The sequence below is a fragment of the Triturus cristatus genome, chromosome 5_2, assembly GCF_964204655.1.
Source record: "Triturus cristatus chromosome 5_2, aTriCri1.1, whole genome shotgun sequence".
NCBI classification, from domain to species: domain Eukaryota; kingdom Metazoa; phylum Chordata; class Amphibia; order Caudata; family Salamandridae; genus Triturus; species Triturus cristatus.
Genome location: NC_140588.1, coordinates 350,839,142 through 350,968,382, shown reverse-complemented (window position 1 = coordinate 350,968,382; position 129,241 = coordinate 350,839,142). Strand labels below are relative to the sequence as shown.

At 44.6% G+C, this 129,241-nt stretch overlaps 1 protein-coding gene across 4 annotated transcripts; it reads left to right on the top strand.

Annotated features, from left to right (window-relative positions):
• Positions 1-7,667: 7,667 nt before the first annotated feature.
• IRF4 (interferon regulatory factor 4) lies at positions 7,668-71,331 on the top strand. 4 transcript variants are annotated; one of them, XM_085607152.1, is made up of 9 exons: positions 7,668-7,904; positions 23,420-23,582; positions 26,250-26,436; positions 30,784-30,875; positions 34,564-34,705; positions 35,250-35,357; positions 44,963-45,316; positions 53,005-53,117; positions 65,528-71,331. In XM_085607152.1, the coding sequence occupies exons 1-9, from the start codon at positions 7,750-7,752 to the stop codon at positions 65,669-65,671; spliced, it is 1,458 nt and encodes a 485-aa protein (XP_085463278.1). In that variant the 5' UTR covers positions 7,668-7,749; the 3' UTR covers positions 65,672-71,331. The 4 variants fall into 4 exon arrangements, with proteins under 4 accessions (XP_085463278.1, XP_085463279.1, XP_085463281.1 ...); XM_085607153.1 differs by lacking the exon at positions 23,420-23,582 and having other exon boundaries at positions 7,674-7,904; XM_085607154.1 differs by lacking the exon at positions 35,250-35,357 and having other exon boundaries at positions 7,755-7,904.
• Positions 71,332-129,241: the final 57,910 nt, after the last annotated feature.

Below are 129,241 nucleotides of genomic sequence, written 5' to 3'. Positions count from 1 at the left end.
TTTTTTGCCCACTGTTGCCACTCTAGACATAGGCCGACCTAAAGCAATTTAGCACTGACTTTATTCCTCATGGAAAGAGTCCTTCTCGAACCTTGGTCATCGCGCCCCTCCAACCTGAGGCCCACTGCTCTTTTAGTTGGAAAGTTTTACATAACTACGCCCCTGTGCCAGCCTGTCACTTACTCTGCGGGAACACCACAAGCGCACACCTTCTCTTCCTGTGCCAGGCTAGCGCTGAGTCTCCTTCACACACATCTTCAGGGCGCACTGGCTATCCTCACTCAGTCTTTGATGGCTGTGTTAGTCCTAGTTTAACGTGCCTGTTAATATGATAAGAGATTATCTCACTACATTTATTTAACAGAGCAGTGGGAGGTATCAGCTTATAGTGAGGTTTTCTTAAGACAAGGCTGGGTGAGTAACATTTAAGCGCCAAAATATGCAGCCCCAATCCACACTGAATGTTTGGAGTAAACTTATCTGTACCATCTATTACGATTAAGCAAAAGCACTCCGTCATTGCTGTCATGGTTCAAAGCAATGTAATATGACCCACACTCGCCTCCATATACACAGTGTCAGGCGCGCAACGCCCATAGGGCTCAAAGGGCTTCATCCCCCCCGTCGTGCGTGTCAGCCCAGGCTGAGACAGCTTCCCGGACACACACACAGACTGTTCTGAGCTGCTGTGGGCTGGCTGGTCTGGCGTCTTATCGCAGCCGCACCCAAGTATTATACAGGTCTTTAAAAGACCATTTACTTGATAACGAGGCTTTGTTGTTTTTGTTCCTAGAGCCCCGCATCTCCACTCTGCCTATTCCTTAAAGTTGTAAATTACTTTTGCTGCCACAGTGTGAGAATGCATTTCCTGAAAAGTAACCTTAAGCTTTGTTTTTTTGTAGTTTTATACAGCTCGAACTCCACCTGAATGTATTGAGGCACTTTTGCATGAGCGGCAGTTACATTATCCAAGGACACATTGCTTGAAGTATTAGCACCCCCTGAAATTTGGCTCTACATTGCCGGAAGTATTAGCCCCCCGAAATTTGGCTCTAGTTGCACCCCTGCACAGTATTAATATGGACCGTTAAAGTATCCTAGGTATACGGGTGTCAAGCCACCCCTTTTTCAGCTGATGAGTCATTTGTTGTTTTTATGAGTTACTCTTGATAAGGCGTACGCCTTATCCACATACATGGCAATCGAATACCAATGCATCCGTCGTTTTTCCACCACACTTCACCTCACATCAAGAACATAAACATTTATAGGATCTGTGATGACAATAAGATATGGTTGTTCAAGAAAACAGTTGTGTTGCAAACAACACAGATAATAGATAGTCCCATTGATGTACAAATTGCCAATGACACGTCTCAGTGACTTTTGACTGATTATATAAATAACACATTTCATACATTTTTTATTTTTATATAATTGCTTGCAACATGAAAACAAACATTGTATCAGCAAACGTGCTTTAGATTTTATGTAATTGATAAATAATAGCATGAAAAAATGCAGTTGCTCTCGAGGGTTTTGTTATGTATAACAGGTTGACCAGACAGATAAAGGTATGAGGTGCAACCGCAGAGAAAGTTCAATTTACACCAGCAAGCCCTGCGAGGAACGCATGGGATCCAAAAAAAAGACAATATAACAAAGATAGTCACATTAGCTGTGGCACAGAATTCCATAAAATACTATGGGCCAGATGTATCAAAGGGTTTTACCCATTCTGTGTCTATGGGAAAATGTGTTCATACATATGGCCCTATATAACTAAGACATTCAAATGGCATGTCCATTTCTTACTGGATTGGCATATCTCCGTAGACAATATTCAGTTTATTTCACCCCTGCAAAAGAGGTTTGCATGGTTCCCTTGGTGACATATGCAGAGGCCCCTCACATTCATTCTGTCCGAAGGTTTCTGCTGATCACCCAGTTTGACATTTGCAGTTGGAAATCTATGAAGACGTCTAAGATTCTGCATATTACATGACGTTTCCCTGCGGAGTTGGCCTAACGGCTAGGGTGGTCGGCCTTGAATCTGGGGAACTGGGTTCGAGTCTCGGCAATGACGCTGAACATTCTGTGATTCTGGGCAAATCACTTAATCTCCCCGTGCCTAACAAAAATGAATGTGTCCTCATGTAATGCAACTGGTGCTATGTACAGCGCTCTCATACCCGATTCGGGTCAAGTTCGCGCTATATAAAACTCTGAAAAAAAAAAAAAGAATTTTGGGAAAAGTCTAATTTTGCATAACTGTGGAAAGCCGGTTATGCATTCCATCATTAAAAGGTTCATAATAAATTGAGCACTCCCCCGGCATGAATTTAAGAACATACATGGTTAATCTGTTCTCTAAATATAAATATGCAATGTTTATAAGTATTATTAACACTTTGATATGTACATTTTTATTAGACTGGGGTACGGTTGTGTGGGCTGCAGTTTGGTCCATTTGCAACTGGGTTAATGATCGATAACTGGCACATTCCTTGAGCTTCCAACATAAGTATCTTCTTCCCTTTACCCCTTCACCTTCTTCTCAGTTTTCCTCACTTGCTCATTGCATTCCTCCAGTTCTGTAAATCAGGGCAGATGTTTAATGTTTTTTGTGAAGCACACATGACTGTTTTGATGGGTATTTCTCAAAGTTTAGTGACAGCACTAGTCCACAAAGCACTTTGCTTCAGGGACATTGCACTGCATAGCTGGTCAGCCTATAATTGCCCAGCCTTGGTCCATGAGGGCCAGATTTTAAAGGCCTCCAGTTCCCAGGAGCATCATGTACCTGCAGCAGCAAACAGTGAGGTAAGTTGGCAGAAGATGGCAATAAATGGTGGTGATTACTTTGAAAAGTTAAGATGAACCTGGCCCTCTTGGTTCACCATTGTACACAACTGCTTTAGAGGAACAGAGCAAATTTATTTACTGAAAAGTTAGCTGGGGAATTTGGGGGCCAGGTGACTGATCTGCTGGCATTTTTGAGATTTGCCTCAACTGACGGCACGCGATGAGTAAGGAGGCCACTGATACGGCATTAGTGTGGGCGCACGTCTGCCTCCAGAAACCCACCGAAGAGCACACAGCCTCTATCCGGGACACCGGCACTTCCACACATGAATCATAAACGACTCACTCACTTCTTGGGCCGATGTACTCATGCTTGCTTCAATAGGGCACATTTCTTCTGAATTGGCCCCGTTAACGGGAAAGGGACTGTGGAGTGTTCCTATCAGTCTTACTCACTCTTACTCTCCCTTTTTTAATTTCTCGGTCCCTTCAACACTTGCCTCAATTCAGATCAACAGAAACTTTCTTAAGCATCTGTGCCCGTCCCTAATCTGCAATCTGACTCTGTCCCCCTTCCGCAGCAGGCAGAATGTATATACCCTGACCAGTGATCCCTATTAAATATGTGACTGGCCAATCAGACTCTTCCTTTCCCATGCCACTCATAACATGCAAGAAGAGTCTTATCTGGGTGGCCATAGCTGGAGGTCTTTTGCCAGAACTCAGCAGTATGGCTGATATTGCCATTCAGACCACAGTGTCTAGAAGGAAGATGGTGCTGCTTTAAGAGCTGGTTGGCCCAAGAGATCCTCATCCCATTCAGCCCTCAAAGGAGTCCTAGGGTACACACAGTTTTTATATGGCCAGATATCTGATTTGCTGCTGCAGAGACATATTGCTCTTGGGTACTACTGGGCAGACTCAGACATTTTGGGCTATTTTTGTAGTTTCTCTTCAGAAGTGTCTCGAAAGCAGTAGTTTTAGAACATTGTATCGTTAAATACAGTATTTAGAAAACTCTTGTGGGCTGAAAGCCTACCCAAATCTTCTTGGAGAGAGTTAGACTTGCTGCAGGCTGATGAGGAAACTTTTTCAAGGGTTGTCCTTACCTCCCAATCCAGACCTTCTCAGAAAGTGTGTGTAAAGAACAGATTGAGAAGGGTGGATTCGGATAACATTGCTGCTCAGTCAGAGAAGGGACATCCTATTCACAGCAACTAAAAACACAGTCAAGTCTGTGCAAGACAATTCGTTAGAGTTGAACGTCAAGCAAAGTTTTCTGACAAGCTTTATTTAATTTTCCTGAAATGAATTACAACGGTCTCTAATGTGCTCTTAAAACATGGTTCGAGTCCCTCTTTGCCCTATAGTGGAAATACCTTTACTACTATCATATCCTCAGAGCTGATGACACCCAAATGTCTGTGGTCTCCCCAAATGGTGCCCCCTTTTCTATACTACCCACAAGACTCTCTGTTTTAGGATCACGTTTTCTGAAAAAGCTTCAGTAGATTATATGCTACTGGCTCGAAGCAAGAGCCTCTGTAGTTGTTACGGTGCATCTGAAGTGCTTTGGTCTCAGACTGTGGGGCTCATTTATCAACATTTCGCGCAGTGCTGGAAGCCAGCTTGCTGCCTTGCGTGAAAAGAAAAGGGCAGGCATGCACTGTATTTAATATCAGATGGCGCATTCCTGTCCTTTCCTTGCGCTGGCGTACAATGTGTTGCCTAGCGCCAACCCACGTACCCTTTGCACCGTCGTGCAGGGGTGCCTGTGTTGCAGACAGGATTGTTTTTGTGCGGGTAGGTACACCTTGCTGCAAAAAAACAATCCTCTGAGGCATTTACCTCTTTCTAGAAAGAGGAAAATACGAGGGGAAATAAAGATATTTCTCCTTGTTACGCCTCACCTGGGGAGGAATAGTATTTTGACGCATTCCCAGGTCTACCAGTGATGGTAAATCTGGGAATGCACCAAAACCCATGGATGGATGCATGGAAACCATCACAGTCCACCCATGGAACGCCTCCGTGGGGCAGAGTATCGTAAGGCAGCGATTTACGCTGCTTAGTGTTACTCTAAACTTTCAAGGCACGCGGGGCCACGCAAGGTGGCTTTGAGTGGCTTGATAAATCTGACTTAGTAGAGCGTCACCCTAGTGCGGTGCAAGGGCGGCAAAACCCGTTGATAAATCTGCCTCTGTGTGTACCCGGTAAAATCTTAGGCACCATCAAGGTTTCCCCATGTGACATTCTGAGAAAGCTGCAGTCGTCACACCCACTCCGCTTCTCTGGTCTCCATGTGCAGCGCAATGTGTCGCATCCTTCTTCCTCATGCAATGCTTTGCTGTGACTGAAGTCCAAAGTGATGCATCCCACGTGCATACAACTCCTCTAATGTGAACACATTTATTCTATGTTTTTGTAAAAATGTAAACAATTGAAACGATCCAGATGAAGCACGAGCTTGGTTTTCAACATTAGAACCTGTGGAGCAGCTCATGGTGAAAGTGCTTGCACCAGACTCAGCAGTAAAGTTGTGTTTGATTGACTGCACAACAAGCCTTGTACAAATTGCAATGCTGCTGATGGATACAATTCAAAGATCTCTGGGGCATAAAGCTCTCCGTCGGACAGGTGCGGAGTACTTACTTTCGAAAGTTGTTTACCTGCCATACACCAGGGCGTACACTCAGATCAGGTTCAGCTAAATTAGTAGCCTCTCCAGAATAAATAAGGCAAGATGGGGTGGCAGGAGCTTTTCACTCTCTGCCTCTAAACTTTGGAACTCGATGCCCTGGATATTGAGATCCCAATCCAATTTACTTCCCTTTAGGAAAGGACTAAAAGCCTGGCTCTTTTCTCAGATCACCAATTAAAACCATCTTCTGTTTGCGTTTGCTTTGGGAATACTAGCGCCAAGACGCCCTTGGACATTTGAGCGGTATATGAATTGGTTACTTACTTATGTCTCCAATGCACTAGTGAGGGCTCCGTTAGGCAGATCATCGCATAGTTTAAATTAATTGTAAAACAGAAAAAGAACAGCCTGACTTTTCAGTATCCATCATGGTTTTGTACTCTCAGTTTGGGTTGAAAGTCTGACCTGCATCCTGGTGGACAGTCTCACATTTTTTTCTAAAAAACACAATCATATGAGAAACAGGGCTGGATCCAGACCTCAATAGCCTTACGGCTGAATGCATTTGCTGTACCCTCTATGTGATCGATTGGATTCAGATCCCCTCCACCTCAGTTCAGAGTTGTTTTAAAGCATGGGCAAAATAAGCACTGATCCTGACCCCCAGCCTTTCTGGGGGGCCCCTGATAGATCCAGCTCTATTCTCTGCACAGTCCTGCCCTGATAATCTTGAATGATTCTTAAACATAGATTGTTTCAAATACCGTTTGCCTTTAATTTATTTTTAATATGAGTTATGTGTGGGAGTCTATTGCACACGTTTCAGATAAATGTTATCTGTTTTTCAGCACCATGCACCATCCATAAAAAGCTCCTTTTAAATTAAACCAGGACCTTTCATATGAGATATGCCAAATTGGGAATATTTTAAAGATATTGTAGTTTTATATTATCTTTGAGAGTTGTGTCATGGAATTTAATGTTAATTTTAACTATTTTATATTTTTTTGGAAATTTGTCGTATCTTGAATTTTGAATAACTGATGTATTTTTATATGTTGTACTTTGATGACTCAACCGTCGAATAAAGTTATGATGATGATGATATGCCAGTCGTTCGCAGGGATTATTTGCAATAATATGAGTGAGCTGCTGCTGTATTACAATATTGAAAACACACCTCATAATCCCATAATAATAGATAGGAACACATTTAGAATTTGGACCAGTGAGCCGGTCAGGCATCGGTCACCTGGCCAAAGAGGGTACGAAAAAGCTGAAATTGGATCATAAAATCAAAGCTGGTCTGAACAGGGACCCCCAAAATTCATTGGGCCCAGGGCTCCTAAAATCATTAAGCGGTCTCTTCAGTTAATAACAAACTTTACCAACCCAGCTCCAGGTCTCTTCATGGATCCACTATCCCTCTTTCTGTCACATCCAATCTGAGCCATTATCAATTATTGTATCATAGAAAGAATGACCAAAATCACCAGGGTTTGGATCGCGGAGAGGTGAGCCCCCTAGGCAGTGACACCTAAAGACAACATACCTATGACCAGAGCCACTGCAATTATGCTGCAGGGAAGGACCACATTTTGTGGAAGGATTGACTAAGTGATATATTTGTGGCTGTATTACTTCACTAGTCTGTCATTTTTATTAAACATTTTAACGCTATCTTCACAATATAGCCATCAGCAACTGAAAGGTGACCAGTACCTTTAGATAGAATCTGCAACTGTGCAGCAAGGTGTGTGGTGGTGGTTTTAGTAACTTTTGATCCGATTGAGCTTGAAACAAAGTGTTTTTGTGAAAATCGGCTGATTAATCAGCAGACGATGGATGGTAGGTCAAGTGCGGCACATCAATAATTATTTGGAAAACCCTGTGGCTGCAGATTCGCATAATTTCACGGGACCTGCATCAATATATGGCACAAACATGGGAGCCCCCAAGGCAGTGGTAGAAAAAATACCTTTAGCCAGCTGTTGCAAACCAAATATATCAAGTCAACTCATTTTCGATAGAAAATAATTTATAGAATGCACAGTCTGAATCTATGTTCTTCAAAGTAGCTTTTAAAAGTTGAGCACTCTCTTTGTGTAGAGAATGCATGATACCCGTTGCATGTTTTTCGTACCCAGAAAGCCAGGAAGGCACTTCCAGGCTTGCACTCTAGTGAGTGGCATTTGATGACTTGTGCTTCTTGCCCCTCTCCAGGCTTCAGCTTTGTCACACTGAGATGAACCAGGAGGTGTCAGGATGTGGGATGCCTTCACCGGTGAGCAGCTGCGGTGGCAATGGTAAGCTGCGCCAGTGGCTCATTGATCAGATTGACTGCGGAAAGTACCCTGGCTTGGTATGGGAGAACGATGAGAAGAGCATCTTCCGGATCCCCTGGAAGCACGCGGGCAAGCAGGACTACAACAGAGACGAAGATGCGGCACTCTTCAAGGTACCACAGAAAGTGTGGAGGTGGAGCTCAAGGCACACATCTCTCATGCACTGTGACTCTTTATTGCTCATCCTTAAAAGTCATCAACTTGGTGTTGTATAGTTGGGTTAAACTAATGAGTTGGCTTGAATGCAGAGTTCCACAGGAATTGTCTTCCTAATGGCAGGGACAGTGGGCCAAGAGCACATTTCCTCTTCCGGATGACTAGTACCTAGGTGTGTGTGTGTGAGTGTGCATATGTGTGTGTATCCTTTGTTCACAGCTCGTATACCCTTGTATACCGCCAAATTTTCAGCTAAAGCAGGCGTGGACCACAGGTTGGTGCTTCAATTTTTGTTTATTGCTTAGACGGCCATGTGTGTGTATATGTAACAGAAGCACATGCCAATCTATCTAAGGTGGACTGTGCCACAGGAAATCTCATTTCTGCACACCTAATAATTTCAACCCACTTGGACCACTTTGCACTCCACGTAGGGGAACAAACTTATGTGCAATGGAAGTCCTTCTATTGAATCCAACGATACAGAGAGCCACTGCAGAGACTCTCAGAAGAGCGTGTGCATACTCTTATGTGTATAGGGACACTTAAGATGCAGCACACAGTCATTTCCTGGAAAACCTGTTGCTAAACGGGAGGGATTAGCGTAGTCTATGATGGGGGCATTGCCAAAATGTCTTAGGTGAATAACCAACTGAGAGGGACATCAAGGTGTCGGCCTTGATAATAGTGTTTTACATTGAGTTTAACTAGGAATGCCTTAACAGAAGCATTAGAAGATCAGCTGGACGGCAGGAGCAAGATTGTTCACAATATGAAATTTTAGTAAGTTAGCAAGTTAGTTGGGGCTTGTAGGTGAACTCTGGAGGGTCATAGGTCATGCTTTTAGTAGGGGAGGAGCTGGTAGAATGAATGTTAAAAGCAATCCTTGACTGTTCCAACTAGATTAGGAAGCACATTTCAGAAGATAACACAATTCCAAATTAGTGGAGGGGGCGAGGGGGCATACATGTGCCTTGCAACCAGCCATATTTATAGTTCCTTGCCCATTCTGCGTAAAATCCAGTGATTTCAGGTACACCTGAAATTTTTGGCCCGTTCGGGCTAACGTCAGTGATGAGAGCAATTTGACTGGATGTCCAGAGACCATGTCAGTGAATTGTCCGCTAAACTGTCCATCATGGTGGATTGGGGAGGGGGCTGGATATACAATTATTACTGTAAGCATAACCATACAGGAGGTAAGACATTTTACCAGAAAGTACTAATAGGAAACAAACGTTAGAGATTCAGTAGGGCAGGTGTAGTTTTTATATGATCACTAGTACAATTTCCCATGCCACACATTGAGAAGGCTTTCAAGGCACAGAGGTTTGGGTTGTAGCCAGTGGGCTTGCTTCAATTATCTCAGGGCCAGAGCGATCTCTTAGTGTACTTGTGTCCAGACAGTCTGAATGCAGGTTTAGGTAATGCACATGCAGTAGATAGCATGCCTTTTGATTTGAGCGGGGTTGGGTGATGGAGCATGGAAATCTGCTTTAGGTGATGGACAATGAGACATAACAAGTTGTTTATGATTTTTTATGAAGCTCTATTTCCTCTCTGGATGTAGTTGAGTATGAAGGCTAAAATACAAGCATGGATTTTAGATCATAAGAGATTGTGAAGAGAACAGGTGAACGTTCCTATAACTACTGTCCAGCCTTCGGTGCCTGGGCCAGAACTGATCCCAAACGAGGACAGACGAGCTTGCAAGGTACTTGTAAAAACCTCTGGGCCATATCATCAAGAATGGCGATAACATTAGCGCCACTTTAGCGGCAGGAAACTGCCGCTAAAGCGGCGATAAGGGGCTTGATAATATGCTCTTGTGAATTCCAATAGAAGCCCAGGTTTGTGGTCCTTCACACCAGAACCTGGGCTTCTATGGGAATTCTCAAGGGCATATTATCAGGCCCCTTATCGCCGCTTTAGCGGCAGTTTCCTGCCGCTAAAGCGGCGATAATGTTATCGCCATTCTTGACAATATGGCCCTCTGTGTGTTGCAATATAGGATGAGGAAGAGTCCGGGAGTCTGTCGTTGCTATATTGATGAGGGGGGGAACTTTCCATTAATAACTACTACAAAGAGTTCCAGTAGGTAATTTTTTTTACCTATGGCCAGATACTGTTTATCAACAGAATACCTCGACTTACGCACACATGACAACTCCCTACTGTGTTAACCACAACACAATACTCCTTCCCTGCAATGAGCATTTAAGTTTTCCCATGACGAAAATGTTAATTTTGGGGAAACTATTTAAGAGCATACTTTCGAAGTAATATGATGATGTGCCCACTTATTTAAGGTTGCAGTGAACAATACTTTGTGAAACCATGGCAAGCAAAGCATACATGTCTGGTATCCGTGGTAGAATACAATTTACCTGAAAGAAACCCCCTGCAAGCATTTGAAAAATCTGGGTGAGTCAATCTGCAGCCATGCCAGGGACTGACAGGGCCCTACAGTGAAACTAAAGTTCCCTAAAGGTCTGGTTAGCTAGGTACAACCGTTGATATTGATAGACTAAATGTATTTATAATGAATGTGAGAACAGATACAAGTAGCTTAACTAAACATTCCTTAAAGAGAAATATATTTTTGTGAAAAAAAAAAGATTAACAATCGAGAGATAAAGTGGCGAGTGCTCGTGGTGACCGCACAAAATTAAAAAAATGTCATAGCTGTGTGTATACAAAAAGTGCAAATGACCAAGAGACAACACATTTATTGGAAACCAGTTATAATCACAGTGCATCTAAAGATGCATACGTTGTCCTTGGTCTCAATGCACAAGCCTATGTTTCAAGCCAGTAATAATTTGTAGTGTCTTCATCCGGATGTAATGATTAACAGTCCAAGGGCATGTGCGCTGAAAAATGCATTGACGCTCTAGTGTGGAATGAATCCTGGGAAAAGGCTCAGAAAGCTGCTTCATTTGAAAGTTGATGGTCTGCAATGCCTGGCTGAGCAATGGGGAAAGCTGATTATTCCTTTTTTGCCCAAGGCTTTTCCAAATTCCTTTGTTAATTTTACACTGGTTATCACTTCATCTATAATCTCTTAAACTAGGTACACATCTAATATCTCGACTCTTCTGTGGTAGAAGATAGGTGGGCACAGTGGTAAATGAGTTTTTTTCCAGCTGTCTGGGAGCCCTTTAGTCCAGTGCTGACTCAGGCAGTACTGGCGCAGAGTTGCAGACCGGTGATGGAACCAACCCAAAAATCACCGTCTCCTAGCAGCAAAGATCTATGCAGCAAGCACGGCGATAGGTCTGGTTTCCTAATACCTACATTAAAATCAGTTCCACGCCAGCAAATGAATCTTCTCAAATTCTGATCCAACAAGTAAATGGATAGTACGTTGTGCTAATTTTTTGTTAAATTTTTCTTTAGCCATTGTAGCAAAGAAGTTTTCATCTTTAGCACATCATTTTCATCTGGTTTTGAATGTCAGTGTGAATTGTTGAATGCCTGCATTTGGTAAAAGAAATACTCTTCACTAGATTTAACTCATTACGGTGTGGGCATGTTGTCCCATGCACAATAGAACATGAGTTTTAAATCATCCAGAACAGAGAGCAGCGAAAGCACTGATGGAACTGAGCAGAACTACAAATGATCCATAGTACTGCCAGGAAAAAAAAGAGCAGAGACACAACAGAGACATTTAGAGCCACAGTAACATAACCAAAAGATAACTAGAACAAGAACAAACAAGACCAGATGACGTCTGGAGCATACCCAGAGCAGCACCAGCAGGCAGACTGAAATAAACCAAGAAAAAACAGAGAACCATAATGGAGCAGAGTCTAATTAAAGCTAGGAAAAGTGAGAACAGAGCCAAAACGTACCTAGGGCAGAGTCAAAACACAACTTCAAAGAACCCTTAAATGGGCCTGAAAAGACCTGAAATAGATGCAAAATCAAACCAGACAGCAACAAATCAGATCGGTGAAAAACAGAGGACAGCTGGAAACATAACGTAATAGAAAGGTACCAGAGCAGACGAAGACCCAGATTCACCCATAAACTACTAAAGATCGTAACCAATATGGCATTGGAATAGAACATGGTCTAGTAGAGGAAGTATTGATCAGTGAGTGTATAAATCTTAAAACAACTTCAAGAAGAACATAAAACCATTTGTTTGAAAAGTCCTGAATTGTGGAAGGCAGCAGTTCAGCTGCGCCGATGAGCACAAGAACCAATAGTAAGATGACCAACGTAGCAAAGCAGTTGACAAGCTACCTCTGTGCCAGTACCATTTCTCTCCCATTGGCTTCTCTCTAACTTTGTAATAGTTTGACCTTCATTTGTTCACTTTCTGGACTGCTCTTGAGCTTACCCATGCCTTGATGCTCAAGTTGCCTTCTCTTCAGATTGATATCCACCAGTGCTGTGATTTTACTAAAACCATGGTAGGTGCTGGCAAGCCCAAGTGTGTGACCACTGCACATGACCTATCTCTTTACAAGGGACTTTAGAATGGATCTACAACCTCACCAACACGGTGCAATATGGCCACAGAAAGCATTTTCGTTTAGTTTTTTCAAATATGTCCGATTAGAAAAAACTTTTGGTTTTTGAGATTTCGAAAGATAATCTCGTTAAATAACAATGGTATGTCCCAGATCACATGCTCTGTGATTTTGAATAGAAGATAAACTTGTAGCGTACAGCATTTTTATATTTCTGTTTTCTTACATGGTTTTAAATTGTTGAGTAAAACTTCGAGGTATGAAACACCAATGTGCTTTGTGGCCTGGCCCGGGCTCGACTGACGTGTGGTCCCGGGTCCGCTGGTTTGCTCTGCGATGCCCAGTGACCGGTGCAAGGTAGACTGCCGTGCACCATCTGGTGTTTGGGAGGCTGCCACTGATCTTCGGCCGTGTGGCCCTGGTTCCACTACCGATGCCCCACTGTGCCCTGCTGACTGATAGCAGGTAGACTACAGCAGCGGACATGGAGGCACCAACTCGACGTCAGGGGTTAGCCTGCGGCCCCCTCTGACTTGGACATCCCCGCGGACCGTCCCACTCGGCCGCCCCGCCCTCCCCCATATCAAACCCCCAGTCCGTCAGCAACAAGAAAGCGAACTTCTGTACCCCCATCGACACCCTGCAGGTCAGCGAGGATCTCTGCTGCTGCCTTGAAGTTGTTGAGGCAGCCGGGACAATGGGCGTGGAGGACATCTGGACATCACCAGCTTGAGGATCCCTCCAGGTCCTAGATCACCGCCAGCGAATACAACAGCACCCTGGAGGCCTGGCTGAACGTGCACCGCAAGGACCCCAGCAATGACAAGAAGATCATGATCTGTAAATATGTAATATATATCTGTCCAACCCTAATCGCTTAAACTCTTCTTAAATCTAATCGTGGGTGAATTTGCAACTTGTATATATGTCACTCTAACCACTAATATCTGTAGTGGACATATGTAAACACTACCATTCTTATGTGAGTTTAGAGTTTATTTGTCTCATTTATTTTATGTTATTCATGTACACTGAAGTCCTTATGTAATGTAATGGTTCTATTGTAAAGCGCTCTGACACCTTCGGGTAAAGTTTGCGCTATATAAAAATGCATAAATAAATCAATAAACACTACTAACAATACATAAACCAAAATTATGCTTCCTGATCCAATTTTATTGAGCATGGAAAGCTGTTTGTTAACTTTTGGGGAGGAGTGTTCAGTAGTTAAAGACTTCATTTTAGGTAGAGTTTACGAGGGATTGCGCTTTTTTAGGTTTTATTGTAACAATTTTTGTATACATTTAGTAAATTAGAATTTAATTGTGCCTGTTATAATATCTGTTTAGAAATGTTTTTCCAGAGACAGAGAGGGATATTCTCAAGAACGTGTGATAACTACCGCAAAAGTAGGTTAACGTAACCCTTCACATCGCAGTCTATCGCGGGGAAATAACTCCGTGTTAACATGGTATTCACAAGCCGGCGGTACCATGCGATAGGCTCGTGAGAACGCATCAAATGTCCGCGATAAAGTCAACACGACGCCACAAGAATGCAAAACAGGAATGCAAAAAAATCTGCGATGACGCCAAACGCGATACAAAAATCAGCAAATACCAGCAACAGTCCTGCAATTCCCACGTTCCCACGTGTCGTGCGGGAAAATGCACCATAAAACTAACAAAAAACCACACCAAAACCAAAAGAAACTGCGTAGCACCATGGATGCCCTCGGACCCAGTGCAGAAGGCAACACGAACCCCACAAGCCCCACAAAGCACCAGCAAGGAACAACGGTGTCGGGGAAGGCCAAGGAGAAGAGGGAGAGGAAGACGGGGTGCAGTCCGCAAGAAAACCAGATCAGCGCCACGGAGGTGACAGAACACTACTATCAACTGAACGTCAATATGACAAACGTGAATGTAGTCGGAGTGTCGAGGAGGACAAGAGGTGCTGGCATGATGTGAAAAGCCAAACCAGGCACAAACCTGCTGCCAACAGGAAGGCAGCAACGGCACCTGGAGGTGGGAGTCGTGTTCCACAGAAGGAGCAGGAGCAAATGGAGGCCACAGTCATCAGTGTGGAGACGGTGCAAGGAGTTGGGAGTACGGACACAGCTCGATAGGACCTGACACTCCATCAACAGGGTGAGAAACGAACAGGGACTGGGGGGACGGGCACAATGGCACACATGCACAACGACGTAAAGCACACCGCACACCCATAATGACCCTGGATCATGTTCCTCATCCCCGTGGCACACTGCAGCACACACACATAGCAATCACAGCACATCCCACGACAATGTGGTACAAAGTGCAACACCAACACTGTAGAACAGAGGACACAACTGGGTCTGCCCATGCACAGAAACAGGCCAATCACATCTAACATAGCAGGAAACTGTGAGATGGAAATGTGCGTGTACAAACTCACATCCGTCACGTAGTCTACATGTCCACTGTCTCGCCTCAAATTGCAGCACCTCCCAAACAGTCACAATGTACATTGTCATACAGTCTGCATGTAAACAAGAACAATGGGCCAACATACATGTCAACACAATGTCAACATGCATCTCCCCTTCGCATTGCAGAGGGACAAACAACACCTCCAGCAGAGCAGATCAGACAACTCACCAGTGATGCTGGAGAGGACCACCACACCTCCGACACCGACACCCTACAACAGCTCATGGACATCTTAGGCAACCGACACCCAGGAGCAGGGCAATCAAGCTACATAGAGGGGACCCCAGCCCCTGCACAGACTACACAGCAGGAAGCAACCGCCACCACGGCTGACTCCCAACACTCCACCAAGGCACACATCGCATTCCAACGCCAGGTGTCAGCAAGCCAAAAGGAGGTGGCCTACAGGTGCCGGTGGGGTCAGAGCTCATGGAAGCTGAACTAGATCACATACGAGGGTGTCTCAGTCCCATCAGGGACCCCCTACACCCCACACTGTGACAGAGACACATGCATTTGCACATGTCCTATAATGAACCACGCCCAGAGCCCCGGAATTATCATTCACAAACCCACCCCGGACCTCCATACGACGGCCCAGTCCACTCCCCTTATGTTTAGAGTGGGTGACGACAAAGCTACACATCCAAGGTCCTACCCGCTGCCAGCGGGGACATGGTTGCGGCCACTGTACACAGCACAATGTAATGTTGTAGGGCCCGGGGCCCTCATGCATACATTATGCACATAGACACACGCAGATAGTTTGTGGGACTGGCTAGGGGCATGTGCCCCCGGCCCCTTTATTGGCAGGGTCACATGTACAGTGACGCCTGTGCTTGATGTGTGTGCGGTGAGTGTAAGCCAGCCCGCACAGAGTGGTTGGTGCTGGCAAAAACTACAACAGTGAACACCATCAAAACGGAAACAGAAAACACCAGCATTACAGAGACAACTGCGGAGCATCATGGTGGTAGCCGGAGCAAGTTCAGAGGTCACCCAATGAGCAAATAGAGGTGTCCATGAGCCGTGGTGCACTGAGTCAGTGGCACCTGTAGTGTTGATCAGGGTATCAGGCAGATGATGGCATCCACGACAGGTGTGAGCAACTCTGACAGTCTGGCAGTAAGACATTTTCGACTCTGGCAGTTGGCGTTTGGAGGTGGTTCTGGCGGGGGTGGCGTGTGCCTCCTGCGGTGATACGACGTCCGGGTCGGTCAGGACTCGATTTGACGTGTGAGCACTGTTGGACCGCAGTTGAGGCCGGAGGCAGCAGAAAGCGGACAGTGCAGGGCCACAGACACATGGCGTCGATGACCCAAGGCCATCGTCTCAGAGGCCATCCAATACCTCAGCAGACAGGGTCCCTGACTTGAGCTGCACAGAGTTAGTGGCCCCGGATGCACTGCGGCTGGCACAGGCACACCGCCACGGGACGGTGACTTGCGGTGCAGTGAGATAGGGACACGCAAGCTGAGCGGGTCCTCATCGATGTCCGAGGTGAATGTGGCATAGGGTTGCGGGGGACAATGGAAGGTGTCCTCCAGGGCATTATGCAGAAGGTAGAAGCCGTCCGGAAGCGGCAAATGGAGGAGTGGAATGCTACTGCCTCGTTTTTGCCACCAAGTCAGTATCACCGACAAGATGATGACAACACCCCCCAGTCCATAGACTCAGTCGCCACCAAAGTTCAACCAGAAAGTGTCCATGGATGTCGGGGAACAGACTTAGTGGCACCGGAGCTGAAAGGGGATGCAGTCTGCGATGAGGCATGTACAATGATATAAAATCTGCCATGAATAAATCATGACTGAGTTCTGAAAGTGTGACCTACTCTGCCACAGTGTAGGCCCGAGGCAGCGGTCATTGCGGGACAACTGCTGTTCAGCGAGCTCCTCCTGGAACCCTAACACACGACGTTGAAATGGCATGTGGGGGTGACTTGTGGTTGACGGAGGTAGGAGCACCAGAGCTGAGTGGGTGGTCAGTCAGCGACGATGCTGTGTCCTGCCTGGTACGGACTGGATTGGATTGGTGTGAGGCCTGCTGGAACGCAGTCATCAAGGCCTAGTCGTCAAGGGCCCACAGACACGTGTGGTTGAGATGCTATGCACAGATTTGGTGTCACCACATTGAAGGGAGTATAGTGATTTAAACTATGCATTAATGTGTGTACTCTGACATTGTATGGGTCAAGACTCAGTCCCAAATGTGTAACCTACTCAACGCAGTGTAGGCCGGAGGCAGCGTTCAGCAGTGGCCCACAGCCAGGTGTCGTTGGCTCACGATGCACAGAGTTAGTGACACCAGGGCAGTTGTCGGTAGTGTTCGATCACCTCCGTAACGATGGCCCCTTTTTCCTCCTGACTGAAACGCGTCATCCTCTTACACCTCTCCTTGCGTGCAATGATATGTACTCTGCCATTGAAAAATCAAGACTCAGTCCCAAATGTGTGACCTACTCGAGCACAGTGTGGCCCGAGGGCAGTAGTCCACGTGGGCCCACAGACACGTGTGGTTGGAATGCTATACACAGACTTGGTGTCACCACATCGAAGGGAGTATAGTGACATAAAATCTGCCATAATTAATGTTCTCTGCCATGGTGTAATCAAGACTCAGTTCCAAATGTGTGACCTACTAGTCCGCTGTGTATGCCGGTGGAGTACTTCAACAAGAAAGGAGTACTGAGGGACTGTGTCGCGGAGGCCGTGATGGTCTGAGGAGGTTGCCAGGGTCGCGGCACTAGGGCTTGGAGCTTGCATCGGCACGTGGTGGGCCCTCTTCAACACACGCCGGTGTCGGCAGGTGTGCATTGAGGCTTGGGTGTGCAGGGCTGGTTCGGGACCAGCTGCCAGGGGCGCAGCAGGCACACAGGATCGCAGGCAACACAGCTCACGGTGACGGCGTCGGCCTTGTGGCGGGGTGAGGAGCGCCGCCCTGGCAGAGACGTTGGGCTTTCCAGAAGAGAACCATGCCCAGAGCTACGTGCTTTTTATTCACACCCCTACGCTGGCCTGGCGTACGCCGGGCCAGGCCACTCTGCTCACACTTACAGGGGGGGACGTAACAAGCTACATTTCTGGGATCTTCCCCACTGGCTGGGGTGACATGGTTGCATCCACTGTCCACTACACTCCAGACACCAGTGGTGTATGTTGACATGGATATGTGTATGGTCTGCATACTGAAGTCTGGCCATCACATCCACGCCACACTTGGCATTGTGTATATTCTCATTCATGGGTCACTTGCCTCCTTCGCACATGCCTGGTCCCCACCTCTTCCCACAATCTGCTATCGTGTGGCTGAGGTGCCATACCGTTGATGGCTTATGTGCATGGCTGGCCCAGGTTGCCACAGTAAGTTGTGCTGTCGTGTCTGGTGGGTGGGCATGTTGTTTGGCATGTTGTATGTGAGTTTGTGACGTGTGCATTTCCAATGTTGTGAGTTGCATGATTGTGGAGTTGAGGTGTGTGGTATGTTCATTTGGTACTTGACAACGAGCAGTGCATTTCCGTAGGTGCCAGCCTGGAAGCGCTGGTTGATGATGGACTGTCGGAAGATGTAGGAATCATGCACACTGCCTGGGTGGTTTGCGTCGAGGTTGGTGGAGATTCCTTGGTGGTCCACTGTTGACTGCACATTGATGGAATGCGTGTGCTTTAGGTTGCAGTTATTGTGTGCAGTGTTGCCAGGGTGCACAAGTAGGACATGTGTGCAGTCAATTGCCCCCTAACACGTGCGGGAAGCCAGCTGTGGTGTAGACACCTTGCTTGGTCTCCAGCTGTTCCTGCGCAGTGTGGGGGAAGTATAGGTAGTGTGGTACCAAGCTGATGATGGCATCCAAGACAGTTGTGGGGAACTTGGATTGAGCTGGCTGTGAGACTCCTCCGACTCTGGCAGTTGTTGGTTGGAAGGTACCAGAGGCCAACACGTGCAGCACGCCAGCAGCTTTGTCTGAGGTGGGATGTTGGTTGTCCGCTGTGTTGGTGCCGTCTGCCTGTGGGCAATGGTGGTCAGGATGCGTGGCATGGTTGTCCTTTTGAGCCTGTGGTGGGCACTGACATTCTCTGGTGTTGGGTCTGTGAGGCTGGTGCGTTTTCTGAAGGTCCGCTGTCTTTGTCTGCGCTGCCTCTGTGGTGGTCCTGGGGGGGTGGCGGTCTTGGTGGTGGTGGCGATGGGTGTTGTGGCCCTGTTGGGGCTCCGAGCTTCATGATCAGTGGTTCCATGTCATCTGTTGGTCTTCAGGTGTGGCTGTGGTCTAGGCTCCCTTTTCTGGTGGCGGTTGTCGTCCGACTTTGCACCAGGTCAGAGCAGGTGTTAATTTCCTGCTGCTAATGCGCCTCATCGCATGTTTTGGGATCTTATCGCCGATCTGGCTGGTTGTTGAGAATGTTGAGGTGTGGTATTGTCGCGGCTTTTTGCTCGGGAACGCCTACTCTGCATCTCATTAGCGATAGTTGCCGGGGTCATCTGTGGCGATGTTTTATGAGGATGCTATCGCAGGAAAACTGGTGATTTCGGATGTTTGCACCAGCTTGTGAATGGTGCGATTAATTTATCGCGACTTTAGCTGTGCTAAAGTGCCGATGACTCGACGATAGATCCTTGAGAATATGCCCCAATGATTTTATATTTCCTGATATTGATGGTCCATACACACCATGATATTTTATTTGTTGGTTTTATAATCTCAAGTTGCCCTCACACTTCTTTAACTTGGGCCTTGACAGGTGTAGCAGAAGAGCAGCACCCGGCAGCCTGGGTTTTGTAGGCTTTACTGAACCAGCATAGGCATGTTTGATAGTTATAGCAATACCACAATGCATTGATAGGGCATTGACGGAGTGTGAAATAATTCAGTGCTAAAGCGGGAGCTGCACGACAGACTCCATATTGCATCAGAATTGCTAGAGCAGACTCCAGACAAGAGCTAGGAATGGAAACAATCCCAAAAGACATCTGAGCAGCTTATTTATGGTTCCTGTGCAACAGTGGTTACCACATCAGTGCCTGGCACGTGTCTGGTCCTTCTTGTCCCTGCGGGGGGACGCGTGGCCAGAGAATGACTCAGTCCTTATGCCACCTTCTAAAGATCTCAAGATGCCCTACTCCTTCTAGTTAAGTGTTTTCTTCGAAACCAAGGACTTGTAATTCTTTGCTAACAACAGGATCAGCAAACTACAAGTACAATAATGCAAAACCATGAAACCACTTGCCTTGCTTTTCTGTCCCGGGTGAGGATAAACAAAGTGGCACACATGTTGTGGAGGACCCCTTGGCGGCCTGGTGGCACTGTGATTGACGCATGCTCGCATTGTGTGATGTGTAGAGTTACTTTGTACGCACTTGTGTTTTAGGGAATCAATTTGTGGGGCTGAAAAACACTCTGCACTCTTTGACTATCCACTATATGCATAGGTTAAGAAAATGCAACAAATCTTGTTCTGTTCAATCCCGATGTAATGCTCTGTTACTATAATGTCTGTGTCATGCCTAGGATATGCATTTTTTTCTCCAGCAGCAAACATTCGAATATGCACATCAGAAAACTGTGTTCCAAAAGAAGCATTGAGTGTACTGGAATAAATAGTTGTTGCACAGGAGACAGAGCCTTTCTGAGGCATTGTATCCTAATGGAACAATGCTCATAATGAATCTTGTATGAAGAGAACTAACACTGTATATATTTCAAAAAAGGTGAAAAGATATCATAGGAGATAAAATGGCTTCCCCCCAGCGAGTGAATATTCAGTACGAGACTATAAGGGACGGCACTGAGATGAATGATATTCCTCTTTCTGCCTCAAATACTCATCTCTTAAATTTCTCCACAAAAGCGGTGATTTCGGCACGGTGCTTAGTCACAGACGATTAGGGAATGACTATCCTGGGGTAGATCCATGCCTCGGCCAACTAACTTTCTTATACTTTCTGGCTGGCGTCAGACGAGCCAATAGACCCTCTGATGAGAAAACTAAACCACAGAACATGAATATTATCTGGCATCAGATAGTTGTTGCATAGGTTTCTCATCTTGTCTTCTCCATGTTTACCCCTTTCTTCGATGCCTCATTATCAGAAGGGATTGTAGCAACACCGCTGAAAAAACCCTGTAAAACCCTTTTGAACGATCTCACTGTCGGCCCCGCACATCCCAGTAACCAGAGGCCCATTGTTGACCTTCCAGATATCTGTCTGCAAAGTCTTGGAGAATGAAATGAACGATCAGCTGTGAAAAAATTTGAGATTCAATATATCCTGAATCATAAGCCTGCAAATCTAGAGTAAGACCTAGGGCCTCATGTAGGTAGCCAAATACCGGTCGGTAACGGCCGATTTTCGGTAAATATGCCGTTACCGACCGGTATTCAGACAAGTGAGATGTAGGAGTCCAAAAACGACTTTTCGGTAAATATGAGGCGGTAAATACCGAATCATATTTACCGAATTCTAAAATACCGAATCAGATTTACCGAATACATACTTAACGAATCGGTAAATATGAAGTGGTAAATATGAAGTGGTAAAAATGAAAATGACATGTAGGAGCACTCGGTAATTAAGAAATCCAAGAAAATCGGTAAATAAGAGTCGGTAATTAACACGGATTGAAAGCAGGTGGTAACCATCAACAGTGCATATAAGCAATCCCAAAATGCAACAGCGTGGACAACATGGCCGCTATGTATGTCATTGCAAGGCGCCTACGTCTACAGGCAGCAGGACTGAGGGCTTGGCGACGGGAGGAACGCATCTACAGACAGCGCATCACACTATTCCACCTGACTGATGCAGAGATACATGAGAGGTACAGGCTACACCCCGAAACCATCATGGACTTAATCAGGGACCTTCACCCACTCCTGGACCAGCCAATAAGAAGGGCGCACGCCATACCCCCACATGTGCAGGTGCTCTGCAGCCTACATCTGCTGGCATCCGGCAGTTATCAGGTGGTGATAGCTGCGGTGGGTGGTGTATCCCAGAGTTGCCTGTCACGTTTCTTCAGGAAGTTCCTGGATGCCATGATGCAGAGAATGCACCACTACATCAGCTTCCCCAACACACAGGCTGCACTGCAGAAAACAAAAACAGACTTTTATCACATGGCACAGTTCCCCCATGTCATCGGCTGTATTGACGGTACACACATCCCAATCTGTCCACCAGCTGACACAGAGCACATCTACAGGAACAGGAAGTCCACCCACTCCATCAATGTGCAGGTGATCTGTGATGCAGGGAACATCATCACAGATATTGTTGCAAAGTTTCCTGGGAGCACCCACGATTCGTACATCTTCCAGAATAGTGGGATCTACACACGACTGAGTGCCGGAGAATTTGGAGAGGGATACCTGCTAGGTGAGTAACAGTGACGCCCCTTGCAACCTGCAAATCATAGTGTAAAGAAGCATGTGACTGATGTTTCCCTTTAACTCATCTAGGCGACAGTGCATATGCATGCCGGTCATTCATCCTCACTCCCTACCTACACCCATCAACTCAGAGTGAGAGACGATACAACGTGGCACACAAAACAACACGCAATGTGGTGGAGCGCACGTTTGGACTACTGAAGAGCAGGTTCCGCTGCCTCCACAAGAGCGGAGGCGCACGCCAGTACACACCCATCACCTGCTGCAAGATTATTGCCACTTGTGCAATGCTGCACAACCTTGCCACGAAAAAAGGTACAGATGTGGAACTAACATATTTTGAGGACAACGAGGATGAGTCAGGCCAGCCACAGGGCAACGCAGCTAGAGTGCCAACTGCAATCGATGGGAGAGAGAGACGGACAGAGATCACATGCAACTATTTCTGAGTAAGTAAGGAGACACAGCCAGTTGTGATTAGTCATGACGTAGTTTTAATGTGGCACCACGCCATGAACACATGAACAAGCCAATCTGGCAATATACCATCTATACAAGGAGTATGTCCAGGGTTACGTCACCCATTGGGAAGTGGCTAAGCAGGGCCACATCAATGTTTGCGCATACGCGCTGCAGTGGTGGATGGCACGGCCTGTGCATCCTCACTAGAGCCAACCCCAAGCCGCCTGCTGCTCCTGCGTCCTTCTGGGACGGGGGGTGTGATGCTGCTCCTGCTGCTGGTGTCGATGCTCTCCGCAGCATCCCCTGCAGCAGTTGTCGACGCCTGACTAGTAAATAGCACCCCTAGTGCACTTGTCACCTGCACCATCCCCCGAGACAGGTCGCTGCAGCAGTGTGTTAGGCCCTCCTGCATCGTCACAGAGCGCCGGCACAGTAGAGAAGTCGCAGTTGCCAGACGGTTGAGTGCCCTGTTGGTAGTGTCCCTTCTCTGCCGTTCCCGGCGCCGTGCCTCGATGTCAGCATCTAATTTGCTGCACAACTGCTGGATTGACTGGGACATGTCCCGAATGCCCGCAGCCATGCCGCTGATGTTATTGTCCATGTTGACTAATGTAGTTTTCATCACCCGCATGTGCCTCTGGACTGTCATGACTGCCTTTGTTTGCAGGCGCTGTTGTTTCAACATTTGGCCCTCGAGACCCAAGAAGACACCATGGCCGTCAATGGGTGCTGGTGGACTCTGGACACGCGACCTGCGGCGCCCTCTTGCTCCCGTCTGTGCTGCCTGTGAGGTGTGGGGCACAGTGGCATGGCTCCCTTCCTGGGGCCTGGTGAGTTCTTCAGGGCCCATGCTGTCGTCTGACGAGGTGTCTAAGGCTCGTAGCCTGGCTGCTGGACGCCTCCTCATTCCCACACCTGCAAGCGGAGATGTGGCCGGTGATTCAAACATGAGTGGCGATGCTGGCTCTGGGTGAGGTGATGCTGGCTCTGGGTGAGGTGATGCTGGCTCTGGGTGAGGTGATGCTGGCTCTGGCTGCGGCGAGGCTGCCTGTGTTGGTGGTGCGGCTGCCAGTGGGCCTGCTCCCTGGTCTGAACTTGTGCTGGCTAGAGGTGATATTTGTGGCCGGTGTGCCGTCTCTCCTGCAGCATGCCCTGTCCTGCATGATGTCACATCTGTGGACAGAAATACAACATTGGCTCAGTGTCCCCGAAGGGCTGCATTGAAAGCGTCACAATAAATAATTTCACATTCCAAAATGTCCTCTGTCTCCTTGTGCCTCGAGTGCGTGACATGCCTTGTTGCCCTGTAACATTTACGTTATGGTTGGTGTTTCCCTGACTACATCTCCCGGAATGCATTGCCTGTCTGCACTGACACGTGTGGACTGCAGTGTGATTCTCGTTTCACAATGGGGGATGTGGGATAGGGATAGGGGGTGCTACATTGCTGTGCTTTCGTCTTACCTTGTTGTGTGGCGGCTCTGGCAGAGCTGTCGGCGTCCCCAAGACCCACGACGCTCTCTTGCTCGATTGTGGCCCCCACCAGCTCCTCCAGTTCGGTGAGGGCAGGTGCCCTGTTGGTTCCACCTCCAGTCTGGCTGGCCTCCTTCTGGATGTCGCCCATCTTCCTCTTGGTTACAATCCTCAGGTCATACCAGCGCTTCTTTAGGACCTCTATGTCCCTGTGGGTCACTCCCACAGCATTCACATGGGCCTGGATGGCCAGCCATATGTTGCGCTTTTCAGCCTCAGGCACTTGCAGGGATTGCCTTCCAAACAGCTTCTGGTGCTGCTTCACCACCTCCTCCACCAGCACCTGGAGTTCCTTGGGGCTAAATTTCAGCTTCCTCCTCCTTTCCCCTCCGTCTCTCTGTGTTCTCTGGCTGGACATGATGTTCGTTTTCCCGCTCGCACAGACACCGGCTCCCTGCCTCTCCTCTGCACTCCAAGCCTCTCCAGGGTCGGCTAATTATGTACACCTGCCTGGGTGTGGCCACTTCCTGGTTGGGTGGGCTGTGGTTGCACAGGATTAGCTGTTTCGTCAAGTCATGTGATTTTATTTACCGATTCCGTACATACCGATTCGGTATTTTCCGATTCGGTAAATACCACCTCGGTATTTTCCGATTCGGTAAATACCACCTCGGTATTTACCGATTCGGTGAATTCCGATTCGTGATTACCGAATGTTACCGAATCGGTAACTGTTACCGAATTTTTACCTACATATAACTTACCGATTGTAATTTACCGATTCGGTACGGCTCGGTATTTAAGAAACGGTAACATTTATTTACCTACATGAGGCCCCTAGTGCGGGAGGTGTAATGCTGAATGCACTTGACAACCTGACACAGGGAGTGTACGATCAGTAATGCCGGGGAACCCTCTACGACATTTGATACCGTGGACCATTCCAGGGAGATGCTTGCATTCCTCTTCAACTAGACTGGTGAAAATACCGAGAGTCAAGAAAGGTAAATCAGGCGGCGGAGCCTTTGGTGTATCAGCTACCAGATTATGGAACGAGCTTCCGCTGGAACTGAGACAAGTTAGGGACCTTCTCCCTTTTAGGAAGAGATTCAAAACTTGGCTATTCCCCAAACTCTAGTGTTGTTGTCAGCTTCTCGGGGCTTACCCACAAATTGTGCACTCTGAATGTCAGCGCCAGGATGCCCGTTAGGTGATAGTGCGCTTTACAAGTGAGATAAATAAATAAATAATGCTGAATGCACTTGACAACCTGACACAGGGAGTGTACGATGCCGGGGGAACCCTCACGACATTTGATACCGCGGACCACTCTTTACTAAGCCACACAGTTAAAGATACTAGCAGGAGCTTCAGGGTCCACAGTGCTTTTGTTCTTTTCCCTTGAACAGGCATCAGCATGGACATAGGGCCAGTTCTTCCTCCATCCACAGGAATTGCCAAGCTCTTCTGCCATCTTTAATTTCCAGCCAAGACTCTGGATGGATCTTATTAGGAAACACCACTCGTTTTTTCCGTCATATGCAGGTGATACTGAGGTGATGATCTGAGGGGAAGAATCAAACGTCACTCTTGGTCCCAAGGGTCTTCAACCTTTTCTGTACTGAGAGCTACTTATGTTCAATAAAACGCAATGAGAGCTACTAATATTATTAGTGTTGTATAATCTCCATTTTTTTATATATTTATTCATTCAACCAAGCAAAAGCTGTCTAATATAATAGGACGGGCTGCACACAGGTGAGCTACTCAGAGGTAGCTAGAGCGCTTCAGTAGCTCACGAGCTACTGGTTCGAGACCCTGTAGATAATGAAGGCTGTGTGTAGGAGAACAGGCTCCATCTTAACAGCAACACAAGGGAAATTATCTTGATTGGAAGCATGGATATTGTTCTGAAGGTTTTGATTGAAAATCGAATCAGCAGAGATTATTGTGCGCAAAATCAAAATATGTTAGTTTGTACTTATACAAAATAATGCTGAGTTTTATTTATCAATTCCTTTCAGGCTTGGGCTCTCTTCAAAGGAAAATTCAGAGAAGGCATTGATAAACCAGACCCCCCAACGTGGAAAACCAGGCTACGCTGTGCTCTAAACAAGAGCAACGACTTCGAAGAACTGGTCGACAGGAGCCAGCTCGATATCTCTGATCCGTACAAGGTGTACAGAATAATTCCAGAGGGCTCAAAAAAAGGTAGGTAACCGAGTGATTATCCCCACAGCGGATCACTTTTTTTACTGTTTGACGTCAGTGTGAAAATGTTCGTTTTTCAAATTTTTAACTCTAAAAAAATATAATAGATTCATATTACACAAAGCTCCACTTCAGAAAAAATATTGGAGTTTGGTGATATTCTTGTGCCGCATCTCACACTTTTGATGCCAAAGTGTTGCCGCCAGACACTGTACCAACATAGAGTGAACTCCTCAAATAACTTGAATCACACATGTAAGCCCAAGTGTTATAGAAAGACAGGAAATTTAATTAGGCATCCTGTTTGAGTGCAAACACAAACCCTGGAATGGGCAACTTGATGTGCGTCCATCAAGAATGGCCACAGATGACGGGAGCATGTAGCTCAATGGATTTTGTTTGAGAGCCTTGCCCATCAGCCCAAGATAATGTGTTGAACTGGGAAGGCTGCCATACCTAATTCATTTTTTCTAACATTGTGGGTTTGAAAATGCAGCAAAAGATTGAGGTAGACCCTCTGATAGCAGAGGAGCAGAAGGAGCCTCAACTTTGTAGATTGATTTGAAACTGAAATCAGGGGTGAGGCACCTAATGCTTTGGCACTTAACCCACAGAAAAGCCCATGGAGGATGATGTCCTTGAGCACTGCAGTGAGGAATGTGGAATAAAGAGGGTGGACCACTCCTGCCATGTCCCTGCGGATGTCGCTTCCAATGAATGTGACCAGAAGCAGTTGTAGGAAGCGATTACTCACTCCAACATTTAGACTTTGGGCTGTCTGCCGCAAACCTAAGCCTTTCCCATCATGCTAGCTCCTGCACCGAATGCAATGGGTTCTACATAAACAGCCACCTCAAGTTCAACGCCAGTTTAACCCAAAAGGGGGCTTCTTGCTTTTGATTTTCCCTACTCTGCAAATTAAGGCTGTAACTTGGTAAATAACTTCCAGGCCACCTTCCAAGCCCTCGGCATGCCTCCTTTTACAAGTCTCCATGATGTTCCTCAAAGAAATGCTACAGGAAGCCAAACATCTTGTAAAAGATATCAACTTTATTACCACATGAGTCTCTCTTGACTGGGTTTCCTTTCCAGCATGTATCCTCTTCTAATGCTCCTGCATTATCCATATTGCATTGATGGCAAACCACTACCGTATTATACCTAAATGCTCACTATCCCCACGCTTGGAGGCTTGATTGTACCAGGTGCGAAACCCAGTAATGTCATACATGAAAACATAGCATAAGTCTTTTCTGTCAGTGTCCTAAGACTCTGAAATGGTACCGAACTCCTAAAAGACTTGCGTGTAGTCCTTCTGCTACACTATAAGGAACTTAAGATGCATCTTTTTTGGCACAATCTAGGCCATTGTCAGGCAATAGTGTAGTTCACGTTTTTCTTTTAATAAAGGGTACTTTTTAAACTTGTGCCCGCAAATACTTTTTCTTAACAGTGAAGAAGGTCCGCAGTGTGAGCCTCTGGAATGAGCACCACAAAGTTGTGGTCCTGTGACTCCAAGATGTGCTATGTGCAACCCAGGACTGTGAATGGCTTAATAACAAGTTTTTGCAATCTCTGGGGATGGAGTGTCAGACAGAAAGAGGAGGTGTCAAACAAGACGGGGGTATCAAATGCGTTTGGGACGTGGTGACAAAATGGATGGTAGAGTGCCAAAGAGGCGGAGAATGCAAGGACAGAGTATGTGGGTCCAGTGTACACATCGAAAATCTCTGGCTGCAGCACTGAGACCAAACACGCTGATACCCCCCTGGACTGAAGAAGTTTCAAGCTCCAAGGTCCACCCGTGGAGGGAGATGCTATCCCCCTCCTTACAAACCCTAAGCCTCATCTTACCCCTCCTGTCTTCATTATAATGCATGTTTTCTGTAGCCCTTTCTCAATGCATTGCTCTGCTGCTTGTATATATCCCAAACAAAATAAGAGACCAAATAAATAATATTGTCTTAATGACAGTAATAGGGGTCTTTCCAGGCCTCACTTGGACCACCTTATTTTCAGTCTCTAGGAACCTTTCTTCATTGTCCTGGCCATTTCCGATACCCCTTGCCCACACATCCGTATGGTGAAACTTCAAGCTTCCAAGAGTCCTTATGAAAGAGATTCTTTCTTTCATATCACCCTAATGTTGCCTGTTTGGTCACTTCTTTTCACTATTGTGTTACAGTCTCAACTCTTTATCACATTCTACTGATTCTCAATTTCTTCTCTTCCGTGTAATGGGTTGTAGAGGCTTCCAGTGAGATTACAACATTTTGGCCAATGTATGACCTGTTTTGCTAAATGTGCAAATCTGCCTGTCACCCTATTTAACCCCTTCCCCATTCCCTTTTGACTAAATTTATCTTATTGGTGAAAAGGTTGCTGAATATCTGACATCAGGATGACAATTATTGGAAATCGGGCGAGGTTAGGGGCAACCTTCAGGTTTTTTTCATTTGTCTGTGTTTTTCTTTCAGATGGCTAATAATGTGTAAATCACAACAGTAAACTCTGTTTTTTTAATTCCAAGTTTACATCCAATTACTGATACATTATTACATTTGTAAAATATGCAGCATTTTAGTTTATTCTTAAGTCCAATTGAGAGCACCTTCACTTTCTCGGAAATATTGAGCAATTTTCCCAGGATAAAAAACTTCCGAAACATCAGTGTTTGCATTTCGGTTATCTGAAACAAAGGTTGCTATTTTTCTCAGTCACCTGTGCTTCAGGGGTGATCTCTGAACCTGTTGGCCGTCAGTTGAAGGGCTGATCGAAGGCACCATATTTTTTGAATTTATGAACCAGCACAACTAGCCGTACATTTAAGCCAGGATCTTGGGTGGCAGTGAGCTCAGTGGAGATGACCTCCAAGGTAAAGAGCTTCGGGGAGAGGATGTGGTCTGTCGGCTACGCTGCCGACTTTGGTGCTAGAAACCAGGGTTCGAGCCTCGAGGCCGCGTCCACATCCTGTGATTCTGGGCAAATCACTTAATCTCCCCGTGCCTGAATGCGTAATGTAAATACGGTGCTCATGTACAGCGCTCCAATACCTTCGGGTCGAGTTAGCGCTATATAAATATACAAAAGAAAAAAAAAGAATATGGACGCTGGACAAGGTGGTTTAGGTGGGACCAAAGTGTTCTGGCTGCTAGTGTAGGTTCTTGGTAGGAATATAGTGAGCCCATGTCTGCCAGGTAAAAATAAGATATTCTGTAGTCCACTTTGAATACTACTGTCAGCAGTTTGTGAAGGACTCTCTTTTAAAATGTATTCATTTTATTGACAACATGAGAAAATGCAGTTTCAACTGAATGAAGGGCACGCAAGTAGACATCTTAGTTTGGGGCAAGCGTTCAGCAGCCCATCTTCTACTGGCAGGCATTCTCAGTAATCTGAGATGCCAAAAACATGGCACTGATGTTGGCACACACCATCGTGAAAGTCTCGAGCCCGCTTGTTTCTAGCAGACCTTAATAGTTTCTGATGGCCTACTTGTGTGCGGCTCCTAGGACTGCCTGTCCTGTTTCTGCCGGTGCTTTATCTGACTTTCTCTCACCTTTGCCTCTAGTTAACTGCGGTGCCACTGTCTCTCAGCTCGTAGTTTCCTGCCATCTGGTCTCTTAGCACTCAATTCATCTTTTGAGCTACTTTTACTATATAATTGAAGTGTGTTATACATCCTGCTGTCATTGTGGTCTTCTGGTATGTGGCAGGGCGTTGTTTGTGCAGAACTACTTTCTTCAGGCTTTGTGGTTATCAAAAAAGAGAAATCAAGCAAAAAATAGTGTTCTCTCGCAGTCAGGGTTACTCATGTTCAAGAAGCAACAGTAAAACTGACAATATGAACTCCTGAAAGCGCCCTACCTGCTTGTCTGTCTGTCTGTCTTGTTTACAAAATTGTATCAGGCAAACCTCCTCACTGGTTCAATGAGCCCCTTTCAGAAACACATATATCTGCAACCACTAGTTCACATTTTGAATCTGGCGGCCGAACCTTTGGAGCCTTTCATCCTTCTGAGGTTGATACAGTAGGTAGCATTAATACCACTGATCACTTACACAGCACCTTCCACAAGACAGGAATATGCTTATGGTGTTGTCATATGAAGTATTAGCTCATTTCTTAGTTGTCCTCATTTTATCCACAACAGAAAGATGAAATGCCGAGGCAGCCTTGCTAGGATTTGAACCAAGTGACCTATAGTTTACAAAGGCCTCCGCAGCAGCCACTTATTCAACTTTGCTATCTTACCATTTAGTTAAGCGGAGCAACAATTGATTTTGCAGCACTTGTGAATTTTACAGTTTTCTCCTTATTTGGTACTCCTTTTTTTTTATTTATAGGAGGAAAGCAAACCAGCACGGACGAGCCGCATCTAATGATGAACCACCCGTACACGGTGCCGTCATCTCCCTTCACTTCTCTGCAGCCTCCGGTGAGCTCCCGCGCTTTTCTGCACGCTGCTTTGCTTGAATGAGACCCTGCGCGTGCATAGCTGTTTCCTGTTCTGTGGCTAGAGCTGCTACGAGGTGATGCACCTAAAGAGGAAGGTTTTTAGTCTCTTTCAAGTGAACAATACAGCAGTGTCATCCCCCACTTCTCTTGTCAAACGCAGCCCTCTTATAATCATTCTGGAAGGTTCTAGCGCGAAAACTCGACGGGTTCTTGTAGCGTAAGCGCAGTGGCACTAAGCGAAGTTTTCACACCGCCCCCTGCATTTTTTAATCAGGGTTTTAGCCACAAGATAGGAGCCCTTGGTTTACAGTCTCACTGAGGAAGGCCCTCTTCAGAGCTTCAGTGAATGTTACAAGTCGTTAATGGAGGTGTTAAGCCCCTTCTCATTAAGCGAGCAACTTGAGTGCCACACACACATTGCTGGCATCCAGACATTTTTATTACCAAACACGTATTTGTGGTAAACTATTTCAGTAAATAAATATGATTGCCTTTATCAAGCGTCTATGATTTTGTTTCATTTCCCCCAAAAACTTTATTATAAATGTGAGCTGCGCAGAGTTTGTGTAAAAGCATATGGGCTGTGTTCAAGTTATTTCTGCTGTGAATTCTAAGCTCTCCCCTACATCCGTACATGTGCTGTTTAATTGTTACACGACATTTAGTTAGCTTGCAGCAGGCTTAGAGCCTGCCCGCTCATTGCTTAGTATTGGTTGGCTGTACTGTCACTCTCACTTGCTTGTTTCTTATTCGTTAGCTTCTGTGAGCTCTTTAATTTCTTCTGAGGGGCCATAAAAGAAAAAAGAAAGAGGGAAAGTTGGAATAGAATGCACCAGAAAACGAGCATTTCCAATGCAATAGATTTCGCATTTGTTAAAGTTAGAGCTGTTGGTGTTGAAAATGACAATGTTTTTTACTTTTGCTTGTTTATTTGCAGTGGTGTGATTATATTTGCATAGCGCTATTGCGATTGGTATGACCTGTCGGTGCTAGAGAACGAGTCAATGGGAAATAGGCTATGAGGGAGGGAAGATAAGAGTAATATGCTTTGCTGAAAAAAAAAGTAACAACATTCTGGAAAAAGTAAACACTCAAACACCTATAGGGAATGCAAGATCAAGTGAAGCATGTGAAATGTAAGCAGGAACAACATGGTTACAGCGGGGCTCGCAGACTGCAGTGACGTGCCGCTGACAATGGAACTACACAGGGAGATGCAGCTCCGAAGCTCCAACTAAAATATGAAGCGCCTAGTCCCTGGGCCCTGATGGGTTCATAATCCAATTTTACAAAAGATTTTTGACTACATTTGTGATGTTCATTTTGGAGCCCTAGTTTAATTCCTTTGAGGCCAAGAGGGCGACATCGGAGATGATGACAGAAGCTGGCGCACCTAGACAAATTAAGCTATATTGTAGGTCATACAATTAGCGATAACACCAAACAAGTGGTCTATCCCATAAACGATACTCTTAGTCTTGGGGGAAAAGTGGTGCTTCTCTTACTCAATGCCATGAGGCACTTCATCAACTGGAGTGGGGGTTTCTGTACAGGACTATGAAAGCGTTTGGTTTTTGCCCTAGACACATAAAGATGATCTGGGCATGCTATACAGGCCCTGAAGCCAGAATGAGGATTGATGGACAGGTGTCTCAAATAGTTAATATAAAGATGAGGGAGAGGCAGTGTTTCCACCTCTCCCCCTCTACTCTTTTCACTGGGATTGAAATCCCAGGTTTAAAGAAAATGTAATAACCTCATTATCAATGGGACGTGACTAGGACCAGATCATTTACAATTAACTATAAGCATAAAATCAGCAGGGAGCTATTTAGTCTTAGCAATAATACAAGAAAGAACTTACTAGGTGGCACACCCTATAAACATCATGGCATGGATGTTTGACTTCAGTGAAAAGGACACTTTTGCTTAAGGCGCTTTTTTATGGCAGCACTCAAACAGAAAATCACATGCATGCCGTTCACTGGAAGAGGGAAAAAGCTTAGGGTAGCCTATTTTAAATTTTCCAACATCTTACTTGTGCTGGGGTGGGAGTACCGGATCTTTTGACACACTGTAAGCTGCACAACTTAGATATATGTCAGATTGGTGAAAAGAGAAAACAATTTTCACACTATCTTCTTCAGTGGGCTGGGAAAAGCGATTTTGAGGCAACACCCGGTGCGTCCACCTTTTGTGCTTGAGCGCCTCACCAGCCTCGTTCTGAGCCACTGTGAGCAACTCTGCCCCAGAGAGAAAGAACAGCTGCATGGCTGGTGCCAGGGCAGTCAAGCTTTTGCGGTAGGTGCAGGCAGCGGCTGTCTGCCCATGCTGGCCTGCAATCTGTGCTTACAGGGAAAGGAGCAAAGGTAGCCGACTAACTTTTATTCTGGACTTATCACCTGCTGTACCAATGGTGAATTGAAAACGGGTCCTTAAGGCAGTAGAAATAAAAAAAACTGTTGCTATGGTGCTTCCAATCAGTAATTACAAATGTAAACCTTAACTGAGCATAACAAAAACGTTAAGCGTGAAAAGGTAACATATGTCTGGGGTTCTAAAGGCACATACGCTAGTGAATCTGGAAAACACAGGGAAGAGGAACTCTGCAAAGAAGCGCTGAAGCCTAAACTGAAGACGTAAACCATTTGGTGGCGCTCAATGTCTAAACGACTTAAGCAAGCCTCCCGCTATAGTGCACATAGGCGCGCCATCTTTGATGTTCCCCTATAGAAAGCCCTATCCTTTAAATCTACCAACTTATTTATATTTTTGGGGCAATACAAGAGACCCTGCGCATGAACACGTGTTATATAAATTTTTTAAAATAACAATTACAGGATGTTGCCCTTGTGAAGCGGCGTTGGGCAGGAGGTGATGTTGTGTGTGTATGTGCAGAGAGGGCCAAGCCAAGAAGTGCTGAAGCAACATGAGGGCGGGGACAGAAGCACAGCAACACAGGCTCTCCTCTCCCCAAACACTAAACAAAGCCCAGTGCCTCCGCCACAGCTCAGGTAAAGCGCTCACTTACTAGACAGCAAACTGACAATATGAGGAGCCGGGGAGCAGCTTACACATGTTATGTCAATGTGTGTAACATTCAAGCTTGGAAAAAACATATTGAACTGAGCATGTCCACCCTCATCTAAACAACAGTGTTAAGCGGCTATGAGATACAAGAGGAATCACCCCGTAATGTTTAAATGCTGCATTTGTGTCGAAGGGTGGTGGGAGGGCGGAATTAGTGACGGGAGTAAAACAACTACATTAAAAAAAGTTTGCTAAAACACAGATAAGGAATGTTAGAGTAAGGAGACTATGCTCAGCCGGTGCTCCTTAGTCATGACCCGAAGTGCCATATCGGCTGAGTGAACGACTTAGGGGCCAGCAAAAAAAGAGCGACACAGCAGTGAATCAAAGGCAAGTAGCAGGCGGGAATAAAGTGGTTTGGTTGAATACAACAGGTCTTGCAGACAGTGCATGCGTGCTGCCTCGGCTCGTCCTCAAAAGGGACAGTATGAAGTGCAAGTGGGATGAGAATGTGTGAAGATGAAAGATGGGGAAAACATAACAGAAAAGAGAAAATTAAGCCCCTACATTACTTAAATAAACAGTTTGTACCCCATCAGAAATTATCTATATAACTCTTCTGCTTACATTTTGAACAGGTATCTAACTATATGCTGTCACATGAGCGTTCATGGCGAGACTATGCTCCGGAGCAGCCCCACCCTGACTTACCTTACCAGTGTGCAGGTGTCCCATATCCTGCACGTGCGCATCACTGGCAGGGATCCGCTTGTGATCCAGGTAAGAACATTTTGACAATTTTGACTACATTGCTTAAATGTATCTGCGATAACTTGCAAAATGATGCACTTCAAACTCTGTGAAAATGTATGCGCAATAACCCTCCACCGTTGTAGTAAATGTACTGGGTTACATGCCTTCTGAATAGAGAAAGCCTTCTCTTAAAGAATAGGAATCTCTGGGCCTTTTGAAAACATTAGTTGGCTACCGTCTGGCTGAACATTTGAATTGTGAGAAAATTTGCAAAAAATGGACAACAGTCTGGGTACGAACAGTTGTATTTACTGGAAATCGAAATTCAACCAATACCTTGATCATAACTTATGGTAATCATGCTGTCCTGCATGTTAATGGCTTCTAAAGTATACACACAAGAAAACTTCACTGAACCTTGCTGCTGTAGAAGCAGAGTATAGAATTGGCAATGTAGTTGACCAGCTTGTTTCAAATACTGGAGCTTAGAAAGATTGCTCTTGATAGAAAATATCTATATGTACTACTAGTACGCACACAGACTGTGTTTGCCTTTTGTTTGTGAATTTAGGTTACCAGGTGACTGGATCCTTTTATGCTTGTGCACCCTCTGAGGCACAGAGTCCTGGACTCCCAGTAGAGCCAAGCATAAGGTCTGGTGAGGCCATAGCACTGTCTGGTAAGTACATTTCACTCTGCATTTGAAGGTTAAACATCAGGGTCGAACTGGGACAGAAACTAGGCCTGTACACCAAAATAAAAGCGGTCCTCATTAGTGAATCAGATAGCAAAATAAGTGTCCACATTTGCAAAAAGGGCAGTTTTTTAACTTGTAAATGCATGTTGTATAGGTGTTTTACAAGTTATAGGTAACTGGGTGAGTGTATGCTTCCTACAGGCTATGATTTCCTTGTGTGTTTTATTCTGTTTGCTCAAAGCTAATACACTTCTGTTCAAAATACTTTTGATGTTAGTACTTAAACTTAAACATTGAGAAGTTTTGTTTTTGATATTAAAAACTGTTTAACATTTAATTGTTATTGTTTTAGATTTGACTTTAAAAAAAGAATATTACTGCCCTACCAAACTAAACATTCACAGAATCAGGGTTTGGTTTCCTTAAATCATATCATGCATGTTGTAATTTCTCGAACAAAACGATACTATGAGAATAAATACAAAATCCATGATAAAGCCATTACTGGTTTTAGACTGTAAAGTCAGACCTTACACCAGAATGATAAAGCTTAAAAAGTCTTTAAACGTTTTGCTCTCCATTGGTGATTGACATTATCTTTATGGTTTAAATCTCTTTATTGAAGTTTTTAGCACATACAAAAACACTCTCTTGTCTTTTAACATTGCTAAATTCATGACCCTGAAGGGACAAGGCAGATCCGTCAGCGCAATAATGGGTCTGTGCCAATTTAGAGGAACCTTGTATGCACTATAATGAGCAAGAAAAAACAGAACAGTACAAAACACCCTAAACCCTTCCCTTTCCCCTTCCCACCCACCACCCATGTTCCAAGTCCACCATCTAAGCTATCTAGTCTATGCCTGGTCTCCGTCTCTATTCCGTTTGTTGCGTATCAGAGAGGCGTAGTAAGCGGAGATATCGGAGTCAGGTAATTTCCCGAAATTCAGAGGCCAATATGGATAGAAAGGGTTGCCACAGTTCGACATATTTGGATCCCTCCCCCGCTATTGTCAGTGTTAGCTTTTCCATTCCAAGTAGTTGCCACAGTCAGCGTAATCAGCCTGTGAAGGTTGGGATGTGGGAGGTACGCCAGTGTGTGAGTATATTTTGCATTGCTGTGCCCAGCGCAATCGCTGTCTGGGGGCCTCTGCTGGAGCGCAATGGGTAGGTCAGGGGATTTGGGAGGCCTAAAAGAACATAGGTAGGAAATCGTGGAATTTCAGTATCAAAGTGTTTATCTACTTCGTCCAGTACTTGTTTCCAATAGGATTGGATGTGGGCGCACTCCCATAATAAGTGTACCAAAGGGCCTACTTGTTCACAGCCCCGCCAACAGGTCGCTTCTCTAGTGTGGTCCATGGCGTGGAGACGCTCAGGGGTATAATACCAGTAGGTCGCTATCTTTGTGAGGGTTTCAGTGAGTCCCATGTGATAGGCTGAGTGACGTGCTCTATAGTATATGCCCTCCCACTCTTTATGACTGACTGTACTGCCCAGTTCCGTCTCCCAGCGTGCCCGCCTGGAGCTATAAGTGTGAGCATATCTGGCCTGTAGTATCTTGTATAAATTGGATATTAGCTTTTTGTCTGTCGTGCGTGTAATAAGCCATCGCTCATAGGGAAGAAGGTGTCTATCAGCCATGGAGCGGACCTGATCATTGAGCGCCCAATGTCGTGCTTGCATGTACCTAAGTCTCTCCGCCTCAGGCATCCCATATTCTTGTTTAAATTGGTAGAAAGGGATAACCTCCTCTGCGGTATACATGTGGTATAGGAATCGACACCCAGAGGGTCGACTCCTCGCAAAAGCTACCGTGTCCATACCCGGGGTGAAATCTGGGTTGTCCATCAATGGAGTGAGTGGAGACGGGAAAGTGGTAAGTTCGTGCTTAATGTTGGTTTGAGCTCATATCGCCATTGGGACTCGCGTGATATGCAAAGCATATAAGTTAGTGGGTCTGTGTTGTTAGCGAAGAAAGGGGATTTCCTGTAGGGATCTGGCAGCTACCGCCTGATCCTGGAATAACCAGTGTTTCTCTGACTCCCAACGACTCCACTCAACCTGGAGGCACAGTTGTGCTGCCTGAAAGTAGAGCTGTAAATCAGGAAGTCCGAGTCCCCCTCCCTCCGGAGGGAGTGTCACCAGCCTCTGCTTCAGGTGCGGCTTCCGACCATTCCAAATGAACTGGGCAAGTTCTGATTGCGTCTGCTGTATCCAGCCCGAAGGTGGCCTGAGAGGAATAGTATGAAACAGATAAAGGATCTGTGGTAGAATGGTCATCTTGACTGCGGCTACTTTGCCGAGCCCCAACAGAGGGTAATGTTTCCATTGACCCAGTTCCCGCCGGATTTTCTGTCGCAGTAGTGTGTAGTTAGTAATAGCTGTTTTTGAAAGAGAGGAGGCCAACTGGATCCCCAAATACGGGATCGTGTCTGTCGCCCATTGAATGGGGAACAGGCTTTGCAGATATTCCCGGGTGGACCGTGCCAGGGACAAATCCAGGGCAACCGACTTGTCCATATTCACTTTGAACCCGGCAGTTCGTGCAAAGAGTTCTAAGTCCTCTAGGCATGCTGGCAGCGCGCCCCGCGGGATAGATAGTGAAATCAGAACATCATCAGCGTAAAGACTGATCATATGGGTATAACCGCCAAATGTGATCCTGGTGATCGATGGGTTGAGCCGCATCTTTTGGGCCAATGGCTCCATGTAAAGAGCGAAAAGGAGGGTCGACAAAGGGCACCCCTGCCATGTGCCTATCTCAATGGTGAACCGGGAAGATGTGTGTCTGTTTACTCTAACTGTATCCATCGGGAACTTAGAGCAATTCAAAACATATGTGCGGAATTTCACGCCCATCCCCACTCGTTCCAGAACTTGCCCCAAATAGGGCCCGTGGACCCTATCGAACGCTTTTTCGGCGTTCATAGCTAGCATCATGTATTCTCCCTGTGTGCGTGTGGCTTTTTCGATAAGGTGCAGGGCTCGTTTCGTGTTGTCAGAAGTTTGGCGTTCAGGGATGAAGCCCATCTGATCCGGATCAACGAGACTAGGCATATGAGGCGCGAGGCGGGAGGCTAGAATCCCCATGTATAATTTAAGATCTATATTAAGAAGGGAGATAGGGCGGTATGCCCCACACTGAGCCTTGTCCTTTCCTGGTTTGGGGAGCACCGCTATGGAGGCCTCCAGGAGATCTCCCGGTATCGCACCGGGCTCCGAGAAGGAATTAAAGAGTCGAGTGAGGAGAGGGGCGACCTGGGCACAGAACGTTTTATAAAAAACAGCAGAGAAGCCATCTGGCCTGGGTGCTTTCGCTAGTTTGAGGCGCGCAATGGCGGCAATGACTTCTTCTGGTCGAACGTCTCTATCGAGGTAGTCGGCTTGATTTTTAGTTAGAGCTGGTAGAGTGATGGAGTCGAGGAAGGCAGCCCCAATTGAGCTCTCTAGTGGAGAGCTAGCGTAGAGGTTGGCGTAAAAATCACGGAAAGCCTCGGCAATGTCGCTGTCCTCCGAGACACGCTTACCATCTCTCCGGAGAATTTCCTGCACCCTCTGCTTTTGCCTGGTCTCGCGTAGTTTATGAGCGAGAAGGCGCCCGCACCTAAATCCCCCTGTATAATAAGCGTGTCGCAGTCGCAAGGCCGCAAATTCCGCCCTATCCTGGTCGAACGCCGCAAGTTGTTGGCGCACGGCCATAAGTTGCTTCCACACTCGGGGGGCTCCCGTTCTCTGATGCATCTGCTCCAGCTCTCTGGTTTGTTGGGTGAGCTCTTCCCGCTTGCGCCTGCGCTCTACATTGTCTGCAGCTGTAATGGCTATTAACTCCCCCCTAATGACTGCCTTCAGTGCCGCCCACTGCATCGCAAGAGTGGTGTCAGTATTAGTGTTGTGAGAGAGGTAGTCAGTGATGACGCGCTGTACCCGCTTAACCACTTCCTTGCGATGCAGCAGTGTTTCCCTGAGGCGCCATGTCCTAGGAGGTTGATGGGCAGGTGGGAGGGAGAGAACAGTGGTCACTGGGGCATGATCTGAGAGGGAGGGGCTCCTGTTTCTACCTCTGCCGCAAGCGCGTGTATGGGCGCGGATGCCAGCAGATAATTCAACCGGGCATACAATTTATGTGCTTTGGAATAATAAGAGTATTTGCGGCTTTGGGGGTGGAAGCTACGCCATAGGTCCCTGAACCCTAAGTCATGTAAACGGGTCAGACCCTCTGTGGAAAGGGCGCCTGTCTGATGTGTGCGTTGACATGATCTATCTAAGGTGTTGTCAAGAACCAGGTTTAGATCTCCCTCTAGAAGAATGTGGCGATCGGACGTGGCTGGGGCTTCTATAAAAGCGGAGTGTAAGAACCGTTCCAGGCCATCATTTGGGGCGTACACTGAACCAATAGTGAATGTTAAACCGCCTATGGCAAATCTATAAGTCAATAGTCTACCTTTTATCTCGGCCTCCTTCTGTAAGACCTCCCCTTTAAACCGCTGGGCCACCAGGATAGCAACCCCGGCTGTTTTAGTTGGACCTAAAAAAAAGAACTGAGTTGGGAACTTCCGGGACCGGAGGCGGTGACAATCTTTAGACAAAAGGTGCGTTTCCTGCAACAGGCAGATATCTGCTTGGGTATGTTCCAGACACAAAAGAACCCTCTGCGCTTCACCGGATTATTAAGACCTCTCACGTTTAAGGTGAGTATTTTAAGCTGGGTAGCAGGCATTCACATGGTAACAGTATAAAAAGCAATGGTGGGGCGCTGAATCTGATACTATCGAGGTGCAGGATATGCTCTAACCCTAGAATGCCCATGTGGCGTGGGCCTATGCTAGCGCTGAAAGTAAGGTGGACGAGGAACACTGGAACCCCCCCCTAGAAGGAAAAAATTGGAAAAAAGAGAACAATAACATATTGTCCATCATCCGTAGGTGATTGGAAGTGTGGCAAATTGGGGTAATCGGCCAAGATTCGAAAAGCCCCCCTCCCGCCAATGGCCCAGAGCAAAAAACAAGCAATCAGTCGGCCATTTGACATCGTAAAGCTCAGCCAGGTTGAGATGTAGCCAGCTCTGTCGATGCAGTTTCAAGCGCGGCTTGCTGGCCCTTTGTGATTTCTGCGGCTGGAGGTTTCCTAGTGCCATGCCTTAGGTCCTCTTGACGCCACCGGGGTATGGTGTCGTCCAGTTCTGTTTTGGGGCCCTCCGTATCATTCTCCTCTGTAGGGGGATCCACGCCCAGCAGGCGGCAGGCCTCTGTCAGGGATCGTAGCTGGTACAGTTTATTGTCCATGCAAGGCACCAGTCAAAACGGATGGCCCCAGCTGTAGGAAATATTGCGCTGTTGTAAGTAAGCAGTGATGGGTCTAAAGGTTCTACGTTTTTGCAGGGTGAGCGCTGACAAGTCCTGGTATAAAACCGGTGTCTGATCGCGAAACGTCAGGGGGTGTAGCTGGCGGGCTTTTTGGAGGATAACTTCTTTGGTGCGATAATCTTGCACGCAGAACAAAATGTCCTGTGACGGAGCCGATGGGGCCCACGGGGGACCCACTCTATGTGCTCTGTCTAGGCGTAGTTCCGTTTCTAGGGGACTTCCAAGGATGTGATTGAATAGCTCCCTCGTATATCTGAAAAGATCCTTCATGTCATCTTCTAGTTTCACTCCCCGAAACCTGATATTATGGCGCCAGGAGCGCTTTTCCAGGTCTTCGAGGTGTATCTGAAGGTCAACCTGCTGGTCATGACTCCTGAGGACCTCTTGTTGCAGCGCTGCTAGTTCCGTGTCCCTTCCGTCACTTTTGTCCTCCAGCTCGGCGACTCGTTCACCTATGCCGTCCACGTCCCTGTGAACCTCCATTATTTCCTCTGTGAATTCCTTCTTGAGTGTATGGATGTCTTCCCTTAGCGCAACAAACATAGATTCCAAGAAGGCTTTGGTGATCGGTTCCGTCCCATCATCTCGTCCGGGTGCGGACCAGGTAGTGCTTGATGCCATGCTGGTAGGTTGCTGCCCTGCTTGAGCCTTCGCGAACAGGTCCTTCAGTGTCTTGTCTGTGCGTCTCCGTGAGGTGGACATGTCACGCACAACTGAGTCCCAGGGGAGCTATGAGCTGGCTGCGTTCCCACTAGGTACCGGGGCCACAACCCCTGGGAACGCCTGGATCCGGGCAGGCTGACCCTCTCACTGTATGTAGCATTTGCGGGCGGCAGGACCCAATGGTAGGGGTGACAGGGTGATGCTGTGGCTATGCAGTCACCAGCGGGGGGCCCGGCGTCTCTCTCTGTGTGTCCCCTCTAGGAGGCCCGACTCTCACCCAAGCCCGCTGATGGCTCACCGTTCTCAGCGACAGTGTCCCTCGCCGCTCCTACCTGCCACAAAACTGCGCACGTTAGGCTGCACTTGCCTGAAGGTGTCCGTGGTCCTGCGCCAGACTGCGCGGAGCTCCAAGCGGCCAGTTCCTCTTCTGCCAGGTATCAACAGCTGTAAGTCCCGGCGTTAGGGGTCCCCTCCAGTCTCCCCGGGCCCCCTGCCGATCTTGGGTCCGTCCCTCTGGCTGTCGGGTCCGTGACAGGGGTATGCTGCTCTCTACGTGCTCCAGGCTGGGCCTGCGGCCAGCGTCGAGTCAAGCTGCCCTGCACCTATATGGGGTCCGCCGAGTCAGATCTTCCTCCGCCAGCCCTCCGAGGTTCGCCCGGCCGGGATGCCTGGCGCAGGCCGCAGCAACTCTTCACTCTCCCCAAAATGGCGGTCGCGCCGATGGTATGGGTTTGCCCCTATCCCCTACCGTGGGGCAGGGAGCTGCCCAAGTGCATGAGTCTTTCTCCGCCGCTCCCCCCACTGCGTGGATGAGCTCGGAGAAGGAAAGGGGGGGGGCACTCGCCTGAGGTGGTCCGCTGTCTCCCGGTTCCGCGTGGGGTCCCGCGGGCTGACCCCCGTCACCTGGGGCCCATCCCAGCGCAGGAGTGTTCAATTGGGCCCCCAAAGTCCTCGATCAGTGTCCGATCGGACAGCGTCCCCCTGTTGCGGTGCTCTGTGGGAAGCGGGTCGATCCCTCCACGTTGCGCCGGCAGAGCCTTGATACTGGGTTTTGCGGTGGGTCCCGCCAAGGCAGGCCGCTCTCTTTCCCCACCCGGGGGATCGCCTGGCAGCAAGGCCCAGATCAGGCCGTGATGCGTCCCGCCGGTTGTGGCTCGCTTTCTGTGCTCAATGAGTGGCAGTTGCGGGTCTGCCCAGTGTGCCTTCGGCTAGCCCCACTGTCTCTGCCCCGATCAGGTAGGGACCTCTGATAGGTAGTGCTCCTCAGGTCCGGCTCGTGCAACAAGCCCACTTCACCCCGTAGCACATCCGCTTCTTCAGGCCCACAGTCGGCAGCTGCCTGGCCCCCGTCTCTCCGCACCTCACCTTGGTCTGGGGCGACAACAGCGCTCGAGTCCCCGGCCGCGTCCCAACGGGAGGGACCAGGATCGCTGCTGGGCCCTCGAACGTTTCAGTGCGAGGCGAGGTTCAGCAGGCCCGCTCCCAAAATGGCGGACTGGAACACTCGTCACTTCCCAGCTTCGCTATCAGCCCACCGCCAGGCTCCCCCTTGTCTCTGCCGTCCTCGACTGCTTTCTTGGAGGATCGGGGCCCCCAACGCCGGGCACTGTCACCCCGATGTTGTATGGGTCTGCCGCTTCGTCCCCCGGAGCTCCCTCGGCCCCGTCAGTAGTCTCTGGGCCTCTCCTCGCGGGTCTGCTAGTGAGTCGCGATCGCAACTGTTTCCTCACACCATTGAGGGTATGCCCTCCGAGGTCCTTTAATTGCCTCGGCCCGGTGCCCCACAAGTGTCGCTACTGCACAGGCCCCGGTGCTAGGGCCGACATCAGCTAAAACGGCTAAAAGCCGGTGCTATTGAAGGCCGTCGGCAGGTGACCCGGAGCGACACGTCCGCTCACGCCGCCATCTTGGCCACGCCCCTCTTGACATTATCTTTAGAATTTGTATAGTCAAATGGAAAATATCTCCATGTAGATCAGGTTAGTAATAGATGACAGTAACAGTGAGATGGTGCCCCTATATGCATACTGTGAAAGTTTGTTGAAAAAAAGAGGTGTTGAAATTAGGGAGCTTGGCAGAGACGGTGTGAAGCATTTTGTTGACTATTTCCCAACCTAATTGCTTTTTTTGGTGGAGCAAAGGAAATGAGTGTTTTGTAGTAGAGCATGGTTCATGTGAAAGTGGACAGAGGTGGACCTTTCATGAAGTTAAATTATGGAGGGGAATTGGGATCAAGCGCTTTTGTGTTAACTATCTTGTTGGTGAGTAGTGGACAAACCAGAGGGAAACTGGTCTGGGTATGGTGACAAATTATTCCAAGATCAAACAACAATATGTTGCGAATGTTACTTACATGATTCTAGCCTAATTTGTTTCACTCCACCTTCCTTGACCCAATTGTTCTGGTCTATTGTTCTCTCCCTAACTGACTTGCCGTTCGATGTATTGCACCCAGTGATTAGTGCCAGTAACCAAGAGCTTGTTGTATTTGGTTTCCTTGATTTTGGGTGGAGGTAAGAAAGGTGTGCACCTTGGGTAACTGAGTTAAGGAAGTAATGGGGTATATTACTAGATGGTGTAGAGAGAGCACCTTGTTCTAATTTCTCCAAGCACCCAGCTGTTTTTGTTTTCTCCTGGCTATCTTCAGTGGTCAAATGGCTAGTCGCCATGTGGACTTTATTAGATCCAAACAGATGTGGAGAGAGAGGAGAATCAAAAATGACCTATTTGATTTTCTTTCTTCAGACCTTTCTGGGGGCAGAGAGGGGGGTGATTTTTTTTTGGGGGGGTGCTACAGAGTTGGGGAAGCGGAATGCTCCTGATCACATGCCATGGTCAGAGAAGGAGTGACCTGTTGGTTCCCAAGTGTAGGTGGGCTTTGGGAGGGGAACATCCTCTGGTGACTAGGTATAGGGTGAATGTGGTCATGGGAAACATGTCATAGGATCCCAGATGTAGTAAGGGGGTGGCACTGTTCATGTCATCCTGCTGTCCTATTCATTTTTAATTTTCCCTTCTTCCATTCTTGACGGGCTGGCCGATCACTCCATAATGTTTCTGTAGTTAGGCACAAACAGGTGGGAGTAGGATGAGAGCAGGTGCCTTAGCTCAGCTTTCAGGAGCCCAACCATCCTCCTTTGGCTGGTTGGGAGAGCAAACAAGGAATGGGGGATGTTGCCTTAGAATGTCCCATTGGTTCACAATGTCCTCATCAATGGCTGATGGATAACATTACAAAATGACACAAAAATGTGAAAATGGAAGCTTAGAAACACCAATTGGCTATCTTTCTGTTGATAAGAGAGGAACCACTACACAGACATTCTCTGCAAGCAGTTTTGTCTCACTTCTTTCTTTCTTAGGAATGAATTACTCATGCATTTCCATTATTCCTGTGAGTAGCTGTGTCTCACTTCAGGCTTGACCGTTGATAGAATTGTCTATGTTTAGAAACACTGATGTTATGCTATCCACTATTCCAGTTTGCTGCTTGGTAACCTGTTGCACACATACAAATTCCTGCATAGTGAAATGCCTAATAATCTTATTTTTTAACAGATTGTCGACTACACGTTTGCTTGTATTACCATGCAACGCTCGTTGAAGAGGTGACAACCTCAAGTCCTGATGGTTGCAGGATTGAACATGGCCAAAGTTACGAGATTGGTCGTATGGACCAAGTGAACTTTCCATATCCAGAGGATAACAGCCTACGAAAAAACATAGAAAAATTACTTAGTCACTTGGAACGAGGAGTGCTTCTCTGGATGGCACCTGATGGGCTGTATGCCAAAAGACTTTGCCAGAGCCGGATTTATTGGGAGGGACCTTTATCTGCCTACAGTGACCAGCCGAATAAACTAGAAAGGGATCAGGCTTGCAAACTTTTTGATACGGAACAGTTCCTGGCAGGTAAATACACCACCGTCCTTTCATTTAAATACTCATTTTGCAAAGCAAAATGTGTTTATCTATTAAGCATATAGATTAATAGTGTAGTTTCCTTATTCACAGTTTTATAGTTAGGCCTGAGAGGGAAACTTTAGTAATTTCTGTGTCCTTGAAATAATCTGGCTTGTGGCAGAATCCCACAGTTCCAAAATGTTTTCCTTAAATTCTAGCCAATACACAAAAAGGGTGACCGGGTAAATGAAAAGAAAGGGGATGGAAACCGCTTGGAGGTCCTCCTGGGAACTCCAATGATTTTGGAGTAGTGCCTCACCCACTAAATAGTGGCATGCTTTCTCATCAGCACCTATCCATACCCTGGTAGAGTGGTACCACCAGGGCAGACTCAACCAGTAATGGGAGTTCTTATGTAAGGTATCTTTCTGGATAAAGCAGGGATCCAGTTGAAAAAAAACTGCTTTGAGATATACCCAAGAAAGAAATACTATTTCTTGACAAAGTACCATGGGAATGTTTAAAAACAAGAATAGAGTTTTAATTAAGCATTATTTTCTCACTCATCCCCGGTTTGTGCCAATTTGTTTCGGCCCTTGCATAGAGCCATGTGTGTCTGGGGCCTTCTTCAGGGTTATGTACATGTGTCCCTGCCGGTCTCTATATGCATTCCATGCCCATCCCGGAAATACTTAAAGGTTATGCAACCTGGTCTTGTTCAGTCCTTATGTTCTTTTCAGAGGGGATATTCCACACGTTTCAAGGAGTATTTAAGCGACACAAGTCCAAAAATGACCCTACTAAATATACTTGAAGACGGGTACTTTCCAAGAGCTGAGAGGTCCCTGCTTAGGCTGGGTCTAGCACTGGGGAAAAACATTACTCAGAAATGGAGGAAGTCAACATCCCCAAGTACAGCCAAGTGGAAACATGGTATGGACTTGTGTCATATATTTGAGCTCTTGATATATGACGCTAGGGGTTGTCTCCAAAAACATTGTAAGATCTGGGAGAGTTTTGACTTTTACTGAGCAGAAGAGGTAGATGATTGATGTCAGTTTTTCTCCTGCCCAGTACAACAAAGACTAGGGGGTGGGCAACTTAGAAATGTCTGAAACTGATCCACACCTTTGGTAAATGAAATTATGCATATTAGATGTATGGCAGTGTTGATCTGATAACCTTTATTCATGTGATAAATGTGCTATATTGTTGATTTATGCTGTTTTAAAGAAAGTATAAAATCCAATATAGAGATTAAAAAATGGTTGCAAAAGCGCATCCTATGCCAATTGTGGAATTATGTTTTTAGAGTACACGTTATGAGAAAGCGTCAGGTTTGACCAAAGCATGTCATTGTCATTTTACTGAAACAAAATGTGTTTTCTTTCTAACAAGCGAGTTTCAAAAGTAGTGAAATTATACAGATTTTTGCTTTAAATATTATGTGAACTTGCCTCTAATTTATGGACTGCAACTTTTATGTTGGATCATAACGGAACGTAAATATGTTAAATAATATGCTTCAAAATCCTCTTTGCAGTATGTAGATTAGTGCAGTGTTCCCAAAGCTTTTAGAACAACAAACCCCTTTTTAGAACGACAAACTTTTGGGACTCACCTAGCTTTAATAGTCATGAGGCAGGCAATTTTTTAGTATATTGAGGCATCGTGTGGTATTTCACTGTCATTTACAGACAACACATTCTCTAAATTTTCGCAAACATACAGTTTTACTGATAACACAACATTGCACACAAATGACAATGTGTGGGAATCCAGTTTCAGTGAATATTTGTCATTTGTGCATCCCCAATCTTTGAATCCATCACACTTCAGAATTATATACAAAAAACTTTCATACTGCTGAAATTGTACAGTTGATTTACAGGTATTTACATTTTGATGTGTGTTACAAAAATGACATCCTACATACAGCCTTTCCTTTAACACTCTCTGTACCCAGGAAGATTGGATACTACCCAGATCTGTGACTAGGGGTGAATGTTTCACAATGTTCAGCATTCCGTCCATCATCTTTTTGTGTTGTTTCAGTCGACCTAAGTGGGAAGGGTATACCCAGACTTGGGTTCTGTGCTAGTCTGCCACTAGCTTCAAGCTAGGGTCCAAACTGGGATTGCACGGTGAGCAAAAAATAGATGGATTCAACTCAGATCTGTGACTGGTGGTGAATGTTTGATAATGTTCAGCATTCAGTCCATCATCTTTTTGTGTTGTTACAGTCGACCTAAGTGGGAAGGTTATGCCCAGACGTGGGTCTCGTGCTCCCTGTGCCACTGGATTCAAGCTAGCCTCGCTGATTATGGGTGATTCCCCAAAACCGGTCCCAGTATGCTTGTTTCTGGTCCAGGGAGGACTTGCTTGGCAGTTCAGGCTAGAACGTTCCCTCAGGGAGCAGGTTGCATATGGCTGGGTCAAAACTGGGGTGGCAAGGTGAGCAAAAAAAATATGGATTTAACCCAGATTTGTGACTGGGGGTGAATGTTTGACAATGTTCAGCATTCCGTCCATCATCTTTTTGTGTTGCCCCAGGAAGATTCAATTAGATCAAAATATATAGGGTACACAGAGCACAACCCCAGCCCTGCCTTTTGATAAGTTAATACACCTTGCTCACCACCAAGAAACGGCAAATAATTTACGAAATCAATGAGAGACAGGCCCTATTGTAAGACTGGTGCTACTGTAAATAACAACCAGTCGACAAATGATATGACTAAATGAAATTGTGTTTTCAAAATTATTCTTTGATTTCCCTCCTTATATATCTGTTCTACTCTCAAGAGCACCCTCTTTTGTCACACTCCCCCTGGAGCAACCCCTTTTTCCTTGTTTTGAAACAGTGTTAACAGTGATCTGTTATAATAACTGTGTAGTTAAACAGTCACTAAGCTATTTAAGGAGCGTGTGTGTCATTTGAGGATATACTTAATCAAATTGAAAAGGAACCAGGTACGTTGATGATGTGAATTGACCTCTATGTGTACCCTATATATTTTGATCTAATTGAATACTTTTTTAATAGAAGTCTAGGACCCCTGTTTCTCTATACCGACTACTACCCAGGTCCTTGTACTAGTATGGGTTACCCCATTATTTCATAATGGGGCCCCAGGAAGATTGTCACACAATCCACTTTACTTTTCTTTTTCTGAGTGCAAAGTGAGAGGAGTTTGTAAACACCAATCCCAATAAGCAACAATTTGTTGAGATGTGAAAAGATAAATATAGAATTTAAAGGCATCTTTATTTCTTGCTTGGAGTTTCGCAACAGACCAAAAATCCTCTTTTGACCCATCATTGAGTTAGGATCCACAAAGCAAAACACTGTTATAAAGATTTCTAGAATACTGAGTATTCTAGATGTACCCCATACATCTTTAAAGATTTTGTAAATAATTTGATGTTTGGACTTTTGATTTTCTGCCCTGTTGGACAAAAAATAACAATTATCTTCCACAACTTTATATAGTTCCAGAACTCTGACTTGTGCAGTTTGAATTTTCATACTAGGTCCTTGTACTGAATTACTTTGTTCAATTGGGTGACATTCTGTAATCCCAGTATACTGGATTTCATTCAAGTTACACTTAGAGCCTCATTACGATGTCGGTCGAAAAGGCTCCGAACAGCATTCCAATTTTCCTAACCTGTGGCGCAACCCATGTTTCTGAACGACTCGGAAACATTTGCGACCAACCAATTACGATGAAAGGTAACCGTTCGGTCATTCCAAATCGGTTACGACCGGCATTCAGAGAATCCGAGTCAGTCAGAGCCGAATGGTACAGTTCTATGGACCGCGTTTCCGACCGAAGTATTACGATGTTGGATTCGGACAGCCTTTCCGAATCGGTTTGTCTGACACGGAACGGCTGTCAGAAACTGACTTTGAGGGGCCCATAGCAGGCCCCCCTTCACCTGGAGGCCTCCAGTTGGGGCCCATGGGGGTACCAATGGGTCCCCTCTTCACAACCATATACAGTGTGGCAGGCACCATGGGGTACCTGAGTCAGGGTGCAAGGTTTTCCGCAACCACTCCTTTTTCAATTGGAGCCTGTGTAGTCGGGTGGAACACAGGCTACCATTGAAGTCAATGGGAGTCTGACCGAACGGTGTTCGGAAACATTGTAATCGTTTGGTCTGACTCTCCGAACCCGAGTTGGTCAGAACTGATTCCGACAAGGAGTCGATCGGATTGCTTTCCGACCTTCATCGTAATGATGCCCAACATCTTTCATCTCCTAGGACAGATACTTGCCTTTTATTCTAAATGAGAGCATAACTAGTGTTCTTTATTTATTTAGAAATCTGTTTATTAGAGTTTTCGTTGCAGGTAAAACCACACAATACATCATACTTCATCAAATAGCATTGTTACATAAATCTTTTAGTCAGGCGCCAATGTACAACTGATACAAACATGGTGCGTTACGTTAGGTGTACTGTAACCGATTGTGTCCCAAAGTATAACCTGTTAGGTCATAAGTAAATCCATCTCCATTTGTATCGTTATGGCCCCAGCCCTAGTGGAGAGCCATAACTAGTGTTCTTTATGCCAATGTTGTTGTCTATACAAACCTCTCTAAATATTCTCCATCGTATTATTACGTTTTTGGATTTTACCTAAAATGTGTGTCTTTGTTGATTTAATTTGAAACTTTGCATTTCAGTTCTCTGCAACATCCCTTCTCAGTTCTGCCCATCTGGGTGTTTTGTGCTGGATATCACTATGAACAAAACTGGTGTACAAAAGAGTCTGTCTTTTCCAGTAATTCTTTATATTTGGTTACCAAAAACCTCATTAGTTGCAGGAATCTGTATAGTCTCTTTAGTGAAAACATGAGTTTATTTTGGTTTCATTGTAATGGGCCGCCTCACTTAGTTCCTCTTTCTATGTTAAACCCTTTTGGTACTTGTCAGTTTATTAAGTATCTTGCCGTGGAAGTATTTCAACCCAGTTCCAAGATGATCCCCCATATTTTCTGGGGACAGTAAAAAAATATTCCCAGTTCACATTATCAAAAACCCATCCCAGGTCTAAGCTAATAAATGAACTTTGTGCTGAAATGATAATTTGGATTAAATCTGCTTGGGGAGTTCCCTGTGATTTTCACCTTTTATTAAAACATAATTGCTCTCTGGTGATCAGGTATCCAGCCTAGTAGTACACACTTTTTGTGAGTACTTTATCTTCTGTGTTGATAAGAGTTTAAGGTAATAACTTGAGCACTGTGTCAGGCCATCATCTGGTTTAAATGTGACTGTTAGCCATCATCTGGTTTAAATGTGACTGTTATAATCAAATCTTTCATCTCCCTTCGAATAGATAGGATTCGACACAAGCATTCTACAAAATTGTTAAAATTGACAATATTTTGGACTTAACGGTATCCTAAAACTCTACTTGGAATCCATCTATTTGCTCCATCCGCCTATTTCCTATTACCTTTCCTGACCTTTTGAATCATTTTAGAAACTTGAAAATCTTGGATACCCAGGGACTAGCAGAACCAGAGCCCAAGTGGGTGATTCTATTGACTTGGATAAACGCATGTTACCAAAATATGCTTCTAAAATGGCATCTGTATCATCCCTTATGATTGCCACTGCAGAAGTGCATAGATATCATAATGATGAGGTGTAGTGTGCTTATGCAGGAATCCTTGGTAGGATAAAAAGGGAGGCTTTGCGATTACCAGGGAGCAAATCCATTGGCAAAGACTTGAAGCAGGCATAAACCCTGATTGATCAGGATGTACTAAGTCCCCTATTACCTTGATTAGTCTATTGGCAAGTACTTTAGCTAGGATTTTGGGTTCTGCGTTTAGCAATGAAATGGGGTGGTAAGAGGCGCCGTCTGTTTTGGGTTTCCCTTCTTTGTAAATTGTAACAATGGTAGCGATTCTCTGATCAAGGGGCAGTGATACCTGTTCAAGACTGTTTTCATACATGGATTTCAAAAAAGGGGCTATTTTATCAGGACGAAGCTTATACAGTTTAATTGGGATGCCGTTTGGGCCAAGGGCCTTACCCGGGTGGAGCGCTCGTATCGCGAGTGCTATTTCGTCAGTGGTGAGGGCACTATCCATAAATGTTCGGTCAGCTTCAGAGAGTGTAGGAAGGGAGCTATCTCTAATAAGGTCTGAGGAATCTGCTTCTGTGTATGATGCCACCGAGCTATAGACTGTGTGAAAGTGGGTTGCAAACTGATTGACTATGTCTTGACTAGCGCCTCTGAGTTCTGGAACGAGCCTACTAGCATGCTCTTTTGTATCAAGCCAGACAATTGCACCGCTATGTTGCTTGCGCCTGTTCCCTTCCGATCGGGTAGGTCTGCCTTTGGACAGGTGTAACAATCAAGCCTGCGGTGTTGGGACGTCTTTGTACCTTTTGCGTTGGACATGTTGAGGGCTTTGTTCGCGCATTAGGCCAACGATGAGCTGATTGAGGAGTACACTGGGTCAGAATCGCCGCTCTAAAATGCTAGCACAAGACAATGAACAAAAAGTCACTTGAGGAGGGGCGCCCAGTGCGTAGCTTGCAATTTAGGCACTTTAAACAGTCTGTCGCAGTGATCTACGCACTCCCTGCGGGTCGTGAAGGTCTCCTCACCTCCTGATAGCAAGCTCCGTACAATTATCCTGTATAACAGGATGCTACATTAGCCCACCTCTGTTAGCTTATTGAAGGATGCCATCTATTCTTCACTGTACAGTAAGACATATTTTACCTTAACAATAGTGGACCAAATCGAATAAGATTTTCACAATCCAGGGTTGAGGTTTGTTTATTATTAAAAATAACTTCTAGAGCTATGTTTTGTGAATAAAGTATGAGATCACTGTGAGGATACTTTGCTGGAATCCAGATATAGGTGGAGGATGGAGAGACTCAGTTAACTATTCCACCCATTGCATGGAGATTTTTGTTAATTGTACTATATTTACTTCCCTATATGTCTGCATTGGCTCTCTGTTTGCTTCAGTTCAAATCATTTTCAGCTATAGCTATTCCTCAATATTTTTTTTTTTCAAATCAGCCTGCAGGGATTCGATATTGTTTGGTTATGATCGTGGTAGGCATATCGAAAAGCACATAGAGGAAAAGAGACAGTATTATTTCCACGGTGACTTTAGACATCATTTCTCTGTTGTTGATTGGAGCTCTCTTTTTTATGCACCTTGGCTTTACTGTTCTTTCCACCCTTTAATCGGGCACCTTCATCCAACCAGTCGTAGTAAATTATTTGTGCTGATTAAAGAACAAGAGGGTGTCCTGATTGTAGTTCTCATAATAAGCATGACATCTTTTCAGAGTAATACCATGAGTGAACACCTGCTTATGTGAACATGCTTATGTGAATATCCACCAACATTATTTGTGAGTGTTTACGTATTGTTGGAGGGTGTCCTAACCAAAAAAATCTTCCCTTCCACCCTCAGGGTGTGCAATTTACATTTGGAAAAGTATGATTTTGCACACCAAAGTTCAACTTAGGTGTCCAAAATCTATTGTTATGTGCTAACTTGCATGATTATCTTTCCAAATAATTATTAGTGGTTGGGCTGACTAATCATTTCCATGCACCTTTAATATGAATGAACATTATCTATAACACCTGACTACAAAACGTTAACCTTCTAACCAAGATTACAAATGGTTTCTCTGTTCAGAACTCCAAGCGTATGCTCTTCATGGGCGGCCAGTGCCGAGGTTCCAGGTGGTGTTGTGCTTTGGGGAGGAGTTTCCAGACCCGCAAAGGCAGAGAAAGCTAATAACAGCCCACGTAAGTTTTGTCTCACTTATTTCTCCGCTCAGGTCCTGACGCAAGAGGTCACTTACAAAATCGTGGCAGATTTGGCAATTATTGGGGAAGTAAATGATGGTGAATTTTGTATGCATTGTATTTTAAGATTTTAATCAGTAACATTTTTTATGGTTCTTTGAGCCGAAATAAAGTTATTCTTGACTTGACTTGAAATGATTGTTGTCCCTTTTGCTTTGCATGACACCTTTTGTACCACTGGCATTTTGAACTTCCACACCAATTAAGAATTTCTACTTTAGTAAAAATAAATTAAGACACGCAAACATTTAGATATTAAAGTCTACATTTCATTTTGAGATATTTAGCTGTACTTTTGTTGCAGTTATTATTATTTACAACTTTTAATTTCCTAGTAATGGATTAAAAGCAATATATTACGAAAATGTTTTTTGCCGGGTGTTGTGAAAGTTCTGATGGGTTTTTGCTCAATTTAGTCTTTTTTGTGACAAGAATCTGATTGACTCCTCATGCAATTTTAATGGAATCTTGGCAAAAAATGAAGACCGTGTGTGGATTGCCAAACTCTCCATTACGTGTTGGATAAATCCACAGTACTATTTAAATAATAGCCCCTTTAAGAACGAGAACAGGAATCTATTTGTAAAGTGTTATGGGTTCAATAGCATCTTGAGCATCTAGTGAGCAAACTCCTTTAAATATGCTGTTGATTAGTAACAAAACATGGTACTCCTTTTTCTAATAAAAAAGTTTTGAGAATCTATACTTCCAGTAAACTTGTATGATCCCCACATATTCCATATTGTACATTCACCACTTCATTTCTAGAATCCAACAAGCTATGTAGGACCTGCAAATGCTTCTTACTTCTTAGAATGGCATGAGTCTTGTTTTAGTAAGGTTGTAGTTAGGCAAGCACACATCTCTAGAATCTAGTTTTTGCTTGAGCATGATGTATATCTGATATGAAGCAGAAAGAGAAATTTGCAACGATTTTGTTTGCGCCACTTGAAACTCGTGAGGGTTCCAGAGAGGTATGACGGTGTTGACCATTGAAAATTGTCTGAGATCTGCTCTTTCCAGATCATTGATATGCCTTAGGATCAGGGTTTGCTCCAGAGCTGTAGGTCTAACAGTGCCAAATCTGCCTGGAATAGCTCCAAAGAAGAGTCCATTGTAGAACGAAGAACAACTCTATTTTCACTGATGAACAATAGTTCAATTTCCATTCTTACAGTTCATGCCACAAAAGGCCCTGGCTGCAGAAGAAGGAAGCTCACCTAGGCCTCTGAAACATATCCTCAGGAGAGGTGCAGTATTTCCATAACCTCTAGTTCAGGTCAAGAGTTCTCCTGGACTGTTAGATCCTTTGTGCATTCTGATGGCTTCTGTGGTGAAGGCCTAATAATGTGCAATTGAAAGTGACTCCTTGCATTATAACTTCAATTTTACCCGATACTCTGATAACAATTTTTCATACCTTCTAGTACAGGCCAAAGGTTCTCATGCCTGCGAGATCCTTTGTGCGTTCTTAAGGCTTTCTTGGTGAAGGCCTAAACATGTGTGATTGAAAGTGACTCCATGTACACTCATTTCCATTTTACTCCACGGTCTTGATACTAATTTTCACTATTGGTACAGGCCAATAGTTTCCCTAGTTTGCTAGTTCCTTTTTGTATTTGGATGGCTTCTGTGGCGAAGACCTAACCAGATGTGATTGAAAGTCACCCCTTATACAATTATTTAAAAATTGGTTGGCAGAGTCTTTACCTGTGCACACAAACTCCAAAAAGTATTGCTCTCCTTCTACAAGGCACATAGGAGGTGAAAAATTGATTGTAACAAACAGCATTATGACTGTACTTTTCCGATATAAAGTAGTCTGTTGTGCATCCCAATGGAAGCACTTCCTTCAAAATGGAATGATACTCCAAATAGAATGAATTGAGAGAGTAATACTACCAGGGTGGACCTAATCCCACTGTAAGAAATTGGTTAGTATTTGAGGGGAGTAAGCACCCACCTCAAGTAATAATCCCAGTACTTGTCAGGGGGAACCACTGGCATCACTAAATAAACCTGAGCTTATCCCCTTGGTAGTTATGGCACAAAGAAGACAGACAAATTAGAACAATTGTGTATAATTGACACCAAAATCACAAAAATCGAATAAGTGGAACAACAGATAAGAATTTTTAAGGTTTTAAGTAGAAATAGCACCAAGAATCACAATGTGCCAATGATAGTTGATGGTCTTGGTAGAATAGGACCTAGGTGCTGTTTGGCACTGGCTGCGATGGAGGGTGGGCTGGATACACTAACCAGATTCGTCCTGATCCCAGATTTTATCTTCTGACTTTAGTCCTTTAAGTCCCTACCACAGGAGTACATTTGTAAAGCCCCCCCAGGATCTTAGGAGAAGCACTTAGAGACTCATAGGATGTCAGGCAGTTGCCACTGGTCAGTTGCATGAGAAAGCCTATTTTAGCTTAAGTATCTCTGTAACTTTAGCAGGTGCTCAGTCTTATGACCCTTGGAGTCCACTTCTGTGTCCTAGGTACAAGAGGACGAGGAGGTCCAGTCCTTTGGGCTTGTCTCAGGTCTCAGACAGCAGTTCCAGTCTGTTTCTGAACTTCCACTGGGGGTGCCTGGAGATGCTACATTTTACATGTCCTTCAGGGTTTCTTTTGACAAGTCGAATTGGCAGTTTAGAAACTGCTCTGCCAGGCTCCAGTGGTAGGCCTGGGGTATGGTTTGTTGTGTCACTGCAATAAATGGCACAATTTGTGCTGCAGCCTACTGGTGACATTTAACTTAAAACTTGTTTACAATATACTGGTGACTTATAGGTAAGTTAAATCTGCCAATCAGGTGTATACCAATGTCATCATGATTAAAGGGAGAGCATAAGTGCTTTACCACTGGTTAGCAGGGACAAAGCATATAGAGTTCTAGGGCCAACGAAAACAGTCAAGGCACAATTCTGGGGGAAAACGATGCAAAAGATGGTCATTTCCAACGCCCACTTTATGCATCATAACAATCTATCTTACAGACAGTTCGGTCTAAAGCAAGACCTATAAACTAATAATGGTGAGATGGGTGTTGGGAGGAAGGCAAATAATAACTGCTAAGTGATGCCAGGAAAATTTTACAAAACGACATCAGCTGAAGAGGTGGTGTGCTGATAAATTGCTGCTAGGGTTGCAGATAAGCAAATTACCTATTTATAATTCGGGTGCCCTTATTCCAGTACCACCAACATTCAGTGTGCTACTCCTTGAATCACATTTCTGAAATAGTGCACAGCAAAATGAAAGATTGAGTTATTTTGAGTTGAGGATAAGCTAGTGATTAGTGCAACCAGTTTAAACCCTGAATTTGGCTGGTTAGCAGTGTCTACTTGTCGCAACAGGACATCCAAAAGATTTGAATGCACCAGTTACAATTCCTATGGAACATAGCACAGGATTCTAGAAGTGACATGTGAAAACGTATCTCCTACCATTTGTAGGTATTTTATTTGTTTGCTGTCTTGAGGACTGTTTAAGGCCCATATCATGAAAGTCTCTATCACTTAGAGCTTCAAAGATTGCTCATTTCAGTGGCGACAGGGCTCACCCCTCTTAACCGCCACTCACCCCACAAGCAAGGACAGGGATTTCTCACAAATACGTTTCCCATAAGATATGACAATTGGAAGTAACTGTGTAAAATCTGTAGTTGAGAAGTGAAACTCCCTTGTTTATAGTTAGAAATGGTTACATTGGGTCAGATATTGATTTATTTGACACATGGCATGGCACCAGGAATGGCAAAATGTTTTCTTTGCTATATTATCCCTTTTGGGTGTCCGGTTCCTTCAATTGGGCCTTACATACTCCCAAAGAACATTAATTAAAGGCGTAGTGAGCTTGTAGCACGTATATTCTTACACAGTGTGTTAAGGTTAGTTATGAGAATTAGTCAAAGGCAAAAGGCACTTGCTGCAGATGAATCCTAGGGTTTTTGACAGTGGCCGGCCTGTTAATCAATAAAGAAAAGTCAAACTAAATCCCTGTTGCAATTCCTAAAGTGGGAAAAGTTCAAGCATCCCCTAGTTCATAGTAGATGTAGTACCTAAACCGCTAGCGTCAACCTGCTACCGAGAGTTTCCGGGCATGTGCCATGAAAATAGTGTTTGTGGTTGCGAAGGATGTTTGGTCTTGTAGCCTTCACTAGCTCAACAGTGCTATGTACCTCAAGTAAATGAGACCTATTAAAATGCCTTTGATTTTCCAAAGATGCCATTAACAAACACCAAGTATAGATCAAATCCCTGCAAGAGTTATAGGGCTTGATTCAGAAAGCCATTTCTGCTCCTACATTGAATTTGGATGCACAAAATGCTTCATATACAAGTGTAAATTCAGACTTGATTTTCAAAAATGGTGAAATGACGCACACAAGTTCATTTACACATACATAACGTTACTCCAGGATGGTTTCATATTACTTGTGGGTACATCAACCTACATGGGCTTGGGAGGGTATTTTTACAGAAGGGGTGCCACGAAAAGTTGGCGAGCATCTTAAAAGTGGGAGTTTGCAGGACTTCAGAAACTTCTGAGTCACTGTTTGTACCCCAGATACAGGATTACATCTGAATCCTGGTAGACTCAGTCCCAAAGTTGGTAAGGCTGTTAGGAACGGGACTTCTACAGGGAAAAAAACGAAAATATTTCCACGTGCAAATGCACCTAATATATAAGGACACATCTGGAAATTTACTCGAGAGGAAATGCTTAGGCCCCTTAAATTATGCAACCATCACAAATTCTCAGTGTCGTTTTGAAAATTCAAAAACAATTCCAAATTGACTCTCGTGTGTTGCTAAGTTACCAGGAATGCTTGACTGGTAAGCATTCCTGGAATGTTAGTATTCAAGGTACCGGAGTTAGTGGAGTGGCAGTTGGAAGGACACCGATGGAGCAGGGGGTGCCTTCCTGCACTCCTCAGCATTAAAGGATTTTGCTTCATTCCTGTATCCAGTGTCTTATTGTACACTGGCGACGAGGATGGATCTACTGAGAGACCTGAGGTGAAGATAATTGAAATTTGAAGGAAAATGAACTATACTGGAATCTACTAAGGAAACTTGAGGTGAACAAGCTTGAAACTAGAAGAAAGCCCTTGCTAGCCCTACCAGTGTCCTTTACCACCTGGACAGCCTGCCTAGGGCATTTAACCTTCCTGACATCTATGGATGTGAACATCAATTGGACACTAACCAGTGTACTTTGAAGATTGACTGCCTTCAGAAAGGACATTGTGTGGCTTGGGGCCAGCCGGCCTACAAACAGCCTACTGTGAAGCCTTCAGTCATCTGGTATTGGGAGTAGTGAGTGAAGGATTCATCCCGTTATTGACTACTTCTTAGTTTTATTTTTATTTTCAAATTTAAGGAGGGGGATGTGTTGTGTGTTGCTCAGTTACCAGGAATGCTTGGCTGGCAAGCATTCCTGGAATGTTAGTATTCAAGTTACGGGAGTTAATGGAGTAGTACTTGGAAGGACACCGATGGAGCTGGTGGTGCCTTCCTGCGCTCCTCAGCAATAAAGGATTTTCCTTCATTCCTCTTTGCATTGTCTTATTCTAAAGACTTCAAACCTAGAAAATCTCAAAGACTTAAATTCAGAAACACACAAAGGCACTCATACATAGAAGCACAAATAAAAATTAAAACAAAGAGGCTTCCATGCACTGAGAAACAGGCACCAATGCGTCCAGTAACAGGCACAACCCATCGAATTCCACTGCTGCCAAATCCACTGGCTATGCTGTGATGACTGAAGCTGGCTTTGGAGACTGAGGCAGGAAGAGATCAGAGGAATCAAGAGCCTGGCCAGGGTGCCACTGGTAAAGCAGCCACACAGCTTTCTTCACAGATCTTGAGGCCAAAGCAAGTGGCAGCGCCAGACCAGCATCGATTTACCCGGTTTTCTCTCGCAAAGTCATCAGAGGATGGTAGTCTAATAAATGGCAATTGGATAAAAATTGGGGAGACTGAAGAAAAATAGCACTGTGATGGCACTGGTTCATTTTTTGGTTGTACCGGAGGCTGGCAAATGAAAGTAGGGACGCATGAAAGGGGTGAGGTGGGTGTAAGAGGGTGAAGGTTCTTCCTGTTAAACAGGACAAACCTCTTCTAAGACATGTAATGGCAGAAACAATTAAGGGCAACTTTTAGAGTTGCTTTCCTTTAACCTTTCGAGTTTTTCATTTTAAAATTAGATAACATTATATTCGAAATATATTTTCAAGGCTATATTTTTTACGTTCAACTTTCAATATAACAGCACTTTAGCTCAATGTTTTGGAGTTATTGACCTAGAATTTGCCATCTACATTCAGTGGGCTCAAAATCATCGACGCGAACCATACACGCAACAGAGGTTAGCAGAGAAACCAAAGAAAATAATTTGAATATTGATGCCACTGAACTACCTCCATGCCTCAGAATCCGATATCGCGGGGTGCCTTACTGGACACACTAGCAATATTTGCATCTATTTTTTTAATTTTTTTATTTGTTAAAATTGTTTTTTTATTTTTGTTCATCTTCATCATATCATCCTCAGATTTTGACATATATTACATAGTTACTGGCTGCCCACTGACCGTTAATTTCAGAGCTATTATCTATTCCAAGCATAGTATTACATAGTGTTATCTGGACAGCCATGTACAGTTTCTCGTGGCATATCAACAATTAATGCATAATAATACCAATGTTGTTCATCCCTTCCCAACGATATAACTACTTCCCCTTCCCACCCCTATCCCACCCTCCAGTGTGCTCCACCTCAGTGTACAATTCCCAATGTAACCTAATCTATAGGTATTATGCCTAAGATGTGCCATCTCTGTGGGATGACCTCCATCCCCATGTCGTCTGCTACTCTCCAGCAATATTTGCATCTGTAACTCCATTTTTATCATTCTACTCATTGAGGACCTTTGCTTACTTCTAAAATGTTGGAGAAATCGCACTTCTGTTCATGCCCTCGATGTGCAATTAAATTATAAATATTGAGTACCAAAAGGCACAACAAATCTTTTCATTGTTTTTGATACTAAGTCATGGAAATCTGAAAGCTAGCAGCTAGAACCCTTACAAATATGTCTCCACAGTTGATATTACTGGGGAGCTGCTGTCACAAGGGGATGACTCGTGAACGTCTCTTCGCACGAATGCTCCCCCTGTTACGCACAAACCCACCTCTCCAATGATTCTTACAGAAACAACTTCAAAGTCTTCCGAAGTCTCCAACTGAGGAACACTTAGTTGATTGAGGTTACTTTGAGCAGTATTTGGGTGAGGAATCCCTTGACACCATGCTACACAAGCTTGTTTGGTCATTAGATGACATGTAAGACTAATGTCCACCACTCTACTTCCAGTAATCATAAACAGGCAAACAGAGGACGTACATGTACGTACTACCAGAGGATGCACGTGTACTGCCAGAGGATGTGTCTTAGTAAGTGAGTACCCTAATGTCTTGTGGGGATTTCACAGATTCATGTTATAGGAATTTAAGGCAAACACGCACCCATCAACCTAGGTGGCATGATTAACCAGTGGGTTTGCCTTATCCGTCTGTGGGTGAGCTATCTCTTATATAATCTACATGACAATAGCGCCCAGTTTGCAGGGTCAGAAAGGGTATTGGCCTGAAGGATTATGAGTTGATGTGCCCCTGGAGACAAGATTCAAAACAGCATTTCAAAATACAGTCAACAAGAATAGACTGGCTCAAAAACAGGAGTTCGAGATCAGAAATTTTGAAAAAAATGAAGGTTTATTAAAATATTAAGTGCCTTACAGAAAATATAAAAATGCATCAGCAATCGCATTGAATCAGTCAAAGAACATATATGCAATGAAGGCTATGAGTTACAGGAATAATGAATAGGGGTGGGCGGAATTTGCGTAGTCGTGCTACGCAAAGCTCTGCGAAATGGTAAAAAATCTCCGCGAGCACGCAAAAATTCCCCAAATACGCGGGATTGCTTCTTCGCGATGCTTTTTTCCTGTTTGCAAATGCTGTTTGTGTACTCGGGGGGAGATATCTCGCGAACACGCATTTTGAAAGCACGAACAAATTCCGCAAAGCCGCAGTTCGCGGAATTTTTGGCAATTTTGCGTTCTCCACGGAACGCGAAATTACCCAAATTCCGCAAATTCCGCGAGCGGAACCAAATTTACCGCCCAGGCCTAATAATGAATGCAATAATAAGCAAAATCAGGTCGAAATTACGAGTTTGGTTTAATTTAACGTATCCAATAATTATCAGATGCATTAAATAACTCAAGCTTTGTTAAATTTCGGCAAGTCAAACCTGTTGAAATTTAACAGGGGAAAAGCATACGGTATTTACCATATCATGCAGCTTTTGGCACGTTAAACATCACAATCTGCATGCTATTCCCCAACAACTCATAATAGGTGTATTTATCGCAATCGATAAATAACATACCCCGTGGTATAATTATTTATCATGTGTGAAAAATACCACCTATGCTCGTAATCAGGCCCTTAGTCTTAACTGTGCAGCAAATTAATAGAAAATCGGACAGCATTCCTCGTAGAAACCCAAAAGTCTCAAAATGTCTCTCTGGCTCACCCCAAAAATTCAGGATTTATGTAGCCAAGTTTACTTTAGAAAATAATGGAAACAGTAAAGACAGCGTGGTGCGAACAAAAGTATCGTTATTTCAGCAAATCACAATACAATATTTGAAAACGTCATCTAAACATTCTATTTTAATACTAACCAACGAATTGATGTCATGGGAGGTGGCAGAAAAAAATTGTTACAATAAACAATGGGAATACCCATGAAGGATTGTAGTACTGTACACCTGCATAAAGAGCCAGTGAAAGTAGGAAAAAGGCTTCCTCCACGGTTTCTTTGAGAACAATATGTAATACAAAATAAACAGTGCACATCTTGCTGGCTGTAGTGTCAAGCGAGAAATATTAACACACAGTGAACATCATGCTAGAGCAGCCATATTTATAAAGATGGAGTAAGGGCCTAACTGAGGTCTAGTTCAATCTAAGCCAGAAAACACAAAAAAGCACATCATAAAGATTATGGGGCAGATTTATGTTCCCTGGCGCATCCCTGCAAATCAGCATGGATGCGCCAGGGAAGATGCGTCACGCAAGTTTGCCCTTGCGCCACTGCAGATGCGCTGCATTTACAATGAGGTGCATCGTGGCGCAAGGACAAGCAGATACGTGACGCATCTGCCGGCGTAAGGTTGGCGCAGTGCTGAAGTTGCGTCGCAAGCGCGACGCAACTCCAGCACTGTTCCAACCTACCCTATACCTAACATGGTGCGTCAAGCCTTACGCCTGCTTCAAGCAGGCGCAGGGTTTTGACGCATCAGCGTTGGGAAAGTGACTCAGTGAAATCTTATAGATTTCACTGAGTCACTTTTCAGGGGCGTTCCTGCGACGGAACGCCACCCCCCCTGAGTAGAAACGCCCACATGAAACCTGACGCAGGTTTCATGTGGCGCAGGGCTTTACACCGTGACGCATCTCCATAGATGCGTCACGATGTAAATGGGGCGCAACATGGCAGAGGGTTTACGCCGCCGCTGCATCACAAAAGTGACGCAACGGCGGCGTAAAAGTGGCGCAAGTCTGATATAAATCTGCCCCTAAGTTTTAATTGAGGTAGTTCAATGTTAATACCCAGATATAATAGAAATATCGAGTAACTTTCACATGTCTGACAATCTTAGAGGGTTGGATGGGTTGGATAGGCTCCTTGGTTGAGCAAGGAGTGTTTTATTTTAAGGTGAATGTACCTATTTTTGCTTTTAGTGGGAAACCAACTTGAGACATTAAAAATTGCTATAGATCATCCAAAATAATTTGTATTAAGGGATTCATTATAACTATTCTTCATTCTTCTGCAAGACTTGCATCTGCCACAAGAAAGTTTGCCTACATTTCCCCCATTCTGAGAAACCACCCCGGGCACCTGTGCGCCTCTCCTAAGTCATATGGTGCAAGTAGAAATCTTAAAAGCCAATACAACCCTGGAAACAACAAAAGTTAGAATCCAAAAAGCTGCATATCAAGCAATCTCTGGAGCATTACCCTCACTCACTCCCAGTTTAATTGAGATGCATGAAAATCCTCATGTTTTGTTTTTAAAACATGATCTATCTGTTTTGGCCATACCTTGATTAAACATACAACTCACTGCTCCCTGCCCCCTTTCTTTCCTTGACTGTTCCTTTCTCCCCATAACATATCTCTTGCTCTTTTTCTCCAAATCATACCTACTTCTGTACGCTACTTCCCCTCCAGCGTCTCTCTAAAACTAACTTTTTCCTTATGCCAGTTGCGGCTGGTATCGGGGAAAAGTGGCAGGGTGAGGGATGGGACAAAACAAAAAACACATTTTTTAAAAAGTACCTGAATGCCGCCGCATCGCTGCTCGTCTGGGTCCACTGCAGGCACAGGCTCCCAGACTGCCCTGCGGCCAATCCTGATGCTGCTCTCACAGCATGAGAGTAGCGTCAGGATTGGCCTGAGTGCCCTCGATTTGCGCTCCCAGGGAGACTGGGAGTCTGTGCCTGCTGTCTCCAACCCGCAACGCAGCCCGGGTTAGCGACAGCTTCAGTAGGCATGACGGTTTGGCCGGCCTGAGACGGCTGGCCAAACCGGCATGCTCCCTAATAACAGAGCACCTGCCACTCTCCCTGCGCCTGTCATCCTCATGGCCCTTCCCCTAGACTCCGCATTATCGAGGAAAATAAAACGATAATAAACATGCTTTATTATCGTTTTATTTTTCAAGTTTTGCAGCTGTTGGCAGAGGGGGCGACTCTCCTCCGCCATAGTGGAGGAGCTGCTACTGCCTTACGCCATCCCTGTTTTTATTGTACTTCGTCTCCTGCTTTCACTTCTTCTCCAGTTACCGTTTCTTTTTTGCCTCCACCTGAAGCTGTTGAATGACAGTGCCGGACAGGCCTTTTATTCCACCGGGCATTTCCCTGGTGCGCTGGAGTCCTTGGAGGCCAGTTTTGAAAGCCCTGGTCCTCTCCTGGTGCCTCTGCCGCATTGCGTAGCTCTCCGAGCTTAATTTCAGCAAGCACTGGGAGGCTTCAAAAAAGAGAGGGAGGTTTAGAGAAAGCGGCCAGAGAGGGAGAAAAAACGGAGCAAAGAGAGAATGGGTTGATGGAAAGAGAGAGACCGCATTAGGAGATGAAGGGAGGGGGTCTGGTTTGAGCATTTGTGCCAGGGCTGCTTTTGGTACATCAGTGTCGTCCTGCTGATCGATACATGGTCTTTGTCTTCCTTCCATTGAGTGTGCTCAATAAGAATGCAAAAATAAATAGTTTGATTATTGATAGACCAAAGGGCATCCGCTGGACACTCCAAGAGGCTCTCGGAGTGACCATGAGCTTCCTATCTTCGGATAAGCCATTTGTCATGCCTCCAGTGAAGTCCTTACAAAGATAAAGAGCATGTCCGCATAAAGTTACAGCTGTCGGAACTGGAATAGATGCCAGTAGGTCTAGGTTGATTGTTACAAGAAAAAAAAACCTAGCAGTTCATTGTATGTATAAGCGAGTACAACATTTACTTGCAAAAATAAAATCTTCGCCAGTTGACAAATCTCTTACTTTAGCAATCTTGTAGTTTAATGCGTATGAAGTTCACCTATTTGCATACTGCAAATACTGTACACAGACAGCGGTGGCTACTCTGCTATGGCGGAGGAGCGTCACCCCCCACCAGGAGCCTCAAAACTTGAAAAATAAAACAGGTTTATTATTGTTTTATTTTTCAAGTTTTAAGGGCCGAGTCTTTAGGGCAGGGACATTGCAGAGGAAGTCACGGAGGGGGAGTGGTGGGCACTACTGTCAGTGCGCATGTGGGTTTGGCCAGCTATCTTGGGACAGCCAAACCGACATGTGCACTAAGATGTGTCCAGCCTGAGCTGTGTCCCAGTCTCTCTGTTAGTGCAATTCCAGGGGACTCAGGTCAATTCCGATGCTTCTCTTATACTGTCAGCAGCATGAGAGCAATGTCTGGATTGGTCGCAGCGGAGTCTGGGAGCCTGTACTGCAGTGGAGCTAGAGAGGAGCAGAAGGCTGGCGATGCGGCAGGCGGCTGGGACGTTCTTTTTGATAGTTTTTTTCGTATTTTCTTGTCGTCCTCCCCCCGCCACTCTACCTTGACACCAGCCACTACTGTCCACAGAATACTAATGTGCAAAGTAAAAAAACAGGCTCAAGAAGGCAGGTAGATTGTTAATGTTATTCAAAACATGCGTACATTTGTTTGTTTTAAACTGGCTTAATACATTTAGAATTGTTCATTTCTTTTTTTCAGATTGAGCCCATGTTTGCAAGACAACTCATTTATTTTGCTCAGCAGAACAGCGGACATTTTCTAAGGGGTTATGGTTTCTCAGAGCATGTCGGTGGTCCAGACGACTATCATAGGGCAATACGGCACTCCTCCATCACTGAATAAACTGAACCGGAAGTGAGATATTTCAGTGCTGCTTAATGATGTGCAGAGGGATGACAGAGATGCCTATTCAGATTCCATCTGCACTGACAAGTGAAGGTATTCAAGAGAAAACTGACGGTGGACTGGTACTGCTTGCCCTGTTAACAAAGAGAGGGGCCTCCGAACTTTGTGGACCCCATGTGCCTTGCGAGAATGCCGCCATCTGCAAGACTAACCATCACACGGGACAAAGGGATTGCAGATGCTGCTGACTGACATTGATGATTTTTACAGAACGTTTTCTTACTCAGGGTGTGCACTCAAGTGCAGTGTGGTGATCTATACAAAGCTATTTATTTGCACTCTCGAGGCAGGTCTGGTTCCATGTTTGCAGAGACGCTATGGACATACATTGGTCTCTGATTCTGTGCCTTGCCGTACTGACAACAAGATCACAGTGAAGGGTTTACATGTTCCAGTTGAACCACTTGCAATTGTAGTAAAAGTTCAACAGTGTGTATTAGATTTATTTTTATATGAGTTTTACCATATTTTTATAGGCATAAAAGTACTCAGGAGCGCTTTTTGTGCTTTTATACACATTGCCTTGCTTTTTAATTTGTTTGGTCTTCTAGGAACTATGGGTGGTGCCATTGCTGTACCACTATTTTTGACCCCATATTTTGTACCCTGGTTTCCACAGTTAGGGGCATATTAGCAAGGGCCTGCGATAATTATCGCTCAGCCCTCTTAGCGCGAGGATAAATATTGCAGGCTAACGCTGGATTCTATCGCGGAGATAGCGTGCTATCAGCAACGCTTATCTCCCAAGCGATAGAAATCCATGCGTTAGCCACAAAACAGTGCGAATATCACTGGAAATCCAGCGATAATCGCACGGCGACTGGCGATACCTTGCTGATAGGGCAGGGTGGATTTAGCCATGTAATTCACCTCCCATTGGATTACATGGCTAAGTCAGAATAAAAGCAGGTGTAAGGAAAGTAGCGATAACCGCGGTTAGCGCTACTTTTCTTATCACTCTGCATGTTAGTGTACACCTTGATAATAGAAGAAATGTCGGTTAGCGACATTTCTCCAGTTATTTTGGGGAGGAACGCCCACTTTGCATCTCCTTAGAGATGCAAAGCTGGGCGTTCAGGAAACAGGCGCTAAGGCATGGATTCACGCATTAGCGTGTCCATGCTGATAGGGCGGCAAAATTATCGCCGCTTTTCGTCCGAAAACGGGCGCTAAAGCGGCGATAAATTTATCGCATCGCCTTGCTGATATGCCCCCCCATGTTCTTCCCTGCTTAGTGTTACTGAATGGCCATTAGGATCTTCCCTTACTTTGTCACTGTTAGGACTTAATGTGAAATTCACCACCTTGCTCATCAATTGGCCTATAACTGCCCCAGCTTCGTTTCAAAAAGAGGGCTACGGTACTTGATAGCAAGGACTGAGGGCCGTGATGGAAATGCGCTGGTGCACTTTAGGAATCACATATATGCAGTTTGTGACATAATAGAATGGAGTCTGCATTAAACAGGCTTGTTTTAAAGTTCTCATTTGAAAATAAATGTCAGCACAGAGGCCCTGGATAAGACTGGGGTTGAATTCCAATACCTGTGTAAACCACAATTTGGACAGGGATCAGTATTCCTCTGCCATAGCTACAAAGATTTAGTTGGGAAAAGGGCCTAAAGAAAAGGCAAATGTTTGCTATGTTATGTGTTAGATTCTGCTTGTTATGCGTCATTTCCAAGTGCAAACTTGGATTAGGAGATAGCTACTCAACCCGGGAAATAACTACCCGGGGTTATGGTACTTTCTGAGAGTGGTAAATACCTCAACCTTTTCCATTCAACTCAAATTTGGGACCAAGATTTTATTCAGCTGTAGGGAGGGGCGAATCCACAAAGCCACTATAGTGATTGCTTCACTAAGACAGCAAGCAAACCTATATATATTTTTTCAGGGTATTTGGTTAAAATGAAGAACTATTATTTCTTAAGGCTGAATATGGTTGCGAGACCATAGATGTTGCCTGTTTTTGGAAAAGCATCACTTTACAGGAATTCAACGTTTTTTTGGCTTGTTCAGCAGTATTCTGATGTGAACTTTCTATTGTGGAAACTGAACAAAATGTAAAAGTCTCTAGTAAGACTAAAGTACTCTCTAGTGAATTAAGTCATCAGAGGGTCTGTGAAATAAAATAAACATTGAAAGACAGACAAATTAGCTCTGATTGAAGGTCATTGCCCGAATACAAGTAAAGTAAGATACCACATAGGGCACTGGATAGTCTTTTGGACCAGGTTTGGTGGTCGACACCACTCCCTGGGAGCTAGTTGACTATGGATCTCCCAGACCAGCGGATTTCACTTATGGAAACAAAATTTGAACTCCATTGTGATAGGCACACAATCACTTGTATAACTGTGCATTACTTATGCCATTTAAAAATGATGCAGGGTTATAATGGAGTCAAGGTCATAGAACCAGAGTTGTCAGGCACAGAGAAAGCCATGTGTATCAAATTCAGTCAGATCTGATGTACCAATGTAGGTGTTGGGTACTTTCAGTATGCAAAGGTAATGCTGAATACTATATAGGCACTGTGTGTCTTGAGTAAACAGAATGTGAGATTGCTAGATGGCCTATATAACCCACATTTTCTATTAAAAACTTTGTATTTCTGACAACTGTGTGAACAAACTCAGAGTAATGGACTTTTGCATGATTTCCTCATGGCACTTGAAGAGGAGACAACATATGTGCTAAACCTAAACATACCTTAAAAAATGTTTTTCACGTATTTGCAGTTGGGGTACCAAAGCTTTCTCTTGCATTGAACTGTAAAAAAGGCCTTTTGAAATTGCGGTGGAGTTGTCTGGCTTGATTCTTCTGTGAAGACTGTAATTGCCATTCAAAGTGTCCCAGAACTTTATTTCAATTACCAATACTGGACACATCTCTTGTGGAGATGCTCAAAGTCCCAGGTCCATGATATCTTGATGATAGTCTATGTGTGATCAGATAGGAGCGAAAGGACCCACATATCTGAGCTTTGACAGACACCCTTTGCTCATCTGATCAGGTCCTTTTCAGCAACCCAGTAATAATTGTAACCTTCGTCTGGGCAAAGGAATATACACCAAGAAACAAATGAAACTCCTCCAAAAGTTGAAAAGAGTTGAATTCACCCTGCAGGCACAGGCCATGAAAATGTGAGGTTCTTGAATAAACAAGACACAGGCTTCCTCAGCATACCCTTTACCTAACCATGTGCAGCAGAGAACATTGTTAAAAATGTATCTGGCCATATGCCTACTTATAGAGAATGGATGGAGAAAATATTCAAAGATATGAATAGAAATGTAGTGGCAGTGATATGAAAAGGTTTGACTTAGAAACATAAGGCTTACTACTTTAATATGTAAATCAGGGATATCCAAGATTGATCCATGAAGTCTGGTGCCATGCCAGATTTTTAGGATAGCCGCATGGGAAACATATACGTATTATGATTTTCAAAAGAACCATTTACATATTCTTAGTGTGTGCTGGAAATATAGCACGGATTGGCCTTGGAGGACCAATCTTAGAAATCCATGATGTAAATGGTGTACACCCTTTACAATGTATGAGGTCTGTACACTCTGCTTTCTCTAAATGTTGAGTTTGGTTCCACTGCTTCCAATGCAAATTCCAGCACGAATAGAAGAACCATAAATAGGATAAGATCATTTGTGTGAAGCAGATTTGCACAAACTCTTTGCTAGCAATCACCAGAGTTCTTCCAGTATCTCTAAATCATCAGTGGAAAAGAGGTTGCTTCCTCTGTTGTCCTAATGAAGGCCCTTTTACAAATAATCATGTGGGTATAAACATTGACGTACTAACGTGTTGCCTGTTATCATTGTAGTGAAATTTTTTAACTTTAATTCAGTCATTTTTTCTTAATTGACCTCTACTCAGTCGAGATTGTTTATGTATTGTTTTGGTAAATAACACCAGTGCACTTCAATTCACACATGTCACGCATCATCTTCTCTGTGCAGTCCTTTGGAGCAGTTACTGTAAGGATTCTAGCTATACGACGATGCTATGCAGTAATTAAAATATGTCTATCTATATGTGGTCGTCGCCTACAAAATTATTTTGCCAAAGAAGCTTAGGCTGAAAGCTTCCTTTTAGGGAACCATTGTTCCTTTTCTAAATATGCTGGCAGTCGTGTTTCTGTGGGCTATCATGTCACCAAACAGGATTTTTAAAGATTAATTACATTAATTTCAAAAGCAAGGTACATTCCAGAAGGGACATTCAGTGGAACATTTCTTCTGCACCAGGGTTTTTCAAACATTTCAATGTTTTTTTTTTTGCAGAGTTTTATATAGCGCGAACTTGACCCGAATCGGGTATCAGAGCGCTTTACATGGCACCAGTTACGTTACACGAGGACACACATTCATTTTCCTAGGAACAACATTGTATTGTTCATTATCAATTGAGCAGAATTTATAATTGTTAGGGCACTAATAACAAGGTGATGTAAGGATGTTTGAATTAATTCCAGGCACTGGCAATCACACGGCGGAACATTCCAGGCCATTTCTTTTGTTCACTTTGCCATTCTAGACAGAGACCCGCCTTATGTAAATCAGTCTTGGTCCTGCTCCACTATGACTGGGCGAACCCAAACTGATTGGCTGGTCCCTTCCAGGTGAGAACCCAAGCAACTGGTTTTGACATACATAGGTCTTTTCAGTGAGGTACAGCTTGAGTCCTATGATAGAGTGAATTCGGAACCCATGTCTGGGAATAAGCGTCTAAAACAACAACAACAAGGTGATGCCTAAATTAATCTCAGCCGAGGCCTCATCTCAGACCATCGTTTTTGGTCCTATGTTGTTAGAGACTCACCAGAGGGACCATGACAGAATTATTACCCTGCTGGGGTCCTGACCCGTGGTTTAACATAGCTTTCCTTGCACCACTCACTATTTAAAAGTATATTCTGAATGTGAATCGTGTTACTGATTTGGCCACAGCCGAATTATTGTTAGCAAAAAGTATGGTAGTGATTGCTTGAAAATTGTATATATGGGAAACGCACTATATCTCTGCTTTTCGGTAATTAATAGGAGAGCAGGTGAAACAACAGTAACACTTTTATTACATTTTTAAATAAATATAAATATCAAAATATTGAAGTTTTCAAATAGTTGGTGTGTAGGTCCAAAAGATTGTATTATTTTTTTACTTTAAATTCATTTTTATGTTCCAGAATCCCCTCCATCTATTTTGCTTTGAATGTCAACTTATTAAAAGAACTTTCTGCAGAAAATAATATGGGCCTGAGTCACAAAGATTTTGATGTGACTTACTCATGGCTTTCTCCTGAGATTCAGGAGGAAGTCAGGAGGACTAACACAGTAAGTTACACTTACTCATACACCAGCCTTTCTGAATGAGGCCTCTATTTATAGTAGCAGTGAAATTGTATCTGCATCTCAAGGATGCAAAAATAATGTGGGATATAATATCCCTTTGCCGCTTGCTCCTGATGCCTTCACATAACTTTACAATGGATTTTGTAAATGAGTTTGCTTTTAATCTGAAATATTGTTTCTTGTTTACAAAAATGTTTTGTGGAATAAAATAATTTTCTTTTGACTTGGAGTTTTTTTGCCCTAGTGCAGAAAGGTAGTTTCTCAGTGATGCACATCTCTATGCGTAAAGTTTCTAAGAATCGTGAACACTTTTGTTTAGTCAAAAAAGGAGGGATACGCTCTCCCACCATTCCCTGGTTGTACGAATCAGATGCATGGTGTCAGGTTGTAGAGTTGATTCTTGGAATTACTATCAAAGGTTGATTCATTTACACCTATGCTCACATCCAGCTGACCTGTAACTTCCTAACCACTTTATGTTATTCTAGGGTGCTGGGAAATTGATATCACAGTTGAGCATCAATGTACGTTTTCTTGTTATACTTGAAATGCTATATCACTGATTCATTCTAAAACTTAAGATTTCTGTTTTTAAAAAAAAATAATGTGTCTAAAACCTCTCTTTTAATTTGAACTTCTTGACATTCAAGGTACTTCGTAAGCTAATGTGGGCAAAGTGTGAAACAGAACCTCTTTGAGGTTTAGGAACCTTATATTTGAAGTAATACTGAAAGTAGACACAATAGATTTCTTTGGCAAGGCGAAAAGTAGACAAATAAATGTGATTCCAAAATCAATTATCGCAATGACTCAAAGGAGATTGAAATAGTTTATTATTAAATCTGTTTTGTGGTGGGTCTCAGCTCTGTGCCTGATGTGCAAACTAATGCTATGATTAACAGATACCTCCGTCATCAGGGATAACAAGATATCATTCTTGGTTTTCCTTCTAGAACCCATTGCTCTCTATGGCTTTCGTGCAACTGTGATGATTTAGGACCTTGACTCTCAGGCTCATGGAGTTGCTTAAAGAAAGGGCAGGGCTACAACATAATGTCCCTGATGATTCTGTGTCTTCTGATATCCATAGTTGATAAAAATATTAAGAGAATCCCCAATAACAAAACCATCCTGATCCTTTTATATACCTTGACATGAATTGTTTAGACGGCATGGGACTGTGAGGATGATAGAGAATCTTACATCTCTCTACCCTTTTGGGAGGTCACTCCTTTCCATATATTTCTAGGTACAGTAAATAGGATTAAAAGTAGGCTTAGTCCTGCCCTTGTCACTGGCTCCAAAAATGTTAGTCCCCACTCCTTCCAAAATTATAGTATTAGAGATCAAGTTTAAACAGCCCTTTGCATTGTTTACACTTCCATCAGATTCCAGAGCTTTGCAGTGGGCTGAGACCTAGTGAGTAGACTTTTTATAGACAGCAGAATTTCTAGCTTTTTTCCTAGACGCAGGCAGTTAATTGAATCCTGAAAGCAGATATATGAATATATACATGTATATATATATGTATATATATATATATATATATGTGAACAAAAGATCCCTCCGTGAAGAAGACCAGAGGACACAGCGGGGAGTTTTCGGAGGTTCCTTTAATAACAATTGCTGCAAGGCATGATGCATTTCGGCGTAGTGCCTTCGTCAGATGCCGCCAGCCAAATGAGGTTCCTTCCCCTCCCTCCATTGCATTTCTATAGCCCTCCCAATGATGGCAGGTCAGCTGACTCCACTTGAATTGGGTGCAGCTGCAGTCCAAATGTCAAAGACTACAGCTCCCAGCATTCCATATTGCGGTAAGTACCGATAGTGGAGCCAAAGTTCTCTTGCTGAATAGCGCTGAAATACCTGGCAATGAAGGGGGCTTGATGTCATGAAGAAAACCCATAAACGAAAGTCCAGGACCCCCTTGAATCCCCAACGTTCTGGCCCAGCATCTCGTAGTCAGACTGGGTAGAGAAGCGCAGATATAGTGATCTCGCCTCTCCGTGTAGTCACGGACTGTCAATGACAGCAACCACATGCCTGGCTTGATCCTGGGGCGGTCCTGCAGTATCCGATACCTCGGAAATAAACAATCTGCCACGATGCCAGCAAACCGCAGGACACTTGATGAACGGGTCCTCTTGAACGCGCTACTGGCAGGCGCGTGAAACATGAACAAAAGATCCCTCCGTGAAGAAGACCAGAGGACACAGCGGGGAGTTTTCAGAGGTTCCTTTAATAACAATTGCTGCAAGGCATGATGCATTTCGGCGTAGTGCCTTCGTCAGATGCCGCCAGCCAAATGAGGTTCCTTCCCCTCCCTCCATTGCATTTCTATAGCCCTCCCAATGATGGCAGGTCAGCTGACTCCACTTGAATTGGGTGCAGCTGCAGTCCAAATGTCAAAGACTACAGCTCCCAGCATTCCATATTGCGGTAAGTACCGATAGTGGAGCCAAAGTTCTCTTGCTGAATAGCGCTGAAATACCTGGCAATGAAGGGGGCTTGATGTCATGAAGAAAACCCATAAACGAAAGTCCAGGACCCCCTTGAATCCCCAACGTTCTGGCCCAGCATCTCGTAGTCAGACTGGGTAGAGAAGCGCAGATATAGTGATCTCGCCTCTCCGTGTAGTCACGGACTGTCAATGACAGCAACCACATGCCTGGCTTGATCCTGGGGCGGTCCTGCAGTATCCGATACCTCGGAAATAAACAATCTGCCACGATGCCAGCAAACCGCAGGACACTTGATGAACGGGTCCTCTTGAACGCGCTACTGGCAGGCGCGTGAAACATGAACAAAAGATCCCTCCGTGAAGAAGACCAGAGGACACAGCGGGGAGTTTTCGGAGGTTCCTTTAATAACAATTGCTGCAAGGCATGATGCATTTCGGCGTAGTGCCTTCGTAAGATGCCGCCAGCCAAATGAGGTTCCTTCCCCTCCCTCCATTGCATTTCTATAGCCCTCCCAATGATGGCAGGTCAGCTGACTCCACTTGAATTGGGTGCAGCTGCAGTCCAAATGTCAAAGACTACAGCTCCCAGCATTCCATATTGCGGTAAGTACCGATAGTGGAGCCAAAGTTCTCTTGCTGAATAGCGCTGAAATACCTGGCAATGAAGGGGGCTTGATGTCATGAAGAAAACCCATAAACGAAAGTCCAGGACCCCCTTGAATCCCCAACGTTCTGGCCCAGCATCTCGTAGTCAGACTGGGTAGAGAAGCGCAGATATAGTGATCTCGCCTCTCCGTGTAGTCACGGACTGTCAATGACAGCAACCACATGCCTGGCTTGATCCTGGGGCGGTCCTGCAGTATCCGATACCTCGGAAATAAACAATCTGCCACGATGCCAGCAAACCGCAGGACACTTGATGAACGGGTCCTCTTGAACGCGCTACTGGCAGGCGCGTGAAACATGAACAAAAGATCCCTCCGTGAAGAAGACCAGAGGACACAGCGGGGAGTTTTCGGAGGTTCCTTTAATAACAATTGCTGCAAGGCATGATGCATTTCGGCGTAGTGCCTTCGTCAGATGCCGCCAGCCAAATGAGGTTCCTTCCCCTCCCTCCATTGCATTTCTATAGCCCTCCCAATGATGGCAGGTCAGCTGACTCCACTTGAATTGGGTGCAGCTGCAGTCCAAATGTCAAAGACTACAGCTCCCAGCATTCCATATTGCGGTAAGTACCGATAGTGGAGCCAAAGTTCTCTTGCTGAATAGCGCTGAAATACCTGGCAATGAAGGGGGCTTGATGTCATGAAGAAAACCCATAAACGAAAGTCCAGGACCCCCTTGAATCCCCAACGTTCTGGCCCAGCATCTCGTAGTCAGACTGGGTAGAGAAGCGCAGATATAGTGATCTCGCCTCTCCGTGTAGTCACGGACTGTCAATGACAGCAACCACATGCCTGGCTTGATCCTGGGGCGGTCCTGCAGTATCCGATACCTCGGAAATAAACAATCTGCCACGATGCCAGCAAACCGCAGGACACTTGATGAACGGGTCCTCTTGAACGCGCTACTGGCAGGCGCGTGAAACATGAACAAAAGATCCCTCCGTGAAGAAGACCAGAGGACACAGCGGGGAGTTTTCGGAGGTTCCTTTAATAACAATTGCTGCAAGGCATGATGCATTTCGGCGTAGTGCCTTCGTCAGATGCCGCCAGCCAAATGAGGTTCCTTCCCCTCCCTCCATTGCATTTCTATAGCCCTCCCAATGATGGCAGGTCAGCTGACTCCACTTGAATTGGGTGCAGCTGCAGTCCAAATGTCAAAGACTACAGCTCCCAGCATTCCATATTGCGGTAAGTACCGATAGTGGAGCCAAAGTTCTCTTGCTGAATAGCGCTGAAATACCTGGCAATGAAGGGGGCTTGATGTCATGAAGAAAACCCATAAACGAAAGTCCAGGACCCCCTTGAATCCCCAACGTTCTGGCCCAGCATCTCGTAGTCAGACTGGGTAGAGAAGCGCAGATATAGTGATCTCGCCTCTCCGTGTAGTCACGGACTGTCAATGACAGCAACCACATGCCTGGCTTGATCCTGGGGCGGTCCTGCAGTATCCGATACCTCGGAAATAAACAATCTGCCACGATGCCAGCAAACCGCAGGACACTTGATGAACGGGTCCTCTTGAACGCGCTACTGGCAGGCGCGTGAAACATGAACAAAAGATCCCTCCGTGAAGAAGACCAGAGGACACAGCGGGGAGTTTTCGGAGGTTCCTTTAATAACAATTGCTGCAAGGCATGATGCATTTCGGCGTAGTGCCTTCGTCAGATGCCGCCAGCCAAATGAGGTTCCTTCCCCTCCCTCCATTGCATTTCTATAGCCCTCCCAATGATGGCAGGTCAGCTGACTCCACTTGAATTGGGTGCAGCTGCAGTCCAAATGTCAAAGACTACAGCTCCCAGCATTCCATATTGCGGTAAGTACCGATAGTGGAGCCAAAGTTCTCTTGCTGAATAGCGCTGAAATACCTGGCAATGAAGGGGGCTTGATGTCATGAAGAAAACCCATAAACGAAAGTCCAGGACCCCCTTGAATCCCCAACGTTCTGGCCCAGCATCTCGTAGTCAGACTGGGTAGAGAAGCGCAGATATAGTGATCTCGCCTCTCCGTGTAGTCACGGACTGTCAATGACAGCAACCACATGCCTGGCTTGATCCTGGGGCGGTCCTGCAGTATCCGATACCTCGGAAATAAACAATCTGCCACGATGCCAGCAAACCGCAGGACACTTGATGAACGGGTCCTCTTGAACGCGCTACTGGCAGGCGCGTGAAACATGAACAAAAGATCCCTCCGTGAAGAAGACCAGAGGACACAGCGGGGAGTTTTCGGAGGTTCCTTTAATAACAATTGCTGCAAGGCATGATGCATTTCGGCGTAGTGCCTTCGTCAGATGCCGCCAGCCAAATGAGGTTCCTTCCCCTCCCTCCATTGCATTTCTATAGCCCTCCCAATGATGGCAGGTCAGCTGACTCCACTTGAATTGGGTGCAGCTGCAGTCCAAATGTCAAAGACTACAGCTCCCAGCATTCCATATTGCGGTAAGTACCGATAGTGGAGCCAAAGTTCTCTTGCTGAATAGCGCTGAAATACCTGGCAATGAAGGGGGCTTGATGTCATGAAGAAAACCCATAAACGAAAGTCCAGGACCCCCTTGAATCCCCAACGTTCTGGCCCAGCATCTCGTAGTCAGACTGGGTAGAGAAGCGCAGATATAGTGATCTCGCCTCTCCGTGTAGTCACGGACTGTCAATGACAGCAACCACATGCCTGGCTTGATCCTGGGGCGGTCCTGCAGTATCCGATACCTCGGAAATAAACAATCTGCCACGATGCCAGCAAACCGCAGGACACTTGATGAACGGGTCCTCTTGAACGCGCTACTGGCAGGCGCGTGAAACATGAACAAAAGATCCCTCCGTGAAGAAGACCAGAGGACACAGCGGGGAGTTTTCGGAGGTTCCTTTAATAACAATTGCTGCAAGGCATGATGCATTTCGGCGTAGTGCCTTCGTCAGATGCCGCCAGCCAAATGAGGTTCCTTCCCCTCCCTCCATTGCATTTCTATAGCCCTCCCAATGATGGCAGGTCAGCTGACTCCACTTGAATTGGGTGCAGCTGCAGTCCAAATGTCAAAGACTACAGCTCCCAGCATTCCATATTGCGGTAAGTACCGATAGTGGAGCCAAAGTTCTCTTGCTGAATAGCGCTGAAATACCTGGCAATGAAGGGGGCTTGATGTCATGAAGAAAACCCATAAACGAAAGTCCAGGACCCCCTTGAATCCCCAACGTTCTGGCCCAGCATCTCGTAGTCAGACTGGGTAGAGAAGCGCAGATATAGTGATCTCGCCTCTCCGTGTAGTCACGGACTGTCAATGACAGCAACCACATGCCTGGCTTGATCCTGGGGCGGTCCTGCAGTATCCGATACCTCGGAAATAAACAATCTGCCACGATGCCAGCAAACCGCAGGACACTTGATGAACGGGTCCTCTTGAACGCGCTACTGGCAGGCGCGTGAAACATGAACAAAAGATCCCTCCGTGAAGAAGACCAGAGGACACAGCGGGGAGTTTTCGGAGGTTCCTTTAATAACAATTGCTGCAAGGCATGATGCATTTCGGCGTAGTGCCTTCGTCAGATGCCGCCAGCCAAATGAGGTTCCTTCCCTTCCCTCCATTGCATTTCTATAGCCCTCCCAATGATGGCAGGTCAGCTGACTCCACTACAACATAATGTCCCTGATGATTCTGTGTCTTCTGATATCCATAGTTGATAAAAATATTAAGAGAATCCCCAATAACAAAACCATCCTGATCCTTTTATATACCTTGACATGAATTGTTTAGACGGCATGGGACTGTGAGGATGATAGAGAATCTTACATCTCTCTACCCTTTTGGGAGGTCACTCCTTTCCATATATTTCTAGGTACAGTAAATAGGATTAAAAGTAGGCTTAGTCCTGCCCTTGTCACTGGCTTCAAAAATGTTAGTCCCCACTCCTTCCAAAATTATAGTATTAGAGATCAAGTTTAAACAGCCCTTTGCATTGTTTACACTTCCATCAGATTCCAGAGCTTTGCAGTGGGCTGAGACCTAGTGAGTAGACTTTTTATAGACAGCAGAATTTCTAGCTTTTTTCCTAGACGCAGGCAGTTCATTGAATCCTGAAAGCAGATATATGAATATATACATGTATATATATATTCACTGAAAAAACCATAGGTTTCACACACGTTATAGTTAGGAATTAGCATTTAAAAAACCTTGCAAATTCACTGAAAAAACCATAGGTTTCACACATGTTATAGTTAGCGGAAATTTTACTGATAAAAAACCAATGAAATTGCCCCGTTATAGTTAGTGCTGGCAACTATAACTCACGCGACCGCAATCCTCTGCTGATGCTAATGCTGTATTTAGACACTTATTTGCCCATGTCTTCTTCCATACATTTTTAGCTATACATATATTACAAATATTTTTTTTTATAAAGACACATATGTCATCAGCAGAAGATTGCGGTCGCGTGAGTTATAGTTGCCAGCACTAACTATAACGGGGCAATTTCATTGGTTTTTTATCAGTAAAATTTCCGCTAACTATAACATGTGTGAAACCTATGGTTTTTTCAGTGAATTTGCAAGGTTTTTTAAATGCTAATTCCTAACTATAACGTGTGTGAAACCTATGGTTTTTTCAGTGAATTTGTACGGTTTTTTAAATGCTAAGTTACTTTACGCCATTCGTGGCGTGCGCGCCCACTTAACGCAGTTCGTTCCGTGCGCGCACGGTGCGCTTCGCGCACCGTGCGCGCACAGTAAGCACGCGGTGCGCTTCGCGCACCGCGCGCCCACTTTATGCAGTTTTTAGAGCTCCCTAATATCTAAACTCTTAAATCTGCTTTTCATTTATTTATTTTTATTTTTTTACCGTACGCTTACCGTAAGCTTACCGTACGCGTACCCCGTGATTTTTTTTAAAATCAATAAATGTTTTTTTTGTACTTTTCTGTCCTTCTTTGACCCCCTTACAAATGTTAGGGGGTCTGTAACTCTCCTCATTGCCCCCTTTCCTTGTTTTCTCTGTTTTTTTTCTGAGTGAAACACACAAAATGGCGGCCGCCGCTTCCTGGTTTCGGCCGATTCGAATGTTTACTAAGATCTATGGGCCAATCAGAATCTCCTTCGCGCACGCCATGTTTCTTCCGTACGCTTACCGTAAGCTTACCGTACGCGTACCCCGTGATTTTTTTTAAAAATCAATAAATGTTTGTTTTGTACTTTACAGTCCTTCTTTGACCCCCTCACAAATGTAAGGGGGTCTGTAACTCTCCTCATTGCCCCCTTTTCTTGTTTTCACTCTTTTTTTTTCAGAGTGAAACACAGAAAATGGCGGCCGCCGCTTCCTGGTTTCGGCCGATTCGAATGTTTACTAAGATCTAAGAGCCAATCAGAATCGCGCTCGCGCACGCCACCGTACGCTTACCGTAAGCGTACGGTAAGCGTACCGTAAGCGGGCTCAGATATATATATTGATTTAAAGGCTATTTTCTCAGAATCTACTGAACAGATTTACACCAAACCTACAAAAGGCACTTCCTTGACCTAGGGACTACCTCTCTGCCAAATTTTGAGTAATTCTGTTCAGCCGTTCGGGCTGTAGCTCGTTCTAAAGGTCCTATGGAAAAATGCATGGGAAAAACGCGTTTTGGGACCCCCCTTTTATCTCAGCCCCCGCTTGACGGATCCCCCCGAGACTTTCAGGGTAGGAGCGGAGCGTAGCGCCCCACCTATTTTGAGAAATTCGCGAGGATTCGTCGACCGGCGCCAAAGTTATTCAAAATAGAATGTTGAGGTTTTCCTATGGAAACGTGGTCCTAACTATAACTACCTACTGGCGACCGCCAGTAGGTAATGTATATATATATATATATATATGTATATATATATGTGTATATATATAAGTATATATATATAATATATATATATTCACTGAAAAAAACATAGGTTTCACACATGTTATAGTTAGCAGGACATTTCACTCGTGAAAAACCAATGAAATTCCCCCGTTATAGTTAGTGCAGGCAACTATAACTCACGCGACCGCAATCCTCTGCTGATGATGTCAGATATTACATCACTGTATTTAGACACTTATTAATCTTTAGCTATACATATATTACAAATATTTATTTTTCATAAAGACACATATGTCATCAGTGATGTAATATCTGACATCATCAGCAGAGGATTGCGGTCGCGAGAGTTATAGTTGCCTGCACTAACTATAACGGGGGAATTTCATTGGTTTTTCACGAGTGAAATGTCCTGCTAACTATAACATGTGTGAAACCTATGGTTTTTTCAGTGAATTTGCAAGGTATTTTAAATGCTAATTCCTAACTATAACGTGTGTGAAACCTATGGTTTTTTCAGTGAATTTGTACGGTTTTTTAAATGCAATTTTTTTTTTGAGATTTTTGGTAAAAAATAATATCCAACCTATGTATAAAATAATATATGTACTATATCCTGCATTATGGAATGGTTATTTTTTTTTTAAATTAATGTTTACATACAGTTGTACATCACAGTTATTATCTTCTACAACTCTTGAAACTTGTACTTTTTTTTTTATGCATTTTTTGCCGTGCGCGTACGGTAAGCTGACGCTACGCGCTCCGTACGTCATAAGTACGGTGCGCTTACGTGATACGTACGTGACGTACGCGTACACGCATGCGCGTTGCGCAGAACCAACGTCGCGGTTACGCGGGTGCGTGTAATGCGCATGCGCGAGTGCGTCCTACGTACGCGCTCCGTAAGCGCTCCGTAAGCGCATATTTACGTCACGTTTGCGCATGCGTACTTGTTTACGAGCACGTACCGTAAGCTTACGGAGCGCGCACGGTAGGTCATGTGATCCACAAAGAACACTTTTCATTGGTTGAAACTACTTTCAGTTCCAGAAACTTCCCACACCACACCCATTCCCCTCATTACTGCTTGAGATCCCCTAGGAGAAGGAGCTGAATTGACATTGAGATACAATGGCAGAGCAGCAGTCCTCTTCTGAGAGTGAGCCTAGCAGCACCATCATCAGACAGAGAAGGAGGAAACAAAAGGATTCTTTTGTGTGGGAGTATTTTACTTTTCCAGAGGGGCAGAAAAAGGTCAATGCTCGTTTGGTCACTGGCAGACTTTGTGAGCGTGTTTTATCTAGAGGAGATCCAAGGAAGAAGTATTCCTTTGGAAATCACTCTATGATGAGACACCTTAGGGATAAACATCCCAGGACCTTTGCTCGACATACTGAAGAAAACTCTTCAGTAAGTCACCGGAGCCCAACCTCAGAAGCTCAGCCGAGTACATCATCGGCAGCTCAGCTGAGCCCTTCCTCTGAGGTGGGAACATCACCTTCTTCAGCTCCTCTGGACATTAACCCTCGATTTTGGAGGGTTTCAATGAGGTGTACAACGTGTTGTGGTCTTATTGTTTTTGGGGAGACCAGTGTTTCCCTTATTAACAATAAGATAGACCAGAACGTTTGTAGACGTTCATAATATTCCCATTCTTTCTTTCCTCTATCCCTGTATTAACCCAACGGCTCTTTTAAGAGCCAACCTTACCTCACAATTTTTTTTATTTTTTTTTAAGCTTTACTTCTTTTTAAAAAAATTTTGCCGTGCGCGTACAGTACGCGTAATCGCGGAATAGTTACACGAAGTTCGCGGAATTTTTCTCGCGGAATTTTTTCCGTTTACGCCGTGCGCGTACACTACGCGCATTCCGCGATTTTTCGAAAACAAATTAAAATTAATTTTTGCCCTTGGGGGTCCTTCTGGGACCCCCTGACAAAGGCTAGGGGGTCAGGAACTGTCCACCCTGCCCCCTTTTCACGTTCTACACCTTTGTTTTTCACCCCCTCAGACTGCGAGAGACAAAATGGCGGCCGACACTTCCTGGTTTCGACCGATTCGAATGTTTACTAAGATCTAACAACCAATCAGAATCGCGCTCGTGCACGGCAGCGTGCGCGTACGGTAAGCTTACGGTATGCGCTCGGAGCGCGCCTATAGATATATATATTGATTTAAATGCTATTTTCTCAGGAAATACTGAACAGATTTACACGAGACCTTCAAAAGGCACATCCCTGACCTGAGGGCTACCTCTCTGCCAAATTTCAAGTAATTCTGTTCAGCCGTTCGGGCTGTAACTCGGACTAAAGGTCCTATGGAAAAATTCATGGGGAAAACGCGTTTTGGGACCACCCCTTTTTCTCAGCCCCCGCTTGACGAATCCCCCCGAGACTTTCAGGGAAGGAGCGGAGCGGAGCGGAGCGGAGCGGAGCGGAGCGCCCCATCTATTTTGAGAATTTCGCGAGGATTCGTCAATCGGCGCCAAAGTTATTCCAAATAGAATGTTGCGGATTTCCTATGGAAACACGGTCCTAACTATAACTATCTACTGGCGACCGCCAGTAGATAATATACATTATATATATATATATATATATATATATATATATATATATATATATATATTTCCAAATACGTTACACCTTTGGAACTCCTAAAAGATAACAGACGACACACCAGAGGATAGCACAATTATACTTTATTGTGCCCAGTTGTGGGCACAATAAAGTATAATTGTGCTATCCTCTGGTGTGTCGTCTGTTATCTTTTCGGAGTTCCGAAGGTGTAAGGTATTTGGAAATAAGTAACACGGTTGTCGTCACCGCTGCTGGCACCGGCGTCGTCAGGAGGAGGATCGGCGAAGTACGATGTTGAGTGTTATGTATATATATATATATATATATATAACCTACTGGCGGTCGCCAGTAGGTAGTTATAGTTAGGACCGTGTTTCCATAGGAAATCTCAAAATTCTCCTACCCTGAAAGTCTCGGGGTGATTCGTCAAGCGGGGGCTGAGAAAAAGGGGGGGTCCCAAAACACGTTTTCCCCATGGATTTTTCCATAGGGACTTTAGTCGCAGCTACAGCCCGAACGGCTGAACAGAATTATGTGAAATTTGGCAGAGAGGTAGCCATAAGGTCCATGAAGTGCCTTTTGCAGGTTTGGTGTAAATCTGTTCAGTATTTCATGAGAAAATAGCATTTAAATCAATATATATATATCTATACGCGCGCAGCGTGCGCGCACTGAGCAAGTCCTGTGCGCGCACCTTGCCGTGCGCGAGCGCACTTCTGATTGGTTGTTACATGTCAGTAAACATTCGAATCGGTGGAAATCAGGAAGCGGCGGCCGCCATTTTGTCTCTCGCAGTCTGAGGCAGTAAAAAACAAAGGGGGAGAACGTGTAAAGGGGACAGAGTGGGGAGATATTGACCCACTAGGCATTGGCAGGGGGTCACAGTAGGACCTTGTAGGGCAAAAAAAAAGAATTATATATTTTTTTAAAATATCGCCGAGTGCGCGCACCCAGCGCGCACCTGAAAAAAACTTTTCACAAAAAAAAGAGAAAAAATCACAGTAAAGTGTTTAGATATTAGGTGGCTCTAAAAAGAGCCCTTGTGTTCATTGAGTGCTTTTTTTGGTAGTACCTACAAGTAAGTACCGATGCAGAGTCTTAAGTTCAAGAGGAAGACTCTGTTGCCTTCATCAGTGAAGTGTACACCATCTCCTCTATAAATGTCTTGCATGAGGAAAGCAGAAATAGATTTGTTGACGTGCTTCCTTGCTTTGTCAATCTACGGACAATGTTGGTTGGACCAGTTCCACTTTTGCCTTTGGCATATATTAGAATATACAAAGGCAGTTTGTGGAAAAAGTGACATCAATTGCACAAAGGTGTCCTTAACAAGCATTTCCAGACCTACCCCAGTTAAAGTGCCTAGGTCATTTCCACCACAGTGCACAATAATAGGGTTAGGCTGTGGGAGATGTAGAAAGGTTTTCACCAAAGGCATTAATTGGTGCCACTTTAACCCTCTCTGACCAATCCATTTAATGTCTACATTTGGCAAAGCAAGGTCTCTCATCATACCTCTTTTTACTGCATACTTTTCACTCCAGAAGACATAGCTGTGACCTACAATCCACACTGTGAACATCTTTCAAGGAGATCTGGATGCACTCAGGAGGTGTCTTTCAGTAGAAAGGCAATATGAAATGAAAGACAGTTGTAAAATGGAGGCTAACATACTTTTTTTAAATAAAAAGAACTGATTGGCTGATTCAAACTATTTTACAGTTAAAACTAGGCTGTCTGTATACAGTTTTAGAAGCATGTTTTGTATTGGTTATGAAAAATGTGTTGCAACTGAACATTACTTTGGATTTGCTGAGAGGTTTGACAGGTCAAGCACTCTTGCTCTTTGGTTTTGAAACATTGTGTGCTGAACTTTTGACCTCTCTGCACACACCAGTGTTCCATGACCTGTTGCTATGGCAGCAGGCAGAAGTCATGTTGGGGTAAGGGTTCAGTTGGAAAAGGGTTGAAAATGACAACCAATAAAAAAGTGTGATTCCATTTGAAAAAATGTGGGAAGGAATGTGATTTGGAGTTAACATGTATATGTGTGAAAAAAGAGAGGGAAACTGTGCCATTAACTGGTTCTGCTGAGAGGAGAGAGGTGTTCAGCTCAGAGATTCTGGTCTGATAAACTGCTGTGTGACTGCCACATTTCTTTCACAACTAACTAATTTTAACCCCTTCCATGCGGGGCGGATTCCCCCGCGGTGCTGACTGCTGCTTGCGCGGGCGGGCTCATGACGGAACGGTTCCGTCATGAGCACAGCTCAACCGACGCTCATGACGGAACCGTTCCGTCATGAGCGTCGAAGGGGTTAAAGGTGAGTTATGAGTTTGAGAGGGGGTGTTTGTGGATAATTTAGATATAAAAAAAAAATTGTGATTATTTGTTTAAAGTTCTGATTTACATTTTGTGTTTTGGGAGATAATTAACTGTCTTGAATATGTAAAATATTATGGAGTATGTTTTCACCATAAGTTAAGGTGTACTGGTAACAATGAGGAATAATATTTTGTGCCTACTATCAAACCATGAGTTTGTGTGCAGAGAGGAATTGTTGACAGAGATTTAATTTGTGTTGCTGTTGAAAAGTAAGACTTGCACCTGAAAGAAAAGGAAAGCTTCTTTTTAACTGTGATGGTTAGGATTTAGCAGAAATCACTTTGAAAGAAATAAGAGGCAAATGCCAACACATTTGAAATTAGCATGGTAGATTTTCGTTCTACATTAAAAGTTGTGAATTACATTTTATGTTGTGGAAGATATGTATCTGTCTTGAACATGTTAGATATTTTGGAGTATGTCTTCCCCAGAATCAAAGGTGTGCTGAAACTATGCACTGTTACATACATCCCAGCAGTCTTCATGCATTTCTCTTGCACCAGACAATAAACAGTCTCTGTGTGCTGTTTCAGATAGCACTGTGTAATGCAAACACATTCAACGTCACCAAGGCACATTTCCTTTGCTCTAGTGTAGTCACTCACCCAGATTGCACATGCTCATGGTATGAAGTAGCTGTTAGGACATGTGCTCTTTTCTGCCTCTGTGATCTACAAGGAAAATGTGTCAGGCAGTAACAGTAATTATCACTTGCTCTACCACAGTAGTAAATGTGCTTTGAAATTGCCAATCAAATTCTGTTTTCTGCTTAGAAGCACACCATGAGGCTGTGTGCGCACAGGAATTGTGGCCAGAGATGTAATTTGTGTTGCAGTTGTTCTGTAAAACATGCACTTGCAGGAAAGGGACAGCTTGTTTTCTTCAAATGTGGTGGTTAGCAGTCAGCAGAAATCACTAAATCGCAAATGAGAGGCAAAAGCTAAAACATTTGAAACCAACAGGGTAGATTTTCCTTTCAAAATATCAAATGCACAGGTAGTTGCCATATGTTCAAAACTGAAAATAACCCTTAGCACACATGCACTGTTACATACATCCCAGCAGTCTTCATGCAGTTTTGGAAGTCTCTTTGCTCATCTGTCTTGCACCAGACAATACACAGTCTCCAGAAACACACTCTTGGCACACACGCAGCAGCTTCTCCAACACTCCCATGTGTAGTACTCAGCTCTGTGTGCTGTTTCAGATAGCACTGTGTAACGCAAACACATTCAACGTCACCAAGGCACATTTCCTTTGCTCTAGTGTAGTCACTCACCCAGATTGCACATGCTCATGGTATGAAGTAGCTGATAGGACATGTGCTCTTTTCTGCCTCAGTGATCTACAAGGAAAATGTGTCAGGCAGTAACAGTAATTATCACTTGCTCTAACACAGTAGTAAATGTGCTTTGAAATTGCCAATCAAATTCTGTTTTCTTCTTAGAAGCACACCATGAGGCTGTGAGCTCACAGGAATTGTGGCCAGAGATGTAATTTGTGTTGCAGTTGTTCTGTAAAACATGCACTTGCAGGAAAGGGACAGCTTGTTTTCTTCAAATGTGGTGGTTAGCAGTCAGCAGAAATCACTAAATCGCAAATGAGAGGCAAAAGCTAAAACATTTGAAACCAACAGGGTAGATTTTCCTTTCAAAATAGCAAAGGCACAGGTAGTTGCCATATGTTCAAAACTGAAAATAACCCTTAGCACACATGCACTGTTACATACATCCCAGCAGTCTTCAGGCAGTTTTGGAAGTCTCTTTGCTCATCTGTCTTGCACCAGACAATACACAGTCTCCAGAAACACACTCTTGGCACACACGCAGCAGCTTCTCCAACACTCCCATGTGTAGTACTCAGCTCTGTGTGCTGTTTCAGATAGCACTGTGTAACGCAAACACATTCAACATCACCAAGGCACATTTCCTTTGCTCTAGTGTAGTCACTCACCCAGATTGCACATGCTCATGGTATGAAGTAGCTGATAGGACATTTGCTCTTTTCTGCCTCTGTGATCTACAAGGAAAATGTGTCAGGCAGTAACAGTAATCATCACTTGCTCTACCACAGTAGTAAATGTGCTTTGACATTGCCAATCAAATCCTGTTTTCTGCTTAGAAGCACACCATGAGGCTGTGTGCGCACAGGAATTGTGGCCAGAGATGTAATTTGTGTTGCAGTTGTTCTGTAAAACATGCACTTGCAGGAAAGGGACAGCTTGTTTTCTTCAAATGTGGTGGTTAGCAGTCAGCAGAAATCACTAAATCGCAAATGAGAGGCAAAAGCTAAAACATTTGAAACCAACAGGGTAGATTTTCCTTTCAAAATATCAAAGGCACAGGTAGTTGCCATATGTTCAAAACTGAAAATAACCCTTAGCACACATGCACTGTTACATACATCCCAGCAGTCTTCATGCAGTTTTGGAAGTCTCTTTGCTCATCTGTCTTGCACCAGACAATACACAGTCTCCAGAAACACACTCTTGGCACACACGCAGCAGCTTCTCCAACACTCCCATGTGTAGTACTCAGCTCTGTGTGCTGTTTCAGATAGCACTGTGTAACGCAAACACATTCAACGTCACCAAGGCTCATTTCCTTTGCTCTAGTGTAGTCACTCACCCAGATTGCAGATGCTCATGGTATGAAGTAGCTGTTAGGAAATGTGCTCTTTTCTGTGTCTCTAAATGATAAGGAAAATGTGTCAGGCTATAACAGTAATTTGGTACTATCCAGGAACACTGTTTTGTGCCTAAAATCACAGCATGAGTCTGTGTGTATACAGGAATTGTGGGCAGAGATTTAATTTGTGAAGTTGTTGTTCTGAAAGAATTGCAGTCCCAGGAAAGGGGCAGCCTGTGTTATGTGCCTAAAATGACGGCATGAGTCTGTGTGCGCACAGGAATTGTGGGCAGAGATTTAATTTGTGAAGCTGTTGTTCCAGGAAAGGGGCAGCCTGTTTTCTAAACTCAAATTATCCCTTAGCACACATGCACTGTTACATACATCCCTGCAGTCTTCATGCAGTTCTGGAAGTCTCCTTGCTCATCTCTCTTGCACCAGAGAATACACAGTCTCCAGAAACACACTCTTGGCACATATGCAGCAGGTTCTCCAACACTCCCATGCGTAGTACTCAGTTCTGTGTGATGTTTCAGATAGCACTGTGTAACGCAAACACATAAAAACATCATCAAGGCCTCATGCTCTTTGCTCTAGTCTAATCACTCACCCAGGTTACACATGCTCATGGTATGAAGTAGCTGTTAGGAAATGTGCTCTTTTCTGTCTCTGTAAACTATAAGGAAAATGTGTCAGGCTGTAACAGCAATTATCACTTGCTCTACCACAGTAGTAAATGTGCATTTAAATTGCCAATCAAATATTGTTTTCTGCCTAGAATCACAGCATGAGGCTGTGTGCGCACAGGAATTGTGGGCAGAGATTTAAAGTGTGTTGCAGTTGTTCTGAAAGACTTGCACTTGCAGGAAAGGGGCAGCTTGTTTTTTTCAACTGTGGTGGTTAGCACTCTGCACAAATCAGTAAATCACAAATGAGAGGCAAATGGTAAAACATTTGAAATTAATGAAAAGCTTAAAAAATATTTTAATGAATTATAATTACAAAAAGGATTTTTTTTTAAGTTTCTTGCAGGTATTGCTGAGCAACAGTGAAAAAATAAAAAAAATGCCTTTAAGGACAAGAAAGAGGAAAGAAAAGCAACAACAAGTATATCTGGACAAAACTGGGGAAAAAAAATAGGAGGAAAAGCTTGTGATGGAAAAAAGAAAAACTCTACTGGTAAGAAAACTAAAGTTTTCTTTAAAAATATCTTCAAAAAAACAGAACATGGCAAAAATAAATGTAAAACAAACAGTGTTTTATGTACAAAGCAACAACAGAGTCAACAGCAAAAAACAAAAGCTAATGTACAATCAGAAGTAAGTAAAACTGATTTAACACGAAAATTAGATTTTAAAAACATTCGTCGAAAAATGTTTCAGAGAAGAGTGATGTTAAATTTGCTAAAGGATGTGAAAAAATATAAGAAAAAATCAAAATTTATTAAGAATTTTTTTTATAGAAAATATTGCAAGTAAGGCTTTGGAAATAAAAAGAAAACTTTTTATTCTAATTTTGAATAGGATGCGTAGATTAGATAAATTAGTCAATGCAATGAAGTCACAAAGGAAAAGAGAAGTGAAAAAAGTAACTTTTGTAAAGTGTTTTTTGGGAGCATGGAAGCACAGTTCAAGTACTGAACCATTTTTTAATGAAGAGAGTTATCTTCAAAGTAATAGTTTGTTGCATGCAGTTGACACCAATGGTAGAGCATATGAAGTTAAGGATGGTTGTGTGATGGAAAAAGAGAAAATGGTCCCAAGAAATGAGGAAGAAGTAATGGCTGCAGAGGCTACGGGGAGACGTCCAAAAGCCCCAGTGTACACTTGGAACTGTAGTAGTATTTGTACTGTGCGTCAGGAATCTATTGATAAATTACGTGACTTTCTAAGAGAATATAGTAAAAAGAGTGTAAAACAGAAGATGAAGGTGCTTCAAACACTAGATCCATGCAGAGTGAGAGAGAATACTGGTTTGCAAGGACATTCTCTGGCTTGTCTTTCTAGAAAAGTGTGTAAAAGTGTTTTTCATCATTTTAGGATGCTGGCTGTTCATCATACTGAAATGAGAAAGTTTGTGAGAACATTGTATTTTGCTAAAAGTCCAGCAGTAAAGTTAAATGAGTTAAATAATGCTCTGTTCTGTGGATCTGTATCAGATGTAGTGAAGATTAGCGATGAGATTCAGTTTTGTTACTTTGGTCCAGAACAAGAAAGTGCAGAAAAGGACACAGTTAATGAGGAAAATGAGGAACAGAATGTAGAACTCATTATTACTAAAAATTTTGAGGATGAAATGACAAAATTTACTATCATCTCTAATGAAAGACCAAATATTACTTGTATTTGTTGCCGCAGAAGCCATTATAAAATTCAAACAAGGAATGTTGATCTGTATAAAAAAAGTGAAAATGAAGATAATTATAAGTGGAAGGATTTTGCAACATATATATTTCTGGAAAATTGTTTTGAATTGGGTGAAGATCAGCGTATTTGTAAATACTGTTATAATAAGTTAGAAGAAAATAGAATGCCTACCAGAGCTGTACATAATAATTTAGAATTGGATGCTATTCCTGCCGAACTTTCTGATTTAAATACATATGAGTCTATACTCATTCAATGTGTTCATCCGTTCCAGACCATAGTACGTATGGAGCCCAAAACTGGTAAATTACCTCCTTCAGATTTACTGAGAGGTTTAAAAGGAAGAGTGGTGTATTTGCCATTGGATTTGAAAATAAATATGGAAACTATTGATGCAGATACTTTGGAAACTGAACCATTAGTTATTCTGGTTAATGGTGTACCTACAAAGAATAAGAAGATTTGGCAGGAGCTGGTAGATGTACGGAAAGTACAAAGAGCAAATTTTTATTTGAAAAGGAATAATAAATGGTATGCTCATCTGAACAGGAAACTATGATTCATGTTATGCTTTTTTGCCCAGCATACGCCAGTATTCGGAAGAAATGGATTATTCAGCTTGCTTGAATCTGGGTATTAGGAGCTACCTTGATTTTTTCAGGGTTCTGCGAAGTGATTTAAATCCACTTGTCGTGGTAACAGTTTCCAGGTTTCTACTTGCAATGTGGTTAACTCGTAGGAAACTGATATGTAACAATACAGATTGATTGACTGCCATAAATTAAATGGGGGGCCTTATTTGTTGATAAAATAGTATGTCACCTTTATTTCTATTATGGGTATTGTATTGATTGAATACATCATTATGAATTGTTTTAATTATGTACTTTTATGATTTTAAACAATCGAAATAAAGGTCTTTTGAATTGAATAAATGGTATGAATCAATTTATATAGATGAAGAAGAAGAAGATTTACAAGAAGACACAGAAACACCAACTGGACAAATTGAAAAAGTGGACAAGTCAAAAGAAGAAGAAATTTATGAACATTTTAGCATACATCCTCTTCATTCAAAAGCAGTTATGGGAGACACTATTGATCTGTTTCAGATGAAGAAAGCAAAAGGAACTCCCGTGAGTGTATGGGAGAAGAGCTTGGAAGCTCGATGTTTTCCTCAGCTGTTTCCTACAGGAAAAGGTGGACGATACGATGAATGCCCAGAACAGATTCCAGCTTCTGAGTATCGGACTACAAGACTATATGCTGAAGATTCAAGATTTCGTCAAAGTATTCCTTATTTGTTTCATCTTTTATTTGAAAGCGACTTGTCTGCATTATCTTATGCAGTAAATCACATTTTAAAAAGTGGAGTACATCTACAAAATGTGTCTGCTAAGGATTTTATGGAGAAAGTGCAGCACCGAGATGATCATTTGGAAACACAATTGATCAATCTGATGGCTTGTCAGCGTGGGACAAATGAATATTAGTACCGACGCCATGGAGAATTAAAATGCATGTTACGGAATTTAGGAACTCCTACATGGTTCGTAACCCTAAGCTGTTCCGAGTACGCTTGGGATGATTTACTGGATTTTCTACGAGAGGCAAATTCAAACATTAAAAACATTGAATACAAGACAGCAGGAGAACTGTGCTCATTGGATCCGGTTAATGTTTGCAGATATTTCAATCATAGATTTGAGGCTATGATGTCCTTCATCTGCAATAAAAAAAATCCACCTCTTGGAGAAGTAGTGGATTTCTTTTGGAGAAAAGAGTACCAAGCAAGAGGTGCTCCTCATATTCATATGCTGTTGTGGATCAAGGATGCCCCAAAATTTTGAACAGATGCTGATGAAGCAGTGTTATCTTTCATTGAAGAATATGCAACATGTGCTATACCTAAAAGCACAGAAGAGAAAAAGTTAAAAGAGCAAGTTTTACGTTTCCAAAGTCATCGGTGTGGAAAATACTGTCGACGGAAGTACAAGACCAAAGATAAATTCTACACAAAGTGTCGATTTGGATTTCCTAGACCTGTTCTTTCAAAAGGAAGAGTCAACAGTTTTATGTCAGCTGTGCGACATACTATAACCAGAAAATCTCCCAAAAATACATACAACCTAAGAAGAAAAGAAGAGTCAAAATTTATAAATGACTACAACCCAGTCATTTTAACCATGTGGAATGCTAACATGGATATTCAGTATGTGGCAGACAATTCTATTGCTGTTGCTCGGTATGTCACATCTTACATCACTAAATCTGAGAAAACAGAATTGAAGGAAATGTGGGAAGAGATTTCTCACGAGAAGACTGTCAATAAGAAGCTGTACAGTTTCAGTTTAAAGATGTTATCGCATCGAGAAATTGGATCCTACGAATGCTCAGATAGGTTATCATCTGCAAGTCTTTACTCGAAATCCAGAAGAATAATTTGGGTCAGTTTAGGCCTTGCAGGAATGCGAAATCGGGTACTGAAATCTGTTGGAGAAATTGAATATTTGGCCGAGAATGACCCAGAAAGTACAGATATTTTGAAAACAAACATGTTGGACACATATTACCCAAAAAGAAGTCATCATCTTGAGAACATGTGTCTCTATGAAGTGCTGCAGAACTACATTTTTCACGGAAAGCCACAGAAGACATCAACAATGGAAAATATAAAGTCATTGGTGAGGAAGGATGTTTGGTGAAGCAAACAAAAGGAAGTTTGATAAATCACAGGAAGCTGAGTTGCGACACTACTGACAAAAAGGAATTTTACTACTTGGCACTTTTACAGCTGTTTAAACCATGGCGTTCAGAGGACGAACTACTGGGAGAATTTCAAAGCTATGAGGATTCATTTAATGCATGTAAAGACAGCATAGAATGCAGTACTTTCACAACTTATGTCCAAATGTTAAATGAAGAAAATGAACAGGAAGCAAAAATTGCAGCTGAAGTAGCTAGAGACAGTTCTCAAGACAGCCAAAGTTCTGGAACACTTAGTCAAGATCCCCTAGGACAACCAATCGTAGAAAATGAAGCTGCAGTAGCCATGACTGAAGTAGAAACGGCTATGAATCAAGCACAGGAAGATTCAATAGACTTACTAAATCTGGAACAACAACTGAATGAAGAACAAAAACAAATTTATGAAGAAGTCACCAAAAAAATTGATCATGGATTACTACATGAAAAAAAACAGTGCTCATGCACATCATTTGAACCAATCAGGATGTATGTGAGTGGACAAGCTGGAACTGGTAAAAGTTTCTTAATAAAAGTCATCAGAAGCTACCTACAGCAAAAAACAGCTTCAAATTTGTCTTGTGTGGTAACTGCTCCAACTGGGTTAGCAGCCTATAACATAAAAGGAATTACCTTACATCGCTTGCTAATGTTACCAGTGGAGCATGAGAACAAAATAGAATACCACAAGCTAACTGGAGAAGCATGCTTCGAAGTTTCAAGAGTGTTGAAGAAGATGCAAGTTCTCATTATTGATGAGGTGAGCATGGTATCAAACTTAATGCTTGCCTTTGTGCATTTAAGAATGCAACAAATTCTTAAGAGAGACTATGACGTGTTATTTGGAGGTAAACACGTCATAGTTTTTGGAGATCTTTTACAGCTCACTCCAGTTAAAGGACAACCTGTGTTTAATACTGTCACACATGAAGACACGAAGAACTCATTAGGAAGCATTGGTAATGCGAATATTTGGTCGTTCTTTGAGTACAAAGAACTCACTACCAATATGAGACAAGCAAACGATGAAGATTATGCAAGTATTCTGAAAGATATCAGAATTGGACTACTCACAGAAGTTGGCAAAAAAGCATTACAGTGTAGGATGCTACATAATTTATTTCCAAATGAAGAAATAGTTGCAGAGAAAATATACAAGAACATTGCTGAAAAAAATACTGTAATCTGCTTAATGCCAACACTACGTGAGTGCTCAATATTCAATGAGGAACTTTTGAAATTGGAAAAGGAAGAGATTAAGAAAATGGAAGCAGAGGACAAAATTCAGCATGAAAGAATTACTATTACATTAACAGGCAAACTGAAAAATAAATTGGATTCACTAGAGAAGAACATTTCCAAAACAGCTGGATTAGAAAAAAATCTATATGTGTGCATGAATTGTCGAGTGATTTTAAGGAGAAATTTGGATGTAGAAAAAGGTTTAGTGAATGGAGCTATGGGAAGAGTTGTGGGTTTTATTAATTACCAGAAAAAAGTTGGAATTGAATGTTTAAAAATAAAATTTGATCAGATAGAAGAAGTTAAAGACATTTGTCGTTGTTCAGTTCGTTTCATGCTTGTGAAAGACTTATATGTGCGTAGAAAGTAGTTTCCATTTTCTCTAGCATATGCTGTAACTATTCACAAGTCTCAAGGATTGACTGTAGATAGTGCTTTTGTAAACATTGGTTCTACTGTGTTCAAAGAAGGTATGGCATATGTTACTCTGTCACGAGTAAAAACATTATCTGGTTTATTTATGATAGACTTTGATGACTCAAAAGTTAGTGCTGATACAAACTGTGTAAAGGAGTATAATAGATTAAGAAGAACCTATGCTCCTCATTTAGGTCAGTATCCTGTGATTGAAAAACATGTTGTTTCTCGGAAAAGGAGAATTGAAAATATCTGTAATGTGGATGAACAGAACAAAAAAAAAAGGACAGTGATGTGATAGCAAGGAAAAAGAAAAAGGACAGTGTTGAAGAGGTTGTTGGTTGCCATTTTGAAAATAGCTCTGGTGTCAACTGCTATGCAAATGTAGTGCTGAATGTTGTATTTTATCTTGAAAAGTTGCAAGAACAGATAATAGTAAATCATGGAAAAAGATTGTGTTCTCTGCTGTGTCTCCTTTATGAGAAGCTAAGTAATGATAAAACTAAAATAGAAAGTGCTTCTGATGTTAGAAATCTTTTAGATGTATGTTCTGGATCTACACAGTTTAAAGAAAATGTCCAGCAAGATGCACAGGAATTCTTAATATATATACTGAGCGTACTTGAAGATGAAGGAGTAGAAGTAGAAAACTTATTTGGTGTCTCTTACAAATGGGAACATTGCTGTGAAAACTGTATGAACACATGCAGTAGTAATGTTGAATCAGAAAGGTTCATATTTTTACCATTACCACAAAGTAAATCAGTGACTTTTAGTAAATTAGTTAAAGATGCCAATCACAACATGGAATGTTCTGAATGTAAATCTGACAGGTTTTCCACGTTATTTTTACAGAAATATGGTCAGTATGTAATTTTAATGATGCAACGATGTAGAGCTGATGGTTCAAAATTGGATACTTTAATAAAGAAGTTTATAGGACAACAATTATCAATTTATGGAAAAACTTTTGTTACAGTTGCAATAATTTTTCATGAAGGACCTACTGTAACTTCTGGACATTACACAGTTTATCTTAAATGTGAAAAAGGCTGGACATTGTGTAATGATTCCCAATTGATTTTCAAGCAACTTTTGCCTTATGATTTACCCAATTCTTACTTAATTTTTCTGAAACCTAAATTTTGAAAAGTAAAAACTGCATCTGAAGAAAGCATTTTTTGTAATTTAAAAGGATTATAATTGAAGATATCACTTAAAAAGGATTTTGAAATTACTATTTGGCCTAAAGGAAAAGTAATAAAAACAATTGTGGACTCCTTTGACAGAAATTATTTTGGCATGTGTGCTTTTGCAACAAGGTTTAAAGACGGTTTATCTAGAAAATTTGTATTCATCTAGAAAAGTATTTGTAATATATATGTAATATTTCTAACAAGGTATATTTTAGTGAGGATAGTTTTGGGGCTTTTTTTACACAATCTTTCAGATTGTTTTTTTTTTTGCCCGCTGTTAAATGATGAATACAATTGTTTTCACTATTTTAAGTGAAAATTAAAAAATTCTGAAAACAGCAAAAAAAGGGCAAAAAATTGCTTTGTTAAATATGTAAAAACATGTAATGCTTTTTAAAATGTTTGATTGTATAGTAATACTTTTTTTCTTTTTTTGCAGAACTAGAAAGAAAAATTAAAAAATGAAATTGTGTTCCCTTGCAAATTACTAAAAATTTTTATTTTCTTAATAAGTAATTTTTTTATAAAAATAAGTGAAAAATATTTGTATTTCTCAATCCTCCCTTTTCATGCTTCCATTTCTTCACCTCTGTTTGTACATTAAATGAAAAAAAAATTTTTTTGTAAAAAACATCCTAGGGCGCACCCAAAAAAAAAAAATAAAAAAAAAAAATCCCCCAAAAATTTTTGGGGGTTTAGTTTTTAAGTGGCTCTTAAAAGAGCCCTTGAGTTAATGTAGGGAAACAGGAAGAGAAAAACGAAAAAAAGAAAAAACATCTATGGCCTACTGCACTCATGCGCATCAAATTTTCTCTGAATGAGATCAAGACTGGTCTCACCCACAGAAATAAGTCGACCGCAATCAGTGCAGCGTGTGCACAACCTCGCCAAACAAGGTGGTCCAACAAGAGGTGTAGAAAAAGGTGAAGGCACCATCGCAGTAGAAGTGCTAGCCTGAGCTGCCGAAGATGTGCTCGGCTGAGCTGCTGCAGATGTCGTCGGCTGAGCAGGTGGAGGGTTTGCTCCAGAAGCTCGACGAAAAGTCACTGGATGCATTTTGTCAACATGCCTTAACATAGTGTGAATGCTAAAAGAATACTTCTTGTTAGGATTCCCACGTGACAAGACTTTTTGACAAAGTACACAAGTAACTTTAGGTGCATTTACCTTTTTTTGTCCCTCTGGAAAAGTGAAAAACTGCCATATAAAGCTGTCTTTCTGCTTCCTGTTCCTCTGTCTCTCAAGATTGTCCTGGTCTCTGTCTGAAGATGGTTGCTGTTCAGCCATTGTCTCTCAACAACAGAATAGCTCCTTCTCCAAGTGAAACAGAACTAATAATGAGGGGAGTAGGTGTGGTTTGGGAAGAATCTGGAACTGAAAGTACTTCAAACCAATCAAAAGTGATGATTCTTGATCACATGACTTGCCATGAGGGGATTGGGTGTGGTGTTGAAACAATCAGAAACTGAAAGTAATGATAACCAATTAGAAGTGTTGTTTTATTAAGCACATAACCCGAGGTGCGCGCACTGCGCAAGCTCCGAGCGCGCACCTTGTGAATACGCATGCGCGAACACGTAGCAGCACATGTGCATACGTCATATGCGCATACGTAACGCGCATACGTTGCACACGCGTATACGCGAACGAAAAAGCGCGTAATTTAAGCGTATGCGGAAGTGAACCGCGTGGAGTGCGTACGACGCACGCACGCATGCGTACGCATGTACGCATGCGTACTGGGTGCGCGCTCCCAGCGCGCACTAATACGTATGTATGCATACGTAAATAACGTACGACGGTATTCATAAAAAACTTACGAAAACGTACTAGGTGCGCGCTCTGAGCGCGCACCCCAAGAATTTATATATAAAAAAAAAATGGAGAAAAATAAATTGCAAAAATTAAATAAACTGTTCAACTTTATCCTAATTGAAAGTTAAAAAAAAAGAGCCAAAACAAATAAAAGGATACAGATAATATATAAATGAATACACAGGATTTTTTTTTTTTAAATATATAATTTAATAATTCAAAAATGTGCATTTAAAAAACCATACAAATTCACTGAAAAAACCATAGGTTTCACACATGTTATAGTTAGGAATTAGCATTTAAAAAACCTTGCAAATTCACTGAAAAAACCATAGGTTTCACACACGTTATAGTTAGCTGGACATTTCACTCGTAAAAAAACAATGAAATTCCCCCGTTATAGTTAGTACAGCTAACTATAACTTGCGCGACCGCAATCCACTGCTGATGACGTCACATATTACATCACTCATGACATGGTCAGTGACATCACTCATGACATCACTGATGACATCTCAAATGACATCACTGATGATGTCACTGTTGAAGACATCAATGTGATAAATTACCACATCTTCTCACACCCTTATAAAACATTTGATATACCAACTGAAAATTACACAGTACCATTCTCAAATCCATTAAAAACGCAATACTAATAACTGCATACCCAAAAAATAACTTTTAGGTCTTCATTCACCTCCACACACTCACCTGTACAGTCACTCATAGTTACATTCAGTCCATAAAAAAGTATCATATGAATTTATACATACATCTATATACACACACACACACTTAACAATCATCCATAGAGGTACTCTCACACCTAGTCATTCATACAAATAATCACACTGCCATTTACTCATCTATGCAGTTATACACACTCAAGTTCACTCACTCACAAAAATAGTATCATATTCTTATGCTCAATTAGAATCATTGACACAAGCACACATTCATCCATACAGTCACTGTCACAATCACACACTCTCACATCTAGCCACTTATATACTCTTACACACATATATAATGTCTTTTACATATTTAGTTAGTCACCAATGTACCACTGAGATATACATTCAAACCATAAAACACCGACATACATACACTCACTCAACCATACAGTCCTTCAGAGATGCACTTTTAATAACATCCAGTCATAGAATCACACACTCACTCATCTATGCACACTCACACACACTTTACCCACACAAACACGCAGGAATTCATACAGATACTGAGACAAGCAATCAATAACCCATATAGACACTTATATAGCTATTCACAAAACCATGCCACCACTTATACACCAACACACAGACACATACAAAACATTTATACAGTTTATGCACTAGTCTGAAGTAAGATGCAATTAAGGGACTCACTTGTCGAGTCAGTTACACAACACAGAAAATCATCCCTTTACACACTTGTACACCTACTCATTCTTTAACAGGCCTTTCCCTATATTTATAAAATTTTTTGCAAATTAAACGTTCACTGGATGACATCATCAGTGACGTCATCAGTGATGTCATTTGAGATGTCATCAGTGATGTCATGAGTGATGTCACTGACCATGTCATGAGTGATGTAATATGTGACGTCATCAGCAGTGGATTGCGGTCGCGCAAGTTATAGTTAGCTGTACTAACTATAACGGGGGAATTTCATTGGTTTTTTACGAGTGAAATGTCCAGCTAACTATAACGTGTGTGAAACCTATGGTTTTTTCAGTGAATATATATATATATAGAAGGCAAAGGACACATACACGAGGTAGGTAAATAATAGAAGAGGAGTATAAATATAGAAAAAGAGTTGATCATGTTTCAGTGGGAATGAGGTAATCGAACAGGGGTTTATGAGATGGGAAAGGAGTGAAACCAAGGTGATCTTCCTGAATGGGTGAAAAATGTACTGAACCATCTCAGAGCAGAAGTGGTAACTAAATTAAAAGCAACCCTTCAATGCTGTGGAAAAAATGCTTACAACAAGATACATGGAAGAGCTGGTAATTGACTAAGATCTGGAATACGGGCTTAAAAACCAGAAACCAGCCAGACAAGGGATGGTTGTCAAATACTATTGGTGGATGAGGCTAGCTGAAGATAACACACTAGCCCACTCTTGCTGGGAAGAAATCGAAAAGCAAGCGAGGCTAAATAATTCCATCGCCACAGTTCTAAAAGAATCACTTGCGAACCTACACCTTGAAGAGGCATGGAACACAAACAACTCCTTTTCTGGTTTTAAAAATGCAGTGAACAGTGCAACTAAACGAATCTCGCTGTTAATGGACAAAACTGCATTCTCTAAGAAAAATCATGCTTGGGCAGTGATTCAATCTTATCAGACGCTTAAACCACAACCATATTTGTCAGAACACTTCACAACATAAAAAGCATTATCTGACGATGTTACGGTTCGGGTCATTCCCCACGAAGGATCTAACCCCAAAATGGAAGCACGTATGGCTGACAAAAGAATGCCGGTTGTGCAGACAAGAAGAAGAGAGTCTATTACACCTCCTATGCATCTGCTCCTCCCTTGTAGAAATTCGAAAATTGTCCTCCACGAGCTTTTGAGAAAAAAACAGCTAGGGACATGCAGAGCGGCAGTCATACAATGCCTTGGAGGCCTGTCAATTGAACTGTCTTGTAAAGCCATCACGTTTTGGAAAATGGCAGCCAAAGAATTAGACAACTAAAATGAATGAACCTGAGTGGCTTCGACAAGACTGCTTGGACCGTTCTTATTTGCACTGAAATTATTTCCCGATTTTTTGCTCACAGAACTGCCTCGCATCGCACAGAATTGCACTGATTATAAATGTATACTTTATTTATTAACTATTGATGATGATTGAGTACATGACTGAATTATGTTTTAAGCTTTTGTACCTTTTTAACCCCCATTTTTTAACCATTCTGTATTAAGTGCTTTATCCACTCTTTTATGATTTTTAACGAAATCAAATAAAAGTATTATTGACTGACTGACTGACTAAGATCTATGCTATTACAGGAGACACGGCTAGTGGAGTGCCACCAGTTTCTGATTATTCACAGCCTTCCCTGCATTCAGTAGTAGTAGTAGGGTTTCGCTCCTCATCCATATAGTTGTTTGTCCATAGTGTCCTCATTAGAAGTCAGATGCGGACCAAATGTACCTTGTGTCAGTGATTGAAGAAAGAGAGTTGCACTCCTGTATTATTTTAAAGTATTTACAGTAAACAAGAGAGGACATGTCAACATTTGAAATAACCTTTTGGTCTGTAGTGCTAGAACTAGGCCTGGGCGGTAAATTTCGTTCCGCTTGCGGAATTTGCGATATTTTGACATTTTCGCGTTCCGCGGAGAGCGCGAAAATGTCAAAACTTTCGCAAACTGCCGCGAAACGGAAGTATTTGTCTTGTTTGCGCTTTAAAAATGCATTCTCGCGCGCCTGGTCGCGACTTACTGGGTCCCTGCGTTCGTCGATGAGTTTTCCTGTCCGTTCGCACGCACCACAAGATGTTGGATTGTTGGTAGCCGGTTGCGCTATCCCGCGAGAGTTTGCGATTGCGAACACGTGGTTGCGATCGCGAACAGGAAATAAGCATCGCGAGCAAGATGGCCGCGCCCATTAGCGACCGCATGGGAAAGTTGGAGATATATTTCCCCGCGAGCACGCAAAAACACATCGCGAGCAGGCGGGAAAAACAATCTCTGCATCTTCGCGAATGTTTCGCATGCTCGCGGAGATTTTGTGCAATTTCGCGATAATTTGCGAAAGTCACTTTCGCAAATTCCGCCCACCGTTAGCTAGAACACAGTTGCCCACAGTTGAATATTTATAGACAATAAGCACTCTTGCATAATATGACACTAATTTAATTGTAGCCCACTGACTGTTGATGCCTTTCAATATAGTATCTACTTGATTCTCATCACCTTCAGTGACTAACTTGGGGTGTCTGAACATCACTCTTGGATACGAAAGAGGATTTTGTGGTTCCGCATTTTATGTTGAGGCTAGACCTAAAAACGTAGGGGTATATTCACAAGAACGTGTGATAACTACCGCAAGAGTAGCTTAACGCAACTCTCAACATCGTAGCCCATCGCGGGAAAAGTACGCCGTGCCAACCAAGTATTCACAACGCAGCGGTAGCATGCGATAGTCACCAGATAACGCATAAAATGTCAGCGTGAAAATCAACGCCACGCCGCAAAAATGCAAAACGCGAACGCAAAAAATCATGCAATGAGGCCAATCGCGGTACAAAAATCAGCGAAAACCAGCCACAGGCCTGCAAATCCCACGTGTCTGGCGTGAAAATGCACTATAAAAGAAAGGAGAAAAAAAAAAACAATTCAAACTGCGTAGCACCATGGATGCACCCGGACCGAGTGCAGAGGACAAGTAGAACTCCACAAGCCACACGGAGGTCCAGCCAGGAACCCCATTTTCAGGGAAGGGCAAGGAGAAGAGGAAGAGGAAGACGGGGTTCAGTCCGCAGGAAGACCGGATCATCGTCACGGAAGTGATAGAACACCATCAACAACTGTTCGGAACCTCCACTGCAGCACTGACAACTCAAACGGAAATATGGCAGGCCATCGTCACCAACGTCAATGCAGTCGGAGTGTCGAGGAGGTCACTGGAGGAGGTCAAGAGGCGCTGGCATGAAGTGCACAGCCAAACCAAACAGAAACTCGCCGCCAACAGGAAGGCAGCAACGGCGACTGGAGGTGGGAGTCCTGCGACACAGGAGGAGCTGGATGAGCTGGAGGAAATGGTGGCCACAGTCAGCAGTGTGGAGACGGTGGCAGGATTTGTGGGCCCGGACACAGCTCGATACGACCTGACCCAACAGCAACAGGGTGAGTAACGACCAGGGACTGGGGGGACGGGGGGGAGATGGGCACAATGGCACACATGCACAATTATGTGTAGCACACTGCACACCCACAATGATCGTGGAACATGTCCCTGATAGCCTTGGCACACTGCAGCCTACTTAGAAATACCAAGTAGGCCCCCATCCACAATGTGCACAAAGAGGCCCTCCTCCATATCACCAATATCACAACCGACCCATGCACATGTGCTGAATCCAGCAAAGCAGCGGCTCTGTGACCCACACTGACTATGCAAGTAACGCTGCATGCCCGATAGCATGGCAGCAGCCAAAAAACATGACATGGCCCACGAACTGACATGAAGGTGGCCCAGTGCGGATCACATCCGTAAAGGAGCAGGTCACATTCTGACATATCCACGTGCACCAACAACCCATGCTGTACAATACACGCAGCAGACGAACAATGCACCAGGCCACAAAATCTGTCTTAGAGCACATATGACCCAAGTCAAAAACAATTTAGCCCCCGAAAAGCACACAATTCAAAGGCACCACGTCTCAAAGGGAGAAGGCTACACGAAATCAGAGCTGCAGGGGCAACTCCCCCACAATGCAGCACACACACATAGCAATCTCAGAACATCGGCAATGTGGTACAAAGTGCAACACCACAGGACAGGGCTCACACAGGTTCCGCACGTGCGTAGTAACTGTCCCCTCACATCTGGCATTTTGCCTGACACTGTGTGATGATAATGCACGGGTACTATCACACATCCGTCATGTAGTCGAAAAACACACTGACTGCCATCAAATAGCCAGCTCCACCAAAACAGTCCCAATGTACATTGGCATGCAGTCTGAATGTAAACATCTGCAAATCTTCAACATACATCTCCCCTTTACATTGCAGAGGGACAAATAACACCTCCTGCAGAGCACACCACACTTCCCATCATTGATGATGGAAGAGGACAACCTGCACATATGTCAAGACACCCTCCAACGGATAATGGACAGCCTCCGCACCCCATCCCCAGGAGCAGGGCAGGCCAGCTGCCCCAAGGTGAGCCCACCCCATGCACAGACCACACAGCAGGAAACACACACCACTACGGCTGTCTCCCCGGACCCCCCGACCAATACATGGAGTTCCAACAACGTGTGTGGGGTTGCCAGGTGGAGTTGGCTGAACAGCTACGGGTGGGTTTCGAGCTCGTGGCAGCCAAACTCAATGCCATACGTGGGTGTCTGAGTCCCATCAGGGACCACATACAATCCCTATCGGACACCCCCTGTACGCACCATGCTCCACCACAGACTTTGGCTGACCTCACTGGGGCCATTAATCGAATACAAGAACTGTCTGGTCAGACAGGTACCAGCGATGACCGCACAGAGTTGGCACAGATGTGGAGGTCAATGGAGACCATGGAGCAGATGCAGGCTGGAAGTATGGCTGCCACGGCTGGACACCAGTGAGTAGTATCTGGGAACTTCAATGCCCTGCAGTTCATCATCTTACCATTGCTGCCACTGAGTCTGTCCAAGATGACTGAAGCGGGAACATCGACACACACAGCTCTGAGCCCTGATGTGTCAGTGGCACACAGTGATGCTGCCCTATCACCTTCGTAGTCTGATGTGTCAGTGGCACACAGTGATGCAGCCATTACCCCGCCACACACACCGGACACACCGGACACAGAACCCGTATCAGGGGAGTAAGATAGGGATGGTAATTACTGTGTGGGGAAGGAGGCAGTAGCATCCATCACCACCATATGGCCTGTCCCTGCCTGGTTCTGACCTATGCATCATGCCCTGGGACAATACCTCCCACTGACCCCCGGAACACTCTGCGACATTCACCCGGACCCCGACATGGACTGCCATATCTTCACTGCTGGACAATTACACAGCAATCCTGCTGCGGACTGCACTCCCCCTCTTCCTAACCATTTTTCAATCCCCAAAGGACTCTGGTTGGCCCACCACTGGGCTTCCATGTCATGTGGACTTGGATGGCCATGTACAGCTCCATCTCCGTCAATCACCTGAATGTGAATAAAACATTCTAAATCACACAGATATGTCATGACTATGTTCACTCACGTATTGGATGTATGGCTGGATGTAGGGACAATGATTGCACATGAACCTACACCCTGGTAACTGACATCTATGCGCATGTGTATCCCTGAGACACATGGCCAATTGGATGACTGTGAAGGTGAGTATTAGCTGTGTCCCCATTGCACATCAACAGCAATCTCACAACCCCCCAATGTAGGTACACGTCCATGTGTTGAATAGGGCTGTGTGTAGGAATGACCAAATCGGTAGCAGGCCATTAGTGGTGTCCTACATCACATGTGACAACAGAACTTCACTTCGCATACCTACTTACACATATCTGTGTGGACACATTCTGTTATGATATATGACATTGCTCCACATGGTCAGAGGTTGGACACCATATTCACATTGCTGAAGTCACGTAAGTGCACAGGTCGGCCAGCACCTATCCCAAAACAATGTCTGGCTCACAGAGGTGGAGCTTGCAAAAGGGACCCACCCCCATTGCACATGCGTCAATCAGTTCCTCCCTGTGTAGGGACGATGCTCATTGTGGCACAAGAGTGGACAATCTAATCAACACACATTGCAGTTAGACTCCAGTGGAGTGGCATAGACTTTATTGGCATGTGCGTGTCAGTAGGGATGAGGTGACAGCCACAACAGGCAGGGACATGCTTAAGACACTTACACGCAGCATGGGTACATGTGGAGGTTCAGAAAATGGTGAGGCAAAAATGGACAACAATCATCACGGATGGCAAAGGTCTCAGCCCACCTTGCCTTGCTGGATGAGTCATGTGTTGTTTGGTGTCTGCCCATTGCCCCGTGTGAGGGGGCACGACTCAATGCCTATAGGATCTGCATAGTGCTCTGCCACCGGAATGCCTCGATTGTTTGCTCTCCTGACAGTGATCAGGTGAAAGGGTCCGACAGGTTCACATGTCATGCTACATTGCCATGTGTGTGCTCTCCCCCCAGCAGTGTGTCCAAATTGGCAACGTTGCCAAACGACGCTGTGTTGCTCCAAACATGGACCTGCATCACCTTGCACAGGTGTGTGTACACACGCGTAGTTCCACGCACATGCATCCAGAGTCCTGACGAAGGCAGATGTGTCCTCTGTTGTGGTGGGATATGTGAGCATTCCCCACGATGCAACAAATTGTTGGGACCTGTGCTGTGGGTAACAATAGGATGTCGCTGCAGGAACGTAGTTACTCGTCCATGAATGCCCGTGCAGCTTCATGTGCATTGTGTTCCAATAGTACGTCGTTGTCATGTTCAAGGAACACCAGGGTGAGCCAATCCATTAACTGGTCTGGGCAGGTGTGCTCAGCCCACGCCGTTTCACCAATCCGCAACACAGCCCAATAGGGAGGCGCCTCGATGTGGTCACTGCACATGAGGAATTGTGCAATCTCCCATGCACAACTGCCAATACATACACAGTATGTCAAGGCATCCCATGCATGGCTGTCTCGGTTACACTCCGGTTCGTGATCCAACAGGGGGCGCAGGCACAAGTCATAGTCCAATTCATCTATGGTTGTGTTGGATAGGCAGACATCCATGGGACACTCAAATGTGCATGTTCGGTAGTGGAACCAGGGCTGGACGCAGGTGACGTAGGCAAGGCGGAAGCTCAGCCGGTAACTGATCCGCAGCACTGCCAGTGGCAGTGCGCCCAGTAAATGCAGCATACGGGTACTGTTCCACGTGACGGGGTTTGTGCATGTGCCCGGGATGGCCTGCCATTGCGTTGGTGTGTCTCGTGGAACCGGCACTCTTCTTAACTGCGGCAGTTGTGTGGAGGATATGCCACAGCTCTGAGCAATGATTCGAAAGTGTGTGCAGCGTTGGGGAGAATGGGTTGCTGTTTCCGTGAGTGTCAAGGGGATCCCATGCGGTGGTACCTCAGGCAGGGGCTTCTGTGTGTGGGGTGTGGATAAGTCGGATGGTTCATTTGCGCAATGCGTGGTGTGGGAGTCGTCTCCATCTGCCATGGCATCTCTCTCCGGGTGTTCCAGCCGCATTCTGCACAAAGGTCAGAGGTGCAGGTGTCCTCCCGCCTTCTGCATTGGAACAATGGAGCTTTCATCCCTGATGTTTGTCTGACTACTACTTGCGTTTTCGGAATGTGAGATGGGGACAAGGCCTTGGGCTCATGGTGTACGAAGGGCGATACACACACACATGTTGGCATGTGGAGCCAGGTGCCCGAGAGGCCTTGCGCTGCTTGTGCAATCTCACTCCGTCTCTCTTCCTCGCTCTCTCCCTCTCTTTACTTTGTCGGGCACATGGCACACCTTCTTCTCTTGGATTTTGTCTTCCAGGCTGTGTCCTACAGATTGTCCAGTGATGACCCGCTAGAAATCATCCGAATGGTTGTTTTGGCTTTTGTCTGAATGGTGTTTTGTGTTGGTGATTGCATTGCTGTATGACTGATTCTCCATTTTCTGGCGATGCATGTATGTTGATTTTCCTGCTTGTGCGACATCAGGCAAAATATTTGTTTTGGGATTCGTGGTGTTGGTGTGCAGGTTCTTTGTCCGGGGTTGGGGGTGGGCCCGGGGGGGGGGTGTTGCGGGCCTGGGTGTGGTGTCGGTGGGTGTTGTGGCCCTCTTGAGTGTCTGTGCTGCATGTTCAGATGCTCGGGTGCATCTGTTGTTCTTCATGTGTGGCTATGGGCTGTACTCCCTAGTCTGGCGCAGGTTGTGGCCCGACTTTGCACCAGGTCTGAGCAGGTGTTAATTTCCTGCTGCTAACGCACCTTATCGCCTGTTTTGTGTTCTTATCGCAGATCTGGCTGGTCGTTGAGAATGTTGCGGAGTGATGTTGTCACTGCTTTTTGCTCTGGAACGCCTACTCTGCATCTCATTAGCGATAGTTGCCGGGGTCATCCGTGGCGATGTTTGTTGCGGATGCTAACACAGGAAAAGTGGTACTGTGGGCTGTTTGCACCGGCTTGTGAATGGGGAGGTACATTTATCACGACTTTGGCTGCGCTAAAGTGCCGTTAAATCGGAGATAGCTCCTTGAGAATATGGCCCTTAATGCGACTAGAGTAACGTTTAGACGCCGGTGATACTTCTACAAAAAAGGGCACAAATGGTGCTTGCTTCAGTTTTAGCACACTTGTAGTTCGTACAGCTGCCTAATAATTCCCTTAATGCTTTATTCTCTTACACTCACATAAGAGAGAATTGTTAATGGTCATATCCATCACCTAGTAGTATACTAGTCCACAGCAATAAACCACCCATTACAATCTGAACAGGTGTGGAATAATTGAAGCGATCTGCCACACACCTCTAGCCAACAGAGGACTCTAGTTTAGTCACTACTAAGGAACAGTGGTATAACGCTTAGGTATATTGGCGCCACTCAGGAGAATAACACATGTATTTGTAAATCAAAACCACTTATTAAGCAGCTGGTGCTGTAAGGTGAGGAGAACCACCAACCTCCCCAAAATAGCGGCCAAGGCCAACAAAATATGCACAGAAATCCTCAGCAAACGTCATAGATGTATCAACAATTAGTTCAATTCCGCTTTAGACTGGTTCAACTTAAAATATTGCAACGCACCTAAGACCCGTGCACCCACCTTTACACATGGGGCAGGATCACTGATGCGAAGTGTGTTAGGGGATGCCAGGGGGAGGGAACCTTCATACACATCCTGTGTGAATGTCCTTAGATTGCACGGTACTGGCGCGGGGTCAGAGGTATTATGTCTAGGGTACTGAGTTTGACAGTCTCCCTTGATGCAAAGTGGCTACTGTTGATGATCACAACGGACACTGACTGGTCCAGATATCAGGACCTGTGGCTGGCTCTTGCGGCAGGGGTTGCAAAGAGGAACATTGCACGAAAATGGGGGGCGCCTCTACCTCCTACACTGGAGGAATGGAAACGTGACCTTGACTGGTGCCAACGCGCTGAAGAAATGGTGTACAAAAGCAGGGGGGCCACCAAGAAATGGCGGGACATATGGGCACCCTGGCAGAAGTATAGAGGGTGAATTTGAGAAACTGATCCTCTGAGAAGGTGTTGAATACCGCCTATCTTACAGTGAATGTATCATTCTGGCAAAATGGTGTTTGCTTGATTGTGTAACCTTGATTATGCATACTGTGTCTGCAATTCTCTTGAGCTTTGTTAATAAAAAGATTTAAAAAAAAAAAGAAATAGTTCAATGCACGATGTGAGCACAAATTATAAACAAAGTATTACAGTTGTTATTTTCTTTCTTTATTCCTTTGGTTTTGCTTCAGACAGTCAACACGTGTTTTGTCGCTAACAAAGGGAAATAATCCCGCGACTTTCTCAAGGCTATGTCCTCTTTGTTAAAGTCCTTTCTTTTGTGGTGATAATTCCAACCCACAAAGGGATTCAGTATCTTGTGTGATGTAAAAGGTCAATCCATACATCTGAGGTATCCTTGTTTGAACCCAAATCTGGAACTTGTAGGTATCACAGTCTAATCCCATATGTCGCTCTTCGTGTCTTGAGAAGAGACACAAAGAGCGACGTATGGGAGTCAAACTTCACCTTCTTTACCTGAAACACCCCACATCGGTGGGCATTCGTCTATCATGTCCCTGGTCACTGGCAAGTGACCCAGACTCTGTCCCCTCTGCTTTCAGGTTCTTCACATCTCCGATCCAGGCTTGGATCTTTTCGGACACTTCGCATCTTCCCGGCAGCAGCACTTCTTCGCCAGCTTCCATTGAAAACGACGACACGACCCGACACCATTTGAGACCTATGCACCCGGCTTCCCTGGGTGAGGTAACTCGAATACTCCGGTGCTCCCGGGGGTGTTGACCCTACACCTGTCTAAGTCCAAGAGGGTTTGGTCCTAGTCCAACTCTAAGTATTCTTTATCTTTAAAAATCTAACCGCGACTTTCCCCTTAGAAGCTAACGGAAGCTCGCGGCTGTGTTCTCACACTGCACATGGCCCCCATGGGTCCCCTGTGTCACTACCTTGGGTGGTTCCTTGGGGTCCCAGCGATTCTACAGGCCTTGTGTCTAGTTAAGTCGTGGTTCTTATACCACTATTTTAGTATATGGTTTGGCTCACCCCTAGGGCCTAACGTGTTTTTCGTGCTACTTTACTGTTTATTTGAAGTTTAACTTATGTGCTTTTGCCTCTAGCCTCATAAAGAGACTAGAGGGGTGTCTTTAGTAATAAATACATATATTGTATATATATATACCTGATGTGGTTTCCTTTCATTTAGCCATTCAAGAGATTATAGAGAGGTAAAACAAGCTGCTTTATATTCCTTCAAGACTTAGCCTGAAGGCTGCTCTCCATAGCTACCACTAGGATAGCTTTCAATAAAGGTTGTCTTTAACCTATCATCAATAAGGTGGTTGTTTGGACTGGTGCAAGGTGCCCACTATAACTAGTGGACAGCATATACCAGGCCAACTTCTCACAGGGTCTGACAAGCCTAAGCGTAAAGAAGCTTTACCTTTGGGGTCATCTCAGTTCTCATGGTTAAAGGATGAGGTGCAAGGTTCAGAGGATCATAAGGGCAAGTACATTTCTTGTCTGATTTGATTAGACATGCTAAATCTAACATGGGAATTTCCGTAGACTTCAGTGGAGTAACTACTACACCAATTTCAAAGTATAGTTCCTATTGATGTACCTGTGCATCCGTACATTAATGAGGTCCTTAAATAGAATGGAAGGACCCATATAAGATTATGCTTCCTAGATTCATGGCCAAATTGTATCAGTTACAAGATATGCAGAAAGATTTTCCAGATACTGTCCCTATTGATTCTTTTGTGACAATTTTGGTGGGGAGAACATCCTTGGATGAGGAAGCAGTAAATAAGGATTCTGTGGATAAGAAACTTGATGCTTACCTCCCTAAAATATATTCAGGCTCACACTGGCTCTGTGGGCTGGGATATATGGTACTTATGTAAACCAGTCTCTGATCTCTGACATTAAGACATTGTACCGATCTATGGATGTTGCAGCTCATTGTTCAGGTTTGTTGGAGCAAATTGAACGTCAGGTGGAATACTTGTCTGATGTCTCTTTTGATGTGGTGAGGGCATCAGCTTTGTCTGGAGGGGCATTTGTAGTGGCCCGCCAGAACCTGGTGCTCAAAGACTGGCATACTGACTCGCCCAGAAGCATTCGTCCTCCTTGAAACTTGCTTCTTCTGAGAAGCAATTGATGAAGCCTAATTCCCCCTTCTGTCAGCCTTCTCAGAGTTAATATCCACATTCTCAAGGGAGGTTTCAGGCTGGTAGAGGTTGAGACAAGAAAGCCAAGTCTCCTCCTAAACCTTGTTTCTGACTATATGGTAGAGCTTCAGGAGTGTGTGGTCGGAGGTCAGATCCAGCTGTTTCTCCAGGCCTGGAAGGCATCTACCTCAGACACCTAGGTGTTAGACAAACCCTCCAAGATAGAGTTTGAGGAGATATCCCATTCTTCAGGAGTTCGTCCGACTCCATACCGTAAGAAGAAGAGGTTGGCTGTGGCTCAGGGCATCTGCTCTCTTCTGCAGAAGACAGCAATTCTGGAAGTCACTCAGAAGGACAGGGACAGGAGTTTCTATTCTATCATCTTTCTCGTGGCAAAGTCCAGAGGAGTTTTCAGACTTGTGCCTGACTTGAAGGTGCTCAACAAGTTTGTTCAGTCCCTGCCTTTCAAGATGGACACCCTGCAGAGAGTGATCCCATTGGTGACCAAGGGATATCTGATGTGCACTCTGGATCTGCAGGATGCATACTACCACGTTCATCCTCAGTTCCAGCAGAAGCTGAGGTTTTGCATTCAGGAGGCCCGTTATCAGTTCAGGGTGCTGTCGTTCAAAGAACGATGGATTTAACCCAGATCTCTTGACTGGGGGAGAATGTATGCATTGTCAGCATTCCGTCCATCATTTGTTTGTTGTAACGCGTTCAGCCTCAGGTCAGCATCGAGGGTCTTCACAAAGGTGGTACCCCCCCTTGGTGGCATAATTTCATCTGCTGGGCATCCACCTACATCCTTACCTGAACGATTGGCTTCACCATGCCCCTTCAGAAAAGTAGCTCCTGCACGATCTGACCTTGGTGTGCTCTCTGATCATGGCTCATGGGTTTCTTCTCAATCAAGGGAAATGTCAGTTGGGTCCAACCAGGGATATCACATTGCTAGGGGCCATATTCTGTACAGATCTGAACAAGATATTTCTTCGTGATCCCAGAGCTGCGCTCCTGAGGTCTCTGGCAATGAGCAGCACCTCCCTTCTGGTCCGTCAATGGTTGCAATTGTTAGGTCACAGGGCCACGTCTGTATTTACAGTTTCTAAGGCCTGATTTCATCTTTGTCCTTTGTGGGTGCATCAGGAGACTTTGACTGTGTCATGCCAGTTACTGCAGGGGTCATCATGGACCTGAGATGGTGGACTGTGCGGGACAATCTTTCCAAAAGTGTCCCTTCGCATCCTGAGCCTCTGTTGGTTCTCACAACAGATACCAGGTCTCTGCAGTCACGGTGGTGTCTGCAGGAGGGCTGGCACTCTTCCAATTGTCGCGGACTAAGGCAGTCTGCAGGGCGATGATGAGGTTAAGTCACCTCCTGGTGGTTAATAATGTGGTGGTATGGTCGAACGATCAAGTGACGGTGGCCTATCAGAATCATCAGGGAGGAATCGGCTCCAGTGCCCTGAATGCGGTGGCTATCCCGCTTTTTTGGGGGGTGAGGGTCATCTGCAATCTCTGGTAGCAGTCCACATCAGAGGAGTGGACATTGGGATGGCAGATTCTCTGAGTCGGTTCTGTCCACCCTCCTAGGTGATGGCTCTAACAAGGGAGGTCTTTCTTCATGTGTGCCGGAGGTTTGGTGTTCCTTTTTTCCTGCACCTCTTTTCTTCCTGGTTCAATGCACACATTTCCAGATTTTGTACATCCAGTCCGCAGGAGGAGGTTTGGGGGTGGATGCGTTGAACTTTCCGTGGCCAGATCGGCTGTTACATTCTTTCCCTCCTCTTCCGCTCATTCCCAAGTTTCTGGCTCGGCTGTTGGGGGAATCACGTGTTGTGGTGATGGTAGTTCCGTTCGACCGCAGTGCTCTTGGTTCTCCAGGCTTTAAGTTGTTGGCAGTTCAGGGACCGTAGATAATTTCATACTCCTCCTCTCCTCTACCATTGGTTCGGTTCCTGTCTCTTCCGAGACTTCGTCTTTTGATTTGGAAGTTGAACAGAGGGGACTGTAGAATAAGGGACTATCCCGTCATTTGCCTATGGCTATACAGCAATCCTGCAGGCCCTCTTCTTTGAAGTCATATGAGAGGCATTGGGGCAGTCTTAGGCATTGGTGTGGATCTCTCTAGTTGCCCCCCTCAACTGCAATCTCAATGAGGTTCTGCAGTTTTTGTAGAAGGATTTTGATAAGCATTTGGCTGCTTCTACTCTGCGAGCCCAATGGGCTGCTATTTAGGCCGTCAGGTCCCCTTGGGGGAATGTAGGTGGTGTGGAGGATTTGGTGGATCGGTTGTTATGTTGATTTTCTATTTCTTGTCCTTTAGTGAAGCCTTTGTTTACTTTGTGGTATTTGCCTTTGGTTTTGAAAGCCCTGATCTCGGCTCACTTTGAGCCTTTGGAGTAGGTCGAAATCAAGTTTTTCACTTTCAAAGTGGTATTTCTGGGGGCAATTACCTCTGCTAGGTGCATTGGGGAATTGGGTGCTGTGATGGCAAGAGAACCTTTTTTGTCATTTTAGTTTGGATTCCTCTTTTGTGCCAAAGGTAGCCTCTCAGTTTCATGTGACTCAGAAGGTGATTCTCCCTGCTTTGGGATCTGTGTCTGGTTCTTCTGAGGAGGACCAGTGGTCATTGTTGGATGTGAAGCAGGCATTGTTGGCCTATCTGGAACGGACAAAATCTTTCAGAAACACTGACTCCTTGTTTGTTTCTTTTGGGGCTTATTTCAAGGGATTGTCTATCAGTAGGTGGATCAAGCAGTTGATTTCTCTTGCTCACTCAGTGTCAGGGTCATCTCCTCCTGTGGGGGTTCAGGGGAGGTCAACCAGACGTGTGGCTGCTAAGTGGACGAAATTGAAGGGGGTGTCCATTTCTGAGATTTTCAGGGCAGCTACATGGGCATCCTCCAATACCTTTGTGAAGCATTACAGACTGCAGAATGTTTTGTGTGATAATTTTGGTTTTGCTATAATTGGACCTGTTGCCTGTGAGAATAAATCACTCAGGGGTGCTGCAATTATAGTGTTGGTATCCCTGTGTGGTGATTTTTTTTTCTCTTATTAATGCTGGGTTGATTAGCTTGGGTATTGTCACTTTAAAATGAATGGGACGAGGACAAGTGGGACCTGGGGGTACTGTCCTATTAAACTATCAGTAATGTTCATTACTCCTGGTCCTGTTGTCCTTGTCCCATTCATTTTGCCTCTCCCGCCTTCCTTCGTGCCGGTCTTCTTTTAAAAAAAACATATTTTATTCAGCATTTTTAGTATATGGAGAACACCGCATTATAGACAATTCGTACAGATTGTTATTGTAGCAAAATTAGGAAGAATCACATGCACATTATACTCAAATATTGGGAAAACTTGACATTCAGTACGGTCCAAACCAATATCTGAGAGTGAATACCCATAAGCCAAACGAGTATGCAATATCATGGAAAAACTTGAATTGCAGCGACCACTGTGGATCTGGAGGGGGACAATACTCATCATGATCGAGTTGTACTGGCTTACAATAGCGGTATTAACAATATCAATATAATTTGGAGATGTGTGTCTCACAGAGTCAATCTTGGACAGTCGTGCTGGAGTGAAGTAAATAAGTGTGTGGTTTCCAAAGGTCTCGAGGATGAGACGTTGGTGGCTGCATCTGGGCGTATATTCCACTAGTTGTGTCACAAAAAACAAGACTTTTAGGCCATTGCACTATGGTAGGGTGGTGGGCGATTCCCCAGTGTATTGTAATCTCACGCTTTGCAAGGAGGAGTGCGATTGCAACAAACCGACGGACCTCCTTTGGGACATCATGCACATATCCCAGTAACTCCAGCATGGGATTGGGTGCCATTGTCACTTCCACGATCTGGGATATACGTGCAAAAATGTCAGTCCATTAACTACCTATGTGGGGGCACATCCAAGCCAAGTGTAAGAAATCTGCATCTGCAGTGGTACATTTGGGGCGGCCGATGAGTGGGTGGGGTCAATCCTAGCCTGGAGACTGGTTGTCATGTAGGTACGTCAAAGGAATTTAAAATGCAACAGTTTGTGTCTGTGGATATGAATGCCCAAATACTTAACAGTATCGGGGTGCATTGCCGAGGAAAGTCACATTGGAAATGCCAAGCAGCCTCTGTCAACAGAAATGATTCAGACTTACTCTAATTAATCTGAAGTCCTAAATACAGACAGAATCTTTTAATCTTCTGCATAATCGGTTGCAAATTTGTTGCAGGGTGTGAGAGGAAAAGCAGGATATTGTCCACATAAAGTGATAGTAACAGCGGGCCAGTGTCAAACTGTAGCCCGCGCCAAAAGTGCTGCTCTTGTAGGTGGTGGACTAATGGGTCCTTTGCCATGATGAATAAGAGCTGGGAGAGTGGGCACTCCATCTCATGCGCCAAGCCAGTGTGAACTCAGAGATTAATGGACCGTTGGCATGAATGCGTGCTGTTGGGTGAGAATAAAGAAGCTTGATTAGGGATGTGAAACCGTGCGGGATGGCAAGTTTCTGCAGTGTGGCCTGCAAGAAGGGCCATTCAAGTGAAACAAAAGCCTTCTCCACATCCAGCAAAGCCACAGCTGCTGGGACATCAGTAGAGATTCTATTCACCACGGAGAACAGCATGCGTAGATTTTTGGAAGTGGGTCGGTGTGGGACAAAACCTGACTGGAGTGGAGAGATGATAGTTTCAATAAGGCAAGATAATCTAGTGGCTAATACCTTTGCAATAATTTTATTATCAATAATCAATAATGGCAGTGGCCTATAAGACTGACAGTATAGTGGGTCCTTACCGGGTTTTAACAACAGGACCATAATCGCCTCACGTAGCGTGGGGAAGCATTCCTGTTTCAAGGGATTCAGCATAGAGTTCCAGCAAATGGGGAGCAAGAAGATGTTTGTAAGTTTCATAAAATTCTCCCACGAGCTCATCAGAGCTGGCGCTTTTGACCCATCCATGGAGTCAATTGCGAAAATGATCTCCTTGACTGATGTTTGCTCGCTATGGAATTGTTGCTGCAGAGGCGACAGCCAAACGATAGCAATCTTTGATAGATAATCTGCCAGATCATTATCTTCCTCCACCTATTTGGAGGTGTAAAGCTGAGTGTAATATCATGCAAACAGAATAAGATGATGGACTTTTCAGACACTCATCCCCAGTCACTATTAGATCTGGGTTGAATCCATCATTGTTCTTTTGCTCACTTCACCACCTCAGTTCAGACCCAGCCATATGCAAATCAGTCTTGACCCTGTTCCTCATGGAACAGTCCAGGCCGGACTGCCAAGCCAGGTCTTCGCTGGACCGGAAATAAGCATCCTAGGACCTGTTACAAGGTAACAACCCTTATCAGCCAGGCTAGCTTGAACCTGGTGGCAAAGTGATCAAGGGACCCATGTCTGGACATACCCTGCCAACTTAGGGCAAACAAGCAAACACATTGATGATGGATGGAGTGCTGAAAGTTTTCAGACACTCAGCCCCAGTAGGAAGGGCATTCCCAGACGTGGGCCCTGTGCTCGCTACGCCACTGGTTTCAAGCTAGCCTGGCTGATGAGGGGTGAAACCCCGAAACCAGTCCCAGGATGCTTGTTTTCCGGTCCAGGGAGGACCTGGCCTGGCTTTTCGGACTGTACTGTTCCCATGGGGAGCAGGGTCAAGTCTAATTTGCATACTGGACTGACCTGGTGAGCAAAATAACGATGGATTAAACCCAGATCTGTGACTGGGGGTGAATGTTTGACAATGTCAGCATTCCGTCCATCATCTTTTTGTGCTGCAATTTCACTCTAAGTGGGAAGGGTATGCCCACATGTGGGTCCCGTGCTCGCTACGCCACAGGTTTCAAGCTAGCCTGGCTGATGAGGGGTGAAACCCTGAAACTGTTCCCAGGATGCTTGTTTTCTGGGCCAGGTTGGACCTGGACTGGCAGTTTGGGATGGACTGTTCCCATGGGGAGCAGGGTAAAGGCCAGCCAATCATGACGGCGGTACAACAAATCCCACCACCTGGGAAAGCCTTTATGAAGAAGCCGCAGCCTGACACAGCTATTGTGACAAAGCCCAAGGCGCAGTTGCCAACTAAATTTATCGTCCTGGATCGGGGAGGCGAGCTCCTGCAGCCAGAGCGGCCACAACATCATACAATAGCATTGGTTAATCCGCTGGGAAGAGATCCGAACTGTTCATGGCCTGCAGGTCAGCGGGGTTGTGCCGGGGACCACCTGGGTGCATTCTGATGATCTTTAGCGTATTTCCTACAAAATGCATGGGCATCCGCAGGAGTGTCAAAGATGCGTGATTTGCCCTATAGATCCATGCGGAGTCGGGCAAAGCATACCATACCATAGTCCCAGCTCCCTGAGCAAGGCCTTTACATCAGCAAACATACGACAAGCTCCTTGAACTATCAGGGTGAAATCAGGATAGAAGTAGACAGTAGTACCCTGATATTGGACCTGACCGCACTCATGCACCCAATTAAGGGTAGTGTCTCTGTCTCTAAAGTTGAGTAGTTGCACGATTATGGGATGCAGCGTCGCACCCGGGGGGCAAAGGGCTATGGCTCAGCGATGGATGTGCTTGTTCCACTAGGAAGGCAGTACAGAACGTCTCATGACCAAACAAATCCACTAATAAGTTTTCAACAAATAGGTCCATTTCACCAGTGGCCGTGGACTCCGCAATGCTGGTTATACAAAGGCTATTACGGCGTAACCTGGCCCCCAGGTCCTCGTTCTTCAAAGATTCAGGCTTGATCTGACGCTCAAGCTTCTCCAGGTGCCCCGACACTGTGGTAGTCCTGTCGTCCAACGTTGAAACGTGGTCCTCGGCCCCCTCAATCTGGGCCTGCTGACGGTCAATGCGCTTAGCCACACCATCAGTCTTCCCGATAGAGCATCGACTCTTGTGTCCATGGCCTTAAACCCCACGCGGATTTCAGACATCAGGGCCCCCACTGTAGCGGGTAGGAAGTACTGTACCAGTTATTTACTATGGCGGGAGTGTAGGCCAGAAAGTCAATTGGACCCATAGCAGTCTCTCAAGTGGACAGGGCCGTGGGAGTCTAAGCAATGTATGTCATGAAGCACTTTCTAGGTACCCGGTCGATGTGACTAACAAGGCGCAGGCTATAGAGTGGGGGGCACGCCGTGAAGCCAGGGGGGCCCCCAGCAAGCCAGTGGTTACAGGGAGAGCCAGATCTCGACTCTCCTGGAGCACAGAATCATAGCAGCAGGGGGGCAGGCGCCCAAGGCCGCAGGCCTGAGCGTCCGCCTATCCGCCGCCGGCAGCCTAGGCCCAGGAGGTGCTGCCACCCAAACCCCCCAACACGGGCCCAACGGCAGCTCAGGGCCTCCAGGCAAATCCAGACCATAGCATTGCAGGCTGCAGTAGTGGGCCCCTAATGGAAGTAGGCACGAACAAGACCGTACAGACCAGGCAAGTCCTAGTCCATCCTGCGGCTCGAGTTTGCAGCCAATCACGACACACAGGGCTGCCGGAAACCTCCCCTTCCCGGCAGCTGATCAGTGTTGTCCACAGTCAGTCAGGTGCAGAAGCCCAAAGCCCAGCAAGTCAGCCCAGGATGGCAGCTCAGCCCGGAGCCGGCTCCCAGGGTGGCTCGATAGCCCTGGCCTCAGGCTCGCCTGTTGCCCCTGTCGCCGCAGGCTTCCGAGGCAAGACTTGGCCCACCGCGTGGCCCCAATAAGGGTGGCATACTGTGGCTCCGGGTTCAGCACTCACAGACCACAGGGAAGTCAGTCACGCTCCAGGTATGGCGGATGTCGTGCGGGTAGAGAGGGACAACCTCTGTTGGGCATTTATCCCGGAATGCGGGAACCAGCTTGCGGAGCTTCAGCATTGTGTGGCCACCTTGGTCGCAGGCCTGGCCACGCCCCCCAAGGTCGGCCTTCATATGAGGAGGCTTGGTAGTTCAGGAGGAATGCTGGGTAAGTACTGCGTTAGTACTCCCAGTGGGACGGGATGGTGCAGGGTATTTCAGTATTCCTCTGTTCTTTTTTCTGTCTGTGAGATATATTATTTTGTGTTGTAATGAATGGGATGAGGACAACAGGACCAAGAGTAATGAAGATTATCACTAAGTAATAGGACATTGACTATTGCAACAGACCCATTGTCCATCACCACAGACCCACTGACCATAGGGGCAGACCTTCACCCATGATTCCTGCCTGTCCTGAGTGAGACATGCCTTGACACATTACAGAACATTGAAGTGGTTGCAAAGAGGAACAGAGGGCTTCTCAAACACCTCAAAACAAAAATTAGGGACAGCAGTATTTTTTCTTGCTCTTGAGTTCTGAATATCGTGGAGACAGCCTTGCATTAGTGTATCTGTTTTAAAGTTCTGTCTTGAAATCATTTTAAGACAACAAACTCTGTGCACCAAAAAGAGGGGTACATGGTGTAATTAAGGCCAGACTGGCTATACCCGGCATCAGGTATTTCTCTGGGAGGCTGGAAGAGTGGGGGGGCAGTTTTGTTAGTGAGGTCCAGTTTTGAAGCAGTGCAGCAGTTTTAAAAGCACTGCAAAGTTCCTTGTATATCAAGCAGTTTTCTGGGAACAATAAAAGTGTCAAGATAATGCTGGTGACTAATATATCTGCTGGAGCAAGATTGGAGTTTTGTCTAGTGGCAGTTTTGACTAATTGCGCAGAGGTTTAATGTGCCTGCTGCAAAGAAAATGTGCCATGCATATCAAAGAACAGTATTTTATGTGGATAGCTCAGTAGATTACTGCTTTTGTCACAGGGATTCTTGTTACTGTGCAGTTCATAAGCTGCAATCATAATCAAGCACAGTGACATATGATCTGCTGAAGGAAATGACCCGATTAGGGTCACCCGGGTCACTCGCGACCACTTCTCAGCCTTCCACACAAATGAAGATTCGGTCAAACAGTAGAGAATACAAACCAAGTATATTTATTCAGGTACACTTGAGTAGAGTACGGTCTGACCAGCCTCCTTGGATTGCTGCAGAGGGACTGACCTTAGCAAGCATGGTGATACATTATGTACGACTCAGAACCAATGAAGACACGCCCTGACTGCAAATTTCCAGTTGGTAGCTGGTAAACAAAGTAGATCCAGAAGCATGGGTTCCGATCCAGAGAGCGGGTGCATGCTATCTCAGCGCCAAGGTCACTACGCCTGTGCCCGCCGCTCTAAGGGTGGGAGTAGGCCTATCTAATGGGAAAGGTATGTACTGAAAAGAACAGTGTATTTATTAGCACAGCAAAGCTCAACCTTGGAGAAACAAAAACGATCACAGCTGCTTTCAGCTGGGGCAGAGAGAGAGAGAGTGAGACAGAAGTTAGTTTCGATCATGGCTCAAAATGGCGGCTGAATATCAAATGGTGCCGTGAATGCCAACTTAAGACATACAATGTATAGAGTACTCAGCTAAAATATTTTTATTCCAACACTGACATCACAGAGCTGCATGCAAACTGCATGGTACAGGTTGGAAAGTTAGGCTTTTTTTTCCAGTCTTTCATTATCCTGATATTGCTAAAAAAAAAAAGGTTTATTTGGGTAGAAATAAATTTGTATTATTAAAGTCATCCCTAACCACTGTGTTACGTTCTGCATCCTGAGTTTGTACTTCCCCTGAACAAGCACTCTTAAAAGATGCCTACCAGTATGGATGACATGTGGATGACATGTGAATAGTACATTGTAGTCCCCTTTGCCTTATGTAACATTTTCTTTACACTGATATACACGTGTATGATTCATCATCTCTGCACACTGACTAGCTTTCAGCTGATGAGTAAAGAAGAGGTCAACAATACTCTCCTCTCTTTAAAGTCAGGGGCACCCACTGACCCATGCCCACCGACCATTATGCATCAAGCTGTTGGCCCAATCACTGAACACCTTACCCCTATTTTAAATCAAATCATAAGCTCTGGACAATATCCCACCATTTGGAAAAAGGCAGCCATTACCCCTTTGTTAAAAAAACCTAGCTTAGACCCCTGCAACCCTAATAATTACCGCCCTATTGCAGGACTCCCCCTCGCAGCCAAGGTACTAGAGAAATATCTGAATAGATCCCTTACTGTCCATCTAGTTACAAATGGCCTGCTAGACCCTTCTCAACATGAATGAATGAATGAAATCCAATTTGTAATGCGCTACTAAGCCCAATGGGCGTCAAGGCGCCTAACCAAAGAATGCTAGTTAGATCAAATGAACTTGCTTACTGGTAGGCCTTGATAAAACACCACGTTTTGAGTGCTTTTTTAAAGAGGGCTAGTGAAGGTTGGGCCTTAATCTCCGAGGGGAGGGCATTCCATAATCGAGGGGCCACATTGGAAAAGGCCCTGCTGCCCCATCTGACTTTCTTGGAATGGGGAACTACAAGAAGATTCATCTCGGAGGAGCGAAGACACCTGCTTGGGATATAGCAGGTTAGCAGGGAACCTAAGGCATCAGAGGATCCGGCCAATAGGGCTCCATACGCCAAGCACAGAAGTTTGAACGAGATCCTATGCTGGATTGGAAGCCAGTGCAAACTCTTCCTGGCTAATGTAGCCGAGGAAGCATTAGGTACAGCCAGAACAAATCTTGCTGCAGCGTTCTGCACAGTCTGAAGGCGTTGAATGAGACCCTTGTTGATATCTGCATATAGTGCATTGCAATAGTCCAACCTTGAACCCACTAGTGCAACCACAATCTGCTTACGGGCCTGGGGGGAAAGATAGTGAACGATTCTCCTAAGAATCTTGATAACCCCCCAGCAGGTGGCCACCGTTCTATTGACCTGGAGAGTCATAGTCAGCGAGGTGTCAAATATAACGCCAAGGTTCCTGGCAGAGTGGGATGGAATAGGGCAGGTTCCCAAAGATGGGGCCACCACTCACTGGACCAAATATCCTGATTCTTACCAAAGATCAGGACCTCGGTTTTATCGCCGTTCAACTTTAGGGAGTTTTGGATCATCCATTCGGAGACTGCTTGCATGCAGTTCCTAAAGTTGAACGCAGATGTACTAACCGAGTGAGCCAGGGACACCATGATTTGGGTGTCATCGGCGTATGACACCACCTCCATCCCCTGCGATTTCACGAGCCTAGCAAGTGGGGCCACGTAAATGTTAAACAGGGTCGGGCTCAAGGCCGACCCATGTGGAACCCCACATTGCAAGGATTTGGCAGGGGAGAGGAACTCTCCAAGCTTGACCCTCTGCTCTCTTAGATCTAAAAAAGAGGACAAAAGGCTCAGGGCCGGACCCGCCACTCCTACCTCCTTCAGACGTGATGTTAAAGTCGAGGGAGACAGGGTATCAAATGCTGCCGTTAGATCAAGTAGGACCAAAAGAGTGGTCTGACCTTGATCCACCTTTGTTCGAATATTATTCACCACCATAGTGAGTGCAGATTCCGTACTATGGAATTTCCTGAATCCATGCTGGGAGTTGTCCAGAAACCCAGAGGAATCCAGGAAAGCAGACAGATGAAAATTAAGGTGGGATTCGAGCATTTTGGCGGGAGCAGGCAGCAGAGATATGGGTCTGAAGATTTTGAGCATTTCTGGGTCCAGGGTGGGCTTTTTAAGCAGGGGCTTCACTATCGCCTTTTTCCAGGCTACCGGGAAAGTACCCTGTGCCATAGCACCATTCATCACCTCCATCAGAGGCGGTAGTAGGGTGTCCCTACATGCTTTCAGCACTTTCAGGGGACAAGGGTCCGAAGGAGAGGCCGACTTTGTCCTGTCCAACAGAAGATCAAGCTCCTCAAGGGAAAGCGGCGGGAAATGGGTAAGGGTCTTAGTGGAATCTCTGGTCCAGGACTCCAATTTTGCGAGGGCCAAGGGAGAGTGAGCCCCCAGGGTACTCCTCTGTGTTTCCAGGGCAAGATAGATATCCTCAATTTTATTATGGAAAAACTCTGAGATTTTATTACACAACTCCTGTGAGCCCACAACTGGATCAGGCACTTGTAGGGAACATAGGGAGTCCACAATCTTAAAAAGTTCCTTAGATGATGTGAGGGATGTGGTAAGGTTGGAGAAAAACTCCTGCTTTTCCTTCATCACCCTGACCTTGTATTCTCGCAGCAGACGTTTGTGTGCCTCTCCTTCAGTGGGGTCCCAGGATTTTCGCCATCTTCTCTCCTGTCTCCTGCAGCTCTGCCTCAGGAGCCTTAACGGCTCAGTGAACCAGGGAGCTGAAGGTTTACGCCTTGCTGAGTACCGAAGGGATGCAGGGGCTAGCACATCTACAGCTCTAGTGATAGAATTAGCGAGCTCTTGTGCAGCCTCACCAGCTTCCCTGGTAGATGAATACGAGATACAACCTATAAACGGAGCAAGGGATTCGTTGGTAATATTCCTATAGCTCCTTTTGGGTTCTCTGTTGATGGAGCTCAGCTTAGGCGCACCTGCAGGGGAAGATGATAATTCTAGAGGCACTGCCAAATGGTCAGACCAGACCAGAGGCAGGGGGGGACCAACCGAGAGTCTCGGGTCGTTAGTAAACACCCCGTCTAGTATATGGCCAGCCCGATGGGTTGGGCTGTTCACCAATTGAGTAAAGCCACACGCGTCCAGCGAGTCCACCAAGGAAAGCGTATCTCTAGACCCCAGGTCATCCAGATGAAAATTTAAGTCCCCTAGTATGGTAAGATGGAGTTTACCAAAATAGGGTTCCAAAATTCTAAAGAGCTCACAGCTGAAGTTGGATCTGGGTTCAGGAGGTCTATAAATAAGGATGCCTGTAAAGGATACCGAAGGGGAACAGGAAATAGAAAAGTACATAGCCTCAAAGGAGTCCAAGGGCTCAGACAGGGCTTTAATACTACAGGCAAAGGAAGCTTTATAAAGAATTGCCAGCCCGCCCCCCCCTACGTCTAGTTCTGTCAAGTCTATGCTACGCATAGTCTTCAGGAATCGCCATCAATAAATCATGACCAGACGAGTCCGAGGCCCAAGTTTCTGTCACAAACACCCAGGAGGGTTTCCTGGGTGTTCCGGCCATGCCACTCGACTGAATCAGCACTAGTCAAAACTGTTGAACAGATTCGCAGGGTAGTGGATGGTGGTGGGAAGGCGGTCCTGGTACTCCTGGATTTGTCGGCCGCTTTCGACACCGTTAATCACATCGTTTAGGTGCAGCGGCTGAGGGACCTGGGAATGGGAGGAACCGCCTTGTCCCTACTAACCTCCTTCCTAGAAAACAGAGAGCACAGGCTGTATGAGATCTGACAGTTTCCACCTCCCCTGCGGAATGCCACAGGGGTCAGCCCTTTCTCAAACTCTGTTCAATCTGTATGTTACACCTTTAGCTGACCTTGTCAGGAAACATGGTTTCATGTTGGTATCGTATGCTGACGATTCCCAACTAATTATATCTACCACCAATCAGCTCGAAACCGTTGCATGCAGATTTTATGCATGTCTCACGGAAATCATGTCCTGGGTTTGCCAGAACTATTTAAAAATAAACACTGACAAAACAGAGGTGATGGAGTTTGGGCCAGGTTCACCCCTATGGAACCAATCATGGTGGCCGGTGGAGGCGGGAGAATGTCCGTCCCCTGTAGAGAAGGTCAGAAACTTGGGGGTCCTTTTTGACAGCAAGCTCAATTTCACCGCTCAAGTTAATAGTCTTGAGGTCCTCGTGCTTTTTTTTATTGAAGATGCTAAGAAAAATCTTTTTCTTTCAAAGTTGGACTACTCAAACGCCCTGTTCTTGGGGATCAATAGGTTCCAACTGTTGAAACTACAATCTTTGCAGAACGCGGCAGCTAGGCTGATTTTGGGTCTACACAGAGGAGAACCCACTTCAGAGGGGATACGTTCCCTCCATTGGTTGCCTATAAAACAACGCATAGAATTCAAAGCGCTCACATATGTGCACAAGGCAATCTATGGGGGAGCAGCGGAGGACCTGGAAAGCCTCTTCGTACCATATGTCCCGCTGCGCACCCTAAGATCTGCCACTCAAGGTTTAGTCAGAGTACCAAAGCTCAGAAGAGAAGGTTGGGGGGGGGCGTACGATTACATACTGTGCGGCCAGACTTTGGAATAAGCTACCCCAGCCCATGAGACTTCAATCCAACCTTCAGATGTTCCGAAAGAATCTAAAAACTAAGCTCTTCGCATCCACATAGGCCGCCAATCTCCGTCTCCCCCTGCCACAGCACCCCCAGCGCCAAGACGCCTTGGCATTCGAGCGCTTTAGAAACATAAACATCTGTATGTGTGTGTGATGTAAAGTGCTCCGACACCCTACAATGGTATTAGAGGTGATATAAAGCAAAGGAAATACATGTGAGAGGGGGCTATGGAGAGAGGGGCTATGGAGAGATGAGAGGCACTGTTGGAGGGTGATAGTGAGGGAATCGTTGAAGAGCCCCAACAAAGATTATTGTATTCTGGTGCATAGTAAAGTCATCATATACTATGCTGTAGAAGCTAATACAATTGAATATATAAAGGCAAATGTGTTGAAGAATACATATTTTTTCCCCAAATTTTCTTGAGGGGAGAACCCCCACCCCTTCCAAGCCCATCTTGTGGTGGTCACCCTTGCTCACTGCACTCGCTATGCACCGTATGCGGGCTGGTCTGACCAAATTTTCCAGGGTTGCTTTGGGTTCCCAGTCCGGCCCTGGGTGTGATGCTTTTTGAGAAATGTGCTCTGCCTAATTTAATTTCATCATAGTAAAACTTTGCATTTTGTCCATAAGTGAGGGGTGCTTTCATGATGGGAATTAAAACTAGAAGAGACTGAAAGAGACCATAAACTTGAAAATGTAGACTCCAAATCAATTCACACAGGAAGGACGTTGTCAGAACGCATTGTAAAAATACTGTAGTAATTGCATTACTAGAGCAATAATAGGAATCTATCTGAAGCCTCCCATATCTATATTTGTTTTTCCACTAATCTTCCTTTATAGATTCGTATTTGTGTTTGTTCAGGGATAACAGATGGCTTCATATCATCAGGACGCCATGTTTCCAATCCTTTGCCATCCCTTTTGCTGTTTATTGCTATCAGAAGCATTAGTCTAGTGTTCTTTACTGGGAGCCCAGATAGCATTGTTTTTTCTGAATGAAAGCCAACCATGGTATCTCGGGCCATCTGATGACCCTGTTGGTTGGACCGAGAGCTCTTGTTTAGGTCAATCAGTGAAAGCAGGACTGCGTTACCTTGTTTCATGTGCAGAGCAGCCATTTTCTATACGGTTACCACTAGTTGACCTCAACTCTCCAAGAAGTAACGGAACCCCCACAGTGGTTTGGAAAGTGTCACCTCACGTGCAGTGGGATTCTAACACATCATCAGGGCCGGACTGTGAACCAAAACCTGCCTTGGCAAATGTGTAGAAGTCAGCCCCCCCACCCCCCTTAAACCATGTGCGTGAGCCTAGTGGGACGGGGCACACCGGACCCTCTAAAATAGGATGCGGTGGAGGATGGAAGGGTCTTCCCCAATGACATCTTCAGAAAACATTGCAAATTAATGCTCATTTGCAGAGCACTCCACTAGCCATTCAGCCCCTGGAAAGTTGTTGCGCGGAAATGGAAGCCAGGGTCTGTGAGCGCCTGGTGCTGGCGGGAGCGCCTTCTCTTGTAGTACATGCTGCAGGGTGCACCTGATGAGTTTTTTTTTAACATTGCTTCCTTCCTGTTGGCCAGTTGCCAGTGTTATCTTGTTAGCAAATCTACGCCTCACAGAACATTTTCACAAGGGCGCTTATGTTAATTCCAGCATGTAAGTGGGTCTGTCAGAGCTCTTCCGGTTGTAAAAGTTATTTGCTACGCCATAAACAATATACAGCGCACAAAGAGGGGTGCATGTTGCTGTTTTTGTCACTCAACTCGAGGCTGCAAACGAGAGCACCTGGGACACCTCGAAAACATATTGTAAACCCGTGAGCGGCTCACGTTCGTTCGTTCCTCTTTTAACCTCCCCTCCTTTGTGCAGTCGAGTGGTCACGGCCATGGGCACGGTCTGACGAGTATAAATACACTCGCTGCACATGAAGGTGTCAGTCACTGTTGAAAAACACCGGCCAAATTCACAAACACCTCTTTCTTGTCCACTTTTTGCTCACGTCGTTAACCGGAAATGACCATTTGAAGCCAGGCACGTCTGATCCTGATTCTCAGGACCATTGGGTGTTGATGGCAGCGAGTGCAATTTAAAACTATGGAAAAACTACAAGTGTTGGGGATGATGCGAGCGACTGGTTTAATCTGGTAGATTTATTTTGCCCCCCCCTCCCCCTCGCCCCCCCCCCCCTCACTCATCTACAAAGGTGGACCAACCAGCATCATCACATTCTGCAGGGGGGCCCATCGTATTGCGTCAGGTCACTCACTAACTCAGCCAACACCCCCAAGTCAGCTGACACTGAGTAAGATAGATTTATACATTAGAGGCTTTTATTACACCTCAAACTAGTACTAAATAGTTTTAGCGGAATTGAAAAAAATCAGGAATAGGTTCGAAATAGCAAATGTATCACATGAATTCAGAATGATGAATCTGAGCATTTTTTGGTCAGTGTATCATTTCTCTAGTGAGCAAGAATTCTGCATTAAGAGAGAAAAGTGCAGAATCCACATACTTGAACTGAGGCTGGATTCAGCCTAACCTGAGACCCCATGCATCGTACCGGGCTCTGTCTGGAGAAGAGGGCAAGTGACCTTGAAGATGTGGCCTGAAGAGGGCAAGTGACCTTGAAGATGTGGCCTGAAGAGGGCAAGTGACCTTGAAGATGTGGCCTGAAGAGGGCAAGTGACCTTGAAGATGTGGCCTGAAGAGGGCAAGTGACCTTGAAGATGTGGCCGTTTGATTAGGTCAGTTTTCTCTGGCACAAGAATTTGAAGCCTGTTTGTATGGGTCCCCACAAGGTATGTGAGAAGGTGTTCTTGCGATCATGACGTGTGCGACAAATGGTGGCGAGGTTATACCCACATATAGGGCTTATTGCCTATTGCATTTATCTCATAAACAAAATCGTAAAAATGGCAATACTGAGCATCATTAATATACATGTATGTAGCATTTACATTACACATTTATATTCACAATAAAATACAACAATAATATTTTAATAACATTTATCAGAGCTGTAAAGTAAATGTTATACGTCTGAGGTTTGAGGGCCATAGATTAGAGGTCACATAGCCTAGAGACAAAAGGAAATACGATGTGCAGATGACAATTATATATTCGGGTACAGTAGATGTTCCTAGCAGGGAAAGAGTTGACACCTAGAAAGTGGTGAACGGTAAAGGTCTGGATTCAGGTTGGCCGGCTTCAGGAGCCATTAATTTGGCTCTGCTGTGTATCCAGTGCTTGCCTGGGTGTTTTATCTCAGGGTGAAATGACCACCCCATTCCGAGTTAATGAGGTCAGAATCAAGAGTAGGACAGAGAAATTGAATTGGCACACCCAATTAATGCAGATTTTCCAAATTACCAATTACCTTCCCCTGTATATACCATCACAAAGTTTGCCTGGCGAAATCTGAATAGGGAAATATTTCGGGTGTAGGGGTGTAACTGCCCCACATGGAAATATGCATCCAGGTGTAGAGAAAAAAGTAAAAACAACCCAAAAAATAAACTTGCTGTTTTATTTCTGTCACAAATACTCCTCTGGTTTGAAAGTAAGCATAAGGCAGTGGTAGTACAGATTAAAACCTACAATTTGTTTAGATTGCCATGCTCACTCCTGATGTTATCCGTAAAAATCATACGTTTGCACAAATCATAGGAGAAACATACACTACTAGAGATGCCCTATTTTTCAGGACTGTTGGTGTGAATTGCCTCCAAAGAGGTTTATGAGCATTTAGCATTTGTCTGTATGCATGTGGTATTTTTATCGCAAGATCCTAGTCACCAGGTAGTGAAGCTTTGTTCATGGTCAAAGACAAGCATAAAGTCACAGAGTAACAGCAGAGCAAGCTTTGTTGTAGACGATTAATGCATCGTGATGCATTGTTCTTTAAAGAGGTGAGTCTTCAACTCCTTTCTAGATTGCAGCAGCATTGGGCCAGTCATGATGGGTAATGGCATTTAGTTCCAGATCCTGGGTGCATGGATGCAAAATACCTGCTGTCTTGTTTTTTTGTTTTGTTTTTTACACTTCTTAGTTTGCAGTCTGATGGTTTCCTGGCCACCAGAGATGGTGAGCTTGTCTGCAGGATAAGCAGGGGCGCTGGTTGTGATGGCTTTGTAAATGATGACGCTGGCTCTGAAGGTGGTGCGTTCTGGCATGTGAGCCAATGAAGCGCCATCAAAATGTGGGTGATGTGATCACATTTGTTCAGGCCCTATATGAGACATGCTGTGGCATGTAGGATACTCTTAAAAGGTGCCAGTGTGGAGTCTGGAAGGCCATGGAGTATGGCATTGCCACCATCCAGAAGTGAGAACAGCAGTTCTGTAGTTCCTTTCTGGAAGACACGGTTTAACCTTCTCTAGAGAAGAGAGCTGGTATCAGGCTGTCTTTATTTTTTTGGCAACATGTTTCTTGATTACTAGAACTTATTTGTTGTTCTTGACAAATAGAGTGGAAGTGTATTGTCTGCATTCCTTTTGCTGGAGGATGGAGACCCAGATGCTGAAGTGAGGGGGGTGGAGACATGGTTACTG

What these genes read in the sequence shown, in the direction of transcription:
- IRF4 (XM_085607152.1), top strand. Translation starts at nt 7,750, where the DNA reads ATGGTAAGCTGCGCCAGTGGCTCATTGATCAGATTGACTGCGGAAAGT. An exon ending in GGGATCCGCTTGTGATCCAG is followed by an intron (nt 34,706 to 35,249) that starts GTAAGAACATTT and finishes TTGTGAATTTAG; the next exon opens with GTTACCAGGTGACTGGATCC. An exon ending in GAAAGCTAATAACAGCCCAC is followed by an intron (nt 53,118 to 65,527) that starts GTAAGTTTTGTC and finishes TCTTTTTTTCAG; the next exon opens with ATTGAGCCCATGTTTGCAAG.